The 142845-nt window shown below is 45.2% G+C and overlaps 3 protein-coding genes across 5 annotated transcripts; 2 read left to right on the top strand and 1 right to left on the bottom strand.

Moving 5' to 3' along the window:
* Positions 1-73309: 73309 nt before the first annotated feature.
* CEBPB (CCAAT enhancer binding protein beta) lies at positions 73310-74363 on the bottom strand. The gene has a single exon (XM_009949042.2). It carries the CDS (start codon positions 74294-74296, stop codon positions 73310-73312), a length of 987 nt encoding a protein of 328 aa, XP_009947344.2. The 5' UTR covers positions 74297-74363.
* Positions 74364-83694: 9331 nt separating this feature from the next.
* Positions 83695-105116, top strand: PEDS1 (plasmanylethanolamine desaturase 1). The gene is made up of 6 exons (XM_086474610.1): positions 83695-83965; positions 87336-87455; positions 98533-98624; positions 99919-100063; positions 100722-100934; positions 103950-105116. Exons 1-6 carry the CDS (start codon positions 83695-83697, stop codon positions 104069-104071), a joined length of 963 nt encoding a protein of 320 aa, XP_086330736.1. The 3' UTR covers positions 104072-105116.
* A 4999-nt stretch (positions 105117-110115) lies between these two features.
* Positions 110116-127893, top strand: UBE2V1 (ubiquitin conjugating enzyme E2 V1). Of its 3 annotated transcripts, none has more exons than XM_086474611.1 (4): positions 110116-110147; positions 122498-122646; positions 126688-126813; positions 127204-127893. In XM_086474611.1, exons 1-4 carry the CDS (start codon positions 110126-110128, stop codon positions 127348-127350), a joined length of 444 nt encoding a protein of 147 aa, XP_086330737.1. In that variant the 5' UTR covers positions 110116-110125; the 3' UTR covers positions 127351-127893. The 3 variants fall into 3 exon arrangements, with proteins under 3 accessions (XP_086330737.1, XP_086330738.1, XP_009954854.1); XM_086474612.1 differs by having other exon boundaries at positions 110119-110141; XM_009956552.2 differs by lacking the exon at positions 110116-110147 and adding an exon at positions 117635-117650.
* The last annotated feature ends 14952 nt before the right edge of the window (positions 127894-142845 follow it).

The raw sequence follows: 142845 nt of genomic DNA, 5'->3' as shown, positions 1-142845 counted from the left end.
GCCCTCTTTTCCTTTCGAATTATTTTCAGCATCATTCCCCATCTATCCCAAAAGCTGCTTCCCGCACAGTGATAGATCTTAGCAAGAGGATAATGAAAATCCAGCAGTAACGTCCTAGACACATGTTGCACAATGAAGATTAACAGAGGACAGACTAGCTGGTAACCTTAACTGAGTGTCTGAAGTTCTGTCAGTCAGCAGATTGGAATGCCACCAACACAACAAAGCAGCACAGAAGTGTGCAGATGCCCTGCAACCTGCCATACAATGTTTATGCCAGTGAGGAACCCAGTCTGCTTGAACCAGTGTGAGTTGTACCTATCAGCTCTGAGCCACAGTGACGATGGCTGCCTTTCACAGGGAGCTGCACAGCTTATTGAACCTGGGAAGTCACAGCAAGGGTTGATCTGGCACTGGACTGCTTACAGCCAGTCTCTTCTTTGCTTCTTCCAAAATTCTTTTGAGGAATCTGGGCTGTGTGCTGTTTTTTATTTAGCACGTAACTGCAACAAGAAACAGGGATATGCCTTAAGTGCTGGACTAATGTAATGAGACAGGCCCATACATGGTCCATGGTCCCTAATCTTGCAGGATCTGAACCTAGTGGCTCCTCGTAGTTTATTTCAAGCTTTTAAGTCAGTGGAGTATTTAAGGATTTTGTAACGAAAGTGTTTTGTTAGGTTTTTCCGTTCTGCCTGTGTCTGCTCCTTTCTCCTTGAAGGCTGGCCCATTCTTCCATCTGGAGGACTGGGACGTGGCTGTACACAGAGCATCCGCACTGGGCTGGAGGAGGTTACTGGAGGGCAGAAGGCAGATCCCTCCCTCTCTCTGAGGGCTAAACGAGGAGCCTCCCTTGAATGACGCAGGATGATCTTGTTCCCCAGAGCTAACCCTGATGTTTCCCTAACAGGCAAAATGATCCCTCCCAGGAGCTGAGCATAGAGCCTTTCATGGGATAGCGTGAAGATGCTCCCTCCCCACAGGCAGAATGCCTCCAGCAGGATAAAGACACGGGGCCCTCCCTCTCTTCTGGAACCTGAAGATACGGGGGAAGCCTGTTCTGTACCTTCAGGGACTCAGCCATTTGCTGCTTCTTTTCCTCACCTGCTTACCTGTGACACTTACTGGGACCAGATTTGATGGCACACTGTTTAGAACATGCCAAGGATAAAGCCTTTCTGTTTTATTTTCGCTGTGGAATAAAGCCCAGGGTTACACTGATTAGAGGTTCTCTTCAGTTTCATGTTAAATCTTTTTTAATTATACATCTTTTTTAATCACGATCTCTTGGCTTGTGTTAAAAGGGAATGCAGCAGGTTTTGGCTTTGGAATCATGGCTAATGACTTTCCAGTAGTTTCAAAACAACAAGGTACCAGTGCCACCTCTTGTTAGTAAAATCTGATAGCAACAAGCCAATGACTAACAGTCCAGGACTAGCCTTTCTCTGTTCCACTCCTGTCACGTAAAGTCACTTCCACACTTAGCTTACAGTGACATTGTGGATGTTGGACAGAAAACATTTACACCTGGAATATGTTTGCAACATTGATGAATTTTGACAGATTGTGCAATGCTGCTTATGATGGCATATAGAAGCACAGGGGTGAGCTGACTTTCCCATGAACAATGGTACAAGTTATCAGTAGGAGTCCTGAATTCCAGCCTTTCTGCTCTGAGCACTAGTACAGAAACCAAGGATCTAATCACCTGCTCCTCTCCTGAGACACACAAGGCTGTAGAAAAACAAAAGCTCTTTTTTCTTGCTGTTTTAAGTTGGCAGGTAGCACATCCAAGGAACAACAATATCAAATTTGAATTACTGTTTATTTCTACTACAGTTGTGCCCAAAATCTCAGACTGGGTCTGGGCCCCTGTTGCTATGTACTGTTCAAAACATGTCAAGAGAAACTACAGCCTGAATGAATGAAACAGAAACAGTGAGAAAAGAAACAAAGTAGGAGGGGAAATAATTTGAATAGGGTGACAGAGCTGGTGATAGAGCTTGGTCAGGAAAAACCAAGTACTGAACCCACATCTCCTGAGTAGTTAATTGTACATTTACTTTACCACACTGCCCACTTCCTTTTTGTGTGAAGAACGATGCATGTATCCAGAACTTATGGCGAAGTTATTACAAGTTTCATTTAAGACTTTTCTTTTGTACAATGCCAGGGCTCGTTCCATGAAATTACAAGATGAGCTGCTGTACGCTGCTCCATCATGGAACTGCTAAACTCCTTACTTCTGCACTACTGGGACAGAGTAGCCTATCCCATCTGCACTTGGGGAGAAGGGTATGCATTCACACCTTCCCCTGCATACACATACTTCACCCAGGAAAATGAAGGTGTGCGTGTAGCATGTGCAAAAATATCTCTGCTAGTTTAATCTAATTAGCATGAATAATAACAGCCACAGAGATGCAGCTGGGAGGTCTTTAACATGCTGGTAACCAGATTACAAACTCTGAAAGACTCTGCGTACATCTCTGGCTGTTAAACCCACATTGCCACATTTTTGCTGCTATTACCAAGCTGTACCAGCCTAGCACAGGTAAATCAGCACATGCTGCAATTACTCCTTCCTCCATTTTTGATGCATAGATACGTTCAAAGGCACTATACTTTAAAGCAACCAGCTACTCTTGCACTTTTGTCTTTACAGGATGGTCTATTCAAATAACCTCAGCATGCTTTTGTTTAGTATGGCAGATTGTTACTCCATGTGATAGAACTGAAAATAATGAACTTTGATGTTATTCATTTGTTATTCAGTGCCTTGCTACCGACCAGCCTGGCAGTTGGGTTTTGGCCTTTGCAGTGCTCATATATATGTCGTATCCTTGAAGAGATGTGACTTGAGGGAGCAAAAGGGAGGGCTGGTGTTTTAACCCAATAAGCAATAGATTGGTTAACAAAGGGAGGGCTGGTGTTCTACCCAATAAGCAATAGATTGGTTAACATGGTATCTTATAGTGTAGATTGCTGTCAGACTGAGAAGGAACGAATTCTAAGAACGTGGTTTCTTGAAGGCAAAGGCAATAAAACTCCACTGTTAGGTCCTGTAATGACTACTGAGGCAGCACCCTGCCAGAGAGGGCTGTGTGTGAGCACTGCCTCTCGCACAGTCACAACAGGACCATGCTGCTTGTGCAATCCCCCCATAGTGCAGGCATAAGAGCAGAGAGTTTTTTCCCCAGTGCAGCTCAGTCATACTCACTTCCTGAAGTGGCTTCCTCTACCGGGAATTTCCAGCCTTGTTAATGTTGACTCCCTCCCTTATCCAATGCACTTTTGAGCTCTCCTCTCTTAAGTCTGGCAAGAATCTGTTTTTCAGTAGGGTTTCTCCAAGAAACCTGGATTATGTGAAGTGTTTTTATGTCCTCATTTTTTTGTAAAATCAGCTATGACCACCACGATGCAGGTGACCTGGTCTCTATTCCCAGCGTCCATCTGGTGTGTGGCCACAGGTAGCTAGAGTTAAATTCATGACTCCTTTCCCTTCTTTCCCTTTATCTGTTTCCACTGTAAGATAAGGCGCTCAGTATTTGCCCAGTGCTTAGTGCAGTGAGCCCCTTTGACAGGGGCTTCTATATGCTACCAGAGAGAGAATGCAACAGAATCCCTCTTTCAGCATCCTTTTGATATGAATGCAGATGTTAATCCAAGCCTTTATGCTACAACCTAGGAACAGTTTCTCTAGTTTTATAAATTGATATAATCCCACTGAAAGTAACACTAGTCCCACCTGCAGATTTAAGTATGCACTCTCAGCTCTTTTAAGATCAATACTATTAATTAGTACCTTGATTTTACTAATAATTGGCTAAGACCCAGATCCTGTAAAATTTCACCTAATTTTGACAACAATCTCCTTGGCATAAATATACCAAAGATTTAACTTAAGTGTCAGTGTTGGCCCTAGACTGTGCATGCTTGGGAGCAAGGTCTATTTAGCTGTTTCATTCATAACACTAGCAGCCCAGTTCTTTGACTAGGACTAGAGATGCTGCTGTAATACAAGCAAGTATTAAAAAGGAAGCTGCTCTGTAGTTCAGTGAAGCATTCTTTTGCCTTTGGCCTGAAAGCCTGCGTCTCAATTCTCCTGCCAAGCCTTGGAGCTCACACCCCATGGACAGACGCACATGGGTTTTTCCCATCAGTTTCATCAGAATAAAACTGTTTTGTGGTTTCTTGTTAAAAACTCTTTACAGAAGCTAATTACTGTTGGCACAGAGTTAACCACCAGTTGTATAAGTGAAATTTTGTTCAGCTTTGTATCCTGTGCTGCATTCACAATATGGTAAAAAAGAACGTGCTGCCCAGCTGTGTGTGCTATTCCGCAGGTGCTCTGCTAATGCAAGATCAATCCATCTGCCCATCAAGTAGAAGTTAAAAGTCCTTTTTAATTTTTGAATGAACAGGGAGTAAATCCTAGTGTCCTTGTCAACATTTCCCCTCTAAACAAACCAGATTCTAACACCCAAGGCTGCAAGCAAACTATGGGAGCTTGCGAATGCGTTGCCATGCTTACCTGAGTATTTAATATACTTTGTTTCAGTGACATGCATGTGGTACTCTATGTAAGACTCTATGTAAGACCCACTTTCAGCCTATTTTGCCTGCTAAGTGCTGAGCAAGTGTTTTCATACCATTTTGAATAGTTGCTTTAACTGTGAAAATTATGGGAAAATATCTATCCTGTGGAGACCCATAAAGTCTGTGAGGTTTGCAATTTATTTATGGAAAATTAATTCAGCAGGGTCAATGGGGCATCAGTTTACAGGATGCCCTAGCTCCACTGATGAGTAATCTGCTAATTAATAGCTTTGGAAATGCTGCCAAGATCCTGACAGAATGATTGCAGCACACCAACAGACCTCACTCCACTGCTGAAGGGACATTCACACAAGCAACCATAGTTGTTGGGAACAGCAAGATGACCTCTTACTATTTCTTCCAGTCTGTTTGCTAGGCCAAAAGATGTTAGATCTTGTATCTCTCTTCAAATATAGATCTTTCTTTTCATATTCTTGGCATCATGAGTCTCAGTAGCTGAAAGTCAGACCCAACTTCTGTTTAAGCAAGATGTCAGTGTTTTCAAAAGCAATAATAAAAATGCAAATAATCCGATAGCCTCCACTTTGATCAACAGGAATTTAACAAATATATCTACACACTGTATCGTTAAACCTAGGAAGTCTTTATACTGAGGTTGAGGTAAAAAAGCTACCTGTTTATATAGGAAATAATGAGTTTATACGTTATGGTCTCTTATTTTGTTGTACTCTTATTGTAAAGGCTATACTGATTCAAACTGAATCTGTCAGTGAGATATACATACTTGAAGGATTAGTTTTATCGGATTCCGAGTTATATTGCCAACTGCTGTCTCCCCAGAGTCTTGAATATTTGGAAAATCTGTTCTAAATCTAAAAGTCAATTTCAAAACCCACAGGCCCCTGTGTAGTATCTTCATTAGCAACTGATCCTGCCTCCTTGTAGACTGTAAAGTCTTTCTGTTTAGACCTGTATCATTTTGTGAAGCATGGTGAAATCTGTTAAGGGAAGCTGTATCTCAGAGGTGTGAGAGGGTGGTGTAAGAGGTCAGAGTCCAAATCTGTATCAACCACAATAGCTCTGTTGCTTTCGATGGAGAAAATCTGATTTATGTCAGGAGAGGATTTGGCCCACAATAGGCACAGTGTGTTCTGTTCTTCTGTCTGTTTGGGGTTAGGAGGATGAAGGTGTCTCATATCCAAAAAAATACATGCCAAAGAAAAACAACAGGCAGCTGCTCTGAGATGTGTCTGGCTTGTAGGGGTACTTCATATTTACTCCTGTTGGTAAGACTTACTTTATTCTGCTGTGGCTTTGGCTTTTATACAATGCACTATTCCCAAGTTTGCTAATAAAAACCATTGTAAGACTCCAAATTCTAAAGCTTGGGAGGATGTTCTTAATGAATAAGTGCAAGGAACTAAAAGCTACGTGCTTTTAAATGCCTGCCTCTTCTGCTTAGAGCTGCTGGCAACAGCGGGGCTGTTCTACACAGCAGAGTTTACTACTCTTAGTCTTGAGAAGAGATGCCTTCAATGTGTCCCTTTCCATAGTCCTCCTGAGAGTGAAGATGTATTTCCCCTCTGCTTCAAAGCCCACTGAGGATGTTGGCCTGAAGAAAGAACCCCATTCCAATGTTTTCTGTCACATCTGTTCAAAATTCACCCTTCTTTTTTATTTCAAATGTGCCGTTTTCTTGCCAGATGTAGCTGCTGTAGGAAAAGGAATTTAAAATGGAGAAGAGCTCACGCACAGGGTACATGTAAATTGGCACAGATTATCTGTTGTCGAGGGCTTTGCAGCAGAGGATTAGCCATTTGATGCTGGACCTGATGGCAGTCATTTTCCTTTGTGTGTGTACATATGGAAATGTGCCATTCAATTTCTCATTTACTGTTGCTGTCACAGAGGAGCTAACTTGTCCTTCAAACCATTATACTAGTTAGTGTGGCACTTCCTTCATGTGTTTCCAGATCAAGACTTAAATTTTGCTTGTATTCTTAACGGGTGTGCACCTCATGCAGTTAATCTTCCTCAGCATTCCAGTGCACTTCTGTAAAGTGTTGCACTGAAAAACCTTGTGAAAAACAGTTTTCCTCTAAATGTAAAGCATAAACTCATACTGTCAGAATAGACTTTTCTTCTTTTATTAAAGGACACAAAATTTACAGTAAAGTCACCATGAGAGAGCATACTATGCACCTTCTCTGTGGGAATCAGTTACACTAAGCAAAACACGGCATTTCTTGTGTGGGGACAGCTGAGCCATTAAAGCTGGAGGAGTGCAGTGAATGGCACATGAAGCCACAGTAGAACTGCATTGAGTGTATCATCTCCTTCCATCCCTTTCTCTAACATACTGCTCTCTGGCTTCTCAATGCTAACTATTTCTGAGGGCTCAGTTTCTTGATACTAAAAAAGCTAAGGAAGTAAAAACAAGGGTCAGATGGTAAACAGAAAAATCTAAAAAAAGCAGGCGGCAGCAGCAGTCCCAAGAGATTCCAGTTAGGATTGCAGTGATTTTTTTTTTGTTCTTCCAAACCGACACAGCAAAGTGCATGTTTAGGTGCCTTCTAGATGTTTAAATGTTTGTCATCATACTTCCCCACTCTCTTGATGAAATTCATTTGACAAATAAGAAGTATGCCTTTGGTGGAATTAAGATTGGGATTTGGAATATAGGTCCACAAATTAATGCTTCATCTGAAAATATGTTTGGCATTTTGACTTAGTCTATCGAACTATTGACTAGTCCGATAGACTAAGGACAACATCCACTTCTGCCTTGAATGTCCTTGTCACCGAGGAAAGTCCTGAAGCTTCCTAGTCTACAACCACTGGATCAGGAAGATTTTTACCTGCACATAGCACTTTTATGGATTAATAACATACTGCAAGTCAAAGCACTTTTGGAAAGTTTTAATCTCCATGCAGGAGCACAAAGAATGTCAGCTGTTTACTGGTCCTTAATAACATAATGCTATCATCAGTGATAAGAAACACGCTACTGAGCTTGTTCTCAGTGCAGTTTTTCCAGGGTAAAATTACCTATCTCGTGGTTGTCTGATACTCTTCATCTTGAGCTAACTGTCCCAAAATGGAATTAACCAAAAATGGCTAGTCACTTATAGAAAAAAAAATGGCATCATTTAATTGTGAAGTTCGCTTGTTTGTGTCTGGTGAGCTCAGGAAGGCAGACAGATAAGATGAGGATCAGCCCTGTGAACAGGTTGAGTTTATGCAAAACTCAAGCTAGTTCTGCTGAATCCAGCTTACACACCCTAGAACCTACCGACCACTTCTTTCTTTTTTCATTAGTGGATGTCGGTCAAAGTCCCTGTTGATAAACTTTTCATTTTTATCATTCAAATGCTATCGTTTCCTTGCTTCTGTCACCTTCAGGAAAGCTGTTACCCAATTCTGGGTGCCATTTGAGGAAGCAAAGATTAAGTAATAGACAGCAACAGGGGGTGTATGACGCTGCACTTCATCTCTGATTAACAGCAGGTTCCGTAAATGTTACCCATAGCAGAGGGACCTGCTTCCCTGTCTGAAGTTCCTTTCTGGACGCTTTCCCCACTCACTTGGTGTTTCTTCTTCTGCAACAGCAAGGAAATGAAGAAGAGGAAGGAAAAGAGGCAATGAACACACATCTAACGAGGAAAGGGTTAGATTAAGGTACTAGAGGTACCCTTAAAGCTTATGCAACTTGCCTGTGCTAAGCAATCATAGTGTCCAAACACGGCATAGAAGCAGCTTTCCTGTTAGACAAAGGCCATGAGAAGGAAAGAAGAAGTGGAGCCGTTTGGGTGACAGGAAATCACTATGGACCAAACAACGCCCTGTCCAGACAGCACAGGCCCTGCCCTTTCCCCTCACCTACCATATTGTACGTCTTTATCAGTCATAGAGCAGTTTTGGGTGTTGTTCAGCATCAGCTAATGACGGGTATCTTTGTCCCAAGTGAAGCAATCTGAAGACCCATTCCTTTTGTGTGACTTACCCAGAGGCCTGGAGGCAATTCCAGAGACCAGTTTTTCAGCCTATTCAGACTGTTATTTTTGCTAAATGAGGAGTGTAATAAGGTTGTAACTTCACTTCAAACAAAAAGATAGAAAGAGGCAGACTCCCTTCTACATACAGACTTTAGCCAAGTTTACTAAAAGAAAAAAGTGCTGAGCCAGGGAGGCTGAAGGCTACAGAGCAAGTCTGATGTCCAGCTGCCCTGCCTCCCTGATCGGGAGGAAGCTCTCCCATGCATGAGAAAACCCTTCAGCTGATGTCTTTGCACATTGCATCTGGACCTCGAGGATTTTCCAGCATATTAACCACCTCTTCATGTGGACCTCTTCGTGAGATGAAAAACCTTTCCTCTTCTAGAGGTCCAAGCTGTACGTAGTTGATTTGTGGTAACTGCTGCAACCACACTTTTGAATGGCTAATCAGATGTTGCATTTTTTTTACCTGAAATTACATTATTTTTGTGCACTGTTGTATTTTTGCCCAAGTGTTTGAGCTTTCCAATTGCCATGAATATCAGGTCCAAAGTAAACAATATTTTTTTTTCGTCTGTTGTATATGTCAACACAAAGTATAACGTGGACCTGGAGAACCACTGTCAAGACAGAAGATGTCAAATCTTGTATTCTCATTGGCTTCTTAGATGTTTTCTTTATTTAATTGCATTGAATATAGTAATTCTTCAAAATTCTTGCTGTATTTATTGCCAGTGACAGAGCTGATGTCTTAGTGTCTGGGCCTGAAGAACCACCTGGTTTTTACAGAGTATGGAGTGTTACGTTATGCTTGAGCTCCCTGCTCAGTGCAAGGGAATCTGCTGAAGTTGAAGGGCCGTGGTTTGAAGTGAACTTGTTTGCAGCTTAGAGTTCTGAAAAAAAGAGATTAGTTGTGCATGCTGCTAGAACACAAGCCATCTTTATCTCCCAGTAAAGTTTATAGGGCTGCACTTCATACTGGGAATGGTCAGCATCTTGCTAAGTTCAATTGTCGTATATGATTGTATGCTGAGACTGGAGAATACCCTCCAATACGCCTAAGCATGCGTTTAAATCATTTGTATGTGTTACACCGGTGTTTAAGGGTCCCAGCTGTTCCAGAGAACTCGGTTGCACTGGGTGCCGTACAAACACAGAGTGCAAAAGTTGGTGCCTGACCAAGTGGTTCTGTAAGCGTGTGCGTTGGTTTTGCACTAGGGATGTATATGGGGGTTTTTGAATGTGTCAACCCCAACGCTGCCATTCAACTGAGTCAAAGCTACCAGCTCAGTGGGAGGATTTTTACAGAAGGCCTGGCTAATTTTTAGACCATTAGTAACGTGTAGTTGAGGACGATAAGATAATGAACAGTATGATCCAGTCCATGCTGCAGAGTGCATAGAGTTCAACTGCTAGAGTTAAGAAAGAATTATTTTCCCTGTCTATGCCATTGCACAATAATAGAGGTGCTTGTGCGAGGGGATGTCTGAACCATTGGGTGTGGGGTTACAGCAGGAGGCAGGATATCGGACATACTGTGGTTTATTGCTGACCGGTATGGCAAATACATTTTTTCTTATGTTTCAGAAGTGGGAACTGTCTAACTAGTTCTGGAAAGGCAGCCTTGCCCTTCAATTCCTGACTAGCCAACAAAGAGCATTAAGAGAGGAGCTGCAGCCTGGGAACTGTATTGCAAGAGCAGGAGCCTGTTCCTATCTCTCTCTGCTGAGAATGGGCTAAGAATGCTGTCCATGATGGTTTTGCTGAGGTGGTTTGAAACACCTTTGGTGTTTGTGAGCTCTTCAGATGAGAAGGACAAAAGATTATAAAGAAAGTGATTGTTTAATATTTGGATGCACAAGTACAGATTGCAGGGCTTAAAATAAGGGATTCTTCCCACAGTGTGGTTTAGGTGGATCAGTGTCATCTCTTGAAAACAAGTCATCTTCTAATTTCAGCCTTACCAAGCATAACATCAACAGTTACTGGGTTTCTGTATGATCGTGGAGCCATTACGGACTCACAGAAAAGTACAGAAATGTCCTTTGTTTTCCATACAAACCTCAGTAATTCTCTTAATATGTGTGTGTGTGATTGCAGGTGAGAATTATCGTACAGAACTCTAAAGATGTTTTCCCAGGCAAGACAAATGGTGTCTTCTACTTCAGCTCCAATTTCACCATCCAAACAAAAAAAAAAAAGGCAGAGACACTGAGTGGCACAATGCACATAACTCTCCCTACAATAAATATTTTGTAGCAGGCTCTATTTGGGTACTAATTTATTTTAATTTTTGTATGCAGTCTATGCAGAACCTAGACTTCTTTACTTTCTTTGGATACACTGGCTGCATCAGCTAATACTCATATTTACAAGCAGTATATACATATGTGTTTAGATGCTGGTACACACTGTTATAGCACAATTTTTCTTGAAGTTAGATTATAGCATAGTGCAGGTAATTAAACAGTGATCTCTATACAAATTAAAAGGGTTGGTACATACCTTTAATATGGAAGTACAATTACAGTAATTTTACGTGCATACTGACTGCACAAAAGCACGCATGCAGTTCTGAAAACGTGGCCCTGTGTTTTGTATGTGTGAGTGCTGTTTGCACATGCAAATGTGAGGCTTACTCACATAGCCAGGCTGCCTTTGAAGCTCTGCCGCTGCAGAATTGCTCTGTAAATTTGCCTGCACTCCAAGACTGGGTAAATTTTCAAATGGTTGGGAAAACACTAGTTGAAAATTAAGACTCTTCTTCCCATTTCCTGTTAAGCATTGCCAGATCTGAGCAATGCACAATACACAGCTGAATAGATGCGTTTCCTTTTCTTCCTCCCAGATTGTGCTGGAGTTCACTGGAATGCCGCATTGCTGCAACATATGGCAGTTAGTCTGTCACCAAACAAGTCACTTGTTCAATTTATTACTAACTCACTTACTATTCCTGATAACTTAACCATTGTGCAGGCTCAGGGTGAGCTGATTGTATGAACAGTTCATTCCACATACTTCTGTGACCACCTGAGATTGGCTATCCAGTAGATGTGGGGCGTGCAGTATTGGAAGGTGCCTTAATCTATTCATTTTGTGTTCAAGCATATTTTGGATTTAACTGTTCCTAATCCTACTTTCCTTGTGATAATGTGAATGCTTGCAAGCACACCCTCAATATTTTTCATCGTGATCAGGCTCCAAGCCAGAGCTGATGTCAAGGATCAGTGTAACGAGACCAGCAGGTTTCTGTAAGAGGGATTGCCTGAATGATGGCATGCATGCAGCATCAGCAGGGACATGAGAAGTATTAAGACGCTGTTTTGTTTTTGAAAGTACGAACTCAAAATCAGCTGGGAAAGCAATGTGATTCCAAGTGACTGCTTACAATGTAGGTCAGTTGAATGCAAAAGTGAAAGCACACGTACCACCAGATTCCCACGTCTGGAGGGGGAGGGGATGTCAGCCTCCAAGTGCAAAAAGCCCCAGAACTCGAGTGTGACTCGTGTTTTCCGGTGAGTAACAAACGCTGCCATCCTGCTTGGATGGGAAGGGCTAGCACGCAAGTGCTGGTCTGGGTGTGAGAGTGGAACTGGAGGGGCTGGAGGCACGTCGGAGAGGCCAACTGCCTGTGTGCGGGCACGCAGGTCCTCTTGAACTCCACTGACTTTGCCGCCTTGAGATTTGGGTGTAGCACCGCCACCACAAATGCCTGGCCAGCAAGGCCGTCACCGCCCGTAAGCCCGTAAGCCCACCGGCCGCGGGGTGCCCGCCGGGGGAGCCCCGGAGCAAGAGCCCCCGCAGGAGCAGGTCCCTGCGGCGCCCAGACCCTCGGGGAGCCGCTCTCCGGCTGCCGCTGCCCGCCGAGGCGCCCAGGCTCCTCTCTGAGGGGCGGGCGGCGGGCAGCCCCCACCGCTCTCCTCTCCCCGCCGCTGCCCCGGGCCTGGCCGTCTGGCGGCGGGGAGGGAGGGCGGCCAGGGCCGAGGCCTGGACGCGGCCGGCGGCTGCGGCGCCGGGGCCGCGCGTTGCGGCAGCGGAGCGCGGCTCTCCGCGGCTGCCCGAGCGGCCGAGCCCTGGGCGTCGCGCTGCAGGGAGTCGCTTTCCGTGCCGCTCTAATGAGGTGATGCAGTTCCAGTTACCAACAGGCTTAATTGCAGTAACAGTAAGCGGCCGCCCCACTCACGGTCATGTGGTTCTGGTTACAAGAAGCCGAGCGGAGCCGGGCCGCGGGAAATCCCCTCGCCGGGCCAACGCGCGGCCATCGGCTGCGGCCACCGGGGCGGGGGCGAGCGGGCCTGGGGCTGCGGCGGCCGCGCGGGGACAGGAGGGGGTGCTGCCGCGCCGGCCTGGCGGGGAGGGGCGGCTGCGGGCCCGAACCGAGAGGGAAGGGGTCGGGGCTGCGGGGGGAGAGGTTGAGGGCGCGGCGGGAGCGGCTGGAGCCGCGACGGGGCGCGGGGACCGCGCGGAGCCCGGCCGGGCGGGGCGGGAGAAGGTGCCGCAGGGCACGGGGGCACCGCGTGCGGCGCTGCCCGCCAGCCCGCGCGGACGTGGCAGGCCCCGGCCTCGCTGGGTGGAGAGGGCTAACGTTACCGACGAAAATGGTTTGGGAAACGAGCTGCGGGGTTTGTTGCTCCCTGTGGCTGAGTGAAAATGATTTGTTTGTGCGGAGTCATTAATTTGGAGTGAGCCTATGTATGAATTGTAAATGGATCGCTGTTCCTCAGTGGCGTGGGTACTCTTCCAGGATATAAGTGTTGTAACGCAAATTAGTTTTGCTTACTTCCAAAGTGGATTCCAAATTAGCATCCACACAGGGAATTAATTAGGAGGAGCTTTTGCCTCTACCAAAAAAAAAAAAAAAAAAAAAAAAAAAGGCGTTGAATCCCACGGTTCTTTGGAGGTCACGGGAATGCTGCTGCGGGATGGGACTAAGATATTTGAAATGTACCACTTACCTCGTAGTCATTGCTTTCAAAAAGTCAGAACACAGTGAGCATGAGGGCTTTCTTCGTATTAAACCAGAGAGACAGATCACCCTGTTTTAAACTTCTTCTAGACAACATAATGTATTATTAAAAATTTCTAAGAGGGTATTAAAAATAATTATTTCTAAGGGTATGGAGATGTGAATATGCTACTGTGGGGTAAGGTAAGGTAAGGTGTGAACTTGCTGCATGTTATCTGTGCTGTGGTTTGCCTTGCGTGCTTTTACACCATGCTAAACGTGAAGCTACCCCAGTATGAAAGAGGAAGTATCTCTCTTAACTTGAGACATCTTGGTAAGCACCATAGCGAAACAGTAGTATTTTTATTTCTCCTTAATGACTTTCTAATACTCACACATACATCTAATGCATGAGTGCTGTCAAATTCTGACTGCAGTAGCATCCCACGTCAATGTGTTCCTCCGTTTGACCAAAAAGAGCTGTCAAAGCAGGTGATGAATGAAGAGTTCAAACTTCAGTGCTGAGAGAGGCCAGCCCATGAGTAATGGTCTGTCACTGGCCTCAGATCATGAGCTGTTTGCATAACTTTGGCTCAGGACAAACCCAAGCCAAAGATGACACATGATGCCATATAAGCTTTCCCAGTTGTTCCGGTTGGTTCATTCCAGTCAGATCCAGATCAGCAGGGCCCCAAGGTCATTAGCGCTCTAGAGCCATTTATTGGCAAGGGTGACAGAGTTTGTGGCCTCCCTCGCACTGTTCTGAAGGATGACAGGAGGGAAGGTAAACAAGTAAGAGGAGTTATCTGCTAGTCATGGCCTACTCTGAAGCTTCAGCAGTAGGGAAGAGAAGGGATGAGACTGTGGTAGGACATAGGCTGGTGCTGTTCCTTCACAGAAGCCACTGCTCAGCTGATGTCCTTGGTGTGCATGTGATTGCTGTATGCGCAGACGAGAGCAGTATCGTCCTCTCCTCAGGATTTAGCCACTTCCTAAATTTGTGGTTTGGTAAGCAGAATAGTTTGTGTTGATGGTCTCAGAAAGTGACTAAAATTAGAAATTCAGCAGGATGCAACTTCCAACTTTTTTGGACCAGCTCTTATGGCTGGCATTTCCCCCTCACCCTTCCTCCTTGCCCTGCAAGTTAGCTCCTTCTTACTTGTGTTGGGGGGGCTCAAGGGACAGGCAGTGGTGTCATTGTACCTGACCACTAGTTGACCGCCTATGAGTATACAGGAGGAACATACATATAGGCCTGAAGTGTTCTTGGGCATACAGCACTCGTCTTCTGCCAGCTAGCTCATGTTGTGCCTCCCAGTACTACCAGGAGCGTGACTCAGTGATGCGGGAATGCTTTATAGTCCTCTGTTCTTTGCGCTCCATTCCATTCTGCTGGGCCTAGATGTAGCCGTTTTGACAGACACACCTTGTCTTTTCCCCCCTCCCTTTTATGTATCATCTGAAGCACTGAGAGGCAGTAGCGCTGAGGTGAGCACACATTAATTGGGTTTAGGCTATCCTACAGGTAAGCTGTTTTCTTCATCCTTAGGGGAATTCTTCCTGCTCCTGCTCCAGGCAGAACCTTTTTCCTTGGCAGATGGTAGCAGGCTGCAGTACATCTTCCCTATCCTTCCCTCTCCCTTCCCTTTGGTTAGAGATTCAAACCAAAACAGACACTGAAGTCACACAGACCCTGATAAACCAATTTTCATGATTAATCGCCCTTCCTTATTGCCTGGCCTTCTTCTCTGTCTTTCCTTGGAAACCGTCACGTAGGAGAATGATGGTCATGGGGGAACTGTCTGAGTCTTACAGAGGGTTCTGGTAAAGTACCCACCCCTCTTCCCCATGGTCAGGCTTGGGCTACTCCTCTTTGCTATATTTTCACTGGAAAAAAAAAAAAAAAGGAAACCGTTAGGTCAGCAACTCAAAGAATCAGGGAAGGAAAAGGCTTCTCAGCAAAGGCAGGGGCCTCCAGCGCGTGAAAAGGAGAAGGAAGAGCAACTATACATGGCCTGTGACTTGGTGAATGCTGCCACACATGCCTGTGAGTTGGTGAATGCTGCCACACATTCTTGGTTGAGTCTGTGCATTACAGTGGGTGAGGAAAGTTCCGAGTGAGGAGGGCACCCTGTTGTTTGTTCACACTTCAGTATTGATGAGGGTCTGTCGAATAATTTTCCTCATGCTCACATCTGCTCCTTTGGGCACAGCACTGATTGTTAGGACAGCTATGGCCTCCCTCCTTCTATCTCTTTCCCATTCATTCATGCATCTAAATGTGGCGACACTGGTTTGAGTGTCATCTGCTCCTAATACTCAGGTCTAGTACCCGTTACAGTTCAACTTCTTTCTTTCAGGAGCGTCCATTATTATCATTCTGGAATTCAGGCAAAACCTTCTCTGTGACACCTATCTGAGGAACGCCCTGCTCCAAGGATGCCTGCTGTTCTTGCAACTGAAGACCGTCTCATTTCAGTTCTGCAGTGAGTCCCTCTCCAGACTGTCTAATCTGAACATGAAAAGATACTTGAGGAGAGATTTTTGATTCTCCATCCCTAAGTGTCAGCAGGATTTCATTGTCCATCTGGATTTAATCCCTCCATTCTTCCCTTAGCGTACTGCCACCCATTTTGTGTTGAAGGTCCCAGTAAATCCAGAACTGCAGTTCTACTCACTTCTGTTTAGATGGGAATTTCTGAGGTTAGGTCCTTTGGAAAATGGAGAGAATTTCAGTCAGTCTTTCCAAATCTCTGAAATTTGTTGCTTATGTCAGGACCCAGAAGGGAAGCAAATTTCACGTGGATGGGGGGCCTTGCTGAAAGAATGTAACCTGTTTCCTACCTCAGTGACACCATATTCGGGGGAGCTGCCGTTTGTAAGCAAACAGCAGCACTAAAAATAAGTATGTTTTGCCCCCATCTCCATGCTGTTAGTATTTTGTGTGAAAGGATGGCTGAGTGGGTGGACTGATTTTTCCTTGTTCCTTTTTTTCCTTTTTTTTTTGTTTAGCTTAAAAATATGTTGTTGTCATTTTCACGAGGCATGACCCAGCCCAAGGCGTTTTCACTTCTTTCTTTGTTCTGAAGTAGGGCCATAGTTTCCATCTTTCAGGCAGCTTTTGCTTCAGGCATCTCAGCAGAGTGAGGGGTTGATGGTCCAATTTATCTGTGCAGCTGCTTGTTTCCAGCCAGTTGTTCTTCTTCTGGAACACCAGTACAAGTTTCCCCCATTCTCCTCCCCGCTGCCTTATCGGAAACCGAGCCTAAGACCCATATGGGCCACTTGCCAACACATAACTCTGCTCTAACATGGAATGAAACTCTCGATACTGGCTTTTTAAACTTGTTTTTGAGGTAGTTCCTACCCTTTGAACACTGACATTTTTGAGACTGTCATTCAAACTGTTCATCAGGTCTCAACCCCAGCCTCTGAACTTAAGAAATTTATGTGCCTCATTTTTGTGGACTAGAGTAAAACAGAACAGAGCTTTTCAAAGTGCCTAAGGTATTCTGTCCCAGTGAATTTCTCTAGGAACTCCTACACATGTACGAAACATCGCTTCCAAAGTTCGGGCGCAAAAAATGCTATACTTCTTCATGAGTAATTAAGCTTGGATCTCCCTGTGACAAGACTTCTGTGAGTTCCAAAAGCACGCTGGCATGGCTGCATGTCCTAAGGTGGGCCAGGGTTATCAGAGTTAATGGTAACAAATGGATTTTGCAAAGGGTGTAAATCTTACGTTTTCCAATTAGAATCAATCTGTAGGAAGTTGGAAAAGTCCTTCATGTGGAAGATCATGTCTGCCTATGATGAGCGTCACGGTTTGAGGCTGGGCCGGCCACTAACGAATGACAGACGCTCTCTACTAACCCCTCTCCCCTCCCAAAAGGGAAAAGGAGAGAGAACAAGGGAGAGAGAGACTTTACGGTTTGGAAAAGAAAACTAAAACAGCTTTAATGGAACAATAACAATAGAAGAAAAGATAATAAGAAGAATAAGGAAAAAATGAAATACATACAGTATGTACAAATATATACAAAACCCATACCGAACCCAACTCCCCCCCACCCTGATGACAATACGTCACCACCACACCGCAGGGCTGGCACTGGGGCAGTCCCAGGCTGGACTCGGCTGCAGACAGGGACGGGATGCAGGAGCTGGACTCAGGCACTGGATTCAGGGATGCAGGATCAGTCCTCCTCAGATGTCGGCCATCGAAGAAGAGCGAAGAAGAGCAAAAGGGCGAGACCCTCGTGATCTCTCAGCTTTATACTGAATATGACGTCTATGGGATGGAATACTCTGTTGGTCAGGTTTGGGTCACCTGTCCAGTTCGCTCCTCCCTGTAGGTGTGACCCTTTTCACTCCTGGCACCCCAACACGGAGTACAAGATTCAGCAGTGACCTTGGTCGCCATAAGAACAACTATAAGCCAGGGCCTCTCTGCACACCATTCCTTGGTACGAACTATAAACATCAGGCCTTATCACTGCTCGGAGCAGTCACTGTCTGGAAAAACATGCTGCTGTTTCAGAAAGTGCTGGTAGTTAGAGGAGACTTAACTGAAAAGTTAAAGCACTAAAACAGAATTAGTTCTGATTTAGCCCAAACCAGGACAATGAGCCTTTAAAGTACAATGCTATGCTTTGTCATTAGCATGTGCGTTTCTGGGAAGAATTAAATGAAGACCCATTCTAGAATATTTCCAGGCTTGGCCTTGCCATCCTCCATCTTCAGCCTCATATCCTGCAGGCTGCAGTTCTGTGGCACTATTTGAATGCCTGCTAGATGCATAGGTGGTGGAGCACATCCCTTCATGATATTCTGTTGCTGGGTGACAATTCCTGTGTTCATCTGAGACAGGGTGGGCTAGATTAGAGCATGGAGGCGTGAATCGCTGCCGTTCTGATCTGATGTCCAGTGATACTGGTAGTTTCAGTTCTGCTTATAGACACCTTTAAATGTCTAGCCACTAGTTCTTTGGTCTCCTCCCAGAAAGAAGTATGTTGCTTGTGTGTTCACTTGCTGCCTGCTTTGGGAATAAAAAGAAAGAAAAGAAGGTGCTTTGTCAGTTAGAAAATGGAGTCTTTCAGTGAAGTAGAAAATAATCCCACAGAAATGTCCATATATGTGGAAGACTTCTGAACAACCAGCTAGAACAAAGCAGTGAATCCTGATCAAAGAGAACAAACTCCATCGTTTAAGCTGGTTTTGTGATTGTAGTACTTTATCAACAAGTAGATACTGCTGGAAGGGCTGGGCTGACTGGGTTGTGCAGACGTGTAACATCTGTGCACATTTGGCCTCTGGAAAGTGTCCTAGTGATGGTTCATTCCAAAAATTTTATTGGTTTTCTAGCTTTTCTCTTGACCGGATAAAGGAAGTACGCTTTTCCCAGGGTCATTTTTGGTGAAAGTGTTTTCTGGTTCAGATCCAGTAGACCAGGGGAGGCAGGCTATAATAACAGAATTAGAGTTCAGTTCTCCTCAGTAAAGTAGACCACCAAAGCCTTATCACAAGGTTATATGTCATTGATGACAATCTACTTTGGGCACACAGTTGTGAGTGCTGCTGATTAACCTACAACACGGAGGGAACAGAACTCCCGGCCCACTGTTTCAGTATAACTTTTTTAAAATGTAAAGAGGTCAGGAGTCTTGGTCAAGAAGTGAATACTGCTCAGAGATGAGCATTTTGATATATTCTGAACAGCACTAGTGAAGGTAAGGTCTCCATCCGAGTGTGCAGGGCTGGCTATTAAAAGTGCACAGGATCAGAATGAGAAGGCAACAGCATCAGTTGCATCCCATTCCAGATCAGCTCTGCACGTAGAAATGGACAGCAGACCTTGCTAGCTACATTCAGCTAAATAGAGGGTGTGAAGGTGATGCATTCCCCCATTGTCATGATACTGAAGAGTGACATGGTCCCATTAGGACAAGCTTTGTGTTCAGTAAAGAGAATTTCTCAGCTCTATTCAGACACATGAAGCCATCTCCTGAGGAGAGGAGGGTATTTCACTTGTTATTGCTCTGAGGACCCATATTTGCCAGTCTGTGCTTTCCCTTTGAGTCTAGATTTTTCCCTGATGTAAAAAGAAGAGGCCAGATACCAACTAGTGTAAGAAAACCCTGCCTTTTTTTCTTGGCTACATTGTGATCTCAGAATATTGACCTCAGAACCCAGGGTGTGGTCTATATTTTCCCCATAGTTTTACCACTGCAGACCAACTGTATAAAACATGCATTTGTCCACATACCTGCAGGAAGGGGAAGGGACCATGCAAAAACCAGTGGCTTTGCTGCTTGCCTTCTTTTTGATGAGTATATTTGATGGTTTCTAAAATTCTGTGTGCTAAGACAGTGGACAGGTCCCTCTGTTAGTAAAAAGCTCAAAAACAAGTTTAGTAAGGCAGTATGGAGCTGCATGCTCTCTTAGTAAAACATATATAAAGGGGTTTTATTCATCTGTGCTCACCATCTAGGTTTGGATGGCTATCTTTTATGCAGCCCCAAATGGATAAGGTTCATGACAGGCCTTTTTCTCAGCTCCAAAATACAGGGAAAACTGAACTTTGTACAGAGGAAGCGAAATTTATCCCCCAACGTGTTCTTCCCCGACAAACTCTGCTTTCCATCCCCCACTAGCAGTAAGCTGAATGATCTTCTATGAAATACAGACTTTACGGGTAGCTTGGTTATTGATTGTTCAAGATGCCATTTTTTCAGAATGTTCCTCTATGAGCTCAGGGTGAGGAGAAAATAGCAACATGCAGGCCAGCTTAATGAGTGATTTAATATAAGTAACTGTTTGAAACTTACACACTTAACATGTGCTTAATCCAAACAGCTGTAAGTGCTTTATAAAAGGTGATATTCCCCCATTTCGTGGAAAGAGAAACTGAGGCACAGTACGGCTCAGTTACATGTTCAGTGTCACTTGCTGTTGAGAATAGAAAACAGAGTTCAGTCTCATGTGAGAATCATTAGATAATACTTACTATAAAGGAAATACATTCGTGTCTGGAATAGTACTGAATTTTGAGATCTTAGGAAGAGGTAAAGGTTTTTTAAGTTGGACGAGGATGTTCTTCTTAGCTCTTCCTTCAGCCTTCTCCAGTTTGTAATATCTAGTTTAAGTACATCAAGAATATTAACTGGCACTTGACTCTGTCTTCCTTTTCCTCCTTTTTCTGTCTCTTTCAAAATCCTTAGGTTTGGTCTTGTTTGTATGAATCAACCCCTTGCACTTGAGGCATTTATCAGCTGCTGTAGCCTTTTTGGGTTTTGTTGGTTTTGTTCACGGCATGCTGATTTCTTGTAACTCATTTCCCTGTGCTTTCATTTGCTCTATGCAGTTCAAACACCTGGGCATTCTGGGAGCACGTAGCCTGCAATCCAGGGAGGGGGGTATATACCCAATACCTCTTGAACGGCCCCCGCCTGCTTGCAGCGGCTGCCCATAAGCTCTGTGGTTTCTTTGTTTTAGTCTGGCAAAGTTCCACTGCGGTGAAATCAGCTCAGCTCCGTGAGCTGGCAGATGGCATGGATGGTCTAAGGCTGGCCTTAGCTTTTGCCTTATTTATTTTGTTTGCTGATGGATGAGCACTTTGTCCCCTTTGAAGAGCTGACCACTTCAAAATCCAACCACTCTTCAATACCTGATTGCACCACAAGTCCTGTAAAGTCCACTGACGTTAATATGCATCTTGAAAGAAAGTTTCAGGAGGTAAATTTGAGCTGGTTATTTTTTGCAGTTCACGTGTGTACCAGTGACTAGGACTCCAAAGACAGCCTGACTGTATCCGTATTTGCACAATAGCTACTCACTACAGTGAGTTTTCAGATCCGTTTGTCACCACTACTACACTATAAATGTTAAACAGTAATGGTGATCATGAAAGCACCATAAAATAGGTTACAAATTACTTTGGCTTGGCCAGATAATTTTGGATTTTGGATGTTTTGGGGTTTTTTGACTTAAAATGGCCATCTTTCAGTGTTTAACATCTCTCCTATTTAGCTGGCTTCCAGCCAAGATGTCTGCCCGCTGTAGGTAAAACAGACCGGCCGTCGGGTTGACAGCCTGCTGTACTCACTATGAAGAGTGTGCCCATCTTCCCCTCTGAAAGTGGGGCATTTCTCTGCCTAGACACAAACGTGTGGCACACGATCCCGTCTTAAACACTCTCCCCGGTCCCAGAATACTTTTAGAACTGTTTATCTAAGCTCTCTAATGGTATGCCAATCCACCAGGTGTGCTGTATGCCTGGGGCCCCACTCGTTCTGGAAGGCTTCCTTGTTTTTTGTTTGTATAGACAGTTATCCCGGTCCGGATAGTGAGTTCAGTGTGCCTCTCCCAGTGCTATATGCATATTCCTATTGATAGAGAGAATCTTTTCATGCTTCCCCATGACAACCCATGTTAGTATTACTATGACTGCATTTCAGTGTCCACTTCCAAGGACTGCAGGGAGTCTTGGACAGGACTGCGTAATGGCTCTTCAAGCTGCATCTGCCTTGATCACCTTAAATACTACCTGTGGGCATTTCTTGCTTTATACAGCTCATTCCTTCTCAGGCACGTGGGACCTTAGCTGTGCATTTCTAAATGTGTTTCTGTTTAATGTTATGCAGCAGCCACCGTGGTGTTGTCAAGATGAGCTTATTACAGTGAAAACTGGGTGAAATTCCATGGCCTTGTATTATGCAGAAGGTCAAACAAGATGTCCATCACGTCCAGGAAACTATAAATAGAAACTGTACAAAAACCAGCAGAACATGACTAGAGGAGAGGTGGTCATGTGAAACTGCCCAAATTTATGCGCCCAGTTCTCGAACTAGAGGTTAGGTTCCCCATATGGAGAGAAATAAATTTCTTTTGAATTGCCCTCTGGAAGATAATTCCTCCTCTCTTTCCCTAAGTGCTTAAAGCAAAAAAAACCTCACCCTAAAGCATACAATAGACGAGTCCAGTTCAGTCCACACGTCAGCAAAGTCATTCTTTTTCAGCTCCCAGATGAAACGACCAGCTCTGTGGTGCTCAGATGGTTCTCATACCAAATTGTTACCAGAGAGAAACCAGAAGAATTATGAGACCAGGAAAAACAAATAACACCTCTTTGGGTACCGCATCATCACCCTCATTTTTTTCCTTTAGAAAAACAATTAACTGCTTAATTGTTTTGTGCCGGTGACCATCACAAGTAATAGACACAATCTGCTCTTTGATACCTGGCCTAGGTGGTGGTTTTGATGTCAGTGCTCTGCCTGCTCCTCCGTTTTCACACACGTGACTAGTGTGTGCATTTGCAGAGATTACTCTCCCTTTTCAAACAGAAAGCAATGACTGGATCAAACCCAAGCATTGTTTAAGAGTGGCCTGTGACTCTGTGGTTTGTTTTCTTGTTTTGTTTGTAAAGGTCAAAGACATAATGATATTTTTTGGATGTAAAAGCTAACTTGTATTCCGGTCTTTCAAAGGGCTGAGCTGGAGAGGAAGTGAAAAAGTAGATCTTGGTCAAAGCATGCTATTTCTTTGCTAATTTCTCTCATCAAATACATGCTCAAAAGTGGAAGTCGATCATGTCTCCCTGTGAGGCCACATTACCTTCCTTTAATACCACAGTCTGCCTGTCTAAATGTAACCACTTGGATATGGGTTTAAATCTAGTAAAAATTTCTGTATCTGACCTGATTTTTCAGGAGTGCCAAGTTGCTGTAAACTTCAGTGAGGCGTGTTTCACAGTAAGCACTTTCCAATACTAGACCCCTGCCTTATCTGGGATGTGAGTGAGCTAGGCAGAAGGATTTGGTGTGCTGAAGACTGGAAGGTTAATCTACATTGCAGTGTGAGTTTTGAATTGAGCAGCCTCTCTTTAGGTACCTGGCAAAGTGACAGAAGGAAAAAACTGGTTGTGACTAACAAATCCTTTCTACTTCACTGGGGTGAAAGAGACCTTCAGTGGATTATTCAAGGTAATAGCCAGTGTGAAATTCTTAGTAAGGGACTGATTGTTATAGGCAAGTAAGTCTAAGTGCCAGCGAAATGTTCTGCAGGGTCTGATACTTCTGTGAGGTCTAGGCTTTCAAGGTTGTTTGCTTGGAAATATCATAGACATTGGACATAAACACAGGTATAAATAGGCTTAAGAACTAAACCCCAGTTTTTACAACTTTCTGCATGTTCAGTAATAGCTAAATGATGCAGACAGACGTTCAAAATAAGAGTATAATTGTTATTGAACAGGACGTCTTATTCATCTGAATATGTCAAATTTTTAAAAAGGAGGTATTCTGAGGTGCAGAATTAGTTTCAGTGAATGTTTTGTCTTGCAAAAAATAATTAAGAAAATGTTTTTGAAACAAAATTTTTAATTGACCCATTGACCCATCCCTTTTTTTTTCCCCCTCAATTTTCTGTTCATGAAAATCATCAACATTTTTTCCAAGTAGGTACCGGGAGAGTTTTTGAAATCTCAAAAATATTCACAGGAAAGGAAAAACATTTCCTGCTGATCTCAGCTTGGATACTTGGGGGAGTATGACATTTTCTGCAAAATTGACAGAAACCAGGTAGGGTTTTCACTGCCTGCCAGGCAGGTTCGAAAACCTGCTTGATTTCCTTCCAGCTCACGCACCCAGCTCCTAAGGATCCTGCTGACAGACGGGCGGAGAGCTGAAAGCCAGAAACCCATCTCTGTAGCTCTTCAAATCTCTGGGCTGTCAGCTGTCCTCTTCTGGAGGTCTAATGTGGGTGACTGCTATAGCTCTATGCAGCCCATCCCTGGACTATTTCAAGCTAGGTCTTCCAGACTAGTGGATCTCCCATAACCTGCTGGGATCTTCAGGATCTCTGGCTCTTAGGCAGCTTGCTAGGCTTGGGCTCTTTAGCAGTCTTTGAACACTGACCCCTCTGCAGCTCTCCAGGCAGGCTGCATGGGACTAGCACTCCCCAGGGGCTCTGAGCTCTGGAGGCTTGCTTGCTGGTTCCCACCTGTTGTCTCCTCCGAGGGTCAGGCAGCCATTCCCCCTGGAGGGCAGGTATGCAGAATCTCCAGCTGCCCCATATTATGTTCAGCTTTAATGCAAAGTACCAGGTTTTTTAAGAATGTGAATTTGTCCACTAATTCATGGTGATTTCACTGAAGTAACTTTTGAAATTGAAATGAGGCCAGTTGAAGAATATTCTTTAGGCTGTAACTAGGAGTGTTCTGTGAGAAATATTCATCATTTTGGAAGTTATAGACTAATTGAATCCTAGATCACTCTGGGAACTGATCCTTCCCATCTTTGGACACCTTCTGCCTTAAGCAGTAATGTTGAGTCAAAGCTGATGTGGGTTAGAATTGCAATATTCAGACCGTGGTTGCTGGTTCATGTGGAATACACCATCATCAGTAAAAAATGTTAGGATAAAGAAACCTGGTCCTAGGGCAGTGTAAATCCTCGATTTCAGACGTATGAAATTTTAAATGTGAGAGTTATCTGATGGAGAGCCTGGTAGGTCAGGGTTTTTTCTGTCTTTGTTACATCTGTTGTGGTCAACAGAACTGCACACGACATTGCCATGAAGCTCATCAGCTTTCAGCCAGCTGAGGATCCCCTTTTGCATGTCAGAGAAGGCCAGCTTGTGACATCTCTGCTGAGCGTGCAAGCTGTGGCAGAGGCTTTGCCACATGCTCAGAATTGTGTTTGGGACCATGCTAGTTCATTTTGTCCAAGCAGTTTCATTAGCTACTGAAATGAGCTGGGGTGAAGGGTGAAGCCTAGAGAATTTCCATGTAGCTCTACCAGTGAATCACCAAGACCCTGTGGAATATGGCTTGCGTTCAAAAGGTTGACAACATTTAACCTCACAGAGCTCTCAGGCACTGGAACCTGAGTGCTTTAGCCTTTACTAAACAAATACTTTTAATGATTTGAGCCTTAACAGGAAAGTCCAGTGGGGGCTGTTGAACTCTGGAATTCGCTGCAGGGGGGCATAGGAGAGATTAGAGGCCATGGCTAATCGAAGAAAATCTGCTTTACATTGTACTGCTGCTTGCACAGCCCCCAATTCATATCTGCAACTCCCTTCTGCCTTAGAGGGAGCTGCCTCCGTCGACTGACCCTTTCTTTGCTGAGCTTACCTATCAAGATCTTCCAGGACAACCTCTGTTTCTCAGGTGAATTCGTGTCAGTTTTTTCAATGACCACTTTTCTCCCTGCAGCTAGTTGTCCCAGTTTTTGTACTGCCTCTCTTTTGAATCGGCACACCTTTTTCCATGGTTATGGGGTAAACTGAACTGTCAGCTGAAAGGAATTTTTCAGCTGTTCTAGTCGACTGCGCAGCTGCACAAACAGCTGTGCCAGCAGCAGGGTGAGTGTGGAGGGTGGGGGCTGCCCGTGCCGCTGAATGTGAAACCACAGCCTCCATCGTTGCAACTGAAAAATGCCCTGATGCCAACAAACCGCTAACGGCAAAGGCATTGGCTAGTTCTTCATTTTTCTTGCAGGTAGTGGAAGACAAAGATAGGCCTTCAGATTCTGTAGAGCTGGTAGCTCTTCAACCCAGTAGGTCCAGATATTTAAAATAAAAAGCCTCCAAACTGAAGTGTAGGTGATCACTTGGTTCGTTCTGAGGTTTATTCCAACCCGAGTCCCATTGGGGTCTCATGTTAGCATTATGGGCCTTGGAGGCCTTAGATCTGTGCATGATCATAGCAGTTAGAACTGTGGAAATGTGAAACATCACTGCCCACAAGCTGTTTGTTCCCACATTGCTGCTAAAGCTCATGCATCTGGAACTCAGCTGGCAGGACTTTGTGGCATTGCTGTACATCCACTTTGGGCAGTCAGCTGCCTTACTTTAAGCTGTTTGTGATAGTTGGAAGCAACCTGGATGACTTTGTGTGGAAGCAGATGAGACAAATGCACACTGTTCTGCTAACTCACCTTAAAGCACTGTGGAGCAATAACTTTCAGAAACAAAGTGGTAAGATGTAGCCAGAGTGAAGTAATATCTCAAATAGCTTCCTCTGTTTCAGCAGTGTTTCTCTAACCATGTTCGTAAACAGGTTTGAAAACACTTAACCTTGTGCTGTGCACCCACGCTGATCCCCCTTAACTCCTCATTGCTCCTGTGTAATATTCAGATTGATGAGCCTAAGCACCAGAGCACAGCTACATACCAAACTATCTTTTGGCTGCATCTACATCCCAGTTGGAACATGTCTTTTAAAAGGTAGCCTTTTGCAGTTTCATACTTCAACTACCAACTAAACTTCTTATCAGTGTGATTCTATCAACAGGAAACTGGTAAGAAAAAAAGAAGTACCCAACCCATACACCATGATGTTATCTAATCTCTATCCAATCTGCTTTCTGCTTGGGGACGCATGCAACAGACTGCAGTAACTGTATGTCAGAAGGTCAAAGAATGCAGGCAGGGGACAACGGTACAAATAACCAGTTGGGACTCAAAGAATCCAAAGTTGAAGCAGATTTTTAAAGCTGCTTAGTAGTCAAAATATCTCACTCTGCAAATCAGACGCCTTTTTGTGGTCATAGCTCCTCTGTTTTGTGCTCATTGGAATGTTTGTCACTGTATCAGAGATGTGATGAGTATTATGACCCCAGAAAGAAAGATGGCAATAGGGTGTTTTCTTAAACCATGTACCTGTACTTCGCAGATATGGAAGAAAGTGGTTTCACTTACTGTAAAAGAGACTTTTTTTGGAGTGCAGAAGTCAGTTCCTGAAGTGTTTGGCTATTACAGTCTTGTGGGGATATAAGACTTAGCTAAAAGCTCTTAGGAAAAAAGAGATAAAATGATATGTGGGGTTACAGTTGCTACAAATTGGTAGTTGTTAAAGTTTATAATTACAGTAGACTGCTCTTGGCATCTGGAAGATGCTGTAGAACTATCTTGATTAGAAAAGATTCAGCCTATCTCTGGTGCTTCTTTTTAGTTGAGGTTGTGCTCACCAGAGACTGAATGCCAGTACAATAGTTGAAACAATGGCCTTATGTCAGATGCAGCCCTGGCAAAAACAAAAACTCAAACAGCAGATAATCTCCCTCTCCTGCCCTCCAGAAAGAGGTGCAATAAGAATAACAGAATACATGCCAAGGCAATTCTGACCAGCTGAAACAGATGGCACAGCAATCTTGTCATCCCTTCCCACTGACCTCAGGGTTGCCTAAAACCTCTGCAATCCAATTATTGTGTTTAATCTGATTGTGTTATTGCACAAAGTATATTATTTAAAGACTATACAGGTATGGTTAGCTGGCATATGTGTGAGGCTTGCAAATTAAATGCGTTAATGAAAGTGTCCATGGGTGCATGTCAACAATCCATTTATGAGGAGAGTGAGGAGCAATCAAAGTGGGAGGATTGAGAATGAGAATTTAGAGTCAAACAGTTTCTTAGTACTTTCATAGATTATGGAATTAACTAATAGCTGGTCTGGGACCCTTTTCTTGGAACTGGTAGGGGACATCCTGATGACAAAAGAGGCTAAGGCCAAATGTGACTCAGCTGGGTCACGTACATAATCCTGCTGCACTTAAGGTGTGAATAAAGAAAATGGAAAAAGGTTTTAAGTGTATAAAGACCTGGGAAGTTTTTATTCAGAAAGAGTAATAATTGGAAAAATTTCCTTAACTGATGTAGGAGTTTATCAGACTTCACTAGGAAAATCTGTTATTGTGAAAGCAGCAATCACACACTCTGAAGGACTTTAACCCACCTGTCTCTCCTCTACCTGGAAAGACTGATTTTTTTTTTTTTTTCTGGCTAAGGCAGTTCTTAGTATGCTATTTGTAAGCAAGTGGCTATTTCAGTAAAATATGCTGTTTCTATCTGTTTTAGAACGAGAAATCTTAAACATTAAAGATTGGTCTGGTGCAGAGATTTGAAGATGCTGCACTCCACATCGTTGTGGTGTGCATCCACTGCTGCATTCAGCTCTGCCAGTATCACAGTCACAGTATGAATGCACAGTGGAAATCACTTTGTATTTAGTTTGTCTTCTGTTCCTCAGTGAAGAATTGTGTACACAGAGAGTTGCTGCTTTTTGTTTTTAGATTAATTCTGTGAGCTGAACTCATCTGATGATGGACTTTAAGCGGTCCTCATGTTATTTGGATAGCCGACCATCTGGGAATCTTGGGTATAGCAGATACAAGCCAAGGTATCGAAAACTTGGCTGTGTTAGATCATGAATGGAATTCCAACTTGTTGCTGAGTTGGGGAATAAAAATGAAAATGGATGTTAGAGCAATGTTTATTGGCTAGAAAGACTAACTTTTAGCTTTAAATATATGTGTCTTTCTAGAATTTTGGCCTTTTGTTTTGTCTTGCCGTTTTTTTAATTGCGTAATTGTTTTCCCATTTATCTCTCCTTTTTTTTTAATCAAAAACTCCACAGGCTGTTTGCAAAATGCCCTGAGTCTATGCTGGATAGAGTTAGGTTTTGCAATCGCTGGAACCTATGAAAATTGTCTTGTCTATTACTGTGTTTGACAGGCAACGTTCAACCTGTGTACTGGTGTCATCTCCTTGGCCTGGCTAGCTGTGTACTCATTTCCCTTCAAGTGGTTAAGTTAGTGGTTGTTTTGTGTCTATAATTTAGCTATGGGAAACAGATCTTCCTAGCAATGTGGCACTAGAAAAATCCCTAGAACTATTTCATCTTTTTTCTTCCCACTCAGTATTATGAAACAGTCATGATAAATTACTGAATGCTAGCAAATGCTGTGTTGTGATCATGTGTGCACAACAATACCAGTATATGCTTTCTGTAGCATATAGGTCTATAACAAGAGCATATAAGAGAACCGCCTGCTGTGGGTGACACAACGGGGTGGCACCTTGCTCTTCCCATTTGCTGCTGTTGTTTCTGCTCATTCAGCCCACTGCTTTAGCTAAAGGACCACCTAGAAGACATGAAGAGGGAGGAAAGGGATTGAAAAAGGGATTGTTTGTATCACTTAAAAGTTACACAGCTTATAAAGCAAGGATAGCTCTCATTACGTATACAGTTATAAAGCAAGGATAGCTCTCATTACACTCATGTGAAGGTGCCTTTATCAGTGTAACTCACCATGGTAATGGTAAGTTGATTTAGGCCTGGTCTTGCAGAGCACCTGCTCTAATTCAGCGATGTTGATGGGCTTGGATATGAGCCGTTATGTAGAGATAGCTGTATGGGTGTGAAAATGCAAAGTGAAATGGTTATACTAAACCAACTCACAGCTAGTGGTATCAGAAACAGCCCTTTCAGAGTAAGGGGTAGGATTATATCCATGTCTTGAAGGAGGAAAAGAAGAGGAAAACCGAAATCATTGCAGGGGTTAGCTGAAGCATTTCAACTTCTTTCTGTAGATAAAGCCTTTTTAAACTAATGCAGTATTCTGTGTGTAACACATCTTTCCTTATTCTTCTTGCTCCTTACAGCTTGTATAGACTCCCATCAGGCAGAGTAGCATGGTTTCACAGAAACTGTCTGCTGGTCATGAGAATGAGCAGAGTCAGAGCTGGTCCTGGGAAGCTTCCATTTCCTAAAGCATCCACTGAGACTCAGGGCCAGCTGAGGTGAAGAGAAAGTTGGGAGAAAACTAGGTGATAAACTGTCACACTCCAGCTTAATGTAGGCTTTCTGAAGTTAGCTCTGACTGAGGTTAGGTCCTCTTCCAGAAACTCTCCAAGCTGTGCTGTTACCCAGAGTCCCTGTCATAGGTAACTTAGAAACACGGACCTCCTCAAAAGAGCCTCTTGGAGAGATGTGTTGGGATGGTTTGAGCCTCAGCAAAAAGTGATTATATAAACAAAGCATCCTGTCCCCTGCATTTGAAAGAGAGTATTTATGAAAGGAATGTGCCAAAACCCACAAGAGGTGAAGGGACATGTAGGGCCGCCTACACCCTCCATATTCCTTACACACTCAGTCACTGCAAAAACAAACAAACAAGACAGGACTGGCTTTGCCAAGATGGTTATAGAGACTGACTCAAAGAAGCCTAGTGTCCTGGCTGTAAACAAAAGTGAATATGCATTATTTGGAAAATGAAACAGATTGATACGAAGAGCTGTGTGCAAATAAAGGATTAGGAGAAGGGAGGAGTGGCGGCAGGGCACGTACATGTTACCACTGAAAAGTGCATAATGGGGTAAGTGAGACTGTGTTTGTCTGGGCTCAAGTCTGTGCTCATGTGTGTGTCTGCTCATGAGCGTGACTGCCTACACACGGGTATCCACCTCTCCCAAGGACCACAGGACAGGCCTTGTCGTTTCACCTGCAGGGACAACTCCTGGACTTGTAATTATTTTTATTTTTTGGCTCTGCCATAGGCTGATGGTGCTGCCTTGAGCAAGTCATGGGTGTGTACTCGTATCCATGTACACATGTGTGAGTGCCCATGTGCATTTCTGAGAATGCTGCATGTCTAAGCTTGCATGCAAGTGTGTTTATACAGGTGCGTGCATAAACACGTGTGATGCATATGTTTGTGAGCATACATTCTGAATAAATATGGGTGTATCTGTACATTTATGTGTGACTTTGTAAGTCAATGTTTGGTGGAAGTTGTGTATTACAACGTGAGCATGCAGGAAGCTGGTTTTGTGTATGTGTGCTTCCTGCCTATAGGTGCTTGACTATCTATGGATGGGGCTTTTCCATAACAGAGAAAGCTGTTTCATTTTCAACAGACCAGTGGCAAAATAATAATGCCAAGAGAAAAGCATTTGCAAATCTGAGCTACTGATTGTAGCAGGATAACTACAGTTCTCTAATGCAATAGTGAGTTTTTGCCTCCCTTGTTTTCTTGAAACCTTACCTGCATTTACATCAAACTCTTTGCAGAAGTGGAAAGGGTCAGTTTTAACTCCACCTGCACTGGGATTCTTTAATGTGCTCTAATTGCAACATGTCCTCTGATACAGTTACACCTTGGGTGTTAAGATAAGGCTGTATCTTTTCTGCATCACTTATGGTCAGTTTATTAAATTATATATGCTTAAACATAGAGGTCCAGTAGCAGCCCAAGAGCTGAAAGCAGCTGGGAACTCCCTTGCATTGGACAAGCAGACATTTGGCCAGAGTGCCTCTTAATCTCATCTATGACAAATAGGATGCATATATGGAAAGATCTCAGACTTCTTGGGCATAGCAGTTACAATGACTGAGCTCTGAAGGGGGTTGCTAGGAATATTTGAGGTTATGATTTTAAACGTGATTCACCTAGCCCATCTAGAACTGATTGCCTAACTGGGATGCTTAAATTTATTTTCCCCTCTTGTTGTTGCTGACAACTTTGTTGACACCCTTTTAGGTATCTGGTGGTTCTAACATCTCTAAGAATCTTACATTGCAACATCTAATTTTCAAAGAAAAACACTTCTCTGTGCCTAGCAAAACTGTTCTTCCCTTCAGACAATACTCTGTGTGTGTGTATATAGATTTATGTATATATAGATGTACGTGTATTTATGAAATAATGCTCTGATTATTATCTGCACAATGCTGTGTACTGCAGTATCCACTTACTATGTCCTGGCCACATCTAATAGGTGCTGTGCTCAGCAGTGTTGTATTTCATGGCGTTGGTTGCTCTTGTATGACGACACTGCATTGTTGTGGGTACTCAGTGGTATCTTCTCTTCACAGATGCAGTGCCATGGTATATTGTTTCCTAACGATGTTGCTTTTAGCAGTGGTGTCACGTAGGGCCAGTGCAGGTAACAGAGTTTACACACTTTACACTGTTTAGCCTGGCCTGCTTTGTAGTTGTGCTCGTAGCATGGGATTATGGAACGCATGTTGAGAGTCCAGGTTTGCCGTGTAATGATATCTCTGTCCAGTCTTGCAATTTCTTATTGGAGCTGGGAATTCTTCTGTTTGAGAAATTCATTGCTGAACATAATTTGATCTGCTGAATCTGCCTGTATTGTCCTATATTTTATTTAAGTGTACAGTGCCACTTTGTATCTGGGTGTAGAGCTATATGGCTTTCGATTCTTTGTGAAATAGCTGTGATTTCTCTCTCAGAAGGGTTTCTTCCTTGGTTTCCCCAACTATAAAATTATATAAATCCTCAAAAATAGCAAGTTAATTGCCAAGGACTGCATAGTAACTATGATCAGTGTTTGATTGTCTTTAGATTCCAGACATCATGTAACAAATTAGCTTCTGTCTAAGGAATCCATCTTTCTGCAGACAAATTAAACAACTGTACAAACAGATCCTAATGATCACTGTGGTGCATCTCTTGTGTCATTTAAGTGCAACAGTACTGTGGTTCACTTGTGACTTTATAATTAAAGCAAATCAAAATAATGTTTAATAATTTTAACTATTTTACCTGAGTATTTGTTCAAATGGTGCCCGATTCTTGAAAAAAAAAAAGAAAGGAAAGTTAAAAGCCTGACCATATGTACAAAATAGTTACTGCACAATTTTGCATGCTCAATTACCCTGATGGCAAATGAAATTACACACTGTGTATCTACAGCTGCATGCACAAATTGCCAAGTGCTCAACTCAGGGTTTTACGTAGTCTGGTGAATTTATTTGGCAGAAGACAACTTCAGGAATGAAGTCTCGATCTGTGGACTGGACACAAGAAGCTAACCTTTCTGTAGGAAATGCCTCGATCCTAGCTTCCCTCAGAAGTGAGAACTGAATTCCATCCCCATTGCCTGTTCAGACATTGACCTTTTCCCTGGAAAGCAATAATGAGTTTTGAACTTCATGATATGCTCATCTGTCCCTATGGAGCAAACAGCATTGCACTTTAAATGATCCGATTACCTCTGATATGATTTGAGTTCCCTGCTGAGGACTGTGTCCTCCGTTAGCAGAAATGACCAAGATCTGTTCTGATCTTTGCTATATGCTCTGGGAGTGTTATTTAAGCTGTTTTCATGGTTTCACTAGCTCATGGTGTTTTTCAGGGTCCTCATGTTCTTTGCTGGTCTTTTATTCTGGCTTAGTCAGGACATTTTTTTACTTTGACCAGAAAAGCCGTGTTGTTGCTAATGCTCTGTGGCTCTTGCCCAGCTGACAGGTGTAGTTAAGTACTGATAATCCAAATTTCAAAACAGGACAGATCCAGATTTCCAGTGTTCAACACTTGGAATTAGAGGTCATATTTTCAAAGCAGCCCCACTCTCATTCTGAGACTTTTGTAACTGGATGTCAAAATGGCCAGTGTCTTGCACCTCTTTCTGCAATGCTAATGGCCGGATTTTTCCAAGGGCGTGGCTGCTTCTTGGAAAGCTGCACAAGGTCCTCAAAATATTTAAATTCATGCTACTTTTCTTCCAGAAGGTAAAAAATACAATGTGACAGTATTTGTGTCCACAAAACTATTTCTTAAGTCTATCTGTCACGAGCTGGTAGAAAGCAGACTGGGTTATGGATGAAGATGCAGCTTTTCTTCACCCTGCAGGTCGAACTGAAGATCTGTAGCAAATCAGTAACCTGGGGAGCGGGGGAATTCCTGTAGAAATTGCTTCTATCCCTTCAGCTTATTGAAGGAGATGAGGTAGGGAAGCATCATCATTACTCATCTCTTGCTAAGGTAGAACTCACTGTGTTTTGGTGGCTGATTTCAAAGGTAATCCTGTGTAAGTAACAAGTGAGTAAGGAAGCTCTTAGAGAGCTGAAAGGTTGCTATGGGTTAAATTGTGTGTGTTCATTTGCTGCCTGTGGCTAAAAGAAGCTAGAGAGGAGCCAGAAAGTCATTTTGCTCCATAGGAGAGCACTAAAATTATTTTTCTGGCTTACACAATGGATCCAATTCTCCTGTCACTTATGAAAGCTTTGTAGCTATGTAGTCTTATCTGAGCTGCTTAATTTACTTCAATGCAAGTGAAAGAGAATTCAAGGTATTGCTTCTATGAGAAGTGAGCAAGCAAGAGCAATATGCGTTTGTCTCCATGTTAGGCTTGTTCTTTTTACACAGACCTTTTGTTAAGCTCTTAGCATCTTGAGTGTCTTCTGTCACTAAATAATGGTTTTCAATATGTGAAAAGAACATGATTGAGATGATTCTTTGCATAAGGATACGGTGGGAAGAAAGTCCTCCCGTATGTGAGATGACCTTAAGCAGGCAGGCCTAGTGATGGACTTCTTAAGGGAAAGGGGAAGGAAATTGCAGGGCTATAGCCCCCCTCCCATGTTGGACTGTTCAGTTCCCATGTGATGGAAGAGCATCTGGTTGATTATGCAACCTTCCCTACCAAAGCACGATGCTATGCCCTACTGAGACCTTTGCTGCATGATTATTGCTGCGGTCTTACTGTATATGCCTTTGTCATTCTTCCCTGCTTGTCACTTGCCTTTATACATCAGAAAAAGAGAAACATCATGTTAAAAACTTGCATCAAGTCACTGTAGGGGGACAGTGTGAACCGGAGACTCAGCAGACAGGTGTGTGGTGGAGGTGACACTGTCTCTGTCCTAAGGAAAAGGTTTGTCATTTGTCTTTCTGCTCAGAAAGTCACGGAGCAGCAAAAGAAGCCAACAGGGCAAGAACATGTGAGAACAGTAAAAGTTGTTTGAAAGAGGCAAACAGTTGACAATCCCTAACTTAGCTGCAATTCCTTGTGTCTGGCAATATGGAGGGGAAAAAAAGACACTATTTTTAATGTTCTCCCAGCTCAGCATTATAAATCAGCAACTGATTTAGTTGTAGCACAAGTAGAAAGATATTTTTCTCTTGTTGCTGTCCCAAGGAATTCACTCTGAGATCTAAATGTCACGGTCTGTCTTTTGTTTCTTGCTTGAAATCTGCACTTATCTCCAGATCTGAATGGGAAGTGTTTTGCCATCCTGACAAACTTCTCAGAAATTTGAGAACGTTCCTGTATTCACACTGAGTTGAAACTCACATCTTTTCGTGCTTTCTGCACAAACCCAAAGACGATGACTGTGCCAGCATAAGTAGTAGCCTGGTGATTCTGGCAGCCATTTGGGATAGGGAAATGCTAGGGGTGATCTCGATTCTCCCCTACCCCTAGCAAGTGCCTGGCTGCTGGAATGCTGACTATTCAGGAGCTGCTCTTCCTAATCCAGATGGGATCTGGGAAGTCTTTCTTAACAAACACTTCCTTAAAAAAATATGTACGAAAATGTAGCTTGATAGAGATCCCTTTTTTCTGTTCAAATATCTTTTTCACAGAATCACAGAATCACAGAATTGTAGTCACAGAATCACAGATTGGCAGGAGTTGGAAGGGACCTCTGGAGATCATCTAGTCCAATCCCCCTGCTAAAGCAGGTTCACCTACAGCATGTTGCACAGGATCATGTCCAGGTGAGTTTTCAATATCTCCAGAGAAGGAGACTTCACAACCTCCCTGGGCAGCTTGTTCTAGTGCTCTGTCACCCTCAAAGTAAAGATTTTCCTTGTGGTCAGCTGGAACTTCCTGTGCTCCAGTTTGTGCCTGTTGCCCCTTGTCCTGTCACTGGGCACAACTGAGAAGAGCCTGGCCCCATCCTCTTGACACATGCCCTTTAGATATTTATAAGTGTTGATAAGGTCCCCTCTCAGTCTTCTCTTCTCCAGGCTGAAGAGCCCCAGGTCTCTCAGTCTTTCCTTGTAGGAGAGATGCTCCAGTCCCCTCATCATCTTCATAGCCCTCCGCTGGACTCTCTCCAGTAGTTCCTTGTCTCTCTTGAACTGGGGGGCCCAGAACTGGACACAATACTCCAGGTGTGGCCTCACTAGGGCAGAGTAGAGGGGGAGGATCACCTCTCTCGACCGGCTGGCCACACTCTTCTTAATGCACCCCAGGATACCATTGGCCTTCTTGGCCACAAGGGCACATGGCTGGCTCATGGTCCACTTGCTGTCCGCCAGGACCTCCAGGTCCTTCTCTGCAGAGCTGCTCTCCAGCAGGCCAGCCCCTAGCCTGTACTGGTGCATGGGGTTATTCCTCCCCAGGTGCAGGACCCTACACTTGTCCTTGTTGAACTTCATCAGGTTCCTCTCTGCCCAGCTCTCCAGCCTGTCCACGTCTCTCTGAATGGCAGCACAGCCTTCTGGTGTGTCAGCCACTCCTCCCAGTTTTGTATCATCAGCAAACTTGCTGAGGGTGCGCTCTGTCCCTTCATCCCGGTCATTGATGAATATGTTGAACAAGACTGGACCCATTTCATTGAAGATTCCCAAGCAGCTGTAGATGAAAAAGCTGCAGACAAAGCATGCACCAGGTGAAAACTTTCCTGGCCCGTTCACAAACTTTTTTGGCTTTGCAAGAAGAGCCAGCAGCAGAAGGGTAGGAGCTACAATGAGGTTAGCAGCCCTGTGAGTACCCACAGGGGATAGATTGCCAGGTGGAATTGGTCCATTTTTCTCCTATCTGTTTTCTTTTCTATATAATACTACTGCTGTAGTTCTTTTGGTCGGGAGTGTGACGAGTTGTACCCCTGACCAAGACAGCTAGGCTGACAAGAGTCCCTAGTGTAAATACAGTCCAGCTGGGACAGACGCTGAGTTCATGCTGGGCATGTGTTACTGGCATGGTAGATTGGCTTAGCTGTATTAGTGAGGTAACAGACCCGGTTACTTAGTGTCTGAATCATACACAGAGGATATGTTTACAATATGAACAACAAAGTCTTTGCTTGTCCTTTTAGTCAAAGAAGAGGCACTATGTAAATTGAATAATTTACCACTATTTAACGATATATCAGTTTTTCACCTTCAAAGGCTGTCCAAGTAGTTTATTTACCGTAAATTTAACCTTGGACTAAAGCTGAGATGCTTAGATACCACAGTGATAGGTACCTTAGAAATGCTAAAGCAGAGATAGAGTACCATCAGATTGAGTGAAATGAGAAGAACTGTCTGGCCCCTTCACAAATACCAAGGATAAACAATAGTGATCTTTGTACTTGGGCTGTAGGCGTGTTGTCAAGGTAAATGAGACCTGGCAGAAGGCCCTATTGTCTCCTTTCCCACAAGTCATTAAGATTTACTTGGTTTATCATCAATGAGTATAATAACCAGAGCTCTGATTATGCCACAAGGACATCCCAATGCCAATGATTTATGAAACAGGCATTGCGTTAGTCATCAGAAGGTTTCTTCCTTGTTTTGTAGGAGGTAGGAACAACATTTTTAGAGTGGGCTGCTCAGCAGGGAACACTAGACTAGTATGGCACACTTGTGTGAAGTCCTTTGCATCCTTTAGCGAGCCCTCACCCCTTTAAGTTTATCCACCAGTGACACCCTTACCTAATGTGCAGCATCAACACCCACGCACAGAGGTTGAGTTGCAACAGGGCTGGAGGCTACTTTACTTCACAGTCTTTGCCAGCAAGGATTGCAGCACATAATGAATCAGCTGGATTATGCTTACCTTGAATAGGTCTGCCAAAAACTCTGACCTGATTTCCTCTCCCCCCACTCTCATTTCATTGTGGGGAGCCAAATGGGCTCTGGATGCAATACAGTGCCACTAGCTAAGTTGCCAACCCACAAAATTTTGCAATAATACACCTTTGTCTTTCAGTAGCATCTCTTATCAAACAGTTCATATTGTTACAGACCTCAGTGCCTCAGTGGAGCAGGTAAGTGTTATTCCCCAAGTTACAGAAGGACCAAATGAGATACTGAAAGATGAACGAGATCTCAGAGCAACTCAGTAATAAAAATAAGACCACGTTGGGCTGCTCTGCCACATTAGTGATTTATGAACATATACCTAGTGATTCCCAGGTCCAAGTACAGTACATGAGATCTTGGCACTCTAGTTCCTCGTGCTACTCCACAATTCACTTCTTAAGGAGGCAGGGAAAGATCTGTGATACTTGATACTTAATACGCTGGGGCTTGTTCCTCAGCAGATGGAAGTCCAAGTACAGTTGTCCCAGCACTTTCATCTTGAGCTCAGTTCAGGGGCACAATTACCACTGGCCATATCAAGCCTTGAGAGAACCCGTTATAGATGCTAATTTGGAATACGTTCTTGGACATATGTCCTATAATGTTGGAATACTGCATTTAAACATTATTCTGTCTGCGGAAGGGTAGTAGGTATAAGAAGACTTCAGTCTGTTAGATTGTATTTGTGTTCCTGGTGGTTGTTTTGTTGGAGATAATGCTTGCAAAACAGAAAATACAACATGTTTCTCTCCCCTAGTTTCTAGTTGAACTAATGGATGTACCCTAGCTATTGGAGAGTTAATTGTGTAAGTAATGTGTTGTGGGGTTTTGCTCTCATTCCCTTCTAACACGGAAAACTGTGTGCCGCAGTGTCCTGTTTCATGTTTGTTTGTTTTTAATATACATGCAATTCATAACAACATTCATGTAAGAGACTGCAACATCAAAGTGGAAGAGAATGGAACATAGTGAGAATTGTGAGGATTCTTAGTTCCCGGGGAGTTTTTTCCATGCTCTTGGACTGGACCACAAAACCCAGCACTTCAGGGTTTCTCCAGTTCTGTGATCCCACATACCAGATATGGGGAGCTGGAGAAAGCCTGTGGCACTGTGCAGGGCAAGAAGCATGTGATTCTCCCTGTCTGCAGTCCTGTGCCTGAGGCCTGTGTCTGTCACGAAGTACAATGTGGAGCTTGCCCCCATCATCTTGTGGTATGGGATAGGACTCAACCCATTCCACTGAGACCTGGGATGCAACCACCCCTGACTAAATTCTTCATCTTTAAACCCTGGGCAGTCCTTTGCATGCCTGACCTCGGGTCATGGGCTCACGCAGAAGAGGGAACAGAGCTAGTATTCCCTTGAGAAGTATTGCAGACAGAAGACAGGTTCAACATGTTCAGTCAAACAAGTGTTAACCCATGTCTGAGTATGGAAAGTTTTTTTGTGATACTACTTCAGCATGGAGGAAATATGGAAGTAACTCTTAGAGACTGATTTTTATGAGAGACGTGGAGGATATATTTTTAATGAAATTAGTATAGGATTTCCTTTGGTGTTTCTGTGTTCAGAGGAGATATTTAATATAATGTATTGCATACCTCTAGCTCATGCTGTGAAATAGTATATGGTGTGTTAGATATAAAGACTATTTTTGAGGATTAACTGTCTCCCAAACATCTTTAAGATCATGTAAGTGTTCATAACTGAATTCCTTTCTTAAGATAAATTATTTATTTGCATATATTAAGTTTTTGAGGACAGTACTGCGTAGCTTTGCCAAAGAAAAAACTGGCTAATCCTAACAGCTTTTTCATAAGTGAATTTTTACATCAGCTTTATCAGCAGAAGTGAAGTAACTATCTGAAATAGCCATACTGCCACTTGCAGAATGTTACTTACTATAAGCCAAGCACTTGACAGTTTCATTGCAAGCATATACTGCATTTGGACCTTGTCAAAATTAATTCAGAAACTGAATGTGAGGTTTTTATCTGTATGAATCTAGCAAGACAGAGCTTTTTAGAATAAATGTCATCAAGACTATTTGCAGTAAAATCATATGAAGGCATTTTTCTCCATGTACATTCTAAAGCTTTTTTTATCAGTAAGACTCTTTTCAATCAGTTGAAAAACATATTTGTAATAATATGCAAACTATAAGTAGGCAACATCTTACACAATGCAGTATACAATCCACCAACCACCGTAGCTCCCAGGATATCCAAAAAGGCTCTATAAAACAGTGCAAACTTGAGGCATGTTTTCGGGACAAATCAAATGAAATTTTAGGTAAAGATTCTGCTCAACGTAGGGCAGAGCAAAATTCTTCCTGGTTTTCCATGGGAGGAGATGGCCTTTTGACCAAGCATTCTACCAAAAGTTGTAATTCTGGTGAAATATAACAATCCATCTTAAATATCATAGTTTTAGCACCTGGGTAGTTTTTGCCATTTCATCCCCTGAGTCAGATATATCTGTGTATGGTACTCTTCATTGGATGGTTAATATGAATGTTTTTCTGCCTACGGATCACTTTCAGAATACTTGCCCCAGCTTAATTAGTGGTGTAAATTACACTGGTCGTCAAATACCTGGGGTTTTGAATGGATAACTCCTAAAGACCCTTCAGGATGGCTGCCAGAATATTGCTAATAGAATACACCTTTGACAGAGTTTTAATAATATGGGTATTCCTGTGCGTAACCTATTGAATCTCAGATGTTTTGCAAACTTAAGACTGTTTGAATCAAAAAAGGAATACAGTATTTCAGTGGGGAATGGGGACCTGTTTTGCAAGGGACCTTCCAATCCGTTGACTCCTCAAGGTTTTGCAATCTCCATGATGCATCGTGTACTCTTTTCACTGTCTTCTTGTCCACTGCCTGTGTTTATATGTGAAAACATAGGAAGAGTTCTGGACTGAGTCACACCACAATCTGCTAAGTACATCAGGCTGGTATGCCAGGTTGGTTAAGTTCTTCTCTTGATAAGGGTAACAACAGAAAAATAGATAGCCATAAAATGAGGGACGGGGAGTAGGACAGCAAGTGTCAGGCTTGCAGGTGGTGCAAGACAGATGGCCCAGCTGGCTCCTCAACCTCAAGATGAAGATAACCTGGATCAGACTTGAACTGGTGACAGGCTGTCCCAGTCTCATCTCATAACCTGAATCACTGTGAACCCCAGCAAAGTTAACAAGGTTTCATTTGAGCCACACAAGTCAGTGCCGTAAGTGGAATGAGATAAAACAAGATTGAAAATGCCATGTGGAAGGTGCAGTGAGGCAACAGAAACAAGGCAGAGGAAGGCAAGGCGAGATCGTGCCGACCCAGATGGCAGCAGGTCACATCTGTGACCGTCTGGCATGTGTCTGGCCATGGGTGTCTTGTTAATGCTGCAGCCTATCAAATACCTTCCTTTCGGGTTAGGCCATATGCCTCAAATTTGTGCTTTTTTTTCTCACCCAGTTGTACTTTGAATTGTTATCCTGAAAAGTAATAGGAAAATCCCAGCTGCCTCTGTAAGTTGAGACAAGGTCCTGGTTGGCATAGTGAGACAGAAATCAATTGACTCTAAATTTTAGAGTCGCACTTGCTAATGCCAACAATGTAATTTGTTTTATTAGTCTGTATGGGCTTGATCTAACTCTTGCTAAAGTCAAGGAGTGAATGCAGAGCCTGTCCTGACAGTCAGCCTTATCACCATCAGGAGAGATGGGACTCATAGCATTTTATGTCTGCTGCCAAGAACTAATTGTGTTCAAGTTAACGCCTGAGTTAAGATTAAGCTCTGCTTGATTGACAACTGTTGCTACAGCAGGAAGCATAAACCACGAGGAGCTAAGTTAGAAATTAGCCGTTTTGTCTGGATCACCTTCTGCAGCTGGGAAAAAAAAAAAAATAAATGCTTCGCTGTTCTCTTGAAATGCAACAGTGTGCGTCAGGGCTGTAAACAGATGTCCAGTGCACAGAAAGTGTTGTCATGATTAACAGTAAGTAGCTGTTGGGGCTGCGCTACAAAGAGGCAGTTAAGAAAAAGAGCTGCTTTGGTGGCAGCCAGGAAATGGGCAGAGCATGTTGGCAGGGGTAGAGAAAGGAGGGCGTGGGGAAAAAGGCAAGGAGTTCAGCTGCTGTAGCCAGTGAGCCATCTGGGAGAATATGGCAGGCTGGGAGCGATTGGCCATAAAGAGGCAGATCGATTGGGGAAAAATTAAGACTTGAGTCATCAACACATCTGTGTGTACAAACAAAATCCCGAGGGGATAGAGTAGAGCCTGGATGAGGACTGCACTAAGAGCCTGGGGAAAAGGAATGGGAAGAAGTAGCAGCAGTGGTTTAGAGGTGGTCAGTGGGTGATGTGAACGTTTTTGCTGGGTGTCCAGTGAGGTTTCCCCACTGCCTTGTAGGTTCTTGTGATGAGAATTGCTTTGGAGTTCAATAATAATCAAAACATTAACATTATATCCCTTAATAAATATCAGGTGCGCCCCTATTCTTACTATTTTCCCAGTTTTGTGCCAGGTCTAAGATAGGTGAGATTAAGGATTCACGAACTTCAGCTGTGTCTGCTGAATGTCTTTCTGACCAAATTGTCAGAGAACATTAGAACGTTGTAACGTAGAGCACTGGAGGGAATCAAAACAGCAGAACTTCTGAGAAATGTTTCCTTCATTGTGAGTGTATTTTGTTGGGGTTTGTTTTTGTTTGTTTTATGAGTTATGAATATAGATGCAGGGACAGTTTCTGGCTCAGAGCCTTCAGTTGGTAAAAACTGGTCAGGCATCCCTCTCTTGCACTTAGACACACAAAGGACCTAAAGTGCTCCTTGTCTTTGTTTTGTTTTGTTGCAGTTGTTCAAAATTATGCTAGGTGTACACAGGGCGTGTTGATGCTAGGCCTTGTGGGTGAGTCTGTCCAGAGGCTGAATAAGCCTGCCTGACGCCCTAGTACTACCTAATGTGTCTATATTGGAATAAGCAGGGATTTATTTTTTTTTTTTCATTAAAGATTATTATTAATTACAAGTATTACTATTTCATTTCAAAGTGCAGCTTAGAAATTGCAACATTTTCCACTTCTCCCTTGGCTTGGTATCTCATGGCATTCCAGATTAGACTGGGAAACACTGTCAGGAGGGAACAGAAGGGACCTCACAGGCAAGAGAAGGCATCAGTCCCAGTCAGAAGAGCGTTTATGAACCACAGATTCCCCAGTGCTTCCCAGCAGTCAGCTGTGCAAAGGCATCAGCACACTATGCCCTACCATGCCCCTGTTTTCTTTTGAGCATTACAATTCCACCACCTTGTTTTAGTAGAAGGGTGCATTTAAACACCTGGGGGATGGTTGTCCTGTACAGGGGCAGGATCGAGCACCTCCTGCTGCATTTCTGCAGGTGGTACCACACCATCAGGCTCAGACAGAGGCAGCATTGCTGATCAGCTGATTGACAGCATTTCCCTGGTAGCGCCTGTGAGAACTCGGTGGGAGCTGAGAGCTGCTACCCCAACAGGAACAGCGGGTGGGACATTGCTTTCCAAGTGGTAGGTACCAGCTCTGAGCTGCAGCTGATTTGAGCAGCACACCCTCAATGAAATCCCATTCCCCCCAATCCCCTGCCTTGTGAGGTGACTGCCAGCCACAGATCCTTCTCCCACAGCTGCTGTGCGTAGCAGAACATGAGCTGAGGCACAGCTGGAGGAGCATGCTGTATCTGCGATGCTGCCTGCTCAGCTGCCTATTGCCACGTCCCGTATCCCTTCACAGTGTCCAGCTGCGCTTGAAAGGAACTGAGAGGGGAAATTGCTGTAAAAGGGCTGCGCCTTCCCTGGCTCTCCTGAGGGATCCAGTTCAGAATGTCCAGCCTGTTTAAAGCCTGAGCTCTTCAGGCAAGGAACGTGTATTATCTAGTTTGTGTTTTATGGCAGTATATGAATGTTTTGTTATAATAACAACAACAACAATAATAATTAGGGCTGTGAGAGCCCTGGAGGGCTGGAAAGGAACCAAGCCCTGCAGGTTCTCTCGGATGTTCAAGTTTGACGAGGTTGAACCGTCCAGGTTTAACCCCCATCATTGGTGCCCTCTCTCACCCTACCGGCTACCATTACAACCAGGAAGTCTGCTCCTGTCCTCCCCATGTCAGCTGGGAACTGGGATGCCCTGGGGCTTCTTGAGGGAGGAACCCACAGTTACTGAGGAGGATGTGAGTGAAACTCACTGAACTTTCATGAATGTGGGCTGGGGGTCGTGAATCATCAGATCTTCAGCCAAGGCCAAGCCTGAGTGGGTCTGACAGTCTGCACAGAGCCGTACTGTGATTTGGGATTGCAACACTGTCCTTTGTCCATAGAGCACTCTGAGATCTCTGGGTGAAAGTCCCCGTTCTATGTCATTTTAAAAACACTGAGAAGGCACTAAAACTGAGTGTGTTAGGTAGTGCTATAGGTAATAGAAGCCATCCTCTTCTGGAACCTCAATCCCAGTGTCTTTCTTTGCATCTCTTGTCTAGGTGACAGCAGGATCTGGAACTGATACTGAAAGACAAAAAAGAAAATTTTTCCGGATCTCCACACAGAAAATCTGTGTGGACCTGGAAGGAAAAGATGTTGCTGATGCACCAAAGGGTCAGCGCTGATCATGTTCAAGATACTGTGCTGAACTAAGACACCGCTTGCATTTCCCAGCGAGGCAGCCTGGCAGTCATTGTATGGGACAGGGGTCCAGGCACTCCTGAGTTCTCCTGGGCTCTAATCCCCATTCCCACAGTGTTGCCTCAGCTAATCGCTGCCTCAGTTCTCCTCTTGTAAAATGTGGGGGTAATAACTGTGCATACCTCAGAGAGGGCTGTGAGGATTCATTAATTAAACGATGTTCGGGAAGTGCTTTGAAGATGAAAAGCCCTATATAAATGCTGGGTGTTACTAGTGCTTAGTGAGTACCTTCACAGCCACAAGCAGGGTGTGCCTGCAGGAAGCAGAGCCATAGGCTGAGACTTATGGCTAAGTGCCTTTAAAAATAAATATGATCAGTAAATGCACTGGAGGTCAGCTTCCCTCTTCTCCCCCTTGGGGTGAGCTCCCACCTCAAAGGAACTAGGGTTTTTCTTTGCCTCCTCCACTTCTGGAAGACACAAAAGAGGTTTGGGAGTGCTGAGGAGACAATTGTACTTGTACTCGTGGTGGTGGCGCTAGGACATAAGACATCACAAGCAACCAGTTCACTCTAAACCAAACAGGTACAAAAATCTACACGTTCAATGAGAAGTATTGTCCTAACAGGTACCAGAAGTCTTGGGGAGCGTGGGGTTAGGACAACAGCAGCTCTCACAAGTTCATGTTGCCAGAAAAACGTGTTTCCATATGTTTAAATGCTAGGGTTGCATGCAAAAGCATTGTCACTATTAAGACAAACGCCCAAATGACATGCAGGTGGCCAGTCATGTATACAAGTCTCATGACTCCCTGTGCAGTCATGCTAATTACATGCATACTTTAGGTACACAAAGGCGAATCTGTACTTGCTCCTTCATACGCTTGTTTGAATGAAAACATAGATGCTGATTTCCTCTTCTTTTCTGTGCCCTTGGAAAATCTAGTATTTAATATTCACCTGACTAAGCAGAAATAAGAGAAGAGGATTTTTGATTAGGTTAGTTGATTTTAATGACAGCCTGTCACATTTGACAGATCCCTCTTGTGAAACCTCAAGACAAGAAAACTTCTTTCAGATGTACTGTGCATGTTTCTGTATTTAGTAGGCCGTGCTGAAGTTTCATTTTCTGAATTGGGCAGGGAGGTCACTTCTTTCACAATTCTCCCCAGGTTTGTCTGGGAATGACAAACCTAAGCAATAATGTGTGACCTAGTGGAGATGTCCAGGTGGAACTAATGGCAGAAACTGATAAGGTAAAAGCTGCATTTGCTATCCTAAACAAGACTGGATTATAGAACATGAACAACTTAAGGCCAAACTTTGAACCAGACTCAAATGTTCCTGTATAAGAGATTCCAGCAAAAGCTCGAAATTCTTCCGAGATAGATGTGTAAAGTGCTTCAAAAGCAAATGCTAGTTATTAAATTATTTATAACACTAAAATTCATCAGACATATCGTTGGTTCTTTATATTGCAAAATTATCCAGAAAAGAAGATGTAAATACCTGAGTCATAGCTAAGGCTGAGGCCAGAGTGTATCTGTCACATCAGGAGTACTGTTGGACTGCTGAAGGGAACATGCAGAAAGATCAACAGAAACGTGTAGACATTACAAGGGGAGGACAGATGTCCTGGATTTGAGAACACAGACACCTGAAGGGAACAGACAGTGATTAACAGGTTCTGCTCGGTGTGCAGTCTGGAGGGAGTTTTATTTCATTCATCCTGGAATGCCCTCTTGGTTTGTTCCTTCTTATCATAAAGCATATCAGGTAGCTTGGCCACGCACTGTAACACACTGAGCACCAGGCTGGGACATAAGAGTACTGCCACTGGCAGGCTGTGATACTTTAAATCTTTGTGCCTCAGTTTACCCATTGATTAAGATGATAACCTTCCCAGAGTGTTGTGGTGATTAATTATTAATGTTAGTAAAGCTTTTTGAAGATCAAGAATGCTACATGCTGGCTAAAGATATTAATTACCTCAGACTCATGATGAAATTTTTATATTTACATGATAATGAACCAGTCACAGAAGAGGTGCAGAGATGGTCTGTCCTGGTGAATAAATTCTTCTAATTCAGCTGTATCTGCCATCATTATCTAAATCAAATCAAATCCTTTTTCCATGGGGAATCTGCTTTTGGAGCAAGCAAAGCCCACATGCTCCGAGACTCCCAGGATGGCAAGCAGCCATGGTACCTTTGCTAATTTCAGTCCCTGCCCATGAAACTCACCTCACCCAGAACTTGTTTCAACTTCTCCAGCTGTTCTTGGCATGTGTTGTGATTTCATAAAGTTGATGCCATCAACTCCCACACATATGGCAAGAGAGAGTGAGAGAGAAAACCCACACACAGTAACTAATATATAGGGAGAAGAGGTATTTGCATGGGAGAGCACAAACATGAGGCTCTTCTAGCTGGCTCCAATGGCTCTTGACTGTTAATGCCAAGATGCAAAGGGATATGCAAATTAGGAGGATGACTCAGAGAGTCCTTTCCAATGCATAACTCCAGGAAGACTCATGATGCTTCCAGCAGGGCCACTCAATTCATTTTTAGGGAGGTTAGCCGGGTACTTTTTACTGCAGTCCACACAGCAGTGCGAAGCAGTGTCATCGCTTGGACTCTGCCAGACTTGGCAGGTAGCACATGATGGTTTCATGGCTGGGAACTGTGGTTGCACATTACAGCTGCTTCCTGAGAGACTGGTGAGGAATGTAGAAGGTGACACATGTCTAGGCCACTGTAGCAACTGGGAAGATCTTATTCATGGTCCAGATTCAGAATGCAATCTACCCTTTGAGTTAGTTTCACTAAGACATTATACCTGTGATACAGTAGCTTTATTGTCCTTATATGTCCTTTTTCCTTTTCCTTTTCCTTTGGAGGCAGGTGCATAATTTTCCAGCCTTTCTCAGCCTATGAGACTTATTTTCAACCCATAATTCATTATCAAGATGACACCTAATTATTTGATAGATCCTTTAAATTTATAATCTCACCCTAGTTTCAGTAGGAGAAACCTGGAAACTGCAGGCAAGGGAGAGTTTGAACACAAACACAGAGTGCCGGCAATAACACCCATTTCCATATGCACATTTAGATCTGGGCAGATTTCCAGGGGAATCCACATTTGTCTCCTGGAGCCAGGACTTCAGGAGGAGCATAATTTTTTCAGCACTGAGCAGTCACACAAAAGTTTTGCTTGGGGTTTGGTCTGCCTATTACAGGACAGCAAGCTGTTGTACTGGGGATAAAGCAAGAATGGAAACAATACCAAGATTCAGTGCAACACAGAGTTTCTTACACTGAGTGGGGATGAATCTCAAGTTCCTCTGCTCACTTAGCCTCAAAATCATTGGGTGTGAATGGACACTGCACATGTATCAAGACTCACTGCCTCTGTGTTAATGAGGCACTTGGCAATGTTCATCCCTTGCCAGTCTCCTCCACAAGCTGAGAACAGAATCCTTGGATTCCTTGGAGCTTCTCAGCCTCTGATGCCCGCCATGCAGTTTAGCATAGTTTATCTTCTTTGCTCTGGCTTGTTTAGTGCAGGATCCAGCCTATCAGCTGCAGTTGCTTCATTAGTCACTAATGGGCTGCACACTTAGAAAGCATTTAAATGTATTTTATAGTGATTGTAAGACTACAATGACATTTTACTAATTATCTCATTGCATACCCAGAAAGCCCTGCAAAAGCTTGGCCACATTGTGGGGTTTATTGGACACCAAGTATCAGGCCTTCTATTTCCTTTTCTATTTATATTCTCTGTTCTAATGAAAACCACAAATCTTTCCAGGTGACTTGTTTATTAAGTGAATTTAGAACAGTTAACATTTGCATTTATTAATTTTCTGGACAAACTGGTATTACTGGTTGCTTAGGACTCTTAACTGCTATCTCAGATTTCATTGGATACTGGCTGCAAGTCTTGGTAATAAGACTTTGTTGATGATTAAGCCAATGACGTGATTTCCAGTGGCGTGGAGCACCTGCAGCTTCACAATGACCTTAGGAGGACTCAGCACCTCGGACAACACCTCTGCGATTGCTGGGCAAAGCGAAACTAAATGCAAACAGTCTTTAGGGCCAGATTGTCACAACTGTGTGCACAGCAGGGTACCTGTATAACCTGAGCGTGCATCTGCTCTAATTTCTGATACCTTCAAGGTAATGGCACATCTGAATTATTCTCGTGAATCACATGTTTCAGCAGAATATGAGAGCCAAGTCCTAAAGCTGCTCATGTCCAAATCCATGAACATAAACTGATTGTATTTTTAATAGGAATGTTTGGGTTTCTGAGCTCAGGCAGTGAATTTTGATATGCCTTATCTGAAGAAGTATCTGTAGTACCTTCCCCCCAAGGTAGTACTCATAGATCCCTCTGTGCCCTGGAGTATTATTCTACGGTTCCTTGATTGCATGATCAGAAAGGCTCTTTCAGTAATTTTACCTCATTTCACTAATGACAGATCTTTTCTCTCTGCAAAACCACCTTCAAATTCTTGATTTCTTTTACTGGATCACTGTTAGCTCTTCTATACGTAATAATGCTGGAGATTTTTTGTAGATAGGCATTATGCCAGTCTCCTTCATAAAACTGAATTACATCTTGAGCAGGTATGAACTTGGAACAAGTCCTACCTCCCAGGTAAAATAACTCATCTGATGCATAGGCATACCATGAATCCTGCACAAACTGAAAAGGCTGGGAAGGTGAAAGGAAATTTTTCTAATTCATTGCTAAATTTCTACTGATGAAGGATATGTGCAACCAACTGCAAGAAAACAAATGATTGTTCTGATTCATTTTCCACTGTAGGAATAATTGGTAACATTGTTCTTCTTGGCAAAGATGAATAGTTGGAACCAGACTATTTCACAGAGACAAAATATCCACAGGGAGAGATTTTTGAGGCAGTCATAGGATGCACCCTACAGAGTGTGATTCTCATGACATTAAAGCAGTGCTAATGGCATTGCGATTAACTTCTAATGAAAAAAGAAATTAACCTGATAAACAAAGCATAAATGTTCTATGGAAAGGACAATAAAAATGTTAAGTTTTAGGCAAAGGCTGGCCCTCACTGAAGCCAAAAGAGTTCAGCTTACTGAACTTATCCAAAACAGGAAGAAATTTATGACTGTGGACGACGAAGAAATACTGCCATGAGTCTGAGCTGCTGAATAACTCTATACCACAGAAGAGATCCCCCAGAGTTTTGCAATAGTAACTGTTGTGTTACTTTGTGGAATTTTCTGATCCTTTGATAATGTTTCCTCCTTTTAACAGCAAAATTCACACTGCTTCTTAAAAGCTTTCAGAATATTTTTCCTTATGCTTTTATCCTAGAGGAGAAGGCAGGACTGCAGTTGGTATTTAGGACAGGGAGCTGGCAATCTGGATTCTTTTCAGCTTTGTCACTAACCCGTGGTATGACTTTGGTGTACTCATTGTACAGCATCATGGCTGAGAGAAGCTATGGGGAGTCTCTGTGCCTCAGAAAGGGTTCTGTTTGTGCTACTAAAGGGACCGACCTCCTTTGCAAACTTGGCATTCCCAGCTCCTGCACTGGTTCTTTGCAGCCTGGCAAAAAATACTGCCACTTGCAGAACCTCATGAAGCTGTGCTGAGGTACAGGTTCTCAGGGTTACCCACATGTGCTTCTTTGACTCAATCCATGATCTCCATGGAATTGTAACACCATAGCTTTGTTTTCGTTTACCTTGCCCCCTATGTCAGACAAGCCTTGTAGTAAAGTAGGTGTTTATTTAGAAACAACTAAAATTGAACATTTAGATACTAGAATGGGAGGAAGTAAACAAGTAAAGTGTAAAGTAAACAAGTAAAAATTATTTCAATTCTGGCTTAAAACCAGAGGCCAGTGTTTTAAGCTATTCTCTCTGGAACCTCAAAGAACATCCACACACTCAGGCACTGGGTTCCATTAGTCCCAATCTGAACATATGCCATGCTCCATCCTTCTTTGGGCAACACTTTGAAGTTCTCCATACTTTTATTCCCTAGAAATTAGGTTTTGTAATATAAATGCGTCTTTAATTGACTTTTACCAAAGCCAGCAGCAATGGATATTTTACCAGTGGTTCCTCTGGGTTTAGACCTAATTGACCAGAAGGTGTGTGACCTCTATAAATACACCTGCTGGCCCTTCCTGGGAACTGGGTGCCTTATTATTTTTCGCTTCCTCCTAGCCAGCCTGCTGGCTATTGCTTCCCACCCACTCTGAGCTGCTTCCTTTATTTCTTTATACAGTGTTATTCAAGACACTGGTCATACACAGATTCTATTACATTATGATTTGTGATGTGTTACCCGTTTCCTGTAGAGACCTGTATATGCTACTTTATATGAATATAGATTATTGATTGATAACCAGTTGCCCTGAGAGGACTTGTCCATGAGAACAGAAATTCCTCAGCTTTGTCCCAGTCACTTAGGCTAAAATTTTCAAAACCCTTCAAAGATACTTCATTTCTAATGTCTGCCTTGAAATGAGTCATTGAGCACCTCGAGGTTCAATTGACCTTATTTGATTTTGGCTGCTCGTCTTGAAGTGAGGCAACCGTCACTGGGTACCTCGAGATTCCCCTGACTTTATTTGGATTTTAGGTGCTTGCTCTGGGGGATGTACACACTGGAAACAACAAGCTAAATAAAAACATGGGGCTTTTGTAAGTGCTTTCAACTTTAAAATGGAACTTTCAGTTTCTAAAGGCTGGCAGGGAGTTAGTTTTGAGTCAGTCTTTGTGTGGTCATTTTTATTCTGGAATGAGAGTGTTCTTGCACAGAATTACACTAAAAAGTTTTGTCAAGAGACATTGTCTTTTGTTTCCATGAGTTTGCAAATATTCCCAAACAAGTTTGATGTAACCCAGCAAGACCCAGCTTTTATCCTACCGAATAAAAGCACCTCCCTGAACAACATAAACCCTCAGCTAACTCAGAGCACAGGGAGCTGCCAGGACATCAGTGAACTCCTGACCTCATGGTGCCCAGAGCTGTGAGCTTTTTGCCATGGCCCAGATAAGGTAGTTTATGGCTGCTTCAGGGGGTCTCCATACGGTACTGTCACAACATCATCTTTTGATGAAACTTTAATAAACTTTCTAAGTTACTTGAACTCCTCTGAGGAAGGCATTATATGTGTACAGTTTGTTTGTATTGTTGCCTAATTAAGCAATTAAGACTTCACACCTACAGCTTGTATTCACAATTCGTAAAATTCCCTTGCCTTGAGTTCTCTACTACTACTACTACTACCAGCAAGGCATACAACAGATTTTATTCATTACCCAAGTGCCATAGAACAAGCCACTTCCATCAGCCTCCCGTCTTCAACTGACAGCAAAGTGGCCCAGACCTGAAGCAGCTGACTCGATGCCACTGTGATTGCAGCTTACGTGCACCTTAACAGAGATAGTACACACCTTAGCAAAGGGAATTAAAATGATAGTGCACAGGCATCCAGCACATACCACCAAGCCTGATTCTGCAGATCCTCAGACCATGAGTGAGCTTACCCACAGGAGCAGTCCAGTCTGGGGACTCCCACTGGTTGCGACACTGCAGTGAGACGATTTGCATACAGAAAATTATTCATGTGGATACATTCTTGTATTTATTCATTCCTGTAGTCCCTAGGTATCATCAACTTTCAGTGACCTTCCTGGGCATTGGTGGTGTTTAGGACTTCATCATATCCCATGCATCAGCCCTAATTCAGCGATTCATTTAACTGTCCATGAGATTCATACCTATCCTTAAGTGATTTGTGGAATGGGGGACACACTGAGTACATTTATGCACCTCTAATCTACAATTCAATTGTACTTTCAAAACATTGCTTTGAAAACGATGCTCTTGGTGAAGAATAAAGCCAATGCTAGTTTATTTTATTTTTCCTGCTGCTATTAGGTCGGGTCAGATTGGGAAAGGGAGTGAGTAGGCAGGTAGGAGCAGTCAGTCCAGCTGGCTTTAATGGCACTATTTGTGAGAGCTCAACAGAGCTGTGCACTGAGGCCCATGATGTGTGACACACAGCAGCCAGAACACAAATGTCTTACTCAAGCATGGCAGTTACTCATGGAGTAGTTACCTTGGAGCCAAAGGGACTGACCAGGGGTTCTATGTTATATTATTATTTTTGTTGCTGATGTCTGTACGTTGCAGAGTCATAGGCAAACCAGAACAGGGACACGTTGTTTGGACAAACAGAACAGTGATGGCCCCTCTTTCACAGGCTGCATCTCTTGAAAAATGCTCATTTTCTGACTGCTGGGGAGTTTTGCAGCAGTATATAGTGAATATATTCAAATGGGAAAGTCTCCAAATAGTGACTGTAACATTAGTACAAAGTATTATTAATAAATGAATTTACTTTGTTTTTATTAGCCAGAAAAATAAACTGGGGCTTATGTTGTTTGAGTAAACCTCAAATCAGGATAGACAACGTTAAGAACACAACTAGTATAAAAAGTACCACACAGTAAATCAAAGAACAAGAAAAGTACATGGCTATTAACGTTCTACTATAACATTCCTCACAACCTCTCTGCAGTGTGCAGAACTGCAAGCCAACATTTTTCAACTGTCCTAAAGAATGTGAAATGTAAATGTTTAGAAGATTGTTTTTCTTGCCAAGCTGAGAGCAATCACAAACATCATTTTCTAATAGAAACATTTTGAAAAGATGCACTCCTTGCTGCCAGCTTTTAAGAGCAACACCATTTAAATTAGATCGGAGCCTCCTTGAATTCTTGACACTCCATTGCTGCCTTTTATTTGCCAAAAATTGTTGGGTTGATGTTATGTTTGAATTTAAAGTATGAACTGCAACTGTGTTAAATATGCTGCTTAAATGTCATGTGGACAAACAATAAATTACCTGCCTAGGATTCATTTTGAGGACAGGCCTAAACAAAATCTTGAGGGAAAAGAACATAGTTTTAATGATGATACTTTATTTCTGTGGCATCACAAATGTGCATGGTATTTTCCTGTCAAGTGGAGTTTATGGATTTGTTGAGATGTAACTTTGCCGTAGCTAATAATGTACTAAAAGTGAACTGTGACTTCCTCCTTACTGTGCCCACTCCGCCTTGCAGCTGGGAGGTCTGTAAATATCATTGATAAAATAGTGCAGTAAACTGCCATTATAGACCTGTGTCGGTAATACTGAAATCCTGATTCTGACAGCATGTTATTTCTTCACCGTAACATCCTCACATTATTTATCATCAGATAATCTTAGCCAAAATGTTCAAATCTAGGAAAACTGAAATTCTTTGTGAACTAGAACCAGTTTCAACTGTCTGTTTTAGTTATCATTCCAAGCAAATCAAATTATACAATTTTAGCATTTTCTAAGTGAAAACGTTTTATCTTTGGGATTCAGTTTCCATTTTAATTTAGTGCTTAATTATAATTTTAGATACCCGTAAAGCAAAATTAAATATAATTAGTATTCATATTCTTCAGACTCCCTCATTTTGCACCATGATAGCAGATGGACTAGAGATGACATGATTATTAGTGGATCATGGTTTTGCAGTTTTTATTTTGGTATTAATTTAAAAGAGGATTTTGAAAGGCAGAAAGGACAGTTGTAGGTAGCAACTCCAAGGAAGTAGGTACTTAAAGAAGGACCACAAAGTACTGTTTTGAAAACCACAAAAATGAAATATCAGTGCTACATACTGAAATCATGAGATTTCATTTTCAAAAGCAGTAATACATTTCTGGTTCATTCTTTTCTTCCTTTTTTTATTTGTGCTTTGGGAGGATCACATGCTACATTTACAGACTGGTTCTGCAAGTATGGCAGCTAGGACGGTCCAGCTGCCTTATTCTCCTATATCAGCCCCATCTGAGAACAGCTGAACTTGACTGTAAGGCTTATGATGAAAACAAGGAGGAAAAACATTGTCACTATAAGCAGTAGATGTCTTGAGCAGCTGCAGAAGACAGTGTTTCAATCAATTTCTTCTTTTTCTGTTTTGATTGCTACAGAAACAAATACAATCTTCAGCTGGAGCTAGCCATTACCTGTGTCAAAGAAACAGAGAGCAAGAATAAGCACGAGTGGGGAGAGGACCAGTCAAGCCTCACAGCATGGAAAGACGTGAAAAAGACCCAACAGCAGAGGATAAGAGGATGTGAGCTGTGCTGTGCTCACAATGAAATCATTGGGAATTTTGCCATGAAAGCAGAACTGAGTTGTTCTTTCAGGTATGAAAAGTACTGCAAATTACAAATATAGAATTCACATTAAGAGGTTAAGACAGAAAGCTGTTTTCTTCCTAGGATGAGCCAAGAAACTGCAAAAGCTGGGTCTCTAAACTTGTGTATTCTAGCCAAGCCTTGGCAGAAGTCTTGCTTTGGGCATCCCTTGAGGGTGTTTTTATTTCCCATTAATATATATGGTAGTTCTCCCATTGCTTCCTTGAGTTCTGGTGGCCTTTCTTCTCTTTTTCCTTGTGATCAAGAGCCTGCACTGTAATCTAAAATACACTGGAGTCAACAGATGTCTGCATTGTCTTTAATAGGCTTTGAATCAGAGCAGACAGGTCATAGTTCTTAGGTTTATATTTTTTGCAGCGGCTAAATTGGGACATTTTGCTATTGTTTCAATTTGAGCCTTAGATAGCCCTAGAAATAACAGAAGCAGCGAATACATAAAACAAGGTTCATGCCAATGGGACAACCAAAAGTGTTTATATATGTCTTCTCAATACAAACAGGATCTTGATGGCAGAACCAGGAATGAAGGCTAAGAGTCCTGACATCCCTCCTTGTGCTTTCACCATTCAATCATGCAAACTCTGCAAAATTATCATAAAATTGTGCAAAGAGTAACATCCAGCAGAGACCAGCTCTGCCTGGCTCCTATGAGCTTGCCAAGGCTGTTGGGATAGTGAGGGAAGAGACACACAATTAATTTTCAGAAGGTTTTTTTCCCCCTTTTTGTCATCTTCTTTGTGGTGGCTTGTGAAATGTCGGGAAGGAACAGTACAATGAACAGAAAATGTTCCAAGGAAACCAGCCTTCTCCATGCCATTGCCCAACAAGCACCCACTGTACCAACCGCGGAGCTTTGCATAGGAGTGTATGACAGACATGGGGACTATGATTTCTGCTGGCATGAGGCCTCTCTTCCTTTCTGAATTCACAGAGCAGAGAATAAGCAAAGAATCAGAGCCTCTCCCTGCCTGGTCGAGGCTCTCCCTCACCTCCAGTACAAATGCAGGTGCAAAATTATCGAGTCCATAATTCTTTTGGCATAATTTAGAGCCATAAAATGGAAGCTGCCTTTGAGCATTTGGCTCTTCCTCTCTTGCAAGTTAGGGCCAGATGCAAAAGAGGACTTAAGCACCTACAACTCAGTAGGTTCCTCCCTGCTCAGGATAACATTTCTTCCAGTACCAGCAACTTTATGTCTAGACATGCCCAGAACTGCTGTGATCTGAGCAGCTTAGTACAGAGTTCCCACCTAAACCCACTGGGATCCTGAAAGAAGTAGAGGAGCGTCTCTTTTCTCAGGACAGCCAATTCAGATGGAATATTCTGAACAAGCCTAATACGCACCAGCAGGACCAGTCCCCTCGTGTGGTACAGTCATGTACTTCTTTTAAACTTGAGGAGGTGGGAGAGGTGCTGTGTGGCTGGATGGATTGGTTTTGACTGACAGACATAAGCAGAATGAGAGACATCCTTACCCATTTTGCATAAGGGTCCAGGCCTGTCCCAGTCTTGTGGGGATTGTCTAGGAGAGTAAGCATTCCCTCTGGGAGTGAGATTGTAAATCTGAAAGTTTCCAACACAAAGAAGAAACAAAAATGCAAGCCCCTTTCAAGGAAAACATAAATGTAGAGAATTAAAAAACAAAACAAAACAAAACAAAACAAAAACCTGAAGAAACCACAGTTATTTTGCTGGCTAATATCATGAAGACATGATAGTACTTGCAGCTTCCTGCTTGGACCTGGCTTGCTCCAAAGTTATTTTGTGTGTTAATCATGTGGTTTAGATGATGAAGATTAGGTCGGAGTGAGCTGGTTCAGATAAAAGGGGAAAAGGCAGCAACCAAACCTTCACCCAAAACTCCAACCTAAACTTTTCTAAGTTTTGAATAATAAAAAAAAGTATTAACTTTTCTTTATTATTCCTTTGTTTTGCAATTAAGATTTTATTTAAAGGTACTATTATTCATTAGCTACAGTTATTTATTCAAAGCTTTGGAAGTGCACAATGCTGTAAGAAGGACCGCTGTTATCACTGCAAACACAAAAGTACACATTTCAAGTTCACAAAAGTACATTTCTGTCCCTTTTCCTGAACTGGGCTTTTTAATGGAACTAGGTTCTTTAATCCTTTTTACTGCTTCCAGTGTAACTACCACCATAGTATAAAAGTTTCTGCCCAGTTTTGTTTTCTATGCATCTTGGCCTTAAATGTTCAATTACAGATTTCCTGATAAAGACTCCAGCTGACAGCTAGCAGTCTGGCCAATGTTCCTCAAAAAATAGGTATAAAAAATCACATTCCAAAACCTAAATGGAAATGTGTGAGTGGTCTGGTTATCAAAAAAAAACCAAACCCAGGAGCTGCTTGGTGCTTGGCAGTTTTGAAAATTAAAATTTTGTTCTTTAGCACTTTACTACGTAATACTTTTAGATACCTATTTTTGAATGTTGTCTCAGCTGATGGCATACTTTTGTGCTTGATTTGCATGTATTTGGCATATGGTGCACAAGGGAACTATGCACCTACTCCATTTATGCACAAGCTGGACAACTCTTTGCAGATGTCAAATACATGCATAACAAGCTCGATATTTGCACGTTAGGCATAGAAGTACAATTGTTCTAACTACTGGCCTCATCCTCTATTGCTTTTAAGTAATGCAGACTGAGAGCCTGGCACTTCCAGATGTGCCAGCCAGCATTTTACACACCCTGTGGACTTGCTGTGAGTCCATGGGTTTGACCACACAGTTGTAAGACAGCGGGGAATCAGGCTCTAGGTATATTGTATATGAACACTTCTGTTTAGAGGATCAAATTCCTGCATTAGAGTCCATTATAATACACCAATGTGCAGGAAAGCTGACTTGAAACGTCCCATAACGAACTAGCTATGGGGGACAGGTTACCAGTCAGGGAGTTACCATAACATCAGGCATTTTGCAAGACCTCTGGACCTTGATCCTTCCAAAGTACAGGCAAATAAATGAGGTGCTCAAATTAGGAGTCTAGCTCCTTCACTGTAGTCACAGGAAAGAGGCAGGTACCTTCAAAAAGAGGCTGAGCTTCCCAAATAGAAATGGGGATTCTAACAGTTCAGTAAGATCAAACCAAGGTTTCAAGCCTTAGAGCTGAGTATATGCAAAAGTAAAGTGTGACGGAAGGACACAAGACTGTGGCAAGTGCTGTCTAGAGACTGCTGTTCAGTTGGTTGACTTTTCTGCACACCTTCAATTACTGATTTGGAGTGGGTATGAAGGAGGGAGCTACTTTTCGTGACAGCTGCTCTTTGTGCAGCGGTTCAAACGCAACTTCAGTCAGGATATATTAAAAACGGAATGAGTAAGCCAGTTCTAGAGAGTGACTTCCATCATTATAAACTAAAGAGGCTTGGATTAACATTTGAACTTTTTGAATGCTTATTCTAATTCAACCACAGAATCTTCTGAGAGCTTCAGCCATCACTAATTAAGACACGCAGCCATTTATCTGTGGTTCGTCCGTGCATTTAGCAGCTTTTGCTTTAGTGGGACTTAGTGGTGAAAAGTATCTGTGCTGGGGTGAATGCTACTCGGAGAAAGACATGGACTAATGAACTCTACGCTTTTATATTAACTCTCTTACCGCTACCATGGTTGGGAATACTACCGTGGCCTCAGATTTAGGGTGAAAACAAATAACCCACTTCAAAAATAAACTGCCCTGGGAAGTGTCTTTGAAATTTTTTTTAATGCCGAATTAAAAAAACATAACATGAATGTAAATAATTTTCCCAAATAATTTTCCTTGCAATGAATGCAGTACAAACATACCAGTGTTTTGGTAGTACCTGAGAGCTGGAATATAAAACTGTCTATAAACAATAGCAAATCTGACAGGTCTGTTTTATTTCTCTTCCTCCTCCATTTCCCCCCAGTGTAAATTAATAAATATTAATGAAAAAGAGAAGCAGTAACGCTTGTCTATTAATTTTCTCCTTTTATTTTCTGATCATGCTTAATTTAAAAGTGTTTTAGGATTACATTTAGTCATATATATGGTTGTCTGAGCCTTTTATTAGCCATGATTCATTCTGCATATCAGCATAAAGTGGTGCTCATGTTTTCAGTCTATATCTGCTCCATGATGCTCAGTTATCTGTCTGCCCTTGAGCTATCAGTAGATATGGATTTGCATGTACACTGTTCTCCTATGACAATAGTATGCCAGGAATGACCGGTCTGGTATTACCTGGACAGGTGAGGTTCCATTCAAATAATGTACATGCCACCAAAACAATTCAGATCAAAGGTCTGTCTTTCAACAGAATTAAAATGTAAGGACTTCTAAAGCGATTTTAGCAGTTGGCTTTACAAATGAACTTATGTCAGCTGCTCTGTATGATGACTGACTAAATTACTTATATATCTAATCTTATCTACCTATCTGTCTGTCTGTTTTTCAGCATTTCAGTACCCATCACCATATTATCTAGGCGCCACCGTAAGATTAAGCAGCTCTGCAGTGACATTCTCAACATGATCTGTTCAAAGGTCATTAGCAGAGCCTTTCATACTGGAAAAGATGGGAGGAGAATACAGAAGCGAGCTGCAGAAGGAGAGAAAAAGAAAAAGGAGGTGGTAAGCTGTTGGAGCCATTTTGGTTGTGCTCATCCTGTGTGGCTTGCTTAGCTCGTACTGAAGTACAGGAACCTGATGTCAGTTGCCTTCATTCTGCTACAGGGCCTAAAGTTCTTGTTATACGCTGTTGTCACCTCAGAAAGTTATCTCACATGGCCTTGAGATTGCTGTCCCTGTACTTCCCTTCAGATGCTGTTTAGATGCTTGGTCTTTATGATTTCTGTATATTACTGCCTCAGAGAAGGATATTTCTCTCAAAAATCCCTACCAGAGAGCAAGCACTGCAACTCAGGAATGACCTTCTCCAAACTAATATATTAGTTAAAATTTTACTTTTAGCTTAGCATGCAAATCCTACAAAGTCTTTGTGTTTGAAGACACCAAAAAAGGGTGTTTTTCAATGTACACAAAGTTACATAGGACCTGTGGAATCAGGAAAGATTATTTTATCCCACGAGGCCTGATCCTGCTTCCACTGAAGTCGGTTGCTGCAGTGTCTCTGATTGCCATGAGCACATGCTGAGGACAACCTGGGGAACTTGCATTGTGGAAGGGTGGCACTGGCCATACTGTGTTCACGGATGCAGTCTGTTGCTACTGTTTCAAGAAGTATACAGGTCAGTGAAAAACTTGCCAGAGCTCTTTGTTTCACTGCTGCAGTTCGGAAGCCTGGTTCAGTCCTGAGGAGGCCAATGACAGTATGCTGACATGTTGCTCAAACCAACCCCCAGAGGTCTTTTGTACCTCTTTTGGTACAAAAACACTAGGGGATTTACACTAGGGGATGAATAGGTGGTTCCAAAGTGAGAAGGAAGGAGCCAACGTTGGAAGCTAACCACAATACGTGGGTGTAAACAATTTCCAAAGGCTTCCAGTAACTCTGCTATCATCAGAGACTGGCTTTATGGGTATGGCCTCAAGAAGTTTCCCTCCACTTAATTAAAGAGGCAGATAAGTATCTAGGTGGAGTGTGCAGATAGGTTCTGAATGAGTTATCCACTAAGGCTGGTTCGCTGCACCTATTGTTAAAGCCAAAATATAATATCAGATTAATGCATTATATTTGCCTATTATAGCACTATGTCATCATTATATGACATGTTATAATTAAAGCCCTGCGTTAGAAACAAAACTATTTGGCTTGGGATAAGTTGCCTTTATGACTTCTGTGGTTACGATTTCCTCCTTTTCTTAACCCCTTAAAACTGCATAATATAGCTATTTGTAACTGTATAAAGAAAGTTTTTAGTTTCAGATCCTAATCTCAGGTAATTCAATGTAAATAAAGTCAAAATCTGGCACATAGTCTTTTCCTGTGTCTGAATATTTGCTAATAGAGGGAAATACACGTTGTTTTGGTTGAAGGAGTCACAAAGATGGGCATTAGATTAAAGGAGAGCACTATCTAGCCCTCTCAGTTGTCATTCAGCTGTCCACATCAGTTCCTGATTTTGTACAATTCCCCATTACTTTTCAGGAGAGGAAGCCACTCAGCGTATTTTCACTCTTCTTTTTCCTTCCTGAAACTACATGAGGAAAAATTGGTTATTAGACTAGTTTCTGGACCTAGCTCTCGGGAAACCATGCTCACAAATGCAAATCTGAAAAATGGGTGTGTGATTGCATGCCTGACTTGGAGATACGATTAAGATTACAGTTTGGGTAACTGACTATGCTAATATGTTTAATTAGTGATTTGCATATGCAAGCTTTTAAATTTCAGAGGTTGGTGATTCATGCAGTTGAGTGCCAACCTTAGCCTTGCTGTCAGATTTAGACAGAGAGAGTATGCCAGCAGTACCCCCTCTCCCCCCCCATCAAATGCACAGAGCAAGTGGTGTCACCAGTTCAGGCATAATTTCAGGAAAACAGCCAGGCTTTGTCTGTTTGAGAAGCAAAAGTTGTAGGGCGATGAGTCTTCCTGCTGTTGTTTGGTAGCAGCCTTTATTATTTAATATTTTGCAATACTCTTATATAAATCTAATTGACGTCTTTTATATTAGTAACTGAACTGTGCATTTGTTTGGTTTGGAGATGACCACCTTAATGGAGGTTAATGGCGAGAGGACGGTTGCCAATAGCTGGGGGTGATATCCCACTGTCTTAGTCAATCAGTTGGTGAGAGTTTATTCTGTTGCTGCAATGCTGGTAACTCAATAATTTGCTTCCTAATTCGTGGATGACCTTTCACCTAGACTTGGAGCGAGCTGGATTTGGCCTTGGTAGCTTGCTTGTGCAGTTTCAGGGCTTAAGCACACCAGGAACTATTTTGTTACTTCTGTTTCGCTTAGATCTTGGAAATGTGCAGGCTCTTCACGGGGGCGATTTCTCCCGTGCAGGAAGGCCCCAAGCGTAAGTGCCAGATGTCTCAGATCATCAGTCTGGGAAACATACAGACTTCTGATTCATATAGCTTACTGGAGACATGTTTTTAGCATTTCATCTAAAATAATAAAACTCCTAAAGTGAAAATTAAAAAAAGTAAAAATAATAATATGCAAAAATCTGGGGGGTTTTGCCTAGAAAAATTATTTCACCAGCTTTTGCCAATGGTACCCTGGTCACTGTGCAAGGGGAAATTTCCCTCTATGGCTGCTTACTCACACGCATAAGTCACTGAACTTGATCCCACTGTGACTGCTCCTGTTCGCACGGAATCAGTGGCTGCAAAGGGATGACTCAGACAGCAAAACAGGATATAATGGGCCACACATGGGCATTCCAGAAGAGTGTGTTCTCTCCAGTGCTAATTAATTTTCTGCAGTGCAAAATACTTAACAATACAAAACACTGCTAATTTCTTTTTTCCTTTAAACATTTCCATCAGCCTCTTAAAGGTGCTTTTATGAACTCCATTCAGTCCTTTTCCATGTTGATTGACTGAGTCAGGCCTAATTATGTGGATGGTTTATTATCATGACATTGTCCCTGAACAATGTGTTGTTACATACTTAATAAAACTGCAACGATACCCACCAACATCAGGAATTACGTATTGTCAAAGGCAAGGGAATTTGAAAGGAAAATGCTGAGAGCTTGGTGAATTTCTGTGAAGGCAGAGCTCCGATTCAAGGGGAGAAAAAGGAAGACAGTATCCAACTTTGAGAGTGATTTCAAATACCTTGAGAAGTATGAGGCATAATAAAAATATGGCCCCTGCAGAGGATTTCATCATGAGGGATAGGCTTCTCTACTCACTGGGTGAAAAAAATTACTTTCTAATAACTTCTGCCTATTTTACATACATAATGAGCCAAACTCTGTGTGGTTACGTTACTGCCTGGGAAGTGTTTAGAGTGAGGGACAGTTGTGCTTCCAGTCATTTTCACCAGAAGACTTTCCCTGCTGAATTCATTCATATTTTTAGCTTTTAATATAAACTTTAAATAATTTATATATGGTATTGTCAAGGTCTCATATCTCATATTTCACAGTTCTTTAAACAAACAATACCTGAGACACATCCAGGAAGTATCTGTCTGCAGATAAAAGAACTGAAGCAAAGAAAGGTGAAGTAACTTGCCCGAGATCCTGAAACAAGTTTGCAGCAATGCCAGATACAGGACTTTGCTTTCCTTACTCCAAATCACTAGGTCATCACTCCTACCTAATTAATGCAGGGCAGAGTCTCTGCAGCAGAGGCTGAAAAGCAACCATCTGGGCTTAACATTTAGCACAGAACCGGTGCAGTGCCCTCCTGCACCATGCCAGGTCCTACTGGCTTACTCATAGTGTGGCCAAAGCCCCCCTGAGATCCCTAGCTAATGTTTAAAGCTTGGGGGGAGGCTGGAGGAGATCACAAATTAGCTGAGAGGTGTTTATTTGGAGGTCACATTCACCTCCCTTCTCCCCTCAAGACATGGTGGTAGGTACAGGAGGGAAGAACGTAGTACTGCATTTGTAAATAAGCTTATAATAACTGGGCTTTTCTGCCCTAGATTTGTACACAAGAGTGAATTGATTGTAATGAAAAATGGATCTTGGCAAGCTGTGGATGCAGGAGGCTGAGTCGGTCAGAGTTCCCAGGACATAAGAGAGTGAAAGGCAGCGCTCCTCGCAGGCAAGGTTTCCACAATAGGAAGTGTTTTTTACAGGGATAATTAATTTTCCCATTTTTCCTCTTCACTTCCTTAAAAAATCTTCCGCATACCCAAGTGCCAGTGCCAGACCCTTCTCAAAATAAAGCCTGTTTTGGAGTGGGGGACACAAAGGTCTGAAATGCTGATATCAGAAATGCTTATTTTGGACAACCAGAGACTAAATGTTTCAGTGGTGAGAATGGTTCATAAGAAAGCAATACGGGGCTGTTGGGAGATGGTCCTCACCACCTTCTTCTTTGAGTGCAGATGAGGATGAAGCCAGCTTATGCTTTCGCATGGCAGCACAGCATACCCATATTTTCACAGGCAGAAACACATGCTGCAAAGATACCTTTTCTTTGAGGAAGAAATCATATCTGGCCTTTATAGTAACCAAGATAACCCTAAGAGTGGAAGCAGTGTGTAAAAAATAGTCTGCAGAAACCAAGAAGTAATAGACCTGAGAGGTCTGTATTGCCTCTTTGTTCCAGGAATCTGTTGATCAGATGATTAGGAACGTACTAACTTGAAAGCACAGGTACCACCTTGATTAGCAGTTTCACAGTCTTGTAAAAAGCATCTCATTTTGCTCTCCCAAGTAGGTGGAGCTTTGTTGGCAGGTGGAGCCTAGGAAAGGGTTACCACTATTTTTTCTTCCACGTCTAAGGCTACCTTGAATGCTGAGGTGGAGTAATTGCAGAGGAGAGGGTGCGGGGGGGGGACGGGACTGCAGACTGCTTCCTCCAGCCCTACTTCACAGGCTCCCTAATCGGCAGTCTTGTGTACCCCTGCTGGAAGGGGGTACACAAACACCTTAGGAGGTATTTGTCCCTGAGCTGTTCTATGTTGCAGAATGCTGCCCTGCTCCTCCTGTCTGGGCTAGGTCAGGTACCCTACAGCGTGCACTGCTGCCCCCTGCTACCCCTGCTCTGGGAGTAGAATGTGTTAAAGCAGGATTTTGCCTCTTTTTTAAAAAAGAGAAACATTTTAGCTTTACCTATCACAGTAAACTGACTCTAATGCCAGTAAAGCATGTCTAATTGGCAGGATTTAGAGACTGATCATTTCAATTTATGCCCAGAACAGGTAGGGCAGCAATGAAAGCCTCTCCCACCCAACCCCACCCCTTCTCACCAATGTGCCTCAACCCTGCCCTGAAGGGACCACCTGGAGGCCTGAGAAGGGAGTTCCCTCCCTCTGCGCAATAAAAAGGCACAGTCCTACAGTAAATACCAGGTTAAGCTTATGGCTGTTTAATAGTTAGTGTACCTCTGGTAATAAAGCTCTTGCAGGGCTCGTGCAGAAGAGCACCTGCTAGTGAACTAAGGCAAAAGCAGGAGCCATTTGCTGACGTTTTGCCTTTAAGGACTTGGCAGAAAACACTAGAGTGGAATTTTCACTTCATGTTACCATGAGGTCAGTGGGAAAACAGTTCATTGCCCCTAGCCTGTCTGTCGGAAACGGTTCCCACCACTGCCACAGCTTGCAATAGCCTTCCCAGAACCATGTACTGTTCGGTATCACTTCCTTCTTTTCAGACCTCTTCACCACATGGCGATCTGCCGTCTTGTCCTTTTTGCCATTCCTTTTCCAATCTGGCAGCCTCACTTGAGAACTGTACCCTCTACAGCCAGGCACAGGACTATATCACAAGAGGTTTGATTGCATCATTCCCACCTATTCCGAGTGCCCCATCCTTCACAAGCCAAAATCCACAGGAGCTAATTCTGGAGAGGGGCGCAATCGACCCATATTTGTTACTGACAGAGGAAGAACTACCAAGCAGTACTGTTTTTTCCCCTCTAAAGTGGGAGCATCTGTTCATGTAAATGAAATGCTTTGCACAAAACAAAACAAAACAAGAAAAAAACAAAGCAAGCCCTGTACAAACACCATGTCACTGTGAGCATTTAGCAAATCAAGTTTATGCAATTGCAGAACTGAAATAAAAATAACATTTTCCAGTAGCCATTAGTAGCACTCAGATTGCCCAATGCAGGCACCATTGCTTTTCTCAGCATCTGCTTTATCAGTTGTCTTCCAGCCCATAGAAGTCCATGGTTCTTGGCAGCAGCTCTTGCTGATGTGGAGTGGGTTGTTGCTTAACAATCCTTTGATCAGCAGCCAGGTACTAACACCATGCTCTGAAACAGTGGCTTGCCAGACCTGGCCAGCATACAAACTGGATGGGCTCCTTCAGTACAGTGGGAAGAAATCAAGATTCCTCTTGGCCTGTTTGAGTGCATCTTTCTGGACAGCCAGATTTTCTATCATGTTTTCTTTCCCAGGTCTTACGCCCATGCCACAGCTGCATCACAGCAGTATAATCCAGAGGCCAGGCAGCTGCAGCTGAGGCTCTGGAAGGATGTGTTTCAGCAGAGCTTGGCACATCCAAAACTTTAAATCTTGTGTTCAGTGTTGGTTTGCTTCTGCTCAGGTAGAACATACACTCAAGAGCATAGGCAGTATCCCACCCGTCAGATGTTTTTGTTGTGGGCTTTTTTTTTCCTGGGAAATGCAAAAATGCTGAAGCCACCGTCATCTCCTTTTGTATAGGAAGAGGCAGCCAAATCAGCCCATGTGCATGGGTGGCTTTCTCGAATTTGAAAACATATGAAATGAAAGCGCTCAAAATTTGCTAGGGCATGGGCTGTAAAACTGAGCAAGGCACAAAAATTTTCCCAGAGACGCTGTGATCTCAGATCCATGTATATACAGATCCATGTAAATAGAGATCTATGCATTTATCATTACTCATGCAAGTAATAATAGTTCCACTGAAATCACTACAGCTACATGTATAAAATGAAGCACATATGTAAGATCAGGATCTAAATATACAATAGGCAAATATACCTGCAGCTATGGCAACTGCACTTACAACTGGAGATGCACGTATGTGCATACAGCTTCTATTACATTTAGGGGGCTAACCGATGATTTAAAGATATATGATACACTGGTGAAAAAGCGAGGACCAGAAACTCTTTTGTTTCAAAGCTCAGAATTTATCCCTTGCATCTTAATTTCCGTCAGCGTTCTGCGCTCATTAACGCTGCAGCTGTGTAATTTGCTTTGAAAGTGGTTAAGGATACTGCGCACCCAATAGCTGAAGTCACACATAAAGACCTTCTTTCTTTTCTACTCCACATTTGGGGACTCAGCCCAGCAATCAGCACTATTCTTAACTTTAAGCACAAAAATATTTTCTGCCACCACGAGTGGCCGTCAGTAACTCATCGGCAAGGAAGCAGTCCTGCTCGGAAGTTACCTTTCTTCACAGAGCTGGCACAAAAGCTGGCTTGTGTGCTTAAGCATAAGTGGCTACGGTCCAGCTTGCATTCCTTTAAGCAACCAAACTCCTTGATAATTACTCTTTTTTTTCTAATTCTACTTATCTCATTGTGCCAAGTTATTCCACAGATTTTATTCTGCTCCTTGTACATTTAAATGTTAGACACGCTTAAGTATCTTAATAAATTACATTCTACGTTCATTTTCTGGCATTTTGTATTTCAAAAAATATCAATAGAGACAGAATCTGTATTTTACTGTTTCGAGTAAGACACCTAGGCTCAGAGAAGTGTGGCAAATCACTGTCAGAAACATCCACCCCCGAGTTATTGTCTGGATGGCAGAGGCTGGGGAAATTAGCAAAACAATGTTTTTGCTAGCGAGCCACCACGGCTCTCCTTCTGCTTCTCAAACCGGCTCCAGGCACTTTCTCTTGTTCTTGTGATTCCCTTCCTGAATTACTTCAGCCAAGTAATTGTTTCATCATGTTGCACAGAAATATTTTCCCATCGTGTCACCATGACATTCATTTCTAAAACCAAAGCTCCTCCGCTCACTTATAGAAAATAGATCGCAAAACCTTCATGGACCCAGGTCGCAGGTGAGCTAACGGAGGAGGGGAATACAGCAGATGAGACGTTAGAGGGATTTTTGCATTGTTTGAAGGAGACTGATTCCTATTACTGTAATTTCGAGACATCAATGAGCTACTTACCGCAGGCTTAATGAACTGCTGTTGCAATATACTAGCAAACCCAAGGTATTTATAGAAAACAAACAAGCTGTTGTGCTTGGTTTGTATGGGAATAGGGACCATAGCATCTTGTAGCCTCTGTCAAAAATTCAGTTTACTCTGGCTGGCATGATGTACAGAGGTACCTGCCTTCCACCTGACCAAAACCAGGTCTGCTGACCAAGCCAGCACTTCTACAGTGTGAGTTCTTAGAGGATTTATTCTGCAAATTGTATGAAATTATGAGACCTAACTAAAACCTCTGATTTAAATACGCTGAACTCTGAGAAAGTGCTTTGATAGCTATGTAATGTGAGATACAGGAATTCCGGGGGCAAGAGCAAATAGGACAGGGCAAGGTGAAAACTGGATGTAGATCAAAGTCTTCCTTAGCTTTTAATTAGCTAGAAAATATTATTGGAATTTATTATTATTTATTATAGGAATAATTTTAATAGTAAATATATAAATTCGTGGAAATTTTAAAACACATAAGAGTTAAATTTGGCACGCCTTTGTGAAATTGTGGCAACAGGTTGGAAGGTTTGGAACGAAATGTGTCCCTGTTGTAAATGCAAATCAATTAACTTCAGCCACTATTAACCCATTTATCCTCGTTTTGAATTCCAGCCCTGCTCTTTTTCACATCCAGGCAGTTCTAACCACCACCATTTCTAGGAGGGGAGGAAAGCCTTTTTCCAAAACAAAACATTTGAACAGTTTAGCAGGTGGGGAAATAATCACAAAAGGCAGTTTGGTTTCCAATAGTTTCCAACAGATCAAACTGACCAAATGGGAGTTATGGCTATGCTGAACTTGGGAGCTGTGCTTGCTCCTGAGGACTGCTGTGCTGGCATCAAACCCCAGGGGTGGTGCTCCAGGCAGCCACGCTGCCCCTTCCAGGACCATCTCAAAGAGAAACTCTCTGAGTGTTTCACGTAGTTTTGCATCAGGCTGACACCGCACCATAAATTTCACATGATGTCAATCCAAGGCTGTACCTAATCTTTTTAAGTGTTTACATACTCACCATAGATCGTGCTGCTCATCTGCCCAGGCTGGGACTAAACAGCCTCAGTTCATGCAAAAGAATCAGGAACCTCAGAAAACCTCTGGATATTATCCAAGTGTAGGGTTTCTACCAAACTTTAGCTTTATGTTGCAAAGATTAAACTCTCAGGCTATGTTTTGGGTCCCAGCAAAGCGTTAAATAGAACTTCATTCTTTTAATGATTTCACTTGTCTGTTCAGCAACTATCTCTCAAAAGCGAACTAATTCCCTCACATACTTAGTGTACAGTTTTGGCCACGTCGTTTTATTTTTATCTTATTGATCAATTTTAAAAAGTGTTGAGAATTGGAACAGAATTGTTTCCTTGGGAGTAGTTAACTATATTCCTACTTTTGTTTGGATTTCCCGATTAATGTATTAGGACCCTTTCAACATACATGCATAGGTTTAAATTTTTCTTCATGCTTCACAGTAGGTTTGTGCTGAAGTTCTGACTTAAGCATTTGTGTAGGCTTAAACAATGAAAAAGGCTAACACTCAGGAGAGTAGTAATAAAAATTTTTTTGCATTAGCAATCAGTAGCAAAAAGTTAGAACCAAATTCGCCATTAGCTCCCCGTCCACCATATAATCATCTAATGCAGAACCCTGCCATTCCAGTTTGGTGATGCTTTAGACTCACTTTGTGTCAGTATGAAAATGCAAGACAATGCTTATTGTATCTTAAGAGATATCACTATAAATAACAAAAGAAGATGTGTAATTTGGCCTCATGTACATTTTTCTCTTTATTAAAGCAGATACTGAGTTGCATTGACTTTTATTCTAGTGACAGCTAATGAAACATTGCTTGAAAACTAGCTAGTATGAGAGTACCTTCGTATTTTTATACACATTCATATCAATGACAGTTGTTCTGGCAATGAAACTGTAAAGGTAAACATTGCGCACAAAGCTTTTTTCAGGTCGTAATTTCAATATCTGTTGCAGAATTTCAATGAGGTAAAAAACATCCTGTTATCAAATGTGATCAAGTCTGCCACCCAATAACCCTTTGGTGCATGTGTGCAATTTGAGTGATTTTATTTGATAGAGGAGAAACAATTAGTATAGAAACAAGTGTAAATTTTCCTGCATCTTCCAAGAGTCAGTAATGGAAGGCAGTGGGAAAAGTGTGAAAGCAACGCCGCAGTGTCAGAGCTGCAGGGGGTTATACGTGCTTTGGGCAGATAAGCAGAGAGTAATAATTTCTATTAACAGATAGAAGAACTGCTAACAAAATTATAATTTTGTCTTTAAATACTTCGTTTTGAAATGATACATATGTTTCCTTTTGCAGAACTAAGCAGTACTGAATTCAAACACCTAGCAAATGACAAGTCAGTGCTAGACGCTTTGGAAAGGGGATGTCAGTGCTAGGGATCTGATCTTACTTCTACATTGGAAGAAACTGTTGTTGTAGTAGTAATGAGAAAGACCTGTTTGAATCAGTCAATGTAATAAATAATTAGAAAGGGGAAAAAAAAAAAAAAGCTGTTTATAAACTTCCATAACATTCAAAACAGACTACTGGAGTAAGCGCCCTCACTTCACTGCAGGATTTGCCTGCATACAGTCTGCAAAGTCTTACCACAAGCTGTACTGAGTCACTTTAGGAAAAGAAGCTCCGAAGACCCTGTCAGAAGACAACTGAGGCGTACCAAGTGCTGCTTTGAGTCAACAGAATCTTATTTGTAATGGGAAACTGTATCAATATTTGGAGCTGAGCTGCTGTTTGGACAGGGATTTTCCAATTCCCCCACTGTAATCTGAAAAGGTATTTGGAATCTTTTGTCCACTTTAGTGCTTGGAGTTTTCTTAGATTCATTTCCAAACTACTTTTTTCCAGACTATTTTTTTCTAGGATATGTTTTAATTACAGGGGCTTTTTTATATGCTTGTTTATAAAACAGTGTATTTTATTTTGACCTCCATGCATTTAATAGCACTACAGAGCTCCTAAAATGTAAGCTATGTGGATAATACAAGATTAAGAATGAAGGATTCGGGAACTCTCTTTCTGACTCTTTCACGGATTCCTTCTGAGACCAGTGTAAAATTAGTGCATTTATGTCCTCAGTTTTCCTGTCTGTAACTGAATCTTTCTACAAAAACTCATTGCTGCACAAGTTTCCTCCTGAACAAGAAATCTGTAATCCTAATTAAGAGATACATTGGAATACAGCATAATTTAAACATCATTCTTTAAATTGCAGCAACAACGTCCTGGCTCTCCTGAACTGTGGCAGGCAAAGTTTAAGGACAGGGATTAGCTCATTCATGCCTGATAGAGCTCTATCTCCAAAACTGGACAATTATTTAAACAAATATAAATACCTTTAGTACCTCTTATCTTGCAATCTACCCTGCCTTCCAGCCCCCACAAACTGAACTTTTGTTGGAGGCTTTGTCATTTATAAAGAAAGAAAGAAAGAAACGCATCTGAGGACATCTTCAGTCCTCCAGCAATTCCACCCTCAGCAGCACTTGGTTCTGACCGGGAACACTGCTTCTACGTTTGGGTAACATTACATGGCCTACAGCACAACAAGAAAGTAGGATCTAACGATGTGGATAAGTTTCGTAACTAGAAGAATAGTAGAATAAACAGCCACAGGAGGCTGGAGTAATCATCGTCACGAGGGACAGTCAAGACAAGATCTAACGTCTATCTTGCTTGCAAGAACTTGAGTCATGCTGGTGCAGGAGCTAGCTCACCCAAGAAAATCTATTCTTAGGGTCTCATAAAAACAACTTAACTGCACTATGCAAGTTAAAAAGCAAATGGGTGAAATCTGTATCGTTCCACTGCTTACTACTGCACAGCACCTAGCAGGAGCTATGGAGGCAGGGCAGGAGCAGGGAATGCATAACAAATTTCAGTACGAGCTCTGGGAGACTGACCCACAGGAGGCTATGTCTTAAGTGTCAAAAAAAGCAAAACAGTTCTTCCAGGAGAAAATATGCTTTGCTTAAAGAAACACTAGCAATAACTAACAAAGTGGAGAGCTGTCCTTCTGCAATCTCCTTGTATTCGAATGCAAAGCAGTAAATTCGAGTCCACTATCTTTATCCTGAAAACCCTTTCGTGTTCAGCAGTCGAACAGAGCATAGACAATTAAGGAATTTCTTTTCTGGAGCACTGGGAATCTGTATCTAAAACCTTAACGCTTAAATTTGGCCTAACAGGAAAATGGAAAATGCTGAGTAAGACCCGATCATTTGCCCAACTCCCTCCACGTAACCAGCCCGAGACTGTTAACTTCTTACAGACCTCGGCATGGCAGCATACAGCAGGGGAAAGAACACGACCACGGAGCCCTGGCAAGGCTGCCTTGTTCCATCGGCAAGCAGAGCCTTAGTTCTCTTCAAAATAAAGTTACGGCCTGCTACAAACTTCCTCCTCCTCCTCTGCCACCCCCCCACTTATCTGTCACTTGCCCCTAGCAAACATGCATACACATAGAAACAAACACCTCTCATCAGAGAAACTCTACCTGCAATTTTTAGAAAAAGTCTCGGGAGAAAAGATACGGGAGTTGTTCATATGCCTCTCACCTGGGCGGGTTTCACGAGAGCTTCCTGAGCAATGACCGAAATTACCGACATCCAACAGAAATGCTACTTTCTCATGTTTATTCCTGTAAACTACAAACATCAGAAATGCTGAATCATAACTTAAGATAATAGAAACTCTGTAAAGAAAAGAAAAACCACCAAAAAAAATCATTTCAAGCTTCCTTCCTTACTTTTTTCTTCCTCCCTCCCACTTCAGACTAGGTGTTACTCTGCCAAAGATTGGTCATGGTTTGGATAGCACATCTCGCTCTACACGTTTGGAACAGCAAGAAGTGCAAAAAAACCCCAACACAAACACCTCCTCCCCAAACAACACCCAAGCGGCAGCTAAAGCAAGTGATTAGAGGAAATAAAATGAGGCAACAAGAACTGGCTAAAGCTTCCAGCTCTGCTCTTTGCTGGGTTTCTCTTGGGGTTTTAGTTTTGTTTTTGTTTTTTTTTTTTTTTCTTTCTCTGAGTCACAGAGAGCGCCAAAAGACCAACAAAAATCCTGATCCCTGATCACAGCACTGAGCCAGATTCAGCTAGAATTTCAGCCCTGCGCTCAATCGAACTTAAAACGTGCCTTCAAAATAAAACAAGCTACTTTTTAACCTAGTCATAAAGTTTATTAAAATTGTTCATTAATGCTTCAAATGTAGCAAGAATGCATAGATCCCAAAATATACATATGTATTTTCTTATAGAAATAGATTATTCTTTATAATAAAAAAAACTGTAGGAACATCTTTAACAGATTACTCAATTCATGACTGACAGTTACACGAGATTGCATCATGTACACAGCATTCCCAGCCATGCTTAAAGGATTGCATCACTTCGCCCTTGCTCTCCTCTCGCTCTTTTAAATAACCCCAGCGCCGAGCAGCCTGCAGAGCCCGACCGGGACCGGGGCCGCGGCCCCACCGCGCCGCCCCGCTGGCAGCCCCCGGTCCCCGGGGAGGTCCCCGCGCTGCGACGGAGCCTTCCGCCAACATGTAAATAAAGACCAAAAAAAAAAAAAAAAAAAAAAAAAAATCAAATCCAAACCAACCCTCCAACCCCCACCCCCCCGGGCTCTCCCCTCGCCCCGGGAGGGCGCTGAGCAGGGCCGGGAGCGGCGTCTCCGCTCGCCCCGCCGCACCGGCCGGGGGTCAGCAGCGAGGCGAGGAGGCGAGCAGGGGCTCGGGCAGCTGTTTGAACAAGTTCCTGAGGGTGCTCAGCTCCCGGGAGAGCTGCTCCACCTTCTTCTGCAGCCGCTCGTTCTCGGCCGTCAGTTCCAAGACTTTGTGCTGCGTCTCCAGGTTGCGCATTTTGGCTTTGTCGCGGCTCTTGCGCACGGCGATGTTGTTCCTCTCCCGGCGGAGCTTGTACTCGTCGCTGTGCTTGTCCACGCACTTCTTGGGCTTGTTCTTGCCCGCCGGGGGGGCGGAGTAGCCCCCGCCGCCGCCGGCGGACTTGGAGGACTCGGAGGGGTTGGGGGTGCCGGGGGGGCTGGAGGAGGACGAGGTGGACAGGTTCCCGCTGCTGCCGCTCGGCACCGACTGGTAACCCAGGTAGGAGCGCACGGTGCTGCCGTAGGGTGAGGACATGCCCCCCGGTCCCGGCCCGGCTCCCCCTTCTTCCTTGCGGGGCCCTTTGCAAGAGTCCAGGGTCTCGAAGACCGGCTCCACTTTGGTTTCCACGACCTGGGGCGGGAAGCAGCCCGGCAGCCCCCCCGGCTTGTGGCTCTGGCCGGCGCAGGGGTGGCTGTGCCGGGCGAGGCTGATGTAGGTGTAGTCGGGCTTCTTGCTCCCGCCGCTGCCTTTATAGTCCTCGGCGAAGAGATCGGAAAGGAAATCTTGGCCGCCGCCGCTGCTGCAGGGAGGCTCAAAGTTGCCCCCTGCTGCTGCTGCGGGAGGCGGCGGCTGCGCCGGCTGCTGGGATGCTAAGGGGTCCAGGTAGGGGCTGAAGTCGATGGCTCTCTCGTGGTCCCCTACGGTGAGCTCGGTCATGGAGCGGCCCCCGGCCGCCCGCGGGTGCAGCTTGTTGAGCGCAGCCAGACAGTCCGCCTCGTAATAGAAATTAGCCACTTCCATGGATTTAAAGGCGGGCGGCTGGATGGGGAGGCATGCTGCGTCCCAGGCCACCAGGCGTTGCATGAAAGCAAAGGGGGATGCGGGGAGGAGAAAACGACGCAGGGGGGGCCCCCCCGGCAGAGGATCGAGCTGCCGCCGTCGGGGTGGGGGGGCTCCGGACCCTGCCTCAGTCTCTGGCGCTGGGCACGGCCCCCGGCTGCGCTGCCCACCCGGGCTGGGTCAGTTCCTGCGGCGCGGCGGGGCTTCACCGCTCCGGGTGCTGTGGCGGGAGCTGGCGCCTCTCCTCCGGACCATCTGGTTCTGGGTCCCGTGTCCTAAAGTCTCTGACTTAGGAAAGTTCCTTTCCTCAGTTATTTATAGGGGCGGTGGATCCCATAGCAACAGGCGCGTCACCGCCTGGCCGCCTGCCACGCTGCACGCTCCGTAACTGCTGGCCCCGGCCCCGGAGGAGGCACCCGGGGCGGGCGCGCCGGTGCGGTGCCCCGCCGAGCCGGCCGCGGTCGGAGCGGGGCTTTGCGGGGCGGGGAGCGGGCTGCGGGGCCCCGCCGGGGCGGGGAGGGCCGGGGGCGGCCGTGGGGAGCTCCGGCGGGGATGGCAGCGAGCTCCGCTCAGCGCCGGGGCCGGGGGGGGAGGGGGCGCGGGGACACGCGTGTGCCGGGACGCTGCTGCCGCCTCCGTGCCGGCGTGGGCTCCGTCCTCGGCACCTGAGAGTCGGGCTTGGTGCGCGGGGCTCCGGTGCCCTGCGGAGGTGGGCGCGGATCCCGCCTGGGTCCCGTTTTACCCGTGGGGAAATCGAGGCAGGAGGGATTTTTCCAAGTCCTTTGGGCAAGGCGGGGGAAGAGCTGCCAACAGAGGACGGGTCCCGTTATTCCCCGTCCCGTGCTCGCCTCAGTGAACCCCACTGGCGGGCACGGGCGTGCACGGAGCCGCCGCACGGCGAGAGGAGCGGGAGCGGGGCACGGCTTCCTGCGGGCAGCCGGAGCGGCGGGCGCAGCCGGGGCGCCCCTCGCCAGCGCTTCGTGCAGGGGTGATGGCCTGAGAGTTTGTCTTGGTGTATTTACTTTACATGATGTGGTGCAACTGTCAGGGTACACAAGCGATAGGGAGCCCGTGCGCCGAAACCGAAGGGGACCGTATGCAGCAGGATTCGGAAGGAAAGTGAGATACGTGCATGGAAATATGGGATCCGAATGGTTTTGGAATGGCGGGGTAAGTTTGGGAAGGAAGACTGAATCTTGATGTCCGTTTTAATTAAAGACACCCACCTTGGGAATCAAACTTACATTTTCACTCTCTTACTCCCACATTTACCTGTCTACAAGCTGGTGATTCATCCCCAGAATAAAGGACATTAATTTAAAACAAAACATATAATTAAAGGAAGTAGGAGTGTCCTTCGCCTCAGTAAAGAAGACCTAGCACTGCAGGGAAAATGACACTGCCTCTTAGAATAATGTGAAGCAATCCTGCGGTGTGGGAAATATTGTAACGTTAAGCCAGAGGAACAGGTATTGCATTATACGATTCAAACAGTCAACTGTTCATAATGTCCAAACCTCAGAACTTTGAAAAGAGGAAGAATTCAAGAATCAGTCAGTGGATCTTCGGACTTTTCCTTTCTTTTATTTTTTTTTTCATTTGCTTTTTCTTTTCATGTTTTAAAAGGTCTTTTTCTTTCCATAACAAAAGTACCCTAACAGGTTTTCAGGCTTCAAATATTTCTAGTTCCATCTTTATCTACCGAGTTAATCTTTGGTGAATGCACCAGAGATTAAATTGGAGCTGGGCCTGGCCAGAGAGCTGGGTCTGGAGGTTGTAGTTGGAGCCCATACCTTCATAAATACAAACATCTGTATCGGGTGCAAATACTGGCAAGTTGCAGTGAGCCAGGGCTTGTTCTTCTGGCTGTTTACTCCCTCATTCTCTGTCTTTATCCTGCATTCTGATCTGGCAGTTACATCCAGCGGCTGCCCTAACTGGCCCTTGCAGCTGAACTCTTAAAATCGGTCTCATGTGTATCCTACCCCCAGACCATCTCAGGGACCCACAAGCAGGAGGTCTCCTGCCGCGGTGACCTGCCGAAGTGCGTGGTTGGGCTTTCTTGGCATTACCCTGACAGGTCTCCAGCTTGCCACGGCTAAGACGGAACGCTCAAGCTGGTCGATAAATTTCCTGGGCAGGTTTTCAAGATATTTTTGGAGATTTAGATTTGCCCTCCTCAAATTTCTGCCTTATTCTCTGCTGCTTTGCAGCAGAAAGTTGTACTCCTGCCCGGGCTGATCTTCCCTAACAAAATAAAATGTCTGTGCAACTGTCATGTGAAACAGATTGTATCAGGGATGGTGTGGCCCACACCTCCTTTCCAGGCCAGTGCTGAGTAATCCCGTAGTCACCGAGATCACACGTCAACCGGGGTGGTAATTGAGGTTGGATGCCCAGCTTGTCCCCTCCTTCCCCTCTCCCCCCTCACCTCCCTGCTGTACCTGGCTCTCTTTAAACTTCCTCCAGCTCACCTCAAATCCCAACATCCACTCATGGAGCCAACGTCCGTTCTCAGCTTCTCATGGGAACCTTGTTGGCGGGACTAACCACTTATCCAAAACCCTAGCGTTCGGCAAGCAGGTTTTGAGCTAACTCTGGTCGCTTTTAAATTGTTTCTGCACTTGTCGTAACAAATGCATGGCCAGAAACGTGTTTTTTGAAATGGGAACAGGTGCAGAGCGAGGCTCGCACCACAGAGGATTGGGTGGAGGTGTGGGCACACCAAGCTCTGTCCCTGTGAGTGCCATGGCTTGGCCTGGCCAGATGTGCAGAGGCTGCTAATAATTGTCCTGGAAAACCTCCTCAGAGAGGTGCTTTAGGCAGAAAAAGAGACGCAGACATTCCTGGTGAAAGGATCCAGGCAATGGTCACAGTTTGTGAAAAACCCGAGGGCAGCAGCCCTTCTGCAGCATGTCTCCCAACAGAGCAGAAAGGCAACACTTCTGTAGAAAGCACCTTCTTTCTAGTGATTTCATGATTTGCTTTTTTCAGAACCAGTCAGCTGAGGAAGGAGACAGCATCACTCGATGAATAACTTAGAAAGAACATCAACATTTTTGAGCAGAAAAAAAAATAATCTGATGCAATAGAATCCAGATTCCTCTACATTCATGTGTGAAACAATATAGCTACAGGGAGGGTAATGGATGAATACCAGAATGGTGAAAAGGTAGAGGGAAGAATCTCATCCTCACTGCTCATTTCTGTCATGAATTACATCCTGCTCTCCAGTTTCCCATTTGTGCTGTAGAAGCCACAACTTTCCAGTTCTGGGCTCAGACCTACAATAAAGCATTGCAGAGGCATTTTCTTCCTGGAAATTTTCATCTTTTTGAGGATTTCTTGCAAGGTCTCCAGTTCATGTGCTGCAGGTCTACAGCAGCTGTCCCTGGAAGGACATCACCTTTGGGGAGATGCTATTTAATGGCGATGGCTCAAACACCGAGGTGTTTATGAGAAGGTCTGTGGACTGAGGGTTATACTCTAGAAAAAGGCTGTCTGTAATTTCTGATGCTCCTTGCTGCAGACTTGTCTCATGTATTATTTCCCTTGCAGTAGCTCTTGGCAGGTCAGTAAGATCAGAGCTGCATCACGCTAAACCCTGTGTGAACGCAGCTGCTCGCCCATAGACCTGCAGTCTCCAACAACATGGAGGGGCAGGAGAGGGGCAAAGAGCAAACAAGTTAATGCCAGAAGTTGACAGCTCCATCAACGAGCAAGGCGCTGTAGGCAGTGTGCTGGAGGTGAGCTGAAGCGGGGAATGTGAGGGGTGCCAGCGCAGAGCGGTATCCGTGCAAGCAGGCAGGCTGGAGAGGGCACAGAGGTGGTGGGGGAAGGTCTCCGGGGGGGGGTAGGAGGGGACCTTGCCTGCCAGACTGACTTAAGTGGAGCAATGTTGCAATAAAGGCTGCAAAATGGAGAAGTAAAATTGAAATTCATTTCTGAGCACGTTGTGCGCTCTGTTTTTTCTTCTTCCTAGCCCCAGGTCCCTCTTTATACAGCCGCACACCTTACGCCAACAACAACCCCTAAGTTGTACCTGGCAGAGGCCAGATTTCAATCTATTGCTTTCCACTTGCCGTTCTCTGCTGTAAAAGAACAGCACTTAGGAAATGTCAGACAGGGACAATGGCTCAACACTGGTTGGCTCTCCTTCCCTCTCCCCCAGCTCTTAGACCAGGCTCGAGACTTTGCCTCATTCTAACACAGAAAAGGATTGCCACATGCTTTGCTCTCTTCTGAGACCGCAGCTGCCATACTCTGCCTTGCAGTCCCCAGTGGCAGGGACCTCCCCAGGCGGTGTCAGGCCACGTCTCCTGGCCTCCTTCGGTTCTTTTGTTACAGACCACAGTCCTCCCCCTCCCTAAGTGCTCCTTCACCCCTTGTTCCCATGTGACATGGTGATGCTCGGGTATTTGTTGGTCTTCTGCTGATTTTCTGCTCACCTCTGACCTAGCATGCTTGGCCTTTGCAGTGCTGGGTTGCTCAATCCCCGCTTTATCTTCATGTTGCTCTTTGCCCTGCCGAGTGCTGCAGACACGATACCTGGAGATTGGCACCACTGCCTCCAGCCAGTGGGACAACATGAGCGAAATGCCTTCCCCTACCAGACTGAAAATTTTCCAGAGCAAATTGGAGGTCAGAGCACCCGCTCTGCGAAAGCAAGAAAAGGAGGGAGAGCCAGAGTGCACACAGACGCCCATGGAAGGGAATTGTGACACTGCAGAAGCTACAGTCGCCAGTCGTGTGTTGCAGAGGAAGTCAGTGCTGAAGCCCTTTGGCTGGCAAGATGTGGGCTGTCTTTCTGAGCAGGGACTTTGTATTCTGAGGTGGCTTTGTATTCTATGAATAGCCTGCTGCCTTGTATTCCAAAAAAAAATTGGCAGTGAAGTTGCTGTCCACTAACTTTCCAGAAGTTCCCCATAGTTATCTGACATTTCCTAGGTACTTGTAGCCTCCTGCTTTGATGAATTTGTTACAGATCACGTATTAATGCTTTTTTCTAGCGTGTCAAAAGATCCAGCAAGGGAACAGGAATCCTGTCCTCCCAGAATACCCTGCCAAGCGTCAGGCGTTCCCAGTAACAGAACTCGGTAACATTCATTTAGGAAATTTCTAAAAGAGGAAAATCAGAGGTCCTGCGGCCGCAGGCCAGGTAGCTGGAGCTCCATGGTGTGTATTGCCAGGGGCAACATAAACCAAGGGAAGCCCTAGAAGGTGAGAGTGGGCTTGAGTGAGAATTAAAAGGTTTTTCTTCATTCAAAGCGTTAAAGGTCTGTGCCCCAGACGGTACAAATACTTCTTTGTTCATCTGCTCTCATCTTGTGCAGAGCACCACGGGGAAAGCGGGGCCGCCAGGGGAGCAGTTGGGACTTGTTGGTTGTCAGCGATGGCATCGAAGAACAGCCGCTGGGCTGGTCTGGGTCATGCGGCAGCCGGCCGTGGTGGGCTGGGTGCCGTCCCCCGCACACCTCGCCTCTCGGTCCCTGTCACCTCCCTGTCTCTGCATTTACGGCTTTGGACGGGAGCCGGAGGAGGGGCCGTTCCAGCCCTCCCACCCACCGCCGCTTTCCCATGGCGGCGGGCGGCCAGCCGGGCAGCCGCGGCCGGGCTCAGCTCCCCGCGGGCCACGCTGCTCGGGCGGAGGCCGGGAGGGCGGCGGGGCGGGCAGCGAGCCCCGGGGCCGCCTCGCCGGGGCCGGTGCTGGCGGCGGCGGCGCGGTGCAGCGGGTGAGGGGGCGGTGGTCCGGCGGGTGTGCATTCGCGGGGTGAAGGGCCGCCGCGGCCGTGCCCGTTGGGCACTGTCACCGCGGGAGGGCGGGCCGGCCTGGCCCCGGTCCCCGCGGCTCCCCAGCAAGCCGTTGGGGCTGCGGCCGCTGCCGGCGGGAGGCCGGTGAAGGACCGGGCCGCGGGTTCGGGGAGGGACGTAGAAAACCTCGTCGTTTGGGCGCCGTCTCCGGTAACTCACGGGCAAACGGGCCGCGCAGCCGGGGGCGCGGAAGGTTTTCCCGCGGGTGCCGCTGCCGGGTCCCCGGGGCGGCTCCGGGGGGGGCCGCTGGCCAGGGCGGGGCGGTGCGGTGCCGGAAGGGCACGGCAGGGGCTTTACGCGCGTTAGCCTCTCCGCGGCCTCGGAGGCCCCCGCGGCTCGGACCGCCTGCCGCCCCGCGCGGGCCGCGCCCCGTCCGGGCAGCGCCGCCGTCACCGGGCTTGGCGCGCCACCTAGCGGCGCGTGGCGGGGCCGGGCCGTTGGCGGGAACGGGCACCCGCGGAGGCGGGTCGGGCGGCGGGGCCGGGCCGGTCGCTCACGGCCGGGTGCCTGAGGGGAGCGGGGTCTGTCGGCGGGGGGCGGGAGCCGAACGCGAGCGGCGCGGCAGGGCCTGGCTGCCCGCTGCCCCCGGATCAGCTCTTTCAGAGGCCTCCTCGCGGTACCGCGGCCTGCGTGTTGCTGTACGGGCCTCCTCTGCTCCGAACAGCATCAGGAGGCGGCGGGTGAGGAATCGGTTGGGCGGTCGAATCCAGAGGGTAGCGGTCAACGGCTCGATGTCCAGATGGAGGTCGGTGGCGAGTGGTGTCCCTCAGGGGTCCTCTTCGGTGACGCGGACAGCGGGATCGAGCGCACCCTCAGCAGGTTTGCCGGTGACACCGAGCTGAGTGCTGCGGTCGATGCGCCTGAGGGACGGGAGGCCGTACAGAGGGAGCTGGACAAGCCGGAGAGGTGGGCCCGTGCAAACCCCGTGAGGTTCAACAAGGCCAAGTGCAAGGTCCTGTCGCTGCGCCGGGGCACTCCCCGGAGTGAGGTACAAGCTGGGGGGTGAAGGGATCGAGAGCAGCCCTGCCGAGAAGGACTTGGGGGTGCTGGTGGATGACAAACTGAATGGAAGCCAGCAACGTGCGCTCGCACCCTAGAAGGCCACGGGCATCCTGGGCTGCATCAAGAGAAGTGTGGCCAGCAGGTCGAGGGAGGTGATTCTGCCCCTCTACTCCACTGGTGAGACCCCACCTGCAGGGCTGCGTCCAGCTCTGGGGCCCCCAGCACAAGACAGACATGGAGCTGTTGGAGCGAGTCCAGAGGAGGGTCACGAAGATGCTCAGGGGGCTGGAGCAGCTCCCCTGTGAGGACAGGCTGAGAGAGCTGGAGAAGAGCAGGCTCCGGGAAGACTTACAGCGGCCTTCCAGTGCTTAAGGAGGGCCTACAGGAAAGGTGGGGGAAATCTTTTTAGCAGCACCTGTTGCAATAGGACAAGGTGTAATGGTTTTAAACTAAAAAAGAGTAGATTTAGACTATATATAAGAAGAATTTTTTTGCAATGAGGGTGTGAAACACTGGAAGAGGCTGTCCAGAGGGCTGGTGAAGCCCCATCCCTGGAAACATTCAAGGTCAGGTTGGACGGGGCTCTGAGCAAACCTGATCTCACTAAAGATGTCCCCACTCACAGCAGGGGGGTTGGACTAGAGGACCTCTAAAGGTCCCTTCCAGCCCAAACTATTCTATGATTCTATGAAGATATTCCTGCAGAATTGTTCTTTTAGCGCAGACTTCTGTTCAGATCTCAGCAGCCTTGTCCTAGCTATGCTGATACTGGGACCAAGTCACCAGTAGGTTGCCTGATACATCACTTCATTTTTAAGGTGGTGTTTCTAAAAGCCATTGCACTCACGCAATGCTCATGGCTCCCCGCTTTCTTAGGATGTGGTGGTACTATGGCTGTGCCAGCTCTTGGGGTTTCACCAGGGTCCATGAACTAACTTACTGTTTCTCCCTCCTCCCCAAGGTGATGATAAAAAAAGGAATGTTCTTCAACTGTGTCCCGAGCGTTGATTTGTCTCTAGGAAAGGACCGAACCCTCTCCTCTATGGCTGTCTGTCTTGTCACATTGAGGTGAGATTAGGAGGGGCTTCAAAGCACCTTTTTCCTTTTGCAAGGTTCAGCTTTAGGCAGCTACACTGACGTTTCTGCAGAGAGATGCAGCTTTATTGCAGCCGATACCAAGGCAAAACTAATAACCATCTTCCAAGAGAACTTGATAACCCATCCAAAGCCAAACCTTGTGAGAAACTTGCTGCTTTTTCCTCATACTGACAGCCTTTTGCCTTGACAAAACAAGATGACTAACAGATGTTGAAGGAATCTTGGGAAACATTCCCAAGAACCATACCTCAATTAAAACTGTTTCTCTTTCCTCTAACTTACACATTCATAATGGGGACATATGGTCACGTATCTCAAAACACATTTAAAGGTGCCACATCCTACTGAACTGGCATTCATTCATTCACATTTACACCACTTCTGTACTAACATGACCAAGGTCACTGTGACCCTAAGAGGATCTTAGCAAAACCCTTAGCATCAGAGCAGCCTAACCTCACAAAAGTCTAGTGAAAACATCAGTGTCCCTCGATGCCGCAACGTTCCCATCCCTTAGTCTAAACACAGCCTGGTCCAACCCGTTGAGCGCTCGATCCCACTGTCTGTGTCGCTGACAAAATGTTAAACAGCACCAGTCCCAATATCCCCCCTGAGGGACACCACTCGTCCCTGTCTCCGCTCGGACATCGAGCCCTTGACCACGACTCTTTGAATGCGACCGTCCAGATAATTCCTCATCCACTGCCTGGTCCATCCGTCAGATCCACATCTCTCCAGTTTAAAGATGGGGACGTTGTGCGGGACAGTGCCAAATGCTGCACACAGGTCCCGGTGGATGATGTTCGTTGCTTTTCCCTTGCACACCAACACTGTAACCCCGTTGGAGACGGCCACCGAATTGGTCAGGCAGGACTTGCCCTTGGTGAAGCCGTGCTGGCCGCCAGCCATCACCTCCTTACTGTCCCTGTGCCCTGGCACGGTTTCCACGGGGGATCCGTTCCGTGATCCTGCGGCAGAGGTGAGACCGACTGGCCTGTAGCTCCCCGGGTCTCCCTTTTCTCCCGTTTTAACTGTGGGAGTTATGTTCCCCCTTGTCCAGTCAGCGGGAGCCTCACCCGCCGGTTTGACTGGCCGGGTCACGGCAAACGCAAGGGGCTTCCAGAAACCCGACGGCTCCCGAGGCGCCGCGCACCCGGTGACCGCTGCGACCGTCTCCGCGCCGGGCGGCAGCGCCGCCAGGGGGCGCGCGAGGCACCGGCCGGAGGGGGCAGCGCGGGGGGCGCTGCCGGCACCTCCGCCCCCAGCGCCCGGGCACCGGCCGCCGCCCGCTCCCGCCGCCAGCTGCGGCCCGCGGGGCGGGGCGCCTCCAGATACGCCGCCGACCCTGCCGCCTCGCCATTGGCTCCTCCGCGCCGGGCGGCGCTGCCCATTGGCCCGGCGGCAGCGCGGCGGCGCCGGCGATAGGCGGGAGGTGGCGCCGGGGCGTGCCTAGCCGCGCCCGCCCGCCCGCCCCCTCCCACCGCAGCGCCGCGGCGCGGCCCCATTTCCCGATGCTGCCGCGGGCCGCAGCGCTGGCGCCGGGCCCCTCGCCGGGGCCTGGGCGCTGCTCGCCGCCGCCCGCCGGCCTCGAGGAGGAGCCGGAGCCGCCGCCGCCGCCGCGGGGCTGGGCCATGGCGAGCAGCGGCGCCGCCGAGAGCGTCCCGCGCCGGGCGGAGGTGGTGGGGCCGCCGACGGAGGCCGCGGAAGAGCCCGAGGGCGGCAGCCGGCGGTGGGGCGCGCAGCACGCCGGGGCCCGGGAGCTGGCCGAGCTCTACTCCCCAGGTGAGGGCGGCGGCGGGCTGCGCCCCGCGGGGGCGCCCGGGGAGCAGGGCGGGTGGTTCCTTTCGGGGGGCTGGGGGCCGGCTCCCCCCAGGGGCCGGGTACCTCTGGGGGGCCGCTCTTCTCAGGCCCCGCTCCCCTCGCCCCCGCCACCGGCCGCCCTGAGGCATCGCGGCCCCTCCCGGCGCGGCTTCAGGGAGCCTCGGAGCGGCGGGGGGGGCCGGGCTGGGCCCTGCCGGGGCTGGGCCCTGCTGGGCGCGGCGGCGCGGGGCTGTGGGCAGTGGGGTGCCGCATGCCGGCGGCCTCACGTCCCTCTGCTGCCCGCCCTCCCCTCGGCCTGGGCAGATCGGGAGAGTGCGGTCGCTTAAAGCAGGGCTGAGAAGCGGGCTGTGCTGCTGGGGTGGAGGTTTTCCAACTAGAAACGCCCCAGAATGAATGCTCTTCCCTTTGCAAACAAACAAGAAGTTAACCTTTCCGTCCAAAAGCAGGTGTACAGATTTGGTTGCTAAGCAAAGTAACAACAGAAGCTTTCGCTTCAGAATATTTATTTGGTGAACGGCTCTGAGATACCCAGTGCTGGCACCTCAGAAAGGGACAGAGGGATGTTTGAATTTTTGTTTGTTCTTGTCTTCCTTAAGCTTGCTATTTGTCAGAGCTTAAGAAAGTGACAGTGGCTGTTTGCTTATGCTATGAAAATAGTTGCAAACTCTTTATAATAAAACGTCATTTGTTTTTAGCTAGCAGTGTGAGCGATGCCAGATATTCCTGCTGTTCCTAGTAAATTCATTTGCAGGTGAAGGATTAGGAAAGGGAAGATATTTTTCAGCATCTTGCAGTTTCCAGCAGGTCAGCTGGACAGCTTAGGTTGCTCATTCAAGGCAACACCTGGAAAAGCAGGTGTTCTTACTTGCATGGAGCCAAGTAATGATAAGAAAACAAAGGCATTCATTAGTTTTTCCATTTTCTGTATTGTTCAGGGCAAGCCTGCAAGTTGCAGCTTGTATTGGTCACCTGTTCCTTGCCTTGTGAGAAGGTGATGTGTGACATCTTTCGGCTGGGTACACAGTTCTGATCCGGGCAGTGGCTGATTCCTGTGCTTTTCAGAAAAGCAGCCACTAACTTTACTATTGCACTGTGCTCTTGCTCATAAGGAAAAGATTTTTCCTTTTCAAACAACTTGCTATCCTTATCTTTAGCTGTAGACAGAAGTTCCTGGGAAGTCTGTGAAGTAGTATATGTATGGTGATACCTATCAGCAGTGAGCTGCGATAATATGTTAGATGTACAATTTTTTTTCTGGCATTACATAAATAACGTCAGAATGTGTGTTAAGGTGGAAGTGCATGATGTTGAACTAATGAATTCTTAAGAACAGGGATTACATGTAATTGTGCAGAGTGGATATGACTGTGGAGTATATCTGTTATTTCTTTAATTGTGTGCTTTGCGGCTTTGGCACCTTAGGCACCTTATTCCTTCACGTGGTACATAACTGTAAATTTGCTACTCTTTAAACACAAGTTATTGGTGCTGACTCAGCTCCTTCGACTGATTTGCCTTCCCAGTCTGTCCAGAGCTGGGGCTGCATTTCTGGACTCTTGATACCTCCAGACAGTCATCTTGGGAGCCCTGTGTTCAGAGCACACTGGTGTTTGCATAGAGTGAACTCATGGGACTCGCTGGTAAGGAGCCTGGTGTTTCCCTGCAGTCAGCTAATGGTTCCGTGAGGATCTACCCACTTAGCTCCTCTAATCAGGGTGTGGTTTTCTTATGCAGGAAGTGAGTGTTAATTAACTCTTAGTTTCATTACTCCGGGGATCTCTTTATAGAGTCTCCCACATTGTGACCTGATGCTATCTTGAAATATGCTTGTTCTTGTGTCTTAATTTAATTTTACGGTTCCTTTCTCTGTTACTGCGGAGAATGTTAGTTTTGTATACTCATGGCCTTTCTACAACAAAACTCTGAACTGTAAAAGTCTGTTCACACTTTAAAATATTGCATTGTAGGCACATTGGAGATAATACTGATCCTCCTTTGATGTTCCTAGTTTCCTTTTCATTACATGGTATAGTTGAGAGGAAGGACTTGATTTAGCTTTTAGAAAGGAGAAATTTGATCAGGCCAACGTAGAGGAGTGGTAGAAAGGAAGCTCCTGTCCTGAACACATGCCAGACAGGTGAGAGTGCCTCTGCTCCTGTGAGAGGATGTGCACCCCTCATGTAGCTCTTGCTGATCGTTCCTCTGCACGTTCCTTTGCCTCAATCTCGAGCAGTGCGAAGTGTATCAGGCTGCAGGAGGGAGTGGGGAGTGGGCTGCAGGGTTAACTGCTCTGGGACACCCTGGGCAGCAGACAGCTGTGCTGGTTGGCCCCCTAAAATAGGTGAAGACTGACCTGTCTGCTCCTGAGCTTGTTAAGAGCTAACTGCAGCCAGGGTGCTTCTGGGCCAAGGTGGCAGCTCAGATCGCCTTCTTGGATTTAGGCATTAAAGGTCTGTTTGAGGCCTTAATCCCAATGGGTCTCGCATTGTGTTCCCTTGCTTTCAGCACCAGTGCCTTGTGAGGATCTAGCAGCGAGTGACAGGCAGAAGCTTTCTGCTGTTAATCTGAATATTCAAAGTGTTACCGTACTCTGATGTGTCTGTTGCCTTTTTATAGGCAATAAATGAGGTTTTTGTAGAGCTACGAAGTAGTACAGCAAGGTACAAGAGAGAATTTGTGCCAGTTCTTTCTCTTTGCTTATTCTGTCTCTTGTCATCTCAGAATGGCTGAGAGGTCATAGCCTTCTGCCTGGAAGCAGGAAGGCAAAGGCAAGACTGCGGGAATTAAGTAAGCAAGCTTAAGAAGTATATTCGCGATGTTAGGAAAGCAATTCTAGGGCCACCAAAATACAGGATGATGCTTTTTCCTGTTAGTGTAACGGCTTTATTTACAAGCTCTGAGATTCTAAATTTTACAGATCACAAGGTGACTTCACTACAGGGCATCTGAGGCCAGAAATTGTTCCCAGATTCAGCCGTATCAGCACCACTGAATATTGAATGAAATGCAAATTTTAAAAAAATGTGGTGAGGAGGGAATGTTATCCCAGCAACCGTAGGGAGAAGGAAACTAGAACAATGTGAGATGGTGTCTGATTTGTCCCTGTAACTTGGGCAAGGGCAGAGGGAAGGGTTTAGCAGTGACTAGGGGAGGAGCAATGTCATTTAACAAGGTGTATGCACACCTCCCATGGATGACGAAGTTTTTGTTTCAGTTCCCTGTCAGAGTGAGTCATCCAGGCAGTAGAATAATCTTGTGTTATTGCAGACTTCAAAATGTCCTCTCAGATAAAAGTAAAACATGTTTTTTTTTCCTTTTTTTTTTCCAACAGGAAAGAGACTACAAGAATGGATCTCTGTCATCTTATGCTTCTCTCTGATCTGTTTCAATTTTTACAATCTTCTCTTCTACTTGCGACTGGAACACACGCCCTCTGTTATTGTTGGGATATGTAAGTACTAACTATTCACTGCTGTGAACAAGGCAAGACTGTTGAAATGCTGGAAAGAAATGTTGTGATCCTTTAGGTTTGACTTACTGTTGGAAAGGGGGCAGGATGTTTGTGTGCGTGATTGTAGTGCCTCTGGAACTGAGAGCATGTGCGAAAATTGTTTCTACTTTCAGGTTTTCATTTCAGTGGTTTCTCAGTACCTCGAAGGTGAAGTCTTTAACGTATTAATGTAGCTATTGAAGTTTGGTATTCTTATGTAGTCATGGCAAGGGTGAGGACTATTGAGAGGGAGAATAGCTATCAAGACTGGCAGAGTTGGAAACAAAATACATTGATCGACAAAAATATTTACAAGAACTTTTCAGAAAGCAAAAGCCTGAGAGAAATCTTTAAAAATGTGTTTCAGACATCAAACTGGCTTGATTTCTGAGGACTGATAACTAAAACAGAGTATTTTGGAAAAGTTGCAGCTTTCTTGTGGTAATAAATGTGACTCTTGGTCTCTTACTGTTTCGTTTGATTGAAAGCGTAGACAAGCAAGCTCAGTCTCCTCTCTTTGCCTTAGCTGTGTAGAGATACTTAAGTGGGCTGGATCTTAGCAGTACAGAGCTAGCTGGCCTAGATGCAGTGTGAGCTGGTGATACCGCCTTTTCACTGAAGGAGAGGAAAAACTAGTAAATGATTCTAGTTTGATGCTGTAGAGCTTCACTGATAGAATCAGGAATTGCATGGAATTAGCTAAAGAAAAAACATGTCTGAGAATAAGCTGGGTGTGAAAAGGAACTCCACAACATCAATCAAAGCGTAAGCCTGTGTACAACTTGAATGTTGACTAACGCTCGGAGCAAAAAGTATCAGTGTTTACATGAGCTTTGTGTTACTAGAATAGTACTGAAATGCTGTTGCGCAGACACGGTCTTGAGAACTGGCAGAAGAGAGGGCAGTGGAGCAGGCTGAGCTGAAGCAGGTCATCATCTGGGGCTGACTCGGTCTGTTGGCATTATCTGGGCAGCAAACATAACTGGTAACGGCATGGTCACGTATGTGTGAGAGGGGATGTGGGAAGAGGAAGGAGAATTATATTTAGAAATCAGAGGAGTCAGCTCTGCAATGCATACCTTGTAGCTTTCTGGTAAACTTCTGATAGGGGATGAGGGAAGGAAGAGAAGAGTAACTAAGCATTTCACCAGTCATCTTCTGTACTTGCAATGCGTATTGAACGTGGTATTAACTTACGTTGGGTGTGTATACGTGTTTACATACTTTCATATTAATTGCCTTGTTAAGGAGAACAAATGGTGTTGTTCATCAGGACACCACATAAACTAGCTGCAGGTGTCCAACTTCTGTGCTTTTCAATAAAAGTCACTTTTGTATAAACTGTGTGAGGTGGTGTATATTTTAGAAGAGAATTATACTTGTTCATAATCACTGTTGTATATTGCTAATGATTCAAAAAAAAAAAAACCAAACCCCAAAAAACCCCCCAAAACACAACAGCAGATTCAAACAGTGATACGATGGATGCTATGAATTTTTGCCAAAGCTGAGAAGTGGTAATTCCTGATGTCTGTTCCTGGCTTTGTGTGAGGCTACGGGGGAGCAGTGTCCTCCCACTATGAATCATACCAGCTCATTTGGCTTTAGTCTTGCCTATTCTCAGCTGATGAGGGGTGTTGGGAGGAATGGAGAAGGGCATGGCATGAGAACTGTTCCATAGTGATGAGGACAGATGTAGACAAGAGACAGTAGTGCTGGTTAACCTGTAGTGTAATCTGTTTGCAACTGGCTTTCATCTCAAAGATAACGTTGATAAAAGCTTGAGTTCTCTGATATCCTGGTTACCAGTTTAACTGATAAAGCAGCCAATTCACTGATAACATTATTTAAGTAGTAGTGAATGATTAAAGTAGCAGAATCTGGATTCTGTGTAAATAAAGTAGTGTGGAAATAACTGATTGTGTGTACAAAAATGATTGCAATAAAATATAATAAGTGCTGCATGCTGTCCTGTTTTGCTGTCTTCAATATGTTATTTCGCCAGGTAAAGCGTGAATGATATTTATAATTCACAGTGATTGTTAGGTTTTACTACATTTTGTGAAACTCATCTCCATAAATGACCCGATTCCTTCAGGACATTCACCCCATGCGATATAATGGGTGAGATAGGGAATAGTGAGTTGCAGTTGTCAGATGTGTTCTCATTGAGAGCTTTCCTGAAGCTTAGATTGGAAATGACCTTTGAGTTGAGATCACAAAATAACCGTCCTGCTAATGAAGACATAGCTCTAGATCAGGTTCACATCAGGTCTTTGGAAATCTCATCGTGATCAGTGATCCAGTGGGCTGGGTCTGATCTGCTGCACAGACCTGTTCGTGAAGATGTGTTGTTGGGACCCCCTGTGTACTCTTACATGAGTATCTGTGTTCTTTGAAGAAACAGGGTCTGCATCATTTCACCTAGCCTAAACCCTAGATCCGTAATTAAAGGCTGTGTTATATCTTTGGGGTTTTATGCTTTTGAAGGCACACAGAATTGTAACATGGGTAATACTGTAAATATCTTAATCTAGATATTCTTGGAACAAAAAAGACTTAATCCTCCTCATACTGCCAGTCTGAAAGCACTTACTGATGTGAGCAGGCAGTCTGGTAAGAAATGAACTCGCGTGGCAGGCTGTCATTTGCTGGGCTGAATCTCCTGTGGGTCCTTGTGCTGTGGGGTGAGGGAAGAGAACTTCATGGCGTCATTTTAGAACAAGATGGCGAGAACTTCACGGCATCGTTTTAGAATAGCTTTTGAACTGGGCTGGTTTCTGCTGACTAAAGATGATCTTAGAAAGGAAGAGGCATATGAATCCCTTGTCTTTCAGGCTGGTTTAGCAGAGATGAGACCATTTGTTTCCCCTCCTTGCTGTCAAAAAAAAAAAAGTGGGCAGAGGGTGGATCTATCTTACTGTTGTTGTTTCTGTGTTAGATCCAGTCATGCCCTATTCTGAATATCTTCAGCTGCTGAGGAGCTATGACAATTTTCCTCTGTGTGACTTGACAGTTTTGTAGATTTGAATTTGGTATTTTATTTGCATGCACAGAGGTAACTCCAGGGCAGCCTTGGTTAGGAAGGCTGGGTGTGATGGAGGTTTAATACCCCCATTTTTTCAGCTGAACCGTCCCACTGCAGCAGGACACCATCCTAGCAGTACTGCAGAATCAGAGCACCCTCTGGCACTTCAATAGAAGCTCAGTAGTGCTGGGCACAAGGCTGGCATGGGTATTACTTGTGTGATAAGCAGAAAGGCCCCACCGTGTAAGATTAGACTTGAAAGCTCTTACACCTTCAGGTGAGTTTATGGTGTCCAGCGTTATTATTCAGTATACAAGAGTTGTGTATGTATAGGTGGTGTATTAATAGTGTCTAGATAAAAAGTTTGGCAAGTTACACCATGAACTCTGGTTTTTATTTTTCCCTCCCTCCTCATGTCTTTATATAGGGTTTTAAAGCCTTTTTTCCAAATGGGTTGACTTGTTTCTGGTGTTTGACTTTTATCTGCAGTCACCTTTTTTCTTAGTAGATACCGTTTATTGCACTTTGTGTTGTAATCTGTTTATATTCGTGTGAACTGCCCCATGTAGGGCAGATAGCTTTAAAAACATCTTGTGACACAGCACAAGATACAATTATTGCTGACTTAAGAGATGGGGAAGTAGTGTGTTTTTAATCCATTTGAGGTACACATTTCACTATTGCAAATGTGGTTAGCCAGAGAGCATGCACAAAGAAATAGTTTAGTTCACTTTCAACATAGAAACTTGTTCCGATCAAGGCCCAAAACCGTTTTGTTCCAAGCTTGAGTAGCTCTGCAGAGCTGTACTTGGTTAGCTGCATTGCAGAGCTGAGTGATGAGTGTGTAATCCACATGAAAGCTCTGGCACACGTTGGAGTAAAAGCACTCTAGAGACCGTCAATGCTTTATGAAATGGACTGCTGTGCATGTGGATCAGCTGCTTCAAAGTCCTGCTGCTTTACAGCAAGAGACAGAACTGTAATGATGTCACTGCACTTTGGGTTTACATTGTACATTAAAGTGCATTTCTACTTGAAATTTTGGGTTAAAAGGTCCTTGAAATTACACTAGGGAAACCTCAGTTAACGAAGGAAAATTATCCTTTATTTCAGTGTTGGTCCAAATAAATGTAGTTTTTGTCACCTGCTGTCTCACCCCACCTGAAGTAACTCTTGTTTATTTAACTCTAGTTGTGATTAAATGGGCAAAACTCTGATTCTACATTTTGTTGTACTTTGTATTGCACAAATAAAATTGCGTTGCACTAACACAATTTGTATTATATCTTCTATTGATCCAGTTTTTAGTAGTTGTGTGTGTTAACTTAGGAGCTCCTGGCCTTTCCAGCACCAGAGGATCCCGGAGGCTGTTGCTCTCGTAAGAGGAATTACAGAGTAGATGGCTGGTTTGTGCTTGGGCAGGTGATGTCGACGCCTGTTCTTCATGTACCTTGGGTTAGAGGATGAACTTCTTGAGTGGGCCAGCCGCTGTGCTCGGGCAGGGTGGGTGAAGGCTGTACCCTGATGGGGGAGAGACCAGCCCTTCTCGCTGCCTGTGACTCCTTACCCTGGTAGTGGAGGGAAGCTGGTGACAGGGCCCCGTCTGCGCTTTCCCACTTGGGTGCGCAGTGGACGTGCTATCGCTCTTTGTCAGCAGCGGGGACTGGGACAAAGAAATCTCTGTGTGCTTGCAGGGTTGTCAGGGGCTCTCTTAAAGTTGCAGGGGACTTTGGCTCAAGGATTTAAGAACTATAGGTCTCAGTGGCCCTAATTCACTTGGAATATTGCCTCTTGCACTTCAAAACACGAACACATATTGGAGTGTTGCCCTGATGCAGTGGGTTATAGTGAGTGGTGGCAGAGTCTCTCAGTGAGAGAGCAGGCCTTGAACAAAACCGGCATTATGGCTGCTTGCATCCCACGCCAGGCAGATGTTCAGGTGTTGGGTCTCCTCTGGGTGCCAGCCTGCATGCACAAAGCTGCCTGTGCTCCCGAGAGCTGAGCTCACCATGCTTGATTCCTAGGAGCGTTTTAAGTGGATGAAACCAGAGGATTAGTTTGATTAGTCATACTAATGCAAGTACTGGATTTTTTTTTTTAGTGAGGGAAAATTTGCTCTTGGTTTTCATTTAGTATCCATTGTTCTGTATTCTTTTCATCACTTTCTTCTGGAATGGCTTATTTGCTTCTTCTAGTAATGCATTTTCTGGGAGAAGTATAGGCAGTGCTGCTTTTTGTTTAAGAACTTGAACCTAGGTAAAGTTGTCAGGATTTTGTCATTTAAATGTGACTGGTTCTTGGCAAGCAGCCATCAGCTGGAGAAATAGTAGGAATAGCTTGCTTTGTGCTAACAGACTAAGATTAAAGACATGAAAATAAAATTTGGCAGTTCCTATTATTAAGTTTATCAGGTAGTGATTCTTAGCCAAGTCATGCTTTTGGTAAATGAGTATTTGCTTTAGATCTGCTGCTGTTTAGCTTGAGGGGGGATGGTACCGTGGTTACTTGGGGATCTCCTTTTACTGGTAGCTTCTGGCAGTGTCCCAAGCTGTGTGGTTTCTGCCCCGAGGCTGGTGTTCAGGTCTGTTGAAGCTGAAGGCAAGGTGAGAGGTGTGCCTCCTCAGACTGGGAGGCAGTGGATTAGATGCGTTTCCCATAGCAGGGAGTAACTGGAGTATGTGGGGGAAGGAGGAGAAATGTCCACTGTATGAGTAGTGTGCCAATCTTGCAAAATAAGCTTGTGTGACTTAGGACAGGCTTTTTCCCATCTCTGGAGTGCATGTATTATAGACCTGGCTTATTTGAAACCCAGTAATAATGTAATACAACTACTGTATATAACAATGTATATAATATCCAGGGGCCTCCCCTTTTATTTCATAATTCAGCTGTGTTCTCTGCTTACTTGCACATGCGGTGAGAACATCAGTTCTGACTGAATGTTTCTCAGCTTTAAATAGGCAAAACTACTAACTCTTCTTTTTTGCTTTTAAGATGCTGCACTTTATATTTGTTGAAATGGTCAGGGATTATTTTCTTAGCCTCGTAACTTGCCATAGTATCAAACCCCTTCTCTGTACTGAGAGCCAGTAAATGTGGAATGCAGATGACTAAGGCATTTTATTTTTATAAGCAACAAACAACTGTTACTTCAGCATATTGATTTTTAGAAAAACAACATCTTTTTTTCTGTTGTGGAATTAGCCACTCCCCTGACTCTTTGGTGCTGTAACGTTCAGCTAGTTTGTACTGTCACTGATTAAAAATGACTGTACTTCTCAATGGTGTTAGACAATAGCATCAAGTTATTTAGTAACACCTGTTTTTTTCCTCCGTAGAGAGTCTAGCTGAATTTTACAGTAAATATAAAACTTTATATACTCATTGTAACCCAGAAGCCTTACAATAGAATTATATCTATGCAAAGCTAGGCTTACACTTGGCTCTGTAAAACTTTGGTGAACACCTTTTTGTTGCAAACATGCAAGATAGTTTTATCTCGTGAACGCCTTGTACCTCAAATGTCCCGCTCTCGCTTGGCTTCCTTCCGCTGGCGCCGGGAGCAGTGTGGCTGCAGGAAGTGGTTCTCTCTCACAAGAGACGCCCTTCATTGCAAGTTGTGACATCTCAATTCAGTTTGGTGCTTAAGCAAGAAAGAGGAGTGTGGGCTTTTCTGTGACACAAACCGCTGCATATTATCTGGTGTCTGAACAGAGCACAAGCGGGAGCAAAGCCATCTTGTGTCGATTATGTGTCTGGGCCAGCTGCACTTGCAGCCCTGCGACCCACTGCACAGCAGGTGATGCGTCTGTGAGTGCCAGTGGTCGTGCTCTGGGACGTCCCCTCACTGGGATGAGAGGAATTCCTTTCCTCTGAGGCGTCCCGCAGCTGCTGCTGTGCGTGTAGGCATGCCCGTGCAAGAGATCGCAAGTACAGGGTGGCTGGAAGCAGCCATTCTAGCCAATGTGTGTGTCAGCCCTGTGTTGACAAATTTTTTAAAACATCTGCTACCGGTTGAAGTTCATTTGTACACCTTTGGTCTCCCTGTACGCTAGGCCTTTTTCTCTTCTCCTGATTCTGAAACAAAGAAATCCTGGTGTTTTGAGCAACTTCTGCAGCTCGCTTCTTAACTGCAATGCCTTCCTCCCCTCCTCCTGTGTTTTCTGAGTACTCACTTCCTCTTCAGATGTAAGCCATAGATGGGCTGATCCTCCATCCCACCACTCAGGAGGCTGGAGTAAAACTAACCTGTACAGAGCAATATTTCTCTAATGCTTTGCTGATCTTGTGTCTAATGAGTATGTGAATCCACCGTTTGCAGTTCATATAGACCTATACTGTGGATAAACCTGCTTTTTCTGCCTTTGTGATTAATTCTTGATTCATGTTCAGGGCTGTCAGTCTTAACCTCACCCTCCCAACCTTGACGACAGATCATCAAGTCTTACACCACCTTAGAGAAGTGGCTGAACACCTGTACCTTGGTTCTCCTGTTTTAACTAAAGACAGGGCTAGGTATATGAGAATATTGAGTTCAGTCCAGTGTTGCCCGAGCCTTCTGAGTCTGGAGACAGGATGCAAACAAAGCGTTGCAATGCTAGTCATGTATAACCTTTGGTACAGTCTTTGCTCTTTTATTACAACTCATCATACACAACTGCTGAAGAGTGAGCAAGCCCTTCTGCAATACAGCTGCAATATGATTTCTGGTAGTTAATTCTTTTCAGATTGCCTTAGTATAATGCACTGCTTCAGGCACCCTTGTTCTTTCCTCTTACTTTGATGTCAGCTGGTAGAAAGCTAACATGCAAAATATCTATTGAACTGGCAGTATTTTTGCCTCTATTTTTGTTGTTCTTCCTGCTGTTATCTCAAACTCTGATAATGCAGTGTGCCAGAGGCAATGTGGGTTAATAGGGTGATTACCTCAGCAAGAATGGTATTTTAGTTGTTGCAAAGTGAAGTGTTGTTTGGATGTCTTCCCCTGAATCAAGGCTGTTTGCTCATCCAGCTGCTAGGTGCAGATCTAAAACCTATTATGCTCCACCCTGTCTCACTGTAGCTTACATGTGTGCTCTGAAACAAAAACAAGTGTACAGAATTTACTGCTTGTAAAAAAACAAAACAAAAAAAAGCTGTCTTCAGTACAATAAGATGATGCATAAAAGATGAAGTGTCTCGTGCTGTGTTTAAGAGTTTGGGCCAACTAGGTAATGGATTCAGCAGTGGGCATTGATTTATAATGTGAAAAGAAATCCTTTTGGGGTAGTAGGTGCCACACTAATCCTGATTTTGTTTCTTCTCCCTTTTTGAAAATGAAAGGCAAAGGGAAGGACTGCAGAGGCAAGGGATCAGCTAAGCACAAGGTAACCTCGAGGAGGGGTATATCTGAAATATGCTATGCTGCATGCACTGTAGGTAACTGCTGTGCCCTGAAGTTGAAGAGCATTTGATCAATAGTAACAGAACAACCTTGATTTCTTTCACATTCTAAAGATTACCTGCTCTGTAGCAATCCTGCTAATGTTAGAAGAACTTTGTTAAACTGGACTCTCAAGGCAGCTGACCTAGGTGCCTTGATTGGAATAGGAAAATCAGGCAAAGGCCAGATTGCAACTGGGGTGAATAAAGTTCTGTGATTTATGGGGAAAGATGCACACTTGTTTTGTTTCCTGGTGTATCTCAGATTGCTTTTAAATTTCTGTGAGAGAGGGAGGAATAACAAGATGCCTTTGAGTCAAAGCAAGATGAACCAGTATAACAACAATTTTAACTTTTGGGTTGGATTACAAGGGAGTTGGAATTGTCTTGCCTAACATCTGAGCAGGCAGACAGATACCTGCCCATCACAGAAAGCCTCAGTACTATAAATGAGAAGCTGTGCTTGAAGAAAGTCTTTGGACACACAGAGAAAGAAATGCTGGCTAGTGGAGGAGAAAGTCAGGAATTCCTCTAGCTTCACGGACATCTGAAGAAGAGTTGGTGAGGCAGGCAGAGCAAAAAATAAATTTCCTGCATCACCTCTGGTTTTGTAACTCCCTGGTGTTACTGCTGCAAAGGCTATGTTACAATGCACGACTTCTGTAAACACCCTGATTTTTGTAAATATCAGTGGGGAAAACAAAAGAACTGTGTTCCAGCCACTCTGGCCTGGCCCTGTCACTCTCTCTGGGTTGTCCATTGGTGAGTTGTCCCATTCTGTCACAGGCTTCTCTGAGAACTGCCAATAGTAAGTGACTGTGTCTTGTGCTCTGAGCACCAAAGGAGAGTAGGGAATTGCGAACTGAGCTGCTTTGAAACATATGTTTTGAACTCATAAGCTTTGTGTTTCTGTTGCTGTGACTCATTTAACAATAGACTGCAAGATCAGTATATAGTGTTTTAATTGGCATGAACTCCGTATGTAATTTTGAGGGATTTGCACTGAGATCAGCCGCTCTCGATTCCCAAGTGTATTGTATTTGCACAGTACACAGTAGCTATTTTGAAATATGGGTTGTGCTTCTGCTGAATTCTTTTAACCAGGCCAGCAGGTAAGATGTGTGTGCTGCCTTCCCCTCTCAGAGCCTGAACGCTGGCTCCACAGAGGAGAATCACAAAGTATGCTTGTATACATGTTCACTGGGTGGTTAATCTCAGAAAAAAGGAACTGAAAGATCTTTCTGAAGAGAAGGCACTGTGGTGAAAAAGGATCCCGATTCTTAGTCTGGTTCATTCTTTAGCAAATCTGGACTCCATCCAGACCTGGTTAATCTCTTGAAACCTGCTCAGAGCAAGATGTGCTGGCTTGAACTGCTACCTCTTGGTGTCTCTGTTTTTTAAAGGGCAGGGTCTGACAGTCCTAAATCCCTCAAGCATAGAGGTCTCAAGGCAGTATCTTGCTCTCTGCTGTGTTGCTGTAGCTATATTGCTGTGCTGTATGCCACATTGCCCTAGCCTCTCCGTTAAAAACAGGGGGACTTCTTCAGCAATCTTCTCTGAATTTTCTTCCTCAAAAGCATAAAGAGCCTGGCAGTAGAGCTTATGCAGGAGGGTGTCTAAAACTGTGTTGGAGACTTCATTACTGAAGGGATTGGGAACCTGGGAGTTGGATGACTTCTGCAGGTGAAGTGATAGGTGTCTGTTAAACACCATCTGACAGATCTGTGACTAAATGGAAAATCTGCAGCTGTTCTGATCAGATAGCATCTCCTGCATCCTTACTTTTAAATGTCAGGATTAGCCAGAACATGAAGGCAAAAATACAGCTTTACATGCAAGGACTGAAAATCACCTTTACTTGACTGCAGTTCTAAAGTTATCGTGGTTGGCAGCTAGAAAAATCTTTACACTTGTGGCAATGACCTCTGTTTAATGGTGTATTGTAACTCAGTGTGGAAGTCTCAGAAGTGCACAATGTCCCTTACAGAGAATTGTTAACATGGTTTCTGGAGGTCTTGCCTATAGCTTCTGTGGATGCCACAGTCTTGAAGTTGTTTGATGTTCCGGTCTTATTTTGTAAATACTATTGCTGTACCCAGGAGTGGCATCTTATTTAGTGCGTATCTGTAGTCATTGGAGTTCAGTGTTTACAGACGTAAGGGACCAAGGGAGAAGAGGAGGGGTCTCCAGATAGCTGTTAAAGCCATCCCAACAGATAGTACTATTTTATAGAGAAGTAATCTGTTAAACACTACCGAGGAAGAGGGTAGGGAGATCTAAGTGATTGAGTTCCAAACTTACTAATATTTCCCATACCAGCAATTCTAAAGATTTGTCAAGCTCTTCTGTAGAAGATTGACATTTTTGCAGAAGACGCTGATTTTGTGCTATAGATTTAATGAATATTGTAGCTGTCCAAATGGTGTCTTGTTAACCTCTTTTTCCTAGTTACCTTGTGAGGACTGGGGAGGCCTCATGTGGCTGGAAATATCTGAAGTTAGAGGTAGATAACTTGTAAAATAAGTGTAAAATGTGAATACATCAGTAAAAATGCTTGTGTATATCTAACTGTGTCTCTCCTCATTCAAGTTGCAGGAGTTATTACGGCTGACTTTCTATCAGGATTATTTCACTGGGGAGCAGATACCTGGGGATCTGTGGAGCTACCCATAGTTGGAAAGGTTTGAGATTCTTATCTTTAAGCTTGAAAAAGTTACGAAATACTTTTGTGAAACACTACCAGTATTCCCAGCTGTGTTAAGAGTATATAAGCTGAATCTTTCTTGCAGTCTTGCCAATGTAACCAGCTCCCCCACTCCCAGAACCCTCCCCCACTAAATGGCATGGTATATTGCTGGTGAAGTGCCATGTTTACACTTGGCCTAGATGACATGTGCAAGGTGACCCTGTTCCATTTTATCACCTTGTTTAAGGTTTGCACACAGTTTTGCAATACCAGACCTTCCCAAGGTCCTATGAGAATGTGACACCACAAGCATAGAAACCTGGCTAGACTAATGTAGATCTTCCAAAATGCCGAAAACCACAGAGATGTGAAGAATTGTTTGTGTACCTAAGCTTTCTAAAAGCTATCTTCTGAAACATGAAGCTACTCCAGTAAGAAGTCTTTCCAGTGGTCTGTGCTACTGGCCCCTATTGTAAATGTAGTAGTAGTAGAGTGGTGCTGACTGAAGATTTAGATTTGAGATGTTACACATCTGCAGCTAGAAATGCCAGAAGCTTAGTGGAAGGTGCACTGACTTGTGTAATAAGCAATAATCTGTTTTTAAAAATAAACTCATTCAAAGCTACAATTAATTACTCCTCGTAGTGCAATATTAGAAAAAAAATATATGGGATATTGCTTGTAATAATCCAGAAATACTACTGTCCCAGTCCTACCTTTCACATTTGCTCTATCTCCTCTGGGACTGTGTATTCAGATGTGATTTCTACTCCTGGAGGAGATGTTTTTATGGTCTGTTTGACTTACATTGGTTCGTCTTGTCATTTAACTTGCATTTAGTCTGTTAATACTGTCACCTGTAGCCCATACAAAATGTTAGGCTGAATTTTTTTTTTTAGTGTTTTCTTGGTTTATGCTGCTTAGCAAGTGACTTATACTTGTGAATTTCATAGGCTTATTTTATCTGTGAAATTAGGATGCTGATGCTTTGTTTTTTTGAGATTAGAGACTAAATGTCCTGAGTGAAAATCAAGAATAATAAAACTGAAAAGCAATGAAAAACTGGATTTGAGTCTGGGAACTGAATTGCTTTGCAAATGTAAATCAAATTATCTGAAGTGGTGTCATCACAAAGGTTTGAATCCTGCTTATGTGCTTTGTACTATGGAACTCTGGTAAACTCAGTCATCAGATTGGAGTGCATGTGAGGGGTTTTTGAGGGTTTTTTATTTTTCTTTCCAAGACCATTATTGAGCCATGGTGTTGTATTTATCGATTTGGTTTTTCAGGCTTTCATCAGACCCTTTAGAGAGCATCATATTGACCCCACAGCAATTACCAGACATGATTTTATAGAGACCAATGGAGACAACTGCTTTATGACACTAGTCCCGTTGGCAAACATGGCATACAAATTTGTTTCTTTTTCCTCAGGTAAGCTGTTACTTCTGACTTACGTAGATTTAGCTTTTTTGTTGATATTTAAATGAGCATTTGTCTGTGTAAAGCTAGGAGAAATCAGTGAATGTGAGATGACAAGTAATAGCTGTTAGAAACATGATGTGCCTGGCAGGAGGGAGGGGAAACTTTTTTTTTTCTTGGAGGTAAAGCAACTACAAGGTGGGACAGCTAGATTCTCCAGCTCAGCAGAGAACCTCTGGCTGAAGAGTCTCACAAGGAAGCATTAGAAGTTATGGTAAATGTTCTTTTCGTAAGAGGGGTCAAGCTATGTATATAGGGAAACTCATTGTTCTGAAGTGTAGAAAAGCACTTCATCTTTGTGTAGAAGTACTTTATTTGCAAACTGGAAGTGCAGGATTTAAAGGATAAATTTAATTTTATAGATGGTAAACTCAGAGTTTAACTTTCTGTCTATGGCGAGCTGGCAGACGTTGGCACTTCCCAGCCTGTCTTGTGACATTCTGGAATTGCTTATGGTTCACTGGCTCTTGTGACACTTCTGCCAGAGTGGCTTTGTTGAGGCCTTTGTTAGTTCCTGCAGCACCAGGCAGCTCTGGGCAAGACGACATTTTCCTAGTAGAAATTTACCTTTTCATAAATGGTATTTAAAGATACGCATCTTGTTTTGCAGAGGCATTATATGAAACATGTCCTTGGGAGTGTTATGTCTTTGCCCTTATTATCTTCATAACCATGACGAACCAGATTCACAAGTGGTCTCACACGTACTTTGGTCTTCCACGCTGGGTCGTATTTCTACAGGACTGGCATGTTATCCTGCCACGAAAGCACCACAGGATCCATCATGTGTCTCCACACGAGACGTACTTCTGCATTACAACTGGTACTGCCATCTGTACAGTTCATACTGCGAGTTCTCTTCAGTAGCCTAGTGCAATTCACCTGGCAAGATGTAACTTAGTGATAGCTGTTCAATACCTAGAAAATTACATGAGGAAATTAACTGTGCTCTTAGCTGCACAAGCTCATTTTTGTTGTGTAAAAAATGTGGGGGGAAGATTTGTGATGAGCTAAAAGGTAACTTTCAGCCCGATAGGGTAGTCAGTGGTACTGAGATCCGATTGCATGGTATCTTGGTAATCTCATGCTAGTAGTGGATTTTGTTGATTAAAGTCTTAAAGCTGCTGTTCCTTCAGAAGAGCACATACTGTCTGCAAGCGCAGCTTACCTTGAATGCTCATTTCTGAAGGAAGGCTTCTGGATTTTTAGCATTTCACTCAGAGGAGTGGACAGGCTGGCAGAAAACTGGCTGTCAGTTCCTCTTACATCTATGTTCAGTTTTATGCCCACTGTACAAGTGGGTATACTCAGTCACCAGTGTTGCACAATCCTGAATAAGTTACCACGTTAATCAGACAGGTGGAAGTAAACCACTCTGGTTCTTCATTCTGTCACTGGCTTTGACAAGCAGTTCATGTTGGTTTTGAAATCTCTGCTAAGAAACAGATCTAGTTCTCATGACCAGAATGTCACGTAAAAACATGGTACAATTAAGAAGCCTGACTTGACAAATGATGGTAAAAATCTTGCCACCCTAAGAGCTTTTTTTCAGCTCTATGTCCTGAAAGTTTAAAGCCTGACCATTACTAGCAGTCTGAGGCTAGTTGCTTTTTTTTTCTCATTTAAAAAAAAAAAAAGAGCATGTACTTCAGTTCACTTCATGCTTTCTGTAAGCATTCATACCATACTAGTCTGAGATAATACAGCATGGTAGATTGTGTACTTGGATTTTTCAGTGGAGCAAAGTGTTTCTGCAGCCTTGATTACTGTTTCTTCCAGGGTGGAAGTGAGGAGAGGACAGAAATATGCAATCGGTGCACTATTTAAAAGGGGCCTTTACCAAGTAAAATAGGACTAGCTATTGTAATGCACTTCTTAGTGACTTAAGAGTAGATAGTCAAGTCCAAAGAGTATGCTTGGTTTCAGAGCTGACCTATGTATGTAAAGGTCTGCCACTGTATCATTGCCAGGGAGGGTGTTGGGTAGCAGCTTGCTGGCATTCCCAATGTTAGAGCTTTTGGACTGGCTACCATTTTTAGACACCAAGAAGGAATCGTTCTTTCATTGAGGGGTGATGGCTGTGTTAATGAGAAATGCGTGGCCTGGCTTCTTAAAGGGCATCAGTGTACAGTGAGTTGAGTGGAGCTGCAGGATTGCAGGTGAGCTGGGGAAGGTCGTATCCAACTACACAAGGTGGCTGAAGAGAGTGCCTGTTTCAGCAGAGCCTGCCAGCTGTGTCTGTGTCTGATCAGGAGTGATCTAGCTCTCCAGAAATATGATGTTTCTCAGCAGTGAATATCCTCAGTGCTCTCTCCCTTTAGTATTGCTGCTCCCTAATAGCTATACACATAGTCTAAGACATCACTGTCAAGAGCAGTTGTTTTCCTTCTGCTGGCTGTCACCACTGTAGGGATGGTACTTGGACCCAGCGGAGCTGGCTCTGCAGCACCTTCCCTGTGGTCCAGGCTTGCTCGTGTACCCTGCGTCTTACCTCTTTCCTCTTAACGCGAACCGCTGCTGCTAGCTCACTGTTTCCATTGTGGTAACAACTTCTTCATTCCTGTCTCTCCTTTGGTTTTGTTTTCCCTTTTCCAGAAATGTATATGGAGTAAAGTGTAACATGTGCTTACAGAACAGTCCTGTAAGTGTGAGATAACTAATGTAACCCTGCATGCATCCATCTCTTCCTGGTTGTACGAAAACTTCTACAGGGAAATAACACTTCCTGGTGTTGATTTCTTTTTGATTTCATAGTTTTACAATATTTAATAAAAGAGGCCTAAAGTTACTATATAATATACTGTAATAAAACCCTGTGAAATTGCCTCTTCGTACAGTATCAGAAAATCAAGTTAATGTACTAATTTATATCCTAAAAAGTGAGACATAAAGCCCTTCTGAATTCAGGGTGAGGCCTGTGAAGACTGTGAGTTCCAGCCTCACGGTCTGTACAGGGCAACGTTTCTACAAGGCATTCAAAATGCCCTAAATCTGTAGGCTAGGAAAGATGCATTAAACTCCTCTTGCATGTAGAACACGGTGGCACTTACTGCCATTTTTACATAAAATGGTAAAAGCCTGTCCCATATCAGCCTGTACAGCCTTTTTGGTTACTGGGAGGCAGAGGAGCTGAGTTGCGTGGCTTTGGGAGTGTGCTGCCAGCAGTGCTGCCCTTTTGATCCAGGAAGTGTCCAGTGTCAGCAGCATGGTACTACAACAAGATTTCTCCATCACAGGCTTCATTAGCAATCAGTTATGCAAACTTCAGTTTTGCCCAGGGAGAGCATAATGCATTTCAGTACCTTAAAAATGAAAACTGATGTTGGAACTATCTAAACTTGAGGCTTTATTTAAGAAAAAGCTTTAGTTTGCTGAGCCTTAGTTAGTGGTGTTTAGGTCCCAAACAAAAATCGATTTTTTTTTATTTTTTTTTTTTTTTCCTAGAAACTGTGGCATTGGTGATGTATTTTGAGATTTCAGAGCCATCTTGTGTGTATTTATTTTCTTGCTCTGCTACACAGGGAAAAGCTGAGCTGGGTTTGTTGGTGGGGAAAATAGCTGAAATTGTTGGGTTGGGGTTTTTGGTTGATTGCTTAAATTTCAGTACTAAATCCAAGGTGCTACTAATACAAATGTCTTGCTTCTAACACATTCAACTTGATGGTTGCTTTTCTGATAGCTTTGCAGTGGCCATAGAGTAGTCTGCCTCTGAACTCCCCTTACATTTCCCTTGTGTTTAATTTACAGAATGTTATTAAATAAACATTGCAAGACATTGAACTTTGTGTGCTATGACAAACTAATCTTTTTTTTTTTTTTTCCCTTTGCAATCACTTAGGTTGGCTGAACTATCCGTTAGAGAAGATAAGGTTTTGGAGGTGTTTGGAGAACATTATCCAAGGAGTTACTGGGGAGAAGCCAAGAGCAGATGACATGAAATGGGCTCAGAAAATTAAATAACTTTTGCCAGCCTTCTGCAATCCTTAACTTGTTGCCAATGTTGGTTGTTTTTGTTTTTTTTAAATATAAAGCCATCAGCCAAATTCAAGACCTGCAAAGAAATAACAGACTAAAGCACAAACTAAAAAGTGCTAATACAGACTGTAATGAAAAGAACTAATTCTTAAAACAATACTTGAAATGAAGATGATTACTCTTACCGAGCACCTTTTTGTTTAGCCACGTCTGCTTACATCTTAGAAAGTACTTCATCGCTGTATCTCATAAGGCTATCGGGCAAGCCAGAAGGCAGGACAGTCACTCCATTGGTACGTGGTGGCATAGTAAACATGTGTTGTATCAACATTATTTAACACTTTAAAAATAGCTTGTTGCCTAAGACCTATAGGGAGAAAGGTGACAACAGTTTGTCACTTCATGTTTGAGTCCAAATACACTGCATGAAAACAGTGTGTCAGAGTAATGGAAGCCTATAAAATCATGACTGTTCAAGGCACTTAGTGATCGATAAACGTACAGCTCTGTCTTCGCTATCATGTTAAATCTAATTGATGTAATGTGGAACAGACTTTGAGAATCCCACTCCACCAGTGGGCCACAAATCCTCAAGTGTCTTCAGTTTCCCTTAAAATAAAATTGGTCTACTCTCTACGTGGAATTGAGCAAACCGTTTCTGCGTAAGCCTTCAACTTAACAAGCCTCTGAGGAGAGGGAGGGCACCCAGTACAACACGTGCTCACGTTCGTTCATGTGGCGTGCTCACTGACGAGTTTTCTATTAAGTGTTTCCTACCCTGACAATAAATGTTTAAAATAGTTCTAGCATTGGGCACATTGCAAATAGCTGTATTCAAGAGCTCAAGGTATCAATCTTGTAATGTTAGAAGGGAAATGTCAATGACTGGTGTTTTGTTCTTTTTTTTTTAAGGTGCTTGCTTGTTTCTGTAAATAATTTAAAGCCTTAATCTCTTCTGGTGTAATGGAATAATATTTTAATGTGATGTTTGAATGTATATAATATATTTATAACAAAGCAGTTGGATAATACTAATCATGTTTGTTAAGTCTTGTTGCTGTTCTTCATTCATGCATTGTCAGCACTTAGGCCAAGAACTTGATCATTGGTTACAAAATGCTTCATGCTATTCCAGCCACCTGAAGTACTTTGCAGACTGTTAAGTCTTGTTTAGGTTGAAGTGATCAATTGTTTATCAGAGTTGTAGGAGCTTGACACTATATTATGCCAGACTTCAGCACCTTTCACAGAATCACAGATTGGCAGGGCTTGGAAGGGACCTCTGGAGGTCATCTAGTCCAACCCCCCTGCTAAAGCAGGTTCACCTAGAGCAGCTTGCACAGGATCATGTCCAGGTGAGCTTTGAGTATCTCCAGAGAAGGAGACTCCACAGCCTCCCTGGGCAGCCTGTTCCAGTGCTCTGCCACCCTCAGAAGTTTTTCCTCATGTTGAGGCAGAACTTCCTGTGCTCCAGTTTGTGCCTGTTGCCCCTTGTCCTGTCACTGGGCACCACTGAGAAGAGCCTGGCCCCATCCTCTTGACACCCGCCCTTTAGATAACTTGAACACTTATAGGTGTTATAAGCACTTTCAAGAAGTGCAAGTAATTCTGTTTTGGATGTGAAGAAGTCACTCTGCTGGATTGCAGGGGGGAGAAGGTCCCCTAAGAACATCCAAAAGGCACTTTATGAAGTTAATGTGATTTAGATCTTGTTTAATTCTTTCCTGAATGATAGTCAAATCTAAGACTATTTCCCCTTGTTGTAAATTGTGTCGAATTCAAACTGTCTTTTCCTGAAGAGCATGGTAAAGTGGTTTTGAGTCATAGGTTTGGACTGACCTTGATCTCAACTTCTTCAGATATGATGGACCACAACTTCTGGAAGGGTTGGGACTTGGCAACTCTCCTTCAGTGGAAACTGCTGAATGCAGATGTGTCTGAGCTGGGTTCTGCAGGTTACAATCGCTGCTGGTACCTTGGTTATGAAATGTTTAATGTGTTTAAATGATTCAGACCCTTGAAGAACTTTATACCATTACATAAAACTATTGTCTATTCCAGTTGTCACAGTCAATATCAGTCTCCCTGTAGCTTTGACAGTAAAGAATACTTCCATTTTAGCAGGAGTCTCAAAATGCATGTAGTTGAAATTGGAGGAAGAAGGAGGAATACTCCTTTAATGCTGTTGTGGAAGATGGGTGTATAATTTCATACTATCTTTGGTGAAAACTGCAAATTTTCCCCTTTTTCTGCCACCTATGCCATCAAATGCCTTGGCAAAGAAGGCTGTGTATAAGGACACAGAGAGCACCGGAGCAGGGAGGCAGCCAGGAGGTTGCAGTCCTTGTTAGGGAAAACCGTTGCAAGCTGGTAGGTTCTTTGTTAATTATTGCCTGCTTCTCCCAGGTCTGGGTTTGAGGTGTGATTCTGTGCCAAACCTGTTGGCTCAAAGTTGTTCCTGGAAGTAGTTTTATCTCTGCTTGTTTTAATTTCCAGACACTGAGTGTTTAGCTTTATGTTAAAAAATTGAGATGTGAATATAAATTTGGGTGGGAAGAACTGTGACTTCTACTATTATGGAAGTCAGTGTGTCAATCATTACTCTGAATCAGTAAAGTTAATCTGTTAATATTTGCTATTTGTGGCTGAACCTTCTCTTAAATTTCTTTGGCATAACAGGTGTGGCAGGTGTTGCATTGAATATATGCTGAGTGCTGGTCAGGTGATGGGGCAAACTACCATGTGTCCAGAGCAAAGACTGCTTCTCCTTACTCCTCTTCTAGTGTGAGTGTCCTGTAGTTTTAGAGGTGTAGGAATGCTTAGGAAACAACATCTGGTGCTGTGAGTACAAAGAACTGCAGTAGTTACTGCTGCTGTCATGACAAAAGGTTAAATTCGTGCCTGCTTCTACCCTGAGATTCCCATAATCTATTCCAACAGATTTGTAGTCCTTGGTTGTCCGTCCCTACTGCCCTCATCCCTTTCTTCCCCTTTCCCTCACATTCAGCTCCAGTTTGAGTGAAGTAACCCAATGTCAAAGCCCAGTACAGAACTGGGTGGATGCTCAGGACTCCTGCGTAAACCAGTCTTAAGCATGAAGTCCTTTGAGACCTCATCTCTTACTGCAAATTTAAATGCCAAGTGAACAGCAGTGATGTAGTGCGTATCACAAATGGATCTGAAGCACATAAATTATTAGAATCTGTACTTCAAGAGCGGTGTTAAAGGCAATTGCTGTTGTCCAAACTTCCCTCAGCCACTTGATCTGTAGTCTTACTGGAGACAAATCCGAGCTACTAATGCTGGTGGCTGCTAGGACTATCTATCTGTTAATCTTGCTTAATTATGAGAAACTGGGACAGCCGTTAATCTCGATGCCATTTTACATGCCAATGCTGTGCTCGGCTCCTGAAGCAGCTCTCGCTCGGGGTGACTCAACACATGGACATGCTGGCGTCTCCCAGGGTCCCGTATGCGCGTCACTGTTCATACGGCAGTGGCATGGCCTGTGAGCAAGTTCTCGTGTGGTTATCCTTGATCTTTCTCTCCCTGTTGTGAGTTGTGGTGTATCTTAAAGCTTCCTACTCCTTGGAGGAGGGTTAATGAATACCTGTATGAATTGGCTTGGTTTTCGGTCTTCAGTTGGTTTCTAGAAACTGTTCCACCCCTTTAAAGTAGTGGATGCTTCCATAAAGTCAATATGGCAATTCTGGAGCAAAAGGCTATGTGGATCCTTCTTAACAGATGTAAATCTGGCTTAAGATAAATTTGTTTTAAGTTGATTAGGAACAGATTAGTGCTAAAGCAGAATAAGGCACTCCTTTTGAACTCCCCGGAGATGGCCTGCATTTCAGTTTAACTAAATGCTTCTGAAAGCTATTTGATTTCAGTCTCGCCTCCACAGAAAGACGTGGTCAGTCTCCTGCTCCCTGGACCTTCAGGACAAGGTGGTCTTTCACTTCAACTTCTGCCAAGTCTGTAGTTGCCCTCCAATGAGTCGTGCGAGGGCCTAGCAGGAGCAGATGTGTTTCTTTAGGTGTATCTGTAGTGTTGCAGAGGTCCTACTAGCAGAGCTGTTTAGGAACTCATCTGCAAGGGGAAGGATTGCAGTGTGGTAAACTGAGGAAAATTGCTGCAAAGTGCCTTAAAATCCTGCTTGGCCTTCTCTTAAGCCAGTCTTCAGAACAGCCTGACGGGCTTGGGTTTAGTGTTTGCTTTGAAGTTCCCATGGATGCATTTCAACCTCCTCAGCCTTCTGATGTTTCTCCACTTCTGCAGTTTTGTTTTTTTGCTGTTGGATCAAGTTATCTGTGTTCTCTCCACTCATCTGCAGCCTGGACCTGTCTGCTGCCTCTGTGAAGTACTGGGAACAACCGAGGAGAAACCCTGCTCAGAGCTAGCATTTGCTGAAACGAGCGTGAGGCAGTCACACTGCGCAAGGAAAGGGGGTACTCTTTAAGCCAGCCTACGGACCACAAGTGCATTGACAAAGTGTGCCTTTCTCGTGTGTTTTTGTTCTGCACTATTTAAAAAAGGAAAAGAAAAATCCTCCAGAACTGATCTGGCCCACAGCTGTCCGCACAAGAGTGCAGGGCCAGCGTCAGCAGACTTGCCTATGACACGGCCAAACGAGGAGGTTTTGGCTCAGGTGCAGTGTCTGTCTGTAGTCGCCCTAAAACTTGACTAGCAACAGGCCTAAAAAGTGGAAGGGGAGCTCTGGTCGGTAGGAGGTTAAACTAGTCACCTGCCTCGTGTGCGAGGCAGCAGCGGGGCCTCCTGCGGTGGTTCCTGCCTCCTGGCCGGGTTCACTGAGCTCTTGTGCCACCTAGCTGCCTTGCTGTCGTGCAGTGCTGCTCTCGGTCATGTCTGAAATGCCGTATTAGAATGAAATGAAATAAAAGCCAAGCAGTAAGCCCATCATTGCTATTTTAAAGTAGCTTCAAAGAGTAAGTGGTAGAACCAGTACCCTGGCTCTGTTTGCTGCCAAAAGCTGAGTGCATTAAAGTTTACTTGACTGACTAAATGGCTTAAAATGCAATGGGTCTCCAAAACATTGTGCTTTGTAATTGGTTCTGTAATTTTTTGTATGGTGTCTTGTGGCACAGGTTCCGGAATATGTGTTGTAAGACAAAGTAGAAGTAATTTCCCTTTTTTTTTTTTTTTTTTTTTTTTTCTTTCTTATTACTGTGTTAACTGAAGAGGGCTAAGAGAAGATGTGCTGTGGACTAAAACATAGCACTGTAGATCTTCCTGGTGTTCCTTAGGTCTCTTCCAGATCCATTATCAGCTAGTGTAGGCCTGAAAGTACGTGTCCTTGCCCTGGGTCAGGCAGCAAGCAGCGTGCGGGGGTCCTGCCCTGCCCCGGGACTTCTGTCCCGCGAGGCTGAAGGCCCTGACCCCGCGCTGTGCATCTTCCCGCCCCCAGCGGGCTGCCCGAGCGGGGGTCCCGGCTGCCGGCGGAGCAGAAGGCACAGCCCGGCCGCCCTGCTAGGCGCTCCGCCGGCTGCGGCTGCCCCGGCTCCGGCGGCGCGGGCAGAGGCCGGGGCTGCGAACGCATAAACGCCTTCAGACTGTTAGAAAGTGACGATGAGTATTTGTAAAGCAGTAGGAGGGATAGTGCTGCTCGGGTTCTGGCCGTAATGAACGTAGTTCGCCAATTATTCATACTAATTGCTTTTGAGCTTTGTGGGCTGTTAAGTGCTTGGGAGCGTGCTGGTGTTTCGGAGCTCCCCGGGGAGCTCGCTGGGGTTGTTTTGCCAAGGGCAGAGGTAGCCCCACGGGCTGCTCCGCCCGGGGGTCTCGTCCCCTCGCCGGCAGCCCCCGCCCGACCCCCCCGGGGCTCTGCCCGTCCCGGGGAGCCCGCCCGCGCGGCGGAGCTCTGGAGGCGCCCTGCGTGCACCACAGAGCTCTCCCCGCAGCCGCCCCGCCCCGCCGCGGCCTCCTCTTAGCGCGCCCGCCCGCGCCGCGCCTTCGGAGCCGCACTTCCCGCGTTGCGTTGACGTGTGGGAGGGGGCGGGGCTCCAGCGGCAGCGGCGCAAGATGGCGGCCACCACGGGTGCGGGTGAGCGGGCGCCGGGGCGGCGGGGCCGCGGGCCGGGGGGGCCGGGCGGGGCCGCTCCTCGCCGCGGGGAAGCCACGGCCCCCATGAGCGGCGGTGCGGCAGGCTGCCGGCAGCCGGGAGGCCCGGCTGGGTGTGTCGGGGCTGGAGGGGCGGCGGCGGGCGCTAGGCCGAGAGGCGCCCAGCGGAGGGACGAGGGCGGCGGCGGGGGAGGGGGCGGCGGCGGGGCCGACCTGGACCGGCCCGGCACGGCCCGAGGGGCGCGGCTCGGAGGAGGGCCCGGCGCCTGGCCGGGGGTGGGGGTGGCGGAGCCGGTCCCCGCTCCTTCGCCGCGGCTCCCGGGCGGGCCCGGCCGACGCCTCCCCGGGGGCTGCCGAGGCCTCGCGGTTGGAACGGCCCCGGCGGGGCGAGTATGGTCCGGGGCCGAGAGGGGTGAGCGGAGGCAGTCAGGCCCTGCGGGAAGCCTGTCCCGGCTCTCTGCGAGCTAGCACCGGGGAGCGGTGCTCGGCTGGGCTGCCGGGGCCGGGAACCCCTGCCCGGGGCCGGCCGGGCCCGCCGCCCTTGGCTCGGTCCTGAGATGCGGGCCTGGGGCGAGGACGGCCCGGCCGCTGGCAGCCGGCTGGGCACGCCCGGCGCGGCGGTCCTGCCTGTCCCCGCAGAGCCGCCGTGCAGGCGTTTTTCTTAACGCGCTCCTCTCCTGGTGAGTTCTGTGCGGTCAGAGCCGCGCCTCGGTTCCCTAGCCTTCGCGGTCACTGAGCCATGACTAGAGTTACGCGAGTGAAATTAGCTGCTTTAAAAATCTTTTTTGCTAATAGTATCTTCCTGTCACATCAGGAGGATGTAACTTCCTTGTCGGGACACGTATGCTTCAAGAAGTTGGGGGTGGTTTTTTTTTCCCCTTTAAAATTGCTCCTTGCCTGCTTTGAGTAGCTAAACAAATTCTATCTTTGCATTTATCATTACACATTAAACAAAAATGCTATAACTAGATTTTGCAATTTTTTTTTTTCTGCTGACATCCTCTAATGAACTTCAACATTGAATAGATTAGTTTCATTTCTGTTTAGACAGTTTCGTTTTCCTGTTTTCGTAAGGCCATATAGGGTTTCAAATGTGCCACTGTAATACTTGTTTTCAGATTGCTTCCTTTGAAGTTTAAATATGCGATCACCAGAAGACTGCTCTTGGAGATGTAACAAAAGTATTTTGGAATTATTTTTTATGGATAAGTCTCTATCAATGACCACTTTCAACTTTTAAGAGTAACTATCACAAAGCAGATAATTCGTAACAATCAAGTTTATAAAAACACTTCTAAAATGCAGTAAATGCTGTCCTGAGAATTACGTTTTACAGATCTGTGTTTGAACATACGTGATTGTGAGGTGTTGGAACACTTGATCAAAAGACATAAAAAATGTAATGGAGCCTTCTTCCCCCTTTTATGTCACATTATTCTGTGTGCCATATTTTCTCAATAATCCTTTCAAGTTGCTGACTTTTCTTTTTGTATTTGGCTGAAAGAACACGGCAAATATTTTCCTTTTTAAGCCAGTGCAGCCTTGTGAATTAGTGGTCTGGGTGGACACAGAGGCGAATGTGTGGAGAGGGCCTTGGACTGCGGTGATGAAGTCCAAAACTAGTCCTACTGCACAGCTGTCCTTTTGCAGCAGAGTCTTTGTGTTAAGCTGTCGTTAGCCATCATCTGCTAGCCACATTGTGCTTTTGGGTTGCTCCTGGTTACTTCCTGGACTTCTGAAAGCAGTCTCGTTTCGTCAGCGCTGGGAGCGTGAAGCAGTACGTGGCCGGGTAGATGTGAGTAGGGGCATCAGTTTGTTGTGTCTGCAGTGGGGGCGTTGGACAAGCTCTGCACTTCAGGTACTCATGAGATCCCATGCGTTCAGCTGCTTGGGGGATGGGGGCGAGGGGAAATCAGTGACTTAGAGAGGTGGGTTGCAGTAACACTGAACTTTTGCAGTAAACCCTAAACTCCAGTGGTAGAACCTTCAGGTACAGACCAGCAGCTTACACTGATGGCAGCCTTAAGCTTTGTCTGGCTGTAAATCGTAGGCTGCCCTACCAGCAGTGGTCTGCGTTCTCTTGTTGCGTTAGTAAAAGCTGGAGATTCTCCTCTTCTGATAAAGAGAACAACGTAGCGTCCAGTTACTGATAGTGGTGGTGGCACTGCAATGCAGTTTGTGTGGTTCCTTCTTGACACTGCACTGAAGGCATTGCCTGGCACATACAAATGGAGCCTGGAAGTGACACCTTCTTGTTCTCCACTACTGATTGATTTGCTGTGGGGCTTTGGGTAAGTAGCTTAGTAGTTTGTTTACCCATATGTAAACAGATTTTGCTAATACTTGTTTCATGGAATCTTAATGTATTCGTATTTGTTTATTAAACGCTTGAATATGTTTGATATCCTGAGCTTAGAGTGGTTCAGCGAAGGAGCTTAAACAGAGGTTGAGGATGAAAAACACTCAGTCTTTCTTTAAAAGCAGCTGCTGATCCAGAGGAAGAAATGGTAGCAAGTGTCCCTTAAAAAAGTCATAGGGCTAGTCCTGGGAATTAGTCAGGTAAGCCTTATATTTGTATATAATAAACAGGTAGAAATAATTAGCAGGGAAAACAACAACCCTCACCTAGGAGAAATGTTACAACACAAGATCCACCAGTATCAGTTATATACAGGAGAATTCTGTGTTGCTGATTATGTGGGTTTCCCACACGCACAATTAACGTGTGAATAGAAAGAAAGGGTTGACTTTAATCATTCTAATAAGGCTCTTGCAAACACGCAAACTGTGGGCATATTTCTGTCCATCCTTCAGACTGAAAAGTCCTGCAGGATCGCTCAGCTGGCTCAGGTAGCAGAGGTGATCTAGCTGAGAAATCGAGGGTTCCTCAGAGGCTCACGTACCCCGTGGCCCCCCTGGGAAGTTGGGCTGTGTGGAGTCTGTGTTGTAGTTAGACTACACAAGCTCTTTCCACATCGCTGTCCTGCAGACTCCGGTATTATAATGGGATAAAACCTGACCCTGCTGGCCTGGGGAATCCTGTTTCTCTAACTTTCATCCTGGGAAAAGCTTAATGACCTCATTTAACCCACTTCTCTCTCATACATAGGTCCTTTTAGGGGGTCTGTTGCAGAGCTGTGATAAGACACTGTGTTTACCAACAGCCTGGAAGAACTGAGTAATAAAATGGTTTGCCCGGGTTTAAGTTATCTAAAGTCGGAGGAATGTGAAGAACTCCGGAAGGACAATTCATTAGGTGTACAGTCATGATAGTGCTGATGTATGTGGCTTAATGCTTGTAACAGAGAGGAGAGCACAGGTTGTTTTGAGTACAGTATGTTAAAAGTATATATTTGTAATTGTTGGGGGACCCATAACATCACTGTAAACTGAGTTATGCTTGTGAAAAGCAAATGAGACATTACAATGAAGGAGAAACTGTGTATTAAAGGGTATAGGAGGTGTACCCGGCCTCTGCAAATGGGCTGTGCTGTCTCCTTTGGAGCGTACTGCATACAATAGTCATTGTTATCTCAAAATAAACATTGCCAGCCACCAAGTACTTTCTAAGTCTGTAGGTAAAATACTCAAGGGTAGGGAAAAAGTAATTGAAGAAAAATTGGGAAGATAAATTATGCCTTCTTAAATAAGATGGACTGTAAAAGCAGAAGAAATAGCAGGTGCTAAAGGAGTTGATTGCAGAGCTTCTTTGTGTGTTGTGATGGGAGGATGCAGTAGATTAAATAAAAAGGTAAATGCTTCGAAACTCTTACAAGAAGATACTCATGTATAATGATATAAATTACATAATATATTTTAAAAATGCCATTCTGGCTGAAAACTTAGAATGATTTATTAGGGTATTAAATATGTAAGTGGCTAAGGATTGTAGAAGTTATGATACTGACAAATTCCATAAGGTGTTTGAAGTTTGGGATTTTCAGGTTGTAAGGGTGTTTTTTAACTGTTGCAAGTCAAGATGAAATTACTCTGTTTCCACCTACTGATTAGTTTGTGCACTTTCCTCCCAAGTCTGATGTGGGCCTGGCCCAGAAGCAAAGGCCAGGGCGGTGTGCATCCTGCTGCTGCCTCTGGTGTCAGAGCTGGGGTCCCGTACCGAAGAGGTGGCTGTGCCTTAGTCTGTCGGTGTGGTGCCTTGCTCTTCAAAGCTTATCTTAAAATTGGTGAACCTACTTGTGCCTTCACCTTTGGGTGGGTGGTGTGAATTTAAGAAAACCTAGCGGTACTTTGTGGGTAGAAGAGGCAGCTGGAGGAAAGCGCTCAGCTCTCGGTCAGGAACAACCGTTTCTTTTCACGACACAAAGGGGAAATGGTGTTTTTTTTCCCTGGTGAGATTTAGTGTAAAGATTTTTGTCCAGGATGCTTGTTCAGGGTGACTTATTTTCTAGAGTAACTCCTAGCTGAGCTGGTAATCTTGCTTTTCATCTGAGATAGGAGCCACAGAATACATCTAATTTTAACTCTTCTGCTGCTGGAAAGCTTTGTTTGGCTTCACACCTCAGTGATAATGCCAGTCTGCCTCAGACAAATGTTTTAAAGCGATCTCTTTCCAAGTAATGTGCTTAAAGGTTTGAAAGACAGAACCAGCACTCTAGCTTACACAGAACAGAAGACACTTCAGGTTGTTTCAAGTGCTCAGGAAGTTATTTGGGATCTGCAAAATATCTCGGTACCTGTCTGTGTTATCAGAGTGGAAATCATTAAAGATGATGTAAGACATTGTTCCTGTCTCCTGAAAGTTTTTGTGACAGTTGCTGAAAGTCTTTTATTCAGTTTTAAACAGTGCATCGCTTCAGAAACTTTACCTACCATTGTGACCAGCAATGATTTACTTATTTTTTACAGTTGCAGTGCTGCAGGGGTAAGCTATCAAATTTTCAGTAGTTGCAGTCTCTGCAAAGAGATGAGAAATGTATTGGAAAAGATGTGATTAAGGCTGAATATCAAATACGCAAAAACAAACAACAGAAGGGGCTTTAACATATTAAGCAGCAGACGTGTTTAAAGCTATTGGATTTCAGTTCACTTGAGTCACTGTAAATCAGGAGCTAGCACAGAAAGCAGAGTTAAAATCATCCTGAAAGGCTAATTTGATAAGGTGCGTGTTACCGGTGAAGATGTCAAGAAAAATTCAGCAAAAAGACCGTTCCTCCTTTTAGACCCCCTAACAAGTGAAGTGCAGTTACTGTGTGCTTTTCTGAGGTGTTCTGTGTGGTATATTTGTGCTTTAATGCTGAAGAGAAATGCCTGTTAATTTGATTTCACTTTAGAAAGGAAAGAGAAACGTATTCATGAAATTTTTGAGAGGTGTACGTTTGACATCTCATCATATCATGACACTGATGAGAAAGATTTCGAGAAGAGGATCCACTCTCAAAGGCATATTGTCCACCTTGTTGCACTGGTTTTGCTGTGCTGTTTTCAGCTTGATAAGGGTTCTGAATTTGGAATTGCTTCCACTATGTAACTGGGGAAAACTCAAAAAGTATAGTCTGTCAAAAAGTGTTGTTTTTTAACTTTTAACGTACTGAGTACTTCATGTGAATGTAAATTTAAGATGAGAAAAATCTCAGGCTGGTAAGATGACTCTTAAAACTATTGTAAGACACATTCATTTGTGTATCTGTGTATCTTTAGTAGTGCTGTGATAAAAGGTAAATCTGAGAGTGCTTTAAGGTCTTTAAAAGTCCAAGTTGGCATTTAACTGTCTTCCAGGAATAGTGCTGTCCTTTCCTAGTGGGGAGTTTCCTTAGGTTCTGACCAGACACGGCCAAACTCCTTTTGTCCTCATTTCAGCTTTCTGGCTCTCAGTCTTGCAATTCATTGCTTAGAAAACAGCTGGCTTGCGAGGTGCTGTGGTAGTGAAGGCTTGTCAGTACTGGTCTGCCTGGTAGTATTGGTGTTCAGTGAAATTTTTGACAAGGAAAACAGAAGGTTATGATTCTGTTTGAAGGCTGAAGAGGATGTCACCCAAAACCTAGCAGCTTCTTAACTGCAACTTTAAACTCTGTGTCCTGGTTTGGGCTAAACCAGAACTAATTCTGTTTTAGTGCTTTTACTTTTCAGTTAAATCTCTTCTAAGTAACTGCACTTCCTGAAATCAACCCCATGTTCTTCCAGACAGTGAGTGCTTCTGGCAGTGACAAGGCCTGATGTTTATAGTTCGTACCAAGGAATGGGAGGGCAGAGAGGCCCTGGCTTATGCTTGTTCCTACAGTGACCAAGGTCACTGCTACATCTTGTGCTCCATGTTGGGGTGCCCTAAGTGAAAAGGGTCGCAAGCACGTAAAAAGGTCGCCCCTGCAGGGAGGAGCGAACCGGACAGGTGACCCACACCTGACCCACAGAGTGTTCCATCCCGTACACGTCATATTCAGTATAAAGCTGAGGGATCACGAGGGTCAGTTTCTCTTCTTCAACGGCCGACATCCGAGGAGGACTCTGTCTGTCCTTCTGTTGTCGATCCCGATCCTGCATCCCTGAATCCAGTGCCTGAGTCCAGCTCCTGCATCCCGTCCCTGTCTGCTGCCGAGTCCATCCTGGGACTGCCCCAGTGCCAGCCCTGCAGTGTGGTGGTGATGTATCTTCATCAGGGTGGGGGCAGTTGGGTTCGGTATGGGTTTTGCATCTATTTGTATATATTTCATTATTTTCTTATTATCATCTTTTATTGTTACTGTTTCATTAAAGCTGTTTTAGTTTTCTTTTCCAAACTGTAAAGTCTCTCTCCCTTGTTCTCTCTCCCTTCCCCCTCTGGAAGGGGAGAGGGGTTAATAGAGAGCGTCTGTCATTCCTAAGTGGCCGGCCCAGCCTCAACCCGTGACACTCTGTAAAGTACGTATCCTGACTTTCAGGAAAACTCAGTCTGAGTTCAGTTTTGTTCTCTAGTTTGCCAAAAAAAATACTTCATGAAGTTTTTGTAACTGGTGAACCAATGTGCAGAGCTGAGGCTTCACAAATGCATGTTTACTAAAAAGTGAACTTCCAGAAAGACTGTACAAACCTCTGTCATTGCAGATCTTACCTTGTCAGTACAGTTATAATTTAGCTTTCATAAGTTCGCTGTTGTGATTAATAGTAAATATCTCCTTTTGCTCTGAAGTGTTTTTTTCAGTTCATTTCTGGGAGTATTTCTGTGCTGTCAGGCAAGCTGCAAGTAAAGCAATTATCTAGATATTGTATTTTTGTATCGAATGAAGCTGCTATTCAAGAGTCTTCTTGAACCGTAGTAAAGGCTAAATTAAAATGCATAAGTGAAAGTACTTTCAACAACCTGATTACTTTTTAATTGCATCTTACTTTATTTGGGGTTTTTTTTGTGTGTTAAATGAAAGACTCTTTAGAAAAAGAGGTTTGTTTGGTTACTGCCTTGAAAGTCTCCATTGCTACACTGAAAAGGTGTTGCAAGGTATTTATTGGGGAGGTGGGAGGACGACATGCAGTTGACTCATGGCTGTGTCAGCTGGCACAGGACATCTCCTAGCTCTGAATTGGCCATGGTTTAGCCACGGAAGTTATTTGGCAAATACCATGTGTGCCTAGAACAGATCAGATCACTTTCTAAGAGTCTTGGTGGACAGCAAACATGATGATGATATGTTTGCATACGACCACAAGTGATAAAGCTTGTGTGGTTTCTGAGCTTTGGGTCCCAGAAGGATGTGGTAGCTGACCGTGAGTGCTCCGGGCCATTGCAAATGTAGAGGAGATGGGGTTGGCTTAATGGCCTCAGACATCTTTCCAGGCTGGGCAGAAGGGTGAATCTGGTCTTTCATTCTGCCTTGCTTAAGGGCAGGTTATTTAGAAATGATTTAAAGTGTTTATGATCATATGGCCATAGTCTTTTATATGTATATATGTGGTTTTCTTCCTGTCGCATGTCCCGAGACCGTGGCAGCGAGGGAGCTGGATTACCATCTTTGATGTGACTCTGAACTTGCCTTCTGTAGTGGCTGAGGTGCTGGTCTTCCGTGTTACACCCCTGAGCTTTAGCGTAGGGATAAAACATTTTTAGAAGGCAGCAATGCAATTCTAAAAGGACAGAGGTTTGTTGTAAAGTGACCAATCATCTTCCATGGTCGTTTTATTTTCTGTGAATTGCATAGCATAAAAACTCAAATATTATGTCACCTCCCTTTGCCACTGATGCTCCTGCAGTGCTCACAAGTGAGCGGTTGCTGTGGAATTAATAGTCATTGGTGTGAACTTTTTTTTCTGTGTGATAGGAGCCAGGACATGATATGACTAGCTAGCGCTCTGTAGACCTCAGACTTGTCAGAAAGCTCTAAAATCCTGTGTGACTCTTCTATGGCTCTGATTCATGCTGAATCAGAGTGGCTGTATCTGGGGAGAGCTTGGAAATAAAGTTGCCTTCTCTTCCTGTAAGGTTATAAAGCCAAGCCTAGCTCTGGTTAGCAAATGTCAGAATTAAGGCTGCCTTTCAGCCTTGATTGTGACCTCCTTGAATATATATGTAATGATGTAATCTTTAATTACGTGATCACTAAATTTTCTTCATGCAGGATTCCTGCCTCACTTGGTAAACAGGGTGCGTGATGCTCAGAAGAAGGGTAGACAGGCAATATTTTTGGTTTCCTTCTTTGATTTGTGGCCTGAGTCTGCTTACCGTAGAGCTGATTCCTCCTTGGTGATGTGTTTTGGTCTAAGTAAATATCAGTAAATTATCTTCACATCACTGTTAATTGTGAAGTGGTATTATCAAGTGCTGAAGCATAGAGACTGAGAGATGCTTGTTAAGCATCGTGATGTTGTGGTCCAGAAGAGAGACTATTATTTGGCAACGTGACACATTCGAGGCAGGTCTTCCGCTGGCTTCAGCTTATCGCTTCTGTGAGCAGGGAGAGGTTCAGGTTGGGTTTCTAATAATAGTCAGGGACGGTTTCCTCTGCGGCATCACCTGTGTTGTCAAAGAGCTGCTGTGTCAGAGGGGTGGAGTTCACCCTTCAGAAGGACCTTTTGTTTGCCTTTTGTTTGTCCTTCTTCTCTGGCCCTTTCTTTCCCCGGTGCCGGTGGGCAGGGCTGAAGCCCAGACAGCAGCTTCAGGCATCGCACAGCCATGAGTCATTCCCCATCACGGGCTCTCCCATGCATCTGCTGCAGCAAAAATAGTGAAATAAGTAGTGTGTCTGCAAGTAAAGGTGGCACCTTGTCCTTCAACTTGTGCTCCATCAGTTTCTCTGGTCCCTCAGCTCTCTTACACTGTGCGTTGCAGCTAGACTGCTCTCTTCTCTGCCTCCCCTAACTGCAGCCCAGAGAGCATTTGGCATATAATTAAAAATGGGATGGCTAATCTGGCGTGATTCAGGTGTGAACTGCATACTTCAGCCTTCATATGCTCGAGATACACAAGATATGTACTTCATACTTTTGAGACTTAGTGGCAGTGAAACACTGGAGTTTTTTGTGCAGGGGAAGTGACAGCGGTCCCCAAGAGGTCCTGTTACCACCGAGGGTTTGGGCCTCGGTTAATTTTATGGCGATGGCTTCACCAGCCCAAACTGACTCATTTGCTTTTGCAGCCAAAGATTTGTATTACTCAGCAGCCATGGTAACAGCACGGTCTCACTCAGAGTAGAAGGTGTAGATTTGGCATGGAGTTGTATTTGAGTCTTGCTCAGCAGCCCCCGTATGTGTGGTTTGGTATAGCCAATGCAGATGCTTTTTTGATTCTGTGTTTCTCTTCATACTGTTGCTACAGCTGTGTTATTGAATCATGTTTCACCACAATATTCTTGAACGTGATTATGTTAGATGTGTATCAAACTGGCCAACATCTAATTCCTTTAGTAATTTGCCTTTTTGGTTTCTTTTGTGCTTGCTTTGTAGTGAATGAAATTTGCGCAACTCTGATTCTGCAGTAAAATAATCACTGACATGTAGTTTCTTTAGGTCATTAATATATTTCAAAGGGATTTTAAAACTACCAGAGTCATTTGATTTTAAGCACTGCTAGATTTCACAATACTTTACATCCTCTATATTTCCCATATTGACAAGCAGCTACAGAGATGATTTTCAAAGCCCTTGGTCCCTTTCTGATGTCCTCAGAGTTCAGTGCCCCAGCCATGCTGGAAGTGCTACCTTCTGACTGAGAAAATTGATGGTTCACTTTATACTCTGAAAGGCTGGTTTCCTCTTCTCTTTCTGCTGCACTAAATAAGTGACAGTGAAGAATTCTGATTTGCTGTTGTTATGTGCTGGTGAATACTTAACTTCTTACTATTGAGTGGGGGAAACTCCAAACCCCAAAACCCATCTTTTTGTATGTCAGGTGAAAATAACTTTATTAAATATATCCTGGCAATAATTTTGTTGCTGTTGGAGACATGCTTCCCACAGGTACCTGGAAGGATGTGGTGGGTTGACCCTGGCTGGACCTCAGGTGCCACCAAAGCTGCTCTGTCACTCCCCTCCTCAACTGGACAGGGGGAGAACAAATATGATGAAAGGCTCATGGGGTAAAGATAAGGACAAGGAGAGATCACTCGCCAGTTGCTGTCATGGGCAAACCAGACTCAACTTGGGGAAAATTAGTTTAATTTATTACCAGTCAAATTAGAGTAGGGTAATGAGAAAATAAAAACTAAATCTTAAAACACTTCCCCCCCCATCCCTTCCTTCTCGAGCTTAACTTCCCTCCCAATTTCTCTCCCTCCTCCCCTTGAGCGGTGCAGGGGGACAGGGAATGGGGGTTGCAGTCAGTTCATCACACATTGTTTCTGCTGCTCCTTCCCCCTCAGGTAGGACTCCTCACACTCTTCCTCTGCTCCACCATGGGGTCCCTCCCACAGGAGACAGTCCTCCATGAACTTCTCCAGCATGAGTCCTTCTCATGGGCTGCAGCTCTTCCCAAACTGCTCCACCATGGGTTCCTTCCACAGGGTGCAGTCCTTCAGGAACAGACTGCTCCCGCCTGGGTCCCCCATGGGTCACAAGTCCTGTCACCAAACGTGCTCCAGCCTGGGCTCCTCAGGTCCTGGCAGGAGCCTGCTCTGACACAGGCTTCCCATGGGATCACAGCCTCCTTCGAGCATCCACCTGCTCTGGTGTGGGGTCCTCCATGGGCTGCAGGTGGATCTGCTCCACTGTTAACTTCGATGGGCTGCAGGGGCACAGCCTGCCTCCCCATGGTCCTCACCACAGGCTGCAGGGGAATCTGCTCCAGCACCTGGAGCACCTCCTACCCCTCCTTCACTGACTTTGGTGTCTGCAGGGCCGTTTCTCTCACAAATTCTCACTCCTCTCTTCTGACTTCTGCTGGTGTTGTGCAGGCTTTTTTTCCCCTTAAATACGTTATCCCAGAGGTGCTACTGCCATCACTGATTGGCTCAGCCTTGGCCAGCAGCAGGTCTGTTTTGGAGCCAGCTGGCATTGGCTCTGTCGGACATGGGGGGGGGGGGGGGGGGGGGGGGGGGGGCGCTTTTAGCACCTCCTCACAGAAGTCACCCTTGTAGCCCCCCTGCTACCAAAACCTTGCCATGCAAACCCAGTACAAAGGAGAAGCGATGGCCTAGAGTGCATTTATGTTTTGTGATGACTGAGGTATGGATACCTTGAAGAAGAATGAGTAATTAAGTCCCTTGAGGCCTGGGTTTGAGATCCTCCTTCACCACGGACTTAGCGTGTGACCTTTGATATGTCACCTGAGCTCTCTATGCTGTTGTTTTCTGTTAATGCAATGAGGATAAGAAATTTTCCCTGTTTTGCTGTGCATTTTGACGATAAATGTGCCAGCAATTAAGAGGTGCTGAAGCTCGGTGGTGGTGAAGGTCGTAAGTACAAAGGATGCTATTGCTGCTGACAAAGCCCACTTAAATTAACTTCAGATTAACCTACTAATGTTATGAAAGAGTTTTACTTGCTTTGAATGGTATTTTTAAAAGCTCCAAGTGAGCTGAGTGGAGTCAAGCCTCTCATGGTGTCATTTTGTAGAATCTTCTAAATTTTTGTGCTATAAATCATGTAGACAAGTGCTAATTAGAGCTGCATGATACTGTGCATCTCTGAATGGACAGAAATTTCCTTTCATTTTACTGCCTGCCCTGATATCTGGCCTGCCAGCCTTCTAGCATGTTTAATTGTGAATATCTTGATTTTGCTTGTAAAATGAAAGCTAAATATGGGGATAACTTGTCCATAGTGTTGAAATATTGTCATTCAAAAAATAGTGATATTTTTCTGGTTTTACCCAAAATGTTTTCTGTAGGATCACCAGAAAGATCAGTGAAATTACTCTAGATTTATTTCTTTACTAGATTTCTCAACTCAAAATATTTTCCTGATTATTTTCAGGAGTAAAAGTTCCTCGTAATTTTCGTCTGTTGGAAGAACTTGAAGAAGGTCAGAAAGGAGTAGGTGATGGAACAGTTAGCTGGGGCCTTGAAGATGATGAAGATATGACACTTACAAGATGGACAGGAATGATTATTGGGCCTCCAAGAGTAAGTATCCACTTAAATATTAAAACAGTACTGTTACATTTTTCCTTCCCCCTTTTCTTCTCCTAATCTAACCACTGAAGTAGAAAACAAACAAAACACAAATGAGTGAAAAAAACACTTTAGCAAGTGATTTACATTGAAGGCTCAAGTTCTGTATAATAATGGGTTTCATGTATCTATATGTATTTTTGCTTATAATTTGGAATATTTTTAGTGCCTTTCTCTGGTTAGTTCTGTTACATGTCTGCTTTATGTTTACAGATTCATTAAGACATAACTTTTGAGATTCCAGGATTCTAGTATCCTGTGCTCTTGAATACAGCAAGGTTTAAAATCCTTCGGCTAGTGTGATTACATATGGAGCTAATGTAGGTACAACGTGGATGTTTTGTTCAGTACTGGTAGTCTTTCTGCTCTTTCTCGTTGAGTTTATGGGTTGGTTTTTATTGCAGCAGTACTGACTTGCTCTTGTAGAGTTTCAGCTCACTCGGAAATCTCAAACTTCAATTACTTCAGTTTCTTCTCTGAATGTCCTCTCCCAAAGTAGCTTCCTATAGTGCTCCTGGTCTTTATGGTAGTGTTGTGTTCTCTTTCGTCTCCTCCCAGACCCTACCAGACTGTGGGTCTCCACTCTGCTACTGAACTTGAGGACGTAATTGTGCATTATATGTATGCATGTATTCTAAAAACAAAACTTGTCTCCGGTTTTACTGTGTATCTCTGTTCTGATCTTTAATACCCTTGCCATGAAGTGCAAGTAGCAGATTCTCCTTCCTGCAATAGATGTTGTCTTCTATATCTGGTCACTTCTCAGTGTCACTTCTCAATAATTCTCATGTTCTCAATCTATTATATGGAAAGCTTTACAGGCCCTTAATCACGCTACTGCCCTACGTGTTTCCATTCTACCAGTTGCCTTTTCTGACACACGGTGAGCTTGTACAATAATTTATATTATAATGCATTACATGTGCAGTATTTTCTGTCTCAGCCAGAAGTGCTGTTTGCTTTTTGTCTGCCATTGTTAACATCTCCCCATTCGTGATTATTTAATTTGTTTATGATGTGCCCAAATAATTTTCTGGAACAGCATTTTATTTTAGAACATTAGGAGAGTGTTAATGAGCCTGCATTGAAACTGTGAAGAAAGCACACTGTGTGCATTCGCTTTACGGAAAATTTAAGCAACCTTGAAATCTAATTTAGAAGATTAAATAGAAGCCGCAGTGTGCAAACAGGCGTGTGCTGACTTGTCAGCCGTGACAGGAATCCGTAGTTCATGTCATGCTGCTAACCAAGGCTAGAGGGCCATCACAGAAGATGATTCAGCTGTGCCTCTTGTGTCTTTCTGACACACTTATGAATACAGATTTTTTTTTTTTTTCCAAAGTTTCTTTACTTCTTTTGAGCTTATTGCTTGAAAGCAACGGGCTGTACTGAGAGAGATTCTGGGAACTTTGAATTGTTCTGGTTTGCTGAGTGGCTGTCCTGCTTTTAGGACTGTTCATACTCAGTTATGTTATTACCATTTTTTTTCTTAATAGGATGTGGGAATACTGTCTCTGGAAAAAAAAAAAAATCCTATTTCCTTCTGGGTAGAAAGCAGTCACGCTTGTGGCAGGTGACAGGGAAAGGTGATAGTCACTCCAGCATTTCAGGGGGCGTGCAAGTTGTCAAAGCGAGGGAGTGAGGCCAGGTGGAGTGGGCCCTCGGGGCAGCATGGGTAGAGGGGAGAAAGGAAGTAAGTCTGCAAACAGTGCAGGAGAAAAATGACTAACACAGGTTAAAATTAGGGCAATGAAAAGTTCCACTGGCTTCTGACACCACTTCATGTTCTAACATGGTGGGGGAAAAAGTAAACAACCACCAATCCCTCTCAACTGTATGAATGAACATTCATGCAGAGTAAACCAGAAAAGGACCAGATTTGCATCAATTACGTACATGTGATGGTCATTTCTCTCTGCAGCTTTCATTTTTGAAGTTGTCTTTGAGAAATCCAAAGACTGAAGCAACATATTCTAAACAACTGAAAACCCATCACAATCAGTTTAATGAAGTGCACAGAGCAGCAATCGATCACGTCAGTAATAAAACAATTAATTTTCATCGAGTGTACTTTATTTCCTCCACAGGTGTTCTGTTAAATAAGGCATCGTATATATACCGCCAGGCCACAGCTAAAGAGGATTCTTTACAGAATCAAATTTCTTGTGGTACAAGTAAGCTTAATGTTGATAATAAGAACCACAGAGATCTGAGGCAATCTGCCTCTGTTACAAGGTACAAGACTGGCATCCCAGGGGGAAGAATGAACCTTGGTGCAGAGTTAGATACATGCTGCTGCTCTGAGTGTCCCTGCTACCATACATGGAAGCGTGCTTCTCCTTTCCAGACGCTGTGCGGATGGTTTCGCAGGCAGTGATTCATCTTGTTTATACAAGCTATTTAAAAACAGTGGCACTGTCAAAACTTCATCTTTACCTGTGCATATTTTGTATTGGCTATAGACACGTGCATGGTCAAGGCTGTGGTTATTTGCAAAGGCCCCGAAAACCTGCACGGACCGCTGGGCTGTTAATCGCTCTGTGCACAAGGCGTGCTCAGGGACTCGGTCAGGAAACATGGCAGGCCGAGCAGAGCTGACAGATCACTTCTTTTTTTCCCAAAAAATTTTGTGACAGCATTCAGTTTGTCACCACCCTGGCTGGACATCTGAAAGGCTGTCTGGTGAGGTGCCGGAGGAGTGGCCGCGGGTGCCGCTGCCAGCCAGCGCTGGCCAGGTGCTGGTCCTGCCGCGGTGCCTGCGGGCTGGTTTAAAGCCCCTTCGTTTCCCCAGCGAAGGAGCAGCTGGATCAGGAAGTCGGTTCTTGTGTTTCTGGTGGTGGTTTGTATCAAAATGCTCATTAGTATTAAGGGAATATTAAGATGCCAGGGGCATAACAGGCCCTTGAAAGGGATCGTGTGGAGTTTTATATTGCGAAGTTTTTGTACTTAGGGCAGCCGTTCGTAAGATCCTGGTGGAGCCATCGTGTCCTGCTGCCACGGGTGAGCAGGAGCTGGTGGCTGCCTCCGTGCCTCTGTGCCCATGCTCTTCTCTGGAGTTTTGCTCCTGGTCACTGCTCCTGAGTTTCATGTTCGTTACAGTGGTGAACGTGCAGGAAAGGGTGTCAGAAGCTGTGAGTCTGGAGAGTTTGCCTGAACTTGCCCATGATGGTCCTGTTCCTGCTGTGTGCTTCTGCTGGCTGCCTGCATTGCCCAGCTTAGCCCGAGCTCGCTGCCAGGCTGCGCTGGATCAGCACATCAAAAATAGTTACTCTCAGAATGCAAAATAACATTAACTGTTATTTCTTTTAATTAATTTTAAATATTGAAGAATCAGTGTAGCCTTGTTACAACTATCTCTTTTCTGTACCTGTTGATTGGTTCGTTAAAAACTCGTGATCCAGGATTTCTGTTGGCTGTGAAGTATAACAGAGCGATACTGTGGTGGAGACAGAGTGGTGATGCTGGTGGGGATCAGGATGTACTTTGCAATGTGTTGAATCTTGGAGCGTTCCGCTTTCTGAGAACTGGCATGTTGGTTTATGACCAGAGAATATTTTTCAAGTGCAGTTCTAGGACAGGCTGACTTTAGATAGTTGCCTAAGCTAAAGCCGTGGCTTCGGTTTCAAGGTACCATGTCTGATTAGTAAACTGATAAAACAAAACTGCTTTATAAAGATTGGTTGAAAAGTAGGTACCTGAGCTGCATGCTGATTAAAAAAATCATTTCAGTTGGTGAATGCGAAGCAATACCAGTTTCATTCCTTATATGAAAATTTGATGCTTATAAGACCAGTAGAATTTATTACCCTCAAGAGGTAACATTTGATACGCTGAATGTTATAAAATGAACTTGAAACAGGGGTAGCCAGCCTAGTGTATAAGTGGCTGTCCTTATGTTTAGTAGTTCGCGTGTCCCTGAAGTAACCACTGTTTTAACCAAATGCCTATTGAACTGCCTGATGTAATTGTTCCCCCCTTTCTTTTTCCCCTCAGACAATTTATGAAAACAGAATATACAGCCTTAAAATAGAATGTGGGCCTAAGTATCCAGAAGCACCTCCATTTGTAAGATTTGTAACAAAAATTAATATGAATGGAGTAAATAGTTCTAATGGAGTGGTAAGTGTTTGGTTTTTATTCATTTTAACATGGTTTTCATGCACAGCTTCGAATTAATGCTTTGTTCATACTTGCAACTTGCGGAACTCCTTGTTGCTTGCTGGTGCCATTTGCCTTGAGGAGAAGGAAAGGGGGGTAGAAGGGGAGCATAGGAGCCAAGTGTGTTCTGAAATCAAAACGTGGAATTGACTTTTCCTGCCCTTTTGTAACTCACAAATAGTTGCATCGTGGGGATTTAGTATGCTTTTAGGAAACCACTTACTTTCTTTTGCTTTCTTTGGTTTCTCCCGCTCAGATTTCTTGTAGGATCTCTAGTTGGAGGGTGTGTGGGGGAGTTAAGTGTATCAAACGTATCTATTCTGACAGGAGTGGTCTTTTTGTCTATTTTAGGTGGACCCCAGAGCCATATCAGTCCTAGCAAAATGGCAGAATTCTTATAGTATCAAAGTCGTTCTGCAAGAGCTTCGGCGTCTAATGATGTCTAAAGAAAATATGAAACTTCCTCAGCCACCTGAAGGACAATGTTACAGCAATTAATTAAAAAAACAAAAACAAAACCATGCCCCTTTATTCAATTTAAGCTGTCTTCATTTTCCACAGTAGTAAATTTTCTAGATGCATCTTGTAGACCTCAAAATACTGGAAAGGAAGTTCCCATTCAAAGGAAGTTTTTCTTGAGATACTGTAAATGATACTAATTTTTTTTCATTTGAAATATAAGTTGTGCTATAACAAATAATCCTGTCGTGTAACCACTGTCCACATAGCTGAACTTCTGGTATCAGGAAAAGTCTATTTAAATTTATTACTGTCAAGACCAGTGTGGCACATTTAACTTAACTGTGAAAGCATACATCCCACAATCACCTTGCTGTGTGTCTGGCCTGGGTTGTTTTGGTTTTTTTTTTTTTTCTTTTTCTGTCTTTTGCAATAGAGTCGAAGCTCAGGGCTATTTATTAGAGTAGACACAAAGGTTTTTGCTTCCAGTACTACACTGGGCTTTACGGACTACTAATGGGGATGTGTGCTAACCTCAGTCATCCCTCCCTTTGTGCTATCTCTAGTAAAGGCTGAATGTGACTGTGGTCGTTTTTGGTTTTCTTCTGGATTTGGGTTTGTTTTGTTTTGTTTTTTTTTTTTTTAATGCTCTGATAATCTGGGGCAAGCTTTCCTTCTACCCTTTGGCCAAGGCATAGATTGTATTTCTCTTCCTGGTCCCCCTTGCCAGTGACGTGGGCTTTGGGTGAGGGATTCAGGGTTCTTTTAATCTCTTCCCTCTTCCCCTCTTTTTAGTGGGGGTGCTGCTTTCTTTTTGCCCCTCTTTGTGACTCTTCTCACCCCTGGCCAGCAGGGGTAAGCGTTGGGGCAATAACTTGACCTGTTCCCTCCTGCTTATCATTTTGGTTTTGCAACAAATTTAGTCTTCACCAGCCCGGGAAACAAGAGTATCTGTTCTGCTCACAAACTGGGATTGTCCCTGTCCCTCCAGCACTGCTGCCACACCGCCAAGCTGGCCACGGCTGATGTTACTAGATAGGCTTTTGACGTGGTGAAAAGAGCAGTAATTTACCAGGATTGCCGAAATCTGCTGCTGCCAAACTTTAATGGGGAAACTCTGCATGTAAAGGTTCTGAACACACGCTCCAGCTCAAATAGTTGTGTTTTGGTGCTTTGTATTGACCCGAGAATGTTAATTAATGAAATGTTGCACTTATGTTTGGCCCTTCTAAAGATGTGACAACTACGGACAAATCAAATCAGTGTCATAGATTTTATTAGGACTCTGTAAGTCTTAGAAGAGAAGTCTCTTCAGTGGAGATCTTGGGGTAGCAGTGCATACAGAAGATTTAAGGACCTTTATTGGCTTTGCATCCTGGCAAATCACTGCCTTTTCTGGTTTACTCTTTTGGACCACTAACTGCTGAAATGTGGATGCAAGCTTACATGCAGCCAACCTAGTGTGTCCTAAGTTTTATGAAAAATTCAGTGTTTGTGTAAAAAAGAAAAAAAAAAAGAAAAAAAAAAAGAAAAAAAGAGGAAAAAAGTAAAAATAAACACATTTTAAAGCAGCAGCTATCAAGTCAATGAACAATTGATGTTTCCATTAACTCTTTCGAGGAAAATATTAGTTGTAAGGATTTAACATCCTCTGTAATTAAAGTTTAACATAACAGTATTCCATAAGCAGCCTTTTTATTGTATGAGACCATTGCCTGATTTTAATATAATAAAAAGTGTGCATTAATATTAGAAGGCTTTAATTGTATTTATGTTTAGGATTTTGATCCCTTATGGAATTCTTGATTTGTTGGAAGTATCTTCCTACAGATCACATTTAGCTAACAGTATGTAAACTGGTGGCAAAAGGCAATTGTCTTTAACCAGCTGCTGCTGCTGTGCCAAGGAGAATCTTTAGTTTTAGTTTAAACCTCAGGCTCCCATAGACTTGGCGGTTGGTAACGTTACGTGATGCTAAGGAGCTGCTGAAATGAGTTTCTAGATCATGTGCTGTCTGGAGGTGCTCTGTCATTGCAGTGAGCTTTATGTGCTGTAGTCCCAAGGAAATCAAATCCCCGTACAGCTGCATGTTACGCTGTCTGTCAAGTTCAAGGAGAACTTCACAACCTGAAATGTTACCTGTTTTCCCTCAAATAGTGAAGTGTAAAAAGCTGACCTTCTCTCCAAATCTGGATAAAAACGGGGCTGTGAAATTTTGGCCTCTTCCACGTGTAAAGCGTCTCCACTTCAGAGGATTGCCAGAAGGTACTCGTGCGTTCACTTCAGCGTTGTGGTGAAACAAGGTTCTTCCTGGGTTGGGCATGAAAAAGGGAATGACGTTTTGGGAAACTGTGAAACTTGCTGCTGGCTGCTAGCCTGGAATACTGCTCAGTCCGTGTTGGCTCAGAGGGTATCTGTGAAGACAACGCGACTAATACTTCGTCAGCATCGTGTGTGTGTTTATTTAAAATAGCTTGGTATCTAAAGATGTTAAATGGGAATTGGAACAATGCTTGATAATTACAGCGTGCTGCTTGATTATCTCTGTTTTTCAGAGCTGTTGTAAGAGTGCCCTTGCCCTGTTCAGGAGGATATGGTTGGTGCATGTTTGGGGCCTCCCCCAACCTTTGTACTTCAAGTAACGATTTAAAAACCTTGAAACTGTCTGTTTTGCTTTGCAAGTTGTACAGGTTAGAGCATTCCACCCTGACCTGGGCCGTGCTCTGCCAGGAGCTGTGCTGGCAAGAGCCATGTGTTAACAACATTTGCCACATGCAGCTGGGTGGTCCTTTTAAAAAGAAAAAAAAAAAAAAAGGGGGGGGGTCACTGTAAATTCTCTCACGTAGGAGTTGTACGCGTTGAACGTGTCAGTGCTGCGATGCGCTGCTGTTCCGCTCAACCAAGTAGTAGTGGTCTGCAAGAATAACACCCTGAGGGTCAGCTGCCGTGGAATCTACCTGTTGTAACTTTGTTGGTGTTACGTGACCTACACACTGCATGGTGGAAGAGACCAGTCATCCCACAGCCTGCTTCCCTGCTTGTGCTTCGGATACAAGGTGGGGAAATGAAACTGTCTTGCCTGTATTTATCCTGACTCTGGCAGTGTGAAGGCAAAGGGTTTAGTTGATCCCAGCTGACCCTCAGTTTGTACCCTGCACCAGTTCTCTTTAAGAGGAGGATACGAAGGGGTAATAAATAAAATGTGTGGGTTGGCTGTAAAATAAATGCTGTTGGTGGAGCAGGTGCTGCTGGAGGAGGCTGAAGCAGCGCTCAGGGAGGAGGTGGCCGTGGGGCTGCCCCCGGCTGGCTCCTGCAGAGGGTCCGAGGGCCCCCTCCCACCAGCTGTGGGGATACTTCAGTAAAAGCCCCTCACCTGCCCCTGCTTCCCGTGGGTGTGGAGCCAGCCTTGACCCGGCTCGCAGGAGGAAGACAGCAGAGGGAGCTAGCAAGCTTTGCAAGGCAGGATCTGAGGAAGGTGCAGATGCTGCTCAGTTTAAAAGTTAAGGCCTCTTGTGGGAACCACTTCTCACGTTTATCCTGAATCAGTTTAAATTTTAAAAGCCTGCTTATCATGACTTTCTCACTGTACAGGCGTTAACTTGCTAGGGGGGAAACCAGCACTGCAGTGAGATTTTAATTGTTAATAAAGACTAATTGTTCTTTGCTTCTTGCTTTGTTGTAATTAAGCTCTGTGTATGTAGGGAGCATATGCCTAAATACGCCTTTTCTGTGCTCTTACAACTTCTTGCAGTGCTTTGGATTTAAAATTTAAGTTTCTTCCACTACCATTAGAGTAACAATTTTTAAGCCAAAAGGTGTTATAGCTGCTCTGTGAGATGCCAGCGCTGTCTGCGGCTCACCCTAGAGTCGTACGAGGACACGGAGCAGGAAGAGCAGCCGGTGACAGCGGCCGTGCCTGTCGGTGGTGAGCAAACAGCCTGACCGAGGGACGGGCTGCTCCGAGTGCTGCGTCTTCGCGGGGCTCCAGCGCCGTGGTGCTGGAGCTCCCTGGGGCGCTGCCAGGCGGGCGCGATGTGCAGCAGCAGTGTTAAGTTATGCCCGTTTTAACGGGGGAAACAAACCCAACAGAGAGATGCGGTGGGACACGCTCTGATCCTTCGCCAAGTGTCAGCCTCTGCAGCGTCTTGCCAGAGCTGTAGGAGCTATTTGTGGCTTACCTTGCTGCTTGTGGGAACTGGCCGTTAGGCAGTTGAGGTCGGTGCTTTACCTACAGGATAGTGTTTCCTACATCAAGAAGCAGCACAGTGAATTCAATATTTTTTTTCAAGCTGGCACCAGCTTGCACTGAAACAAGGGAGTTCCAGTTCTGCATGTACCTATAAATATGTGTCTACTTCAAGCACTACCTGCCTTGAGCTGAAAGAAGGTGAAGGCAATTTGATAGTGATATTCTTCATATCTGATTCTTTTTTACTGATTATTTTATATTTAAGAAGCTTTTTCTGATGGCCTAGAGTTTTCCTAAGTCGGTGGAAAGTGGCATATTGCATTGATTTTTGGCTAGGGCGCTTTCCAAAAGCGTGCTAACCTTGCTATTGACCACCAAGATTCAGGTCCCTTGATAGCTTCTTGTTTTCTCTGGTCTTGCTGTAGCAGATTGCTGGAGAATTTGCTTAACTTTCAAACCTGTGAAGAGCCCTAGTGAAGTCAAATTTAAGTTGGGTGCATGCTTAAGTGCTTTGTTGGACCAGAGCCAGCACGCTCAGCCTCTGCTAGGAAAGAGACTTTTTCAGCCTTTATTGAGCATCTTCCTAGTCCTCCCTTCTTGGTGCTATGTCCTTGGTGCTTGTGCCTTTACATTTTCCCCAATGTCTCCCACATTTGTTGTAACAAAAAAACAAAGAGCAGAAGATGACACGAAAGATAAAGGAGATAAGCTAGATTCTCATCATTTTATATCTGTCAAGCATCTTGTTGCCTTTTTCATCCTTATCTCATTTTAAATAAAGCCTACAAAGGGTTCTCAGAAATGTGGGTCCTGTCCTAATTTTCTGCCTCTCAAGCCAGCCAGGTTGTTGGTGGCTTTGCCCTGACGTGTAGAAAGCCCTGCAGTACTTTGACGGGTAATAGGAGGGGAGAATAAGTGTCAAATGGTCTGTCTACAAGTCCTTTCCCCCTCTCTGTTGCTCAACATCTATTCTTTTACATTGTCTTATTTCGTTTGGTTTCCACTCACCAAAGAATGTTTCAGGATAGCCCCAGCTGAAGTTTCTTTTTGGGGAGGAAAAAAATTTTAAAAAGGCAAGCAGGAGTTTTGGAAAGAAAAGGGAAGCAAACTTTTGAGCCATCTTCATCAGAAATGAGTCCATTTTCCTTTGTTTGCTCTTTTTATAGAGCTGCTTTAAAACCAAGTGTTCATAATTGTCCTGATAGTGGTCTCCAGATCTACCGAGAACAGGATTTTTGTTTGACTTGCAGTGGCAGCTTTCTGGGGCAGATACGTGCTTGTTGGTTGGTAATCAGTGCAGGCAGAGGGAGGATAGAGCAGAGGGAAGGCTGGAGGGCTGGCGGCCCTGATCCTGGGCATGCGCAGCCTAGGGCAGGATAATGCAGAGATGTGTGTTTGTGAGCTGGCAAGCGGCTGCTTCCTCTGCCCTCGAGCACACGCGGTCACACACCTTCAGGAGTATTGCTGGAAATTAGGAGTAATAACTAACTGCAGCTTTTTGCAGTCGTTGGGACTCGGGTGGTGTGTAAATGGGATCGGGACGTACACTGGCTGTGTGTGTCATCCTGGAGCGGTGAGCGGGACTTGAGAAACGGCGAACAGAGATCTCGGTATGGTATCTGCCAAACTTCTGTCCCTCCGAAGAGACCTCTTAAATCCCTGGGCTACCAGATTAGATGTTGTCCAAGGTTAGCGGCCAGATGTTTCTCAGCTGTTTGGACTGGTTTCCAGCTGAGACCAAATGAGCGGCCATCCAGCGTGTAAGTATTAATATAAACATTTTAGACGCCTTGTCTTGAGTGAGCCATTAAAAACTTCCCACGATACTGTGGGCGATGCTGGCTTCCTTAGAGAGCATCAGTATTTTGTGTATCGCACTTGAATATCCTGAGCGGGTCAGACGCGGGCTGCCACCTGCTCCTGCAGCGCTGGGGCCAGGCCTCCCCCTTGTTTTAGTGGCGCCAGAGCAGTGTGGTCCCTGGAATTTGATTATTTGTGTTAGCAGATAATTTAGGCCAGAAGGCTGAGAGTGTTCCCTTCCTTCCCTGGATGTCGTCATGCTTCCCAGCAAAACACAGTCTCGGGTCCTGTGTCCTTTCCCCTCCCCTTGCTCTGCAAGTACAACAAAAGCATTTTCAACGTCCCTTCTTCTGAAGGGTCACTGTCCACTTGTTTTAAACTGGGTTTTGGCTTGTACAGGCCTGCCAGAAGGGGAGGATTTCATTAAATCCAGCATATAGAGCCATGTTTTTAATTATTACATGTATTAAAAAAAGTCCAATGAGTTTTGATGTGTGGTTCTTCTCTGAAATATTCCTGATGCCACCCGTGAGTTTTGGTGTTCTAACACGAGTGATGAGAAATGACCCTCTGTGGTCTCCCACTGGCGTGGAGCAAGACCTTTCTAAAGCTCTCCGTTATTTTCATCAGATTTTAATGCTTTGGTTCTCCAAGACCTGGCCTGCTCCAGCCCTAAACCAAATAGCATTTTACGCCAAAGGTAGGTCCCACGGGAGGTGTGGGATATTCATTGGCGGAGGCAGATGCTGTTCCACAGATGAGAACATATTGGGCTGAGTCCCCGGGGATGAGTTTCCCCCTCGGGGCTGGTACCTGCAGCGAGCGCAGCAGTTGACCTCAATCTCCTTCCTTTTCAGCTGCTGTATCACGACATGCGAAGACGTCACGTAACCCGTGACCAGGGTCTGCCTGGGTTACTCGTCAGCGTGAGCCGCAGCAGCAAGGGGAGGGGGCTGTGGGGAGGGTGTGGCGCTCGCCTGTCTTGGGATGGCTCCGCTTCCCCAGACAGACCCTGCTCCGAATTACCAGGGGTCACTGCCGGAGCTGATCGGGGTGAGATGCAGTGAGGAACTTCATCTCATGGAGGTGTTTTTTCTTATGAAAGGTTTGAAAGCCACAGGTGTTAAAGGCACGGGGAAGAAAGGGAGAATGTAACAAAAATAATGGAGGTATTTAGGCTAGAAGGGTTGGTGTAAGGTGGTGTCTTCATCCAGCACATCCAACACAGGCAGCTTCACTGGGGAGAGTCAACTTGACCAAATATTCACTGAAATAACGAGCCCCCAAAACATATAACTTACTTATAGCTCTGACTGAAAAACCCAAAAATATCACCATGGAGGATGTTTGGTATATTGGGCACTGAACAGGAGCTCCTGAAATTTGGGGCTATGATTTCATTTACTGATAGCCAAAAAATCCAAACCTGAGAAGGCCAGGGCAGCCTTTGCTGCTTGCTTGTCAAAATCCTCCCTGTCACTGTGGAGCAGTTGGGGAAAAGGGCTCTTAATTACCGGGTCGCCTTCCCCTCGGGAAGGCAGTGCTCCCATCAACTGCTCTGTTCCATGCCCTCTGCTCTGGCCCAGGGAGGCACGGTCTTGCCTCTCCCTGCCAGGTTTTTGGTTTGAATCCATCCATTGGGTAACCTCATGGCATTCATACCTGGGGTGTACAACTCCCTGTAATAATAATAATAACAATGAAAAGGTTTGGGAAATGACTTTTAAACCGAACTCTCAGAGTAAGGTGATGTCCCATCAGTTTGCATGCTGTGGTTTAGATCCGTTATCTCTGTTTACAAGCAATTAAATTTTGTAAGGCAGAAATGTGCCATTATAACCTATAATTTTTCAGGGTTTGGGCTGGAATGACTCTGATAAGCCCCACGTGTGGCTTTTATTGTACGATCCACAGTCACGCTGCTCCTAAGTGAGAATCTAAGACCAGAGATTTCTGCTTCTACCCTGAGCTTTTCAGGTTGGTTTTCCCCTCTCTCCATTCCCACATTGTTCATGACCTCCCTACGAGCCAGCTCCGCTGTCCCTTACGTTAGAGCGTGAGACACGCACAGCCCAGAGCCGGGCAGCCTTGTGAGGTCGGAGGCATAGGACGGTGCTGGCACACAGCTGAGGAACGGGCGGGGGGGGGGGATTTGTGCCACAGGAGGTTGCCTCGCTTGGCTGAGAAGTGTCTGTCCGTGTGCCTGCGTCCTTCGGTCCGTCTGCCAGCGACACATCTGAGCTGGGGACATCTTTTATCTCTTCCCGCGCAGCAGTTCCTCTCAACCGGAGAGTGCCGAAGCAAGCGGAACCCAGTGGTGGCCTGTCTAAGGGCAAAACACCTGAGTTTGTTCAGCATTTGTGATGTGACACTGTATTCAGGTGTGGATTTGTTACTCCTTGCAAAGACCATCCCTGTTTTCTTCGTGGAAACAACCTGAAGGACACATGATCCAGACAAACTGACCTGCTGCTTCTCAAAACATCCTTAACTCGCTTTACAGCTGTGATGTTCAATGGGGCAGAGAGCCCATGCACCAGGCGCTCTGTTCCTGCTGCCATATGTGTCCTGTTGCTGAATCATTTCTCTTGGGCATCAGGAAAAGTCAAACGCTTGAGTACAACCGTGTTTGAGGTGGCCTCTGCGGCATGGAGTAGTGCGATTCTGGCGTTGGTCTGGAGACAGGAGAGCGGCTTCATAGAGGAAGAGGGCGGCTGTTGCCAGGGTGTGTGTGAACTGCCCTGGGTTTATGGAAGGGAGAAATCATCAAGCGATGTTTTTAATGAGATTATCGGATCAGCTGGTAGAAGCAGCGGTGTTGAGATAATGTGCCTCGTGCCGTGTCTTGCCTGAGAGTCTCAGCACTCCCGCCATTGGCAGAGGACTGGACTGAAACCTGGCTCGCCAGCTCCCGCCATTGCTAATGGGAGGACTCTGCTTTGGGGTGTCCCTACCCCTGCTGAGGGGTGCCTCTGCCCTCCAGACCCTTCCTGCAGTGAAAAGCAGAAGGAGCTGGGCGATGGGCCGACTGGCTGCTTTTTAGCCACTGTGGAGGGTGATGCAAACGAGGGGTGGGAGCCCCCCTGCAGCCCCCGGGCAGGCTCTGCTGCAGGGATGCCAAGGACGGCGGGTGCGAGGGGCGTCACGGGCTGCCGGAGCGAAGGGGTGCTCTGGGCCAACCCGCCCTGTCTGGCAGGAGGTGAAAAGCTGCCAACGCCTGTGTGCAGGCGAGCCTGAGCTTACCGGGTGCTTCGCTGTAACTCACACTTTGTGTCTAACCATGTAGGAGCCGAGAGGTCTCGCTTTTGGGAACAATTCTAGCTTTTAATTCCACAAGCACGGTTTTTTAGTGTTTGTGTACGATATTTTTTAGCGTGTCATGGTGAGAACAAGAGCAGAATGCAGCTTCTTTGGTTTTTAACGATTTTTAAGAATGTCGAGTAATTGAGATGCTCTGAACAGAGTGGTGTAATGAAGCGTCCCGTTCCCAACCATTCAGCCCCTGGGTGTGCCTGCTGCTACCCTGGCTGGACCCCTGTCCGTGTCTGCGGCTCCCACAGTTCAGTCGTAACCACAGATTTTTGGCTTTTTGTTCTTTAACGTCATTCCCTGTGCATCCTCTGCGATCCTGCACCCCAGTGCCGATCCCCTCTGTGCATCCCGGCCCTGCCTACAGCCTGGAGAAGGAAAGCCAGCACCTCGGGACCTGCTCCCAGGGTTGCTGTGCCAGGGGGATGTGGAGGTGCTGCCCCAATAACCCTTTGAAAGGTGGCAGCAGGTTTCTAGCGGTGTTTTCACCCCATATTTCTTGCTCGGCCGTACCCCCACCGCAGAGCATTGCTGCAGAAACCACTCACCCAGCTGGGGCCAAGCCATTGGGGCTTTCAGATGCCCTCACGGGCGCACAAAATGTGCTGGTTTTTGCTTGGTGGCCACCCAGTTTGCAGCAGGTGATGTGCCTGTGAGGCGCCGCGCTCGCATCCCTTGGTGGGAGCAAACGTGTGCCAGCACTAGTCCCGGTCAGACTCCGGGAGCGGTCAGATCTGGGGCTGGGAGTTGGATCCGTTCCCTTCTCCGTTCCCTGCAGCTCAGCATCGCCAGCTGGGGAAAGGATGCAGTTTGGTTGAAAAGAAAAAGATGAAGTTATTTTCCCTCTCTCTAACACAGAAGCCATTCCTGAGAGCAGGAGTTGTCGGCCCTGGATGCTGGGATGGGTGTTTTCAATCATTCTGTTTCCTTGTATTCCTTGCTCATTTTTTACCTATTTTGATTTATTTTTAATGGCCCTGACACCCGTGTTTATAATAATAAATAGCAAATGTGTGGACACAATGAGACTGTTTCAGGTTCAAGTGTTTTTAATAACCTTGCAGCAAGAAATAGACCTGAGCCGAAATCTGGAGAAACCCGATGAAGACTCTCTGCTGCTGCAGTGAAATACGATTTCGGAGTTGCCGCTGTGCAAACAGCCCCGGACAGCGATCGCTTCACCACTTTGACTTTCAGCCAGTCTTTTTAGACAAGACTCCCCTTTGTATCGCTCCAAACCCTGACTTTCAAGCAGTGTTTTTGTCTTCCAGACATGACCTGATTTAAGCAAAGGAAAGACAAGGGGGTAGGTAAAGATATTTTTTATTATTATTTATCCATGCCTCTGCAGCTTTCCTCAGCGCGCGCCCCGTCCTGAGCAGGGGCTGGGTAATTCCCATCTGGGATGTTGCAGCGGTGCAAGGCGAAGGGAAAAAGTGACGATCGGCATTGTGAGGCCTTGCACAGTTTAATTAAGTAAAACCTTATTAGCTCTTTTCAGTGGTTTAACGACTTCGAGGGACTCGTCGTTTCCCAAGAAAAATAATCGGGCAGGTCTGCCGGCAGCCAAGGCAGACTCCTCGCGCCTGTGCTTAGGGCAGAAATCTGGGGCCGACTGCTGGAAAAGTGCTGGCCTGGGCTGGAGGCAGGTATCTGCCTTTCGGGAAAACAACGACTTGTTTTTGAGCTGCAGGATGGTAACGCAACCCCTGGGGTGGGGGCCAGCCCCCCGCGGCCAGTGGGACCCCCTGGCAGGGCTGTGAGGGGGGTGGCAGAGGGCAGGAGGGCTCTCTGGTCAGAGGAGGGGCTGAGCATGTGTGGTACCTTGGTCTGGGTCTTGAGGGTCATGCCGGGAGCCCTGGGGGTTTTGGATGGGCACCTCCCATGTGGCCCCAGCCCCAGTGGCCTCTCCCGTCTCCCTGTCCCATGTCTGCAGGGCATGTGCCGTGGTTTCCCCGCCTGTGCAGGGGCAAGTCTGGGCTTCCCTGCTTGCTCCTGGTGCTGCAGCATCCCCATACCCATGCAAAGAGATGTCGTGGGGGCGAAACCTCCTTGGCTGTGCCCTTGCAGGGCTCTCTGAATCTTCTCTTGCAGGTAAGGCCCCTTTCCCCAAACCTGGCAGCAATCCCGTAGGGGTTTCCCCTGCTTCTGCCCTCCCTGGCATCCCTCCTGGGGACGTGCGTAGAGGGCAGCTGTAGTCACACCACGCTGTCCTCTGCCTTGGCATCGAGCCGGGCATTCCTGGCCGGTTCAGGGAGGGGGGTCATGTCTTGCGCCTGGCAGGTCTTAAGGGAAAGAGAGTGGTGATGGCGAGTAGTGGCCCCAGCACCGTGGCTGGCAAAGAGGCTCCAGATCCCGGTGGGGAGGGAAGCGTGGGACACTCTGCAACCTCTGCAGCTCCCTACTGCGTGCCCCGTGCACCGCAGCCCCGCCACAGCGGCAGGAAGGCCAGGGGTGCACAGGGCGCCGGGGCCCTGCTGTGCCAGGGGACCTCCTGTAAATTGTCCTCATCCTCATTAGCAGAGATGGAGCCCATCCAAGTACTCCTGTGCGGGAGCGGTTCCTGCCTCCAACAGCGCTGGCGTAGCCCAGGTGATGGCCTGGGGTATGGCTGGGAGCAGCCCCTGGGTGCATGCACTGAGCTTTGCATGTCCCCAGCTAGAGCTGGGAGCCGGGAAATCCTCTCCTTGCTCCCTCTGCAGAGAGCCGCCCTGTCCCAAGGCCAAGCAGGGCCACGCTCAGCCCTTTGTCTTTACAGGGTCTTCTGCCCTATTTATCTTCCCCAAATGACATCTTCCCTCCCCGCTCCATGCAACACCCCTGAAAAATAATAAACGGCAGCAGGCTCTGTAAACAGAGCCTATCTCCAAAGCTGTTTGAAATGTAGACAGGCTCAAGTGAATTAGTTCAGCGAGGACTTAATTGCCGTCTTGTCTGTCAGCGTGCGGCGCTGAGGGTTAGCAGGGGAGTGCTGTGGCAGGGAGATGGATGGGGTCCTGCACCGGGGTGGCAGCTGGGGTCACTGCGCCAGAAACCACGTCCCGGCGTGACCCCCGCCGAGATAAGCAGCCTCTGCACTGTCCCCATCCCTGCCTCGTCCTGCTGCTCTGACCCTCCCCGGCCTCCCCTGAAATCCAGCCCGGAATGAAAGCGCTGGGAGAAGGGCCTGGGTTTGCAAAAAAATGATCTGTCCTCCCTTGCCCGCGCCAGCCGGAGGGGTTTGGCCTGGTTGGGGCTCGGGGCTGCTGGTCCCCACGGGCTGTGGAGGGGAACACATGAGTCCCCGAAGCACAAGGCACCGCTAAGTGTCTGGCTGGGAGCTTTTTCCATTGAGCAGAGAGATACCTGGGGCAGGACAAATTCCTTCAGTCGTATATGAGAGGGGCAAAATATTAATGCCGCTGTCCCTTCCTGAGCAGGAGCAGAGCTGCGTCACTCGTGCACTGCGGAACAACCCCGACAACCCCAGGCAGACACCCAGCCCTGCCAGAGCTGGCTGCATCCCTTTCACACGCTGCTCGAGTCAACAGGAGCGCAGCTGGTGGCAAAGACGCTGGAAAAAAAATCAAGGCAAACTGTCCCCCTGCTTAGGCCTGTCACAGCGTGAGAGCTTTCGAAGTGGGAAGGCAGGAGACTTCCCAGGGAGGGTGGCTGGGGGGCCCAGCCGGATAACTGGGGGGGGGGAGGGGGGGCAGCACCCTCGGGGTACGGTGCAAATGGGGTGTCAGTGCAGGGAGCTGCCGCCTCGCTGCAGGGGGAGCAGGCTTTGGTGAAGGCAGCCGTCAGCAGGGCGTCTGGCCGGGCTCTTCCCCACCTCCCCGTTAATTAAACGGCAGCCTCTTATGCATGTGGAAAAGGAAGGAGAAAAAGAAAAAAAGATCAGCAAGCCCAAGCCCTTAGATTACTGTTTACCCCCTCGAGGAGCACAGAAGTATATTGTCCCTTTAATAGAAGCCTATAAATCACTGAAAAACATTTATAAAATAATTGAAGGTAATGGGAACCATTTGTTTAAATAACATCACGTTCATGCCCCAGAGGTGCAATAAAAGTTAGATTAATTGATAGGATTTTATATCTCACTGTGAAAAACCAAGTCACATTCTAGACACCGACAGTTTGGGAAAGTTGCAAATTCATCAGGCACCCAGCTACTATCAAAATAGTCTCTTCCATGCAAAGAGGCACATTTATATGACCCTGAAGGGTTTTGGGATGAGAACTATTTACTTAAACTGTGAAGTGAACTAGCCAGTGTGAGATCCTGACCCAGATTGGGGGTTTTTTCCTTCCTCTTCTATCTGCTGTTTAATTTTTTTTTCCCATTATGATAAAAAGCAAATAAATATCTCTAAACCAAAGGCTCCTTCCTAATCCGGGGCTAAAGTGTCCCATGTCTGTCCGTGCCCATGAGAACGGCACCTCAGAGGCAGCGGGTGAGGAGGCTGGGGCTGGAGCAAGGATGCAGGGCTGCGGGAGCTGTGCCCCTGGCCAGCCACCCCGTCCTGGGCTGCTCACCCCAAACCTTGCCGGGTGCCTGCCAGCCACCGTGCTGGTGTCCTGGCCGTGGCCCTGGCCCCGTGGCAGGTTTTGCTCTCCTGGGGCTCCTCTCCGCTTCCAGCCAGGGCCAGCAGCAAGCTGCGTTCAGGTTGTAAACCGTTCCCCCCTCCCTCCCCTTTTCCCCTGTGACCGTGTTTTGTGGTTTGTTCGGTTAAAGGGCAGAAAAATGAAACAAAGCATGGGTTTTAGCAAAAGGGTAGCTGCGGGGTGATGGGAGCTGCAGGCAGGCAGGGACTCCCCAGCCCTGCCACCACTCTGCCTCCCGCAGGGCTCCCTCGCTGCCCACGCTCTGCTCCAGTTTTGCCCTGGTTTTCCCCAGACTCCATTTTCACTTCTTTCCCTTCCTTTCAGTGACTGTCTCGTGTGCTGGAAAGCGAAGCTAGCAGCAAGCCTGGGTTCTGCCAGGCGAGATGGTGGCCCATAGGACCACCACCCCCAGGCCACCCCATCGTCCTGCAGCCCTGTGGCTCCCTGGTGCCAGCAACAGGGATGTTGCTTTTCTCAAAACACCCTTCAAGGCTCATCTCTACAACAGCTCCATCAACCCCGCATTGGAGGTGCACCCGCAGCACGGGTGTCCCCAAGTGCAGCCCCTTGAGGTGGGTGGTACAGTGGGGACCCACCTCACCAGGACCCCCACACTGAAACCTTTCCAGAAAGGCTGTCCCTGGGGAAGCACCGGCTCCCAGCCACCCCTCACCAGCCAGCCACGCCGAGCCCAAGCGTGCGGCGCAGCCGGGCTTCGCATCAGCTTTTGATAAAGGCGCCCTGTCAAACAAGGGCTGAATAAATCATGATGTGTTACCAAGACGCATTACAGCTTTTAAAACAACCACCATGGCATTCTACCCCACGGACTGATGAGTCTGGGGATGCCAGATCCCTGGCGCTCCGCAGCCTTGCTGGAGCCAGCTCACATCTGGAGTGCAGTAAACGTACCCAGAAGCAAGAAAGCAGCTCTGTAAGGGTCAGGAGTACAGAGAGCGGCTGCTGACTCCAGGCGCCACCCCAAAACCCACATGCATTTCCTTGTGTAAACACATGTGGCCAAAAGGCAGCCATGGTCACCTTTCTCCAACGTGAGCCCTATAAAACCGCCAGCAAAGTGAGGAACAATGTCACTATTATTGTTTTAGAGGAATTCCTCCGAAGCAGAAAAGCATAGCCGGGCTGCCGACAAGGGTGTCTTTAAAAGCAGGGCTGACAATTGACTCCAGAGCCAAAGGGAGGAAAAAAATCCCCCTGGGGTTGATCATTTGCAGTTGTTGGGGGCTTCCAGAGCCGCCCATTAACCTGCTGGGTCCTGCTGTCACAGAGGTGCAGCTGGGCGCACAGAGCCCTTACACACTCATCACCCCAGTGGGGCGGCTGCTGGTGCTGAGGCAGCCGCCCTGGGGATGGGGTGCTCTGGGGCCAGCCCCGGGGGGAGCCCAGGGTGTTGGGTTTGGATGCTGGTGGAAAGCGTCCCTGAGGTTCCTTCTGTCTTAGCAGTGCCCAGGGAATGGACCTGCCGAGAGCCAAGCACGCCCAGAAACCGCTCCCAGACCTGTCGTGGGTTTATTGCCCATGAAAGAGGATTTCTCCCCCGCGCCCCGTATCAGCCGTGTCTGCAACCCTGCTGATGCAATCAGAGCTCCAGGGCTGGCATTGTTCGGGGTGGGAGCTTACCGTACCTG

Source organism: Leptosomus discolor, chromosome 17 (assembly GCF_034619465.1).
Source record: "Leptosomus discolor isolate bLepDis1 chromosome 17, bLepDis1.hap2, whole genome shotgun sequence".
NCBI lineage: Eukaryota > Metazoa > Chordata > Aves > Leptosomiformes > Leptosomidae > Leptosomus > Leptosomus discolor.
The sequence above is the reverse complement of the archived record's forward strand: the minus strand, read 5'-3'. Positions and strand labels throughout refer to the sequence as shown.

What these genes read in the sequence shown, in the direction of transcription:
- CEBPB (XM_009949042.2), bottom strand. Translation starts at nt 74,296, where the DNA reads ATGCAACGCCTGGTGGCCTGGGACGCAGCATGCCTCCCCATCCAGCCG.
- PEDS1 (XM_086474610.1), top strand. Translation starts at nt 83,695, where the DNA reads ATGCTGCCGCGGGCCGCAGCGCTGGCGCCGGGCCCCTCGCCGGGGCCT. An exon ending in GGCCGAGCTCTACTCCCCAG is followed by an intron (nt 83,966 to 87,335) that starts GTGAGGGCGGCG and finishes TTTTTCCAACAG; the next exon opens with GAAAGAGACTACAAGAATGG. An exon ending in AGCTACCCATAGTTGGAAAG is followed by an intron (nt 98,625 to 99,918) that starts GTTTGAGATTCT and finishes TTGGTTTTTCAG; the next exon opens with GCTTTCATCAGACCCTTTAG.
- UBE2V1 (XM_086474611.1), top strand. Translation starts at nt 110,126, where the DNA reads ATGGCGGCCACCACGGGTGCGG. An exon ending in GGCGGCCACCACGGGTGCGG is followed by an intron (nt 110,148 to 122,497) that starts GTGAGCGGGCGC and finishes GATTATTTTCAG; the next exon opens with GAGTAAAAGTTCCTCGTAAT. An exon ending in TAAATAGTTCTAATGGAGTG is followed by an intron (nt 126,814 to 127,203) that starts GTAAGTGTTTGG and finishes TGTCTATTTTAG; the next exon opens with GTGGACCCCAGAGCCATATC.